General features: G+C 34.5%; 1 protein-coding gene across 7 annotated transcripts; it reads right to left on the bottom strand.

Moving 5' to 3' along the window:
- Window positions 1–1,904: 1,904 nt before the first annotated feature.
- Window positions 1,905–119,978, bottom strand: CDC27 (cell division cycle 27). Of its 7 annotated transcripts, none has more exons than XM_074260960.1 (19): window positions 119,910–119,978; window positions 58,575–58,650; window positions 54,751–54,898; window positions 52,103–52,228; window positions 42,713–42,810; window positions 41,479–41,633; window positions 40,887–41,098; window positions 39,903–40,017; window positions 34,054–34,169; window positions 30,581–30,680; window positions 29,483–29,690; window positions 28,837–29,009; window positions 26,587–26,739; window positions 25,711–25,919; window positions 24,344–24,461; window positions 22,150–22,278; window positions 16,629–16,703; window positions 7,199–7,379; window positions 1,905–5,138 (listed from the first exon to the last, which is right to left on the bottom strand). In XM_074260960.1, the coding sequence occupies exons 1-19, from the start codon at window positions 119,961–119,963 to the stop codon at window positions 5,056–5,058; spliced, it is 2,529 nt and encodes an 842-aa protein (XP_074117061.1). In that variant the 5' UTR covers window positions 119,964–119,978; the 3' UTR covers window positions 1,905–5,055. The 7 variants fall into 7 exon arrangements, with proteins under 7 accessions (XP_074117061.1, XP_074117063.1, XP_074117062.1 ...); XM_074260962.1 differs by having other exon boundaries at window positions 7,223–7,379; XM_074260961.1 differs by having other exon boundaries at window positions 28,837–29,006.
- Between the last annotated feature and the right edge of the window lie 1,918 nt (window positions 119,979–121,896).

Here is a 121,896-nt window from a genome sequence, read left to right as displayed (position 1 = left end):
CCATACTCCTTTTCTCCACAGCTTTGTGAATTCAATCATCATCCCTATGTAGATAAATGTTAAACCTACAAAACACTGGTTGCTTAATAATGCTCAGATATTTAGCCACCCACTTATTCAACTACATAGCCTTCAATTCTTTCGTGAGCTCCAGCCCCCCATCAACTGCCTGCTGAACATCTCTAGGTGGATATCCCAAAGAAAGCTCAAACTGAATATATCCAAAATAGACTTTGCTATCCAAACTGATTTCTTTTCCCAATTATCCTCTTCCTGTAGAGCTGTGGTGTCAAAACAGAAAAGGGGGACACTAAATTGATCCCTATTGATTACATATTAACTTAGAAAACAATGTTAACATTATGTTTTAATGTATTTTTATTTTGTTAAATATTTCCCAATTACATTTCAATTTGGTTCAGGCAGCACTTGGAAGTGTTGTAGGTTTCATGTCTGACACCTCTGCCGTGGAGGATAACACCATTTTTATCAACCATGTTTGCTCTCAACTTTTCTCTATCCTTCACATTCATATTCAATTAGTTCCCAAATTTTGTGGATTCTTCTATCACATTTTTTGCCATTGCCTCCTTCCTACTCACAATCACCATCCAAACTCTTTTCTTCTCTTACCTGGTTAACTGTTGGAGCTCTTTAATGGATTTCCCTCTTTCCAGTCTCTCCCCCTCTCCAAAACAGTCTTCCATAGAGTTGCTTCCATAGAGTTTAGCTTTCCTAAACTACAGGTTTGACTGTGTCAATCTCCTGCTCAAAAAGCATCAGTGGTCCTCTATTATTTCTAGGATAAAATAAAAACCCTTATGGAATTGAAGTCCTTACAACCTAACTCCACTTTACCTTTCCATATTTACTTATATAACATCCACTTCCCCTAACCCTACATTCTGGCCAAACTGGCCCATTTGTTGTTCCCCATAAATGCCACATCTTCTCCTTGCCTTTGCATTAGTTATCCCCTATACCTAGGAATATTCTCTTCTCCACTTCTTGGAATCTCCTAGTTCTATAAAAGGCTCAGGGGGAGATGTTCGTGTCATTATGAGACCCTTCTTTTTAATCACCCCACTTGTTAGTGTTCTTCCACGACTTTCTGATTTTGCATTTCTGTATATGCTTTCCCCCAGAATGTAAGCTCCCTGAAGGCAGGGACTACTTTTACTTTGTCTTTGTATCCCCTGCATCTCATAGGTCTTTACTGAGTGATTTCAAAGATTTCTCTCAATTTTTATTATAGACTTATGAATTGAAGGATTTTGCTATCTAAGAAATTTTTGGCAATATCAAGAAAACTGGAGGTTTTGGGTGGTAATGGACAGAGCATAATGTCCCTGAAACTAAACTTCCTTTGACCTTGTTCTCTCTTGGGAAATATATGCTTATGTCCCTTGTGACTGACTTCTCTTCCAAGACATGGAATTCCCTCCTTTACTAGGGTTCCTTCCCATCAAATCCTTCTCCGAGTCTTTTTTCCATTGCTTTCCTGGGCATGTCTCTAGTACTTTTCAGAACATTTTAGTTAGTATTTTATATTTTCATAAACTACTTTTAATTGTAGAGTGTATTCTATTTTATTTGTTTCTATGAAGTTTCTAGTTAAAAAATGTATCCTTTTTACCAAGGTTATATTTTAGCCCTACTTTAGTGGATTGGTGATCCTAAGAACTAATACTCCTTTAGAAATAAGTTCAATTAAAGGTGGGAAGTGGGAACATTTACTGGGAATACAAATTAGTATTGCTTATTTTATGTTCAAATCTATTAATTAGGTCCAGCATTTTGTAGGAAATGAAAGTTCAATTTCACCCTTATTTTTCAATGTGCCTTGTCCTAAAATACAAATAGCATGGTGCTTTTTCAGCTGTTAACAACTTGATTATAAACTGTTTTTAAAAGTAATTTATTTGGATTTTTCACATCCTTTAATGAATTGCAAATATATTAACAGAAAAGACTTTCCCCCCCAAAGACTGTACAATTTCTGAAATAAGTCAAGAAAAGCAAAAAGGAAAGACACAAAATTACATTGTTTCAATGCAAATAGTACACATCACACCCACACTTGCATCCCTCCCTCCCTTTTCCCCTCCCCCCCACCGTGTTGTCATGTTTTGTATTAAGAAAATGAGTCACCTTATTCCTCAGTGAATACCCATACTATGCTCTGGATCATAGACCTCCAAACTATTTTCTTCAAAGTGTTTTTTAATAGACTAAATACTGGTTATCACTGAGTTTTTTGTTTAAGGTATAACAGCAGCATGGTTCAAAGGTTACTTTTAGCTCTTGGAAAAAATAAAATTTCTTAAGTAATGAAATATGGAGAAAGCAGGGACCATCTTTCATTATTGAGTACCACCATCCACTTTAGAAGAATTCCTATCCTTCTAAAATTCCAGAGTTAAGAACCCTTTCCAAGGCAATTTTTCAAAACTGAATTCCAATGCAACAACTGTAACTTCTGAACAAAATTAAAAATACATATAAACAGAAAAAAAGTAAACTGCCAAGGTATACTTAGTAATTTAGTTTTAAAAATGAACTATAGCTGTTTGAAACAACTTTTTGTTCAATAAAAATGAGTTTCTTCTTTGGGTTTTTTTTTCTTCCATAACTCCCTTTTCTACCTAATATTTGAAGGAAGAAGGGAAGAAGGTAGGGGAAAGAATTAGAAACTGTTGCTGGACGGGAAAAAGCTCCATAGAATGAAATGGCTTTGAAAACTGGCCTAAGGAAGAAATAAATTTAAGATTGATCCCAACAAGATTGATAGATTTCCTTCCACAATCATGTGGAACTGCCCTTGACAATTACCATTTTCCACTCATCTTCAATGGACTAGCACCAGAAAGATTTCTACCTTTGGTGTAGTGGATGTAAACTTCCAATACAGAAAGGTAACCAACTGTAGTTTAGAAAATAATGTTACTAACTTAACTTTCTCCAAACAGTACAGAATGGGGTTATGTAGCAATACCCCTGTTGAAAACTTTCTATGAAATGCTAGATGAGACAGTTGGTTTAAGGCTGGGCAATTTGGGGGTAGGGGGTGCTGGGGTTGAGGAGAAGAAATCTAAACTAAATTTAAATGCTACAAAACTACAAGTGGATAACAAAATACAATACTCTGCTAGAAATCCAAGCAGCAGCCCTTGGGAAATTTCAGTGGTGCTCCTTTCATTCAATCTGGGTTTCCTCATCAATTTTCTCAAGGAGCTTATGCTTCTATGTGGATCAAGTAGAAAAATTTGATGAAATACCTCTCTGGCACCAAATACCTTCATCTAGTACTCTGACTTGCATTAATTGGCAACAGGATTTAGTGCATGTTTAAAAGAGCAGACAAATAGTGAATGAAAAGTCCACTCATATTCTAACATTAATAAATCCATAGATTAAAAATTTTTCTTATCTCCTATAATCCACCTAATTTTCACAGCTTGGTTAGCAAGCACAAGTCAATGGTTGATAAGTTTTTCCTTCATCAAAATGATCCAAAACTGTATCTACTCCTGTAGTTAAGAAACTGTCATTTGATATATGTTATGACAATGGCACTAAGTAAAAAAATGTTAATAACTAAAGGTCTCCTAAAAATTACATACATTAAAATAAAGGAGGAACACATGTTTAAGGATTACTTAAATAGGTTGTTGTGAAATTTCAATCATTCCCAATTTATTGTGCATAATTGGCTCTTTAAAATCCTGTAATATCATCATAAACTTATGTCTATTCCCCAAGATCCCCTAAATTGCCGTACATTACTTTGACACAGGAGAGAACTTTTGCCACCTTCATACAATCTGGTTTATGTTTCAACTAAAATTTTCTAGTGGCCTAAACCTAACCTATTCCAAATCAACATTTTGGTGACCTATGCCATTGAAAAAGAATTAGAAGCAGAGAACCTTAAAAATGGATACGACCACAACCCTAAATTAATTGCACATTCTTGTATCCTGCTTTAAACAACACTTATAAAAGTTGAAAGGATACTGTTTTGAACAATATAGATTCAAGTTTATGGTAAAGATTCTAATTATGTTAAGGCTTCCACTGTCATGATCCTTTATATTCTAGATTGATTTAGTGTTTGTATACTGTTTATTATTGTGAATTTTATTTTCTGTTAGGGGATTTATTTGATCTTTTAATAGGCAACTACCCTATCTCTGAATGTTAAAGGTGATCCCACAGGGTTTAAGAGAAGAGGTGACAACCAACTTTTTAGTCTGTAATACCAAAACAATAGTGATTGACATTCTGAAGTTAAGCGAATAAATTGAAAACTCTTGGTTAGGTATAAAAACATTTTGTAAAAGCTGCTGTTTTGGGACACTCTTCTCTTACCAAGAGCAACTTTACACTGTATGGAGGGACATTTTATTCTTACACACAAGGTGTCCAGATTATGTCCATTATATTTGTTTATAGGAGACACTGTAACTTTAAGGTAATTTACATTCCTTGGCATTCAAGTTATTCTGTAATAGGCAATGTCTTTTATTGTTCCATCTAGCACTTGCCAACACCATCCTTGAAGAACCTGGAAATGAAGGTCAGTCACTCCACTTACCAAGAACACAACTAAATTAAGACAAGTTTCTGGAGAAAGACCAAAAAATTCTGGTTCATCACTATTTCCCTTGGCTAACAGTTCCCTTAGGGCAAAACACAACTCTTCCTTCCATGATAGCTTTCCAACAAAGGGAGGCTTTAAAAAAAATTAGGAAAAAAAACAAAAAACAAAAAACAAAAAACAAAAAAAAAGACGAAAGAAACAAAAAAAGTCTTTCCCCCACAAACTGTCGTGTTCATATAGGTGAAAGAGCCAATCTTGGTAGCAGATGAATATTGCACTGCCATTCATTCATTCTGTGTACAGTCTGGGTCCGATGAAAATGGCACACTCCTGGTGTAAGTGATGGACAATGACAATGCTGGCTCAAGATGTGAAGACTCAGGACATGGAGGGACAAGAAAAAATAACAGCACTAGTCACACATCCAGGTGCAAATGTCTGGCTTCCAGAAGTTAAAATTCATCACTTTCTGCTGCATGAAGTTGTGTGTCATCTGCGTCTGTCATGCTGCTCTCTTGGGATTCATCTGTTCCCACTTTTAAGAATAACAACAACATAAAAAAAACAAAAAAAACCCAACATAAAAAATCATGTGGTCAGTACTAAGCTAGCAAATATGTCCACTGTTATTAAGAAAGCAAGTCAGGTGAGCAGTGTTAGTTAGACACAAAATAAAAACAAAACCTCAAATACAAATATTTAAATGCCTTTTGCCCTTTGTCTTCCTCACAAAAAGTACAATTCTTTTGCACAGAATTAGAGAGGATCACTAAGTTAATTCAAGGACAGCATGCCAAAGAAAGCTGACTTTAGGGTTTACTGTGAGGATAAGAAAGGTTACTGGATTCATGGAAGTAAAGAAATATGTTTGGAAACACTTTCCTCTCAGTATATGAAACCCCAAACTCTTTACTTGAATGTCTATTCAAACAAATAGCAAGGGGATATAAATCCTTGCTTAATCTGAAAGAGGTATCTGAGGTTTTTAGGGTTACCTGTTGAAAACAGAATTTTACCATAGAAGGGAAACTATTAAGAATTAGATATACTGCATTTATAAGAAAATATTGTTTAAAAAAAAAAAAAAAAAAGCTTTTTTTTTTTTTATCATCGACTAAATTTTTTATACAATGGCATTTTCATACAACTATAGTAAAATGTTAAGACATTTTATATATTTTATCTCATTTGTGCCTCATAACAAACTCCATGAGACAAGCAGTGAGAGAATTATTTCTCATATTAATAATCAATTATAGAATTAGGACCAGGAATTTTTCTGAAGTCTGCCAAGTTATTCAGTCTCTAAGGGACATAGCTAATCATGAGGTTAAATTAACTTTCTCCTCAAAGTCATTCAGACCCCACACAGGTGGGAAAGTCCATCGTGTTCTACACAGGGTTGGGTGGGAATACATTTTTTGATTAGATAGACCAAGACTGGGCAATTTAGAAGTAAATGATATAACCAAAGCCGCATGGTCAGCCCTTCATTCCATTTCATTGTATTATATGAGCATTATTAATAAAAATGATTAATTACCCAGAAATTATGCATCTCTCAGACTTTTTAAACAACACAGTAACAGTATTATACATATTTTTATGATGGGGAAATATTCAGAAAGAGATTAAGTGATTTGCTCAATGTCAGTCACATCACTAGCAAGCAAAGATTTTCTGATGGCCAAATCTAGTACTTTTCCTATTCCATGCTGTGTGGGTCTTTTTTTTTTTTTTTTTTTTTTTGATTAAGTGACTTGCCCAGGGTCACACAGCTAAGAAGTGTTAAATGTCTGAGACCAGATTTAAACTACGGTCTTCTTGACTTCAGGGCTGGAATAATGTCTATAATATTGATTTCTTAGGTTTTACCTATTTTAAAATTCCAATTTTAAATTAAAGAACAATTTTATAAACCTATTTTGTGTCTACTATTATTAATGAATACCCTAAAAGTTAAAAAGTCAGTGTTTGCCCAATCTAACGAGGGAGATAGAATTATTTTTAAAATTTTTACTTTATATATTTGCCTGTTATAAGCTGTTTATTAATGTCCCTCACCCTATGTAGTGGTATTTCAGAGTAGCATATAAGACCCACCACTATTTGGTAGTACCAAAAAAAAAAAAAAAAAAAAAAAAAAAAGTAGTACTTAATAGGTGATTTCATGTTGATCTTTGAAAGAAGCAATCAATTTAAGGTCATATTAAAATGAAATTATTCTAAAGGGATAACTAAATATCTAAGTGGACTGAATGCTAGGCCTAGAGTTAGGAAAATCTGAGTTCAAATTCATATCAAATCAAATTACTAGCATATTCTAGAATAAGAATAGTGTTTAAGGTTTTCCTTAACTTAATATGATTTATACAAAAGTCAAGTTAGTTCTATGGATGATACCCAATATAGACATGTTTCCTATAATTCTAATGTGTATTTACATATATTTCTGTGTGTATAAACACCCACACATATGTCCATGTTTAATATCCATGTTTTTATTGTTATAATAGTCTGTTCACTTTTAAGTTACCCTAGTGCTGATTCTCATGTGACACCACACTTTTTTGGTTTAGAGTTAGAAATACAAACCTGATTCATATGGATAACACTCACTGATCTGTTCTTCTTGAGTTATGGGTTCCTCATCATCTGGAAGGTAACGCTTGTCAATTGCTTCTTTAATCTGGTTGTTAGCTCCTTTAGGGTCTAAATCCATTGCCCAGGAGAAATTCATCAGGGCCAGATGAGTTTGACCTAGCTTCTTGTAAACCTAAAAACAAATATTGAAACTACATTTTTCATTATGTTGTTGACTTTAATTGTAAAGGATAGAACTTTTAAAATTAAAATTTAAAGTGAGTTCCTGTTAAAATGTTCTAAGTTGTACTTCAAACTGAATATTCTTTTACATTATATATAAATTCATGCATTTTTTCTTTTGACTGGTTTTTAATTATTTTCAAATGCTATTCTCCAGATTCAATGGAGATCTTTCATTTGGGGCTATTTTCAGATTCTAAGATCTTCATTTCCCATAATCTTAGATCTACAATACAGAACATGCTCTTTTGTTGAAGCAAAAACCATCATTCAAAAACAGAGGTCAAGTTAATCTCAAGTAACCTTGGCTTTCCATATATTTGGTCAACAATCTTTGTTCCCATAATAGAATCTTGATCTTGTGAATTTTAGTTGCTACTTTAACCAAGAATTTTCAGTGTATTAGATCTAGCTTTGAGCACTTTTGATCTTAGTAATTGTACCAACTATCTTCCAGTATTCTCCAGCTTAAATTCCAAATATTTCCAAGATTCCATACATACAAAAAAAAATTAAATAAAGGAAGCAGAAGGTTTTTCATGAGTGTTATCTCAACTATGAACTTGCTTCTTATGTGGCTGGTTGAAGAATGTTAACCTACTGCAAAAATTCTTCTTTGCTTTAAAAAGGATAGGGGAAATATTTTAATGTGTCCTGTTTTAACTACAGCTGTTTATATCCTTTGATGCAATGTAAAATTATAAACAAACAAAAAATCAATAAGAGGACTTTCTTGTATATATAATCCAATATATACTTTTTGAATCCTTATCTTTAGAACCTAGCACATAATGCTTGCTTTGTAATATCGATTTAAAAAAACAAAAATAAAACAGGGTTCTTACCCTTTTAGAAGCTTATGATCTAATGGGGCAGAAGGACAAATGGATACATTATGTACACACATAAAGTATGAGCTAAATAAATCTGAAGTGAAATAATTTTCAGCTAAGGTGATGGCACAGAAACCGGGGAAGATTTCACGAAGAAGTAGCAGTTTAGCTTGATCTAGAAGACGTAAATATATGGAATATATGAATTCTTCTAAATGACCATAATGGCTAGCAGTTAAAACAGAAAAGCAGTTAATGAGAATTCCAGAATTCTATAGAAGACAAAGTCCAAAAAGGGATCCATCTATAGCTTCAGATGTCTTTACAAAAATTAGCAAAAGTATGGATAAAAGAGTTATTCCTATATATATACACACACATAGTTTCTAACAGTAAGATATATAAAAATGAGACAACACTCCAAATCTAACATCTTGTTTTCAACTTTTCATCTCTTATACATACTAATCACTTCTTGATTATAATACTTTGAGAACTAACTGATCTCCCAAGTGCAAATCTCTCTCTTTCTTCTATCTACCCTTCACATAACTGGTAAAGTGATTTTCCTAAGGCAACACATGTTTATCATATTACTCCTTACTGAAAAGATCCCAATGATTTCCTATTACCTCTAAAGTCAAATATAAACTCCTCGTCACAGAATTTAATAGCTCTTCACACACAGTAATCCTTTCTTTATGGACAAGCCATTTTGGTCTACTTGCTGTTTCTCACAGGTGATATACCTCCTCCCTCTGTTCCTTAGTACTAGTAGGCTAACACTATAATGCTCTCTTTCCTTCTACATCAAATCTTTCCCAGTACTCCCAGCTGTCATGCTCTCCCTGTCAAAACTATTTTCTATTCACTGTGTCTATGTATGCATATGCAGACCCTGACAGGTTGCTTCTCCTTTTAGAATATAAGCTCCTTGATGACAGGGGCTGTTTGTGAGTCCTGCATTTAGCATGTTGCCTGGCACGTGGTTATTCAGTTGTGTCCAACTCTTTGGGACCCCACTAAGGTTTTCTGAGCAAAGCTATTTTAGTGGTTTGCCATTTCCTTTTCCAACTCATCCCGCAGATGAGGAAATGGTGGAAAACAAGGTCACAGTCACACAGCTAATGAATGTCAGATTTGAATTCAAGAAGATGGGTCTTCCTGACTCTAGCCCTGCCACTCTGTCACACAATAAAAGTTTGCTAAATGCCTACTGATTGTTGACTAAAAGTTTGCTAAATGCCTACTGATTGTTGACTAACAGGTCCTACAGTGATGAAAACCAAGTCATCCTAGATGGTCCTTATCAACTCCGATCCATTTCCTCCCATAAATTTCCCAAGAGATTTATTCAATGTGGAGAGAAAACATTGCCTGAGGGAAGAATTTGAGTACTTATAGATCTAACTGAAGAGATTCTATAAAATTGTGGAGCCTGTTATAATCAAGATTATACAAACCAAAACATCTGGTGGCCACTATCTACAGAGAGAAGATTCCTCTCTTCTTTGGGCTCTGAGGTGGATTTTCTCCTTGAGAATGGTGAATAAATACCTTAGGAGAGTATACAGGCTCCTTATATAGTACATATTCCCCTTGAGATAAATGTTTAGATTACTGGACAAAGTTCTTTTTATTGTTATATCTGTCAAGCAATCTTATATAATTTTGATACTTGAGTTTTACTCTAGTGCACCAAAAAAACTGTTTTTCACTGGTATCTATAAGAAATGATGAATACCATAAATTTAGACAAGCATTGAAAGATCTATATAAACAGTTGCAAAATAAAGTAATAATCAGAGCCAGGAAAAGCAATATATACAATAACAAGAACATGAAAATAGAAAAGAACACACACAAAAATCAAAACTGAATATTACTAAATATCAAACAGAAGCATGAATGAGGTAATCCTAACCATACTTCTTTGAAGAAGTAGAAATTATACAAATAGGTAATTGTACATTATTTCAGATTTTTTTTTTTTGATCTATGAATTTTTTTGCTGGAATTTTTCCACTTTGTTATGTGGGATGATCTTGATGAGGAAGAAGAGGAAATTATGATACTATAAAACAAACAAAAAACATAAAAAAAAAAAAAAAAAAAAAAAAAAAAAAAAAAAAAAAAAAAAAAGCAACAAGGCCATTAACATCTTGTATTCCTCTACACTTTTGGTCAACATCTGTGTGATGGTAATAATATAGTCTTTTGTGGAACATTTTTTACCTCTGGAAATGTAAATGCTATTCAAAACCAATAGGATAAGTAATAGAGGACAAAGCAGCATGCCAAACTCTCATGTAAGAGGAACCCAGGAATCAGGGAGGAAGCTGTGTAACATTTGTAATGGAGAAGGAAAAGAAAGTCATACAACTCCTGACTCAGTCTGTATTACAGGAAAGCAGATTTCAAAAGCTCCAGAAAAAGCATAGGCAGAGTTTCATAGACTAATATTATACAGAGAAAATCAGAAGAGACAAGAAGAATAATGATTATTTTGAAAATAATATCCACCAAAGTTGTGAAATGATCCAACCATTCTGAAGAGCAATTTGGATCTTTGGCCAAAGGGTTATCAAACATACCCTTTTATCCAGCACTGTCTCTCCCCCTATATCCTAAAGAGATTATAAAGAGGGAAAAGAACTCACATGTGCAAAAATGTTTGTGGCAGCTCTTTTTGTTATAGAAAAAATTGGAAAAGGAATGGATTCCCATCAATTGGGAACGGCTGAACAAGATTTGGTACATGAAGACAATGGAATATAATTGTTCTATAAAAAATGATGAACAAGGTGATTTATACAAAGACCTGAAAAGATTTACAAACTGATGCTAAGTGCAACAAGCAGAACTAGGAATACATTGTACACAATAACAGCAAGAATGTGTGATGATCAACTATGAAAGAACTTGGTTCTTCTCAGTAATTCAATTATCCAAAGAATTCCTAATAGACTTTGGACAGAAATGCCATCTGCAATCAGAGAAAAAACTAAAGAGACAATGTAAATCAACACTTGCTATGTTCACTTCTTTTTTTGTTTTATCTCTCCCATGGTTTTTCTCTTTTGCTCTGATTTTTCTCTCTCAACATAAAACAATGTGCATTAAAAATAAAGGGAAAAATAAAAGAAAATAATTACCTTGAGAAGTAAAGAGTAAAACTGCCTAGACCAATGTAAAAACACAGGGAAATCACCTGTTTGGGGTTTTAAGACTTATGTAGAGGATGGAAACAAGAGCAGGTCAAGAATGAATACAAAATGTGACAGTTATTCAAGAATACTATTAGGAATGCTTAAACCGATAATGAATTGAAGCTGATAAAAAAAAAGGTATCCTTTGACTTGAAGGAAAAAGAAAAATGGGATCCAACCAACCCATCTTCTATATCCTTTTGAGATAGGCTTTTCTGTAACCTAAGGTGCATGTCAAGATCATGCCAGACTACTACTCTCTATCACAAATTCAAATAAAATAGTCATTTCTTGCCCCAAGACTTCCTATTATTTTGAATCCAGTACTTGTTAGCGAGGATAAGAGCCAGCATAGAATTTCTCCTTGAGACATTCTCTGCCTTTTGCAAGACAGACTAATATCAATGTTTTTAGGAGATAACTGCATAACTGGTTCCTCATTACTATTATGCCATATCTCTATACTGGGTTTGTGATGTTTCTCCAAATCTTTACTTATTTCTTCATTCTTTCCTCAGTGACAAAATGGCTTTAACAACTCCTTTTATTGATCTTTATTCTCCATCATTCTTCCTCTAGGTCTCAGATTTCCTAAGATGCACATATCTTAATAGTTTGCACATCCTCTTTATTATATATCCCATTTATTTTGAATAAATTATACCTATATGGAGCTATGATTTACTAAAGGGGTTTATCCTACCACATCTCAGCGATACTGTGAGGCCAAAATCCTTAAATGAGGAATTCTAGTTCTTGATTATTGCTTAAACAGGGGATACTTATGTGTCATGAAAGTATGGTTTCTGTAATCTGAGTATTTTAGCTTTTTCTCTTCTCCCCCCCCCCTTTTTTTTTATAGCTACTCTCTAATGTACCTAATTTACTCTTATTTATCTTTGTTAAGTGGTATTTATCTCTGGCCAGGAATCTCTTGTGCCTATATTTTAAGTTGTGGTCTAAAAATTCATATCCTATTCTCCAACACTGCTCAGATACAACCAATTGTTCATTTTTCAACAATGAGAAAAATATAATTTGTGTCCCTGTGATCTTCAATTTCTTCTCAAATTTTATATCCCCAACTTTGGTCCAATATATATTAAAACACTTGTAGCAGGTACTTTCTGCAATAACCCATTATTTAGGTGCCTACTGATTGAGGAAGAAGTGATTATATATTATGATACATAAATGCAACAGGAATAAATAATATAAATAAGAAATTATGAATAAGGAATTCAGAGAACTCAGACGATGTTGATTATATCGTACAGTGAAATAAGCAGAGCAAAAATCACACATACACTCTCTAATACACTTTTTACAACATAAATGAAAATGTCATTAAAAGTAAGCTGAATTCTGATGAACAGAATGGTCCCAGAGAATTGACAATAAAATACTTCTGTCTTCTAATCACAGAGGCAAGAGATTGCCAGAGAAGAATGCTATAGACACTATCAGCTATAGTTACTACATTGGGTGATTTTTACTTAATTGTTTTTAGTTGTTATAAAGAGGTGGGATAGAGGGAAGCTGAGGCTATGAATAGAAATGATAGTAATCCAAAAAGATATCAATCAATAAAATTTGTAATAATAATACTTCTTATTCTTGTAAAAATCATACATTCTTCTATGAGAGATCATTAATTGATCAATTACTATCAGCTACTCTGCTTGGTTTTGACTCCATGAACCTTTTGCCTTTCATGGGATAATAAGCTCAATACCTAGAATCTCATTATCTTGAAATGTAATTTAGTATCTTCAGTTGTCTTTCCTCTATGTTTGGAGAACTGAGCAATGAACTCCTTTTAAGGCATGCCTTAATAGAGGATTCAAATTTTTCAAGGTAATTTCATTAATCATTAGCAACTCGGTTTCTCTGCTAGGAACTTTCTCCCATTCTTTCTAGCTTCCTTTTGGTACTGTCTTCTCTTAGTAAGAAGATCTCTTCCAATTCTAAAGCTACAGTGTGACCTTGGGCAAATCTCTTAACCCCAATGGCCTTGCAGTTTCCTCTTCCCCCCCAAAAAAACAAACAAAAAAAACATTCTAAATATATGAAGTCAAATATGACTGCAAACTGCTTTCAATGACCTCAATTTACTCACACACATTTTAAAAATACATTTTAAACTGAATTTACATAATTTTAATTTATAAATACATACTTACCTGCTTTCCTCTTATTATAGAAAATAAAAATAAAAGTGGGAAAACACTAGCAAAAGTAGTCAATACATCAATTAAGTCTAAGGATATGAAATATTCCATATTGAGAGTTCCCCTTCTTTGTAGGAGGAGGGAGATAGAATTCTTATTTTTTCTCTGGGACCAAGCTTGGTCATTATAATTTTATAGCCCTCAGTTTTGTTATTATGATTTTGCTCTTTCCAGTTTATATTTTTGTAGTCATTGTGCAAATAATATTCCTGGTTTTACTTCTCCTGAATCCTGTATGAGGATATTTTTACATTCTGCATATTTATGGATTTGTATGGCACAATAATATTCCTTTAAATTCATGTACCACAAATTGTTTTGCCATTTTTCAGTCAATGGTTATGTACTTTATCTATACTCTTTGTAGAAGCCCATTATTTTTGGCAGCAATATTCTGGTAACATTTCATACCTAAAAATCTCAGTACACAGTGAATTTCTCAGGAAAATCAAATTATAAGTCACCCAAGGGCCAATGGAAGTAGACTGCACGTAGACTATTACTAATGAATGATTCAGTGAGAATCAATGAAAAAGATGAAAATGTGTATGTGGGTAAAAAGATGCTACAATGGTACCCTCAGAGATATAAGAAAAAACAAAAGGTGGCCAGGCCTCCAGTGGGATGGGTGGATCTGGATTTCACAAAATACAAGAAGGTCGAGATATAAAACTTGCTGAGAAGAAGGAGATAAATATTAATGCTCTATGTGTGGACAATATATTACATGGTATACTGGATAGGAAGCATTTTCATATAAGGCAACCCTAGTTATATACTACTTCACACTACTGGGTGATTTGAATTTAATCTTTGCTCTCTCTGAAATGATCAACTCACTCTTTAAAGACAGCTGAATGGGTGTCAAGGAAACTCTCTCCAAGGTACCAAGAGATAAAAACCATTCTATTACCATAACATTTTATTGAGTGCCTGATATATGCAGGTTGGGATGAACCACCTCAGAGATCAGATTTGGAATTACAAAGTTCAGGTAATACAGATATGCTTAATGATACCTGGACATCTTTAATTCAAGCTCTATTACTGAGTAACTGTGGACAAATCACAATCTCTCTGAGTCTTAGTTCCTAAAAGTATAAAAAGCATAATCTTTAAGGTTCTTCTTAGTTCTAAATTTTCAACCTTATGATCCAGGAAGGATAGCATAGGACTTTATAGAAGGTAGGCTTTGAAATTCCCAAGTATGATAGGAGAACTGAATTCTAAATTCTGTAATACTATTCCCCATCCTTTACCATCATCCCCACAATGAAATATCACTCCTTCTGTCACACTAAAAAAAATACAATTATCCTCAGACTGACAAAAACTTTTATGATCTTAGAAAGTCTGAAAGCCCTGAGACCAAGGAGAGGAATAGTCTTATGTGGCAGTTGCCATGTAATCATATAATTATTAAACAAGTAGTAGAGATGTTTGGCCAATACAGGGCAAGGTGAAATGAAAAGTATCCAGTTGGGTAATCCTGAAAAACTGCTTTGTGTTCTGATGAGGCTTAAACATTAACCTTCCAGCTGACTATACCAGCAGATAAAAGGTACTGAATTTTGTTCAATAGTTCTTTTGGGACTTTGCCACCATGCTTCATCAGCTGCCTTCTCTTGTGACTCTGTGATTTAGACTGGTCTTGCAAGCCTTGACAGTGTCTCTCTGTCACAAGTTATGATAGTGTACTGGGTTCAGAATTAGGAGGTCTGGGTATAACTCCCAGTGGATAATAATTGTTTTATGAGCTGAACACCTACTGGGTGGGGTACCTCTGCAGCATACGGTACCCTCACCACTCTTCACTGTGGAGGTGACATTGATCTCTTGGCCAGTCTGACCACAGCACATTCTCTGTTGGTTCCTACCATGCCCCAAACACACAAACTGCCCGGATGGGTTATGGGCTCTTTCCCTTCTCTCTTTGCTCTACAACCTTTCACGCGGAGACTAGGACAGCTTCTCTGGGTCGAAGCATCATCTCTCCAGTGTGATTCCTGGTGCTATACATGGAGTACCATCTACCCTTTGTCTTTTTAGAAGCTCCAGTTTTTCTTGAGGCTCATCTTAAGTGCCATCCTGTACATGATGTCCTGCCTCATTCTCTAGCTACCAACACCTCCCTTCTCCCAAATCACCCTGTATCTCTTTGGATATACATGAATGAGGGCAGGAACTACTTTACTTTTACCTTTGTATTAAGTGCCTAGCACATAATGCTTATTGATTGGAAGTTGTTATGAGAAATAAATGAAATAAGTTTGAGATGATGGATAGCAAATTATTATTAAAGGTCTTATTTGATAAGAATGCAATAAAATGTCATATTCTCAACCTTATTAAACATATAGGCAAATTTTCAAGGTTGAACATTCCTTATTATTTTCTAAAGCTAAACTTTTCTATGGTACTGCATTTCTTTTCTCTTTCCAAAATCCCTAATGTGGCACATTTCTGGCAAATGAAATAAATGATGTTGCATAAAGTAAAGAAAAACACAAAAAACTTCAATAAATCTCAAACCACTGGACCAAGTAATGTTCTTCTTACCAATCAAAATGAATTTGTAACATTTAAAAATACTACACTAACTCTGATGAAATATTCTTCATCTCTTTTCTGTTGAAATATACTTTCCCTCTTAAAATTGCTCAGCTTTCTTCAATAACATGCCCTAGATTAACCTGCTTTCTGCCTTCAGATTTCAAAATTAGATCTGGTATGTGCTTGTTTGGTCATGTATTTTCTTTTTACTTAGAGAGATTTGTTCAATTACCTTCTAAGGGTCTTTAAGGGTGGTGCTATCTACTTAATTTGCATTTCCCCAAAGCATTTAATATATGGTAATTTAGACTTGTTCTTTGTGAGTTAGTTTTGTTTATGAAAGTCATTTTAGGTTTACAGCTCCAGTTTTTACCTTTCCTATTAAGAAGTAAACGAGAGACTCTTTGGGAACAATCTGTTTCAATTCTTCAAGTTCCTGTAAAGCAGACTGAAAGAGAGAAAATACAATTAAGTCTCAGGACAATAAAGAAAATGTCACAAGTTCTGAACAAGAATATTCCTATTTTACATATTTCTAAAACTATCTTAAACTCTCCCCAGGTGTACTTCACTATTTTGCAGTTCTAGATGGCAATAAAATACACAGGCCATTAAAGCCAACAAAATTATTAACCAAAGAAAAAAACAAATCTATGGCTCATCATTTTATAGTTTAAGATCCTACTGAAACTATTAATAGTTCTGTTATAAGCTGAAATTCTCTCCTTTGTGATAAAACCAAGGGCTTTGAATACTCTCTTACGCTATACTTAAATTAGCCTGTTGTTTCATTTTTAAAGGAGAAAGAAAAGCAATAATTTCCCTGCAGGTTTTCTTTTAAAAATGCCATTTTAAAAACTGTGTCTTGGAGACCATTTTGAATATAGTATCAGTCTTTCTGATATATAAACATATATTAATATTAAACTACTTGGAAAGGAAAAACAAGGAAAAAAAAACAAAAAATCTTATATCTGAAGAACTTTAGGATAAAAGATTGAACAAAAAAAGCTTAAAAATGGAATTGTGTTTATATTTATAGATAAGAAAATAACAATGAGAGGCAATGATCAAGAAAGGTAAAGATGTCAGGTAGGTAATCAAGGTGTCCCTGAATAGGGAAGCAAGAGAAAGACGTCTAATAAAGTACCTTATACAAACTATGTACTCAAATATTTGTTGAATGAAAATAAGGAAAAAGTAACAATTTAAAAAAATGCATTCTAGACAAAATTTTAGTTTTTTTCCCCACTTCTTAAAGCTTAGAAAATAAGTACTCTCCCCCCCTCTCTTAAAGGATCTATATTTATATACTGATGATATGGATATTCCAAATGTTTAAGAATATTAATCTTAGTAAAATGAATCATTTCTTGGCTTTTATGGATTTTAAAATTATGATCACAGAAAAAGTCATTTAAAACTAGGAGTTGATGAGTTTTGTGCATTTCTTTTTTGGTAGTATTCTTAGGGACAAGGAAGGGGACTGGCTTAGGATTTTATGATGTAGGAAACTACAGGGTTAGATAACTCCTTTTGCCCAAAAAGGCTGGGACCATCTCTGGAACTTATGGTCAGACTTGTGCAAAGGTTAAGTGTCAGAGGCTACACAATCTCCAAGGCTGACTCTATCCACTATATCAAATGAAATAGGCACCTGTTGGTTGAAGTGAATGATCAGTTCATTGTTTTAAATTACTTTTGTTTTGGGAACAAAATAATACTTTTTTGGGGGTTGGGGGGATGGTGTGTAAGTGTGCTACAAGGAGATATCAATGTATCTCTAATCCTTTCCCTCTTTCTAATTACTAGTTGGTTTTGAGGAAATGAAAGCACAGGGAATTGAGAGCTGTACAAAAGAGATAGAAGACATTGATTTACAGGATTTTTCAGGAAGGAGTGTTTTGCTTCTATTCTAAAGCAAAGAAGAAGTAGAATACTGGAATAAGGCTTTGGAGATGTAGAGAATTAAATGAATAATGTGTTAGATAAAAGTCTCTTGATAAAGTTGTGAAACTTCATTAGATAAAGGATTACTAAAATTATTATAAGGCCTTTGATACCTTCATCTTTTAAAGGAAATTCCAACAAGATGCCTCAATCCAAACACTTCAGAAATGAGGATTTTTTTCCCTTCTGTATTAGATTTAAAAATTCGTTCCAACTCTAGAAGCACATATCTATGATATATGGCACTAAAGAATATCTAATAGCAAACACCAACCATCAAATTCTATTTATTATGCTACACCTCTTTTTACATAAATTTCCTCTGGCATAGTCTAAGGGTCTGTTCTTGTTAGTATGATAATTTGAAATAAAAGCATACTTTTTGAGAAATATAGGTATCTAGTTAGAATAAATCTTATAGATTTCAAGTTTTGCAATTGGACAACTCGAAATAAGTCATTTGCTTTGAAATATATCCATCTTTATATAAAATAAGGATACCATCACTTCAATAATCTATAAAATATATAATATAGAATGTATTTACAATTTATTTTAAAGATGTTTTACTTAAGCACTTGAAGTCTGGAGGTATTGTTTATCAACATCATGCATCATCATAATTATTATTTTATATGCATTTTGCAAAGTGCTTTCCTCTTAATACACTTATGAGATCAGCAATATATTAGTTCCATTTTACAGATGAGGAAACGGGTTCATGAGACTGGCTTGACCACAGTCATAAGAGTTTATAAATCCTCCCCCCCCCAAAAAAAGAAACCCCATCTTTAATATTCAATTTAAGAGTATTTGTTACCAGTAGGGTTTGGCTTATAAAGGGCAATGTTTTAAGAATCATCTTGCAAAATGTTAAAAAGCAAAAGGAAAATACTCATGTAGTTATTCCTCCTAGTGGATAATAAAACTGAGTTTAAAAGTAGAGCCCTTCATGAGAGCTTAAAACTTTAGTGAAATGAAGTGGCTACACTTTGGGTAGGATATTACAAGGAGTAACAATTTTTAACTGCAAGACCAGTTGAGGTGTATTAATTCTGGATCTTCCATTCCTGGTTCTTTTGACAAATTTCTAAGCATGGGGGCTAATCTGTTTTCCTAGTCAAAGACTGATAACTGGGGCATATTGTCAACAAAATACAACTTCATGACATACAGATAAATCATAAGTGAGTGAAAGTCTTGAGAAAGTCAACCTACAGGCCACTGCCATTGCCACTGTCTATATACTACACCTGACCAAAAGTTTCTGGAAAAGTTTGTAAGGGCTGATTTAATCCATGAATAATATATTTATACCCAGTGTAATATTTCTGATGATGCTTCTCATATGTAACAAATTAAATCAAATGCTTCTACTGAAATAATTGCAAAAGAAAGAATACTTTTCCTAAAAATACAAATCCTCACTGAAACATAAAATTGAATGGTAACAGAAATAAGATGGTATGAGACCAAAAAATATAGTAGATAAGAGTAAAACAAAACAAAAAAAAAACCTCAAAGAAGCTACAAAAGAGAGTTTGAAGTAGAAAAGTAATACTTAAGATTTTTGAGAAGGTTAAAAATTAAGTAGAAAGAGATAATAAGTGTATCTATTATTCTCCAAAGGCAGTATCAAAAAAGCAACAGAAGGAAAGGAGAAGCATAATAGCTAAACATGTTAGAACAGAAATAAGAAATTGATATACCTTTATTTAATTCTTAGCTTTGAAATGTTCCCCCCTAAAAAGTTTCTGCACAAACAAAACTAATGCAAACAAGATTAGAAGGGAAGTAACAAATTGGGAAAACATTTTTACAGTTAAAGGTTTTGATAAAGGCCTCATTTCCAAAATATACAGAGAATTGACTTTAATTTATAAGAAATCAAGCCATTCTCCAATTGATAAATGGTCAAAGGATATGAACAGACAATTTTCAGATGATGAAATTAAAACTATTTCTACTCATATGAAAGAGTGTTCCAAACCACTACTGATCAGACAAATGCAAATTAAGACAACTCTGAGATATCATTACACACTTGTCAGATTGGCTAAGATGACAGGAACAAATAAATAATGATGAATGTTGGAGGGGCTGTGGGAAAACTGGGACACTGATGCATTGTTGGTGGAATTGTGAAAGAATCCAACCATTCTGGAGAGCAATCTGGAATTATGCCCAAAAAGTTATCAAAATGTGCATACCCTTTGACCCAGCCGTACTATTATTGGGCTTATATCCCAAGGAAATACTAAAAAAGGGAAAGGGACCTGTATGTGCCAAAATGTTTGTGGCAGCCCTTTTCATAGTGGCTAGAAACTGGAAAATGAATGGATGTCCATCAATTGGAGAATGGTTGGGTAAATTATGGTATATGAAGGTTATGGAATATTATTGCTCTGTAAGAAATGACCAAAAGGAGAAATACAGAGAGGCTTGGAGAGACTTACATCAACTGATGCTAAGTGAAACGAGCAGAACCAGAAGATCATTATACACTTCAACAGTGATACTGTATGAGGATGTATTCTGATGGAAGTGGATATCTTCAACATAGAGAAGAGCTAATCCAATTCCAATTGATCAATGACGGACAGAATCAGCTACACCCAGAGAAGGAACACTGGGAAATGAGTGTAAACTGTGAGCATTGTTTTTTGTTTTGTTTTGTTTTGTTTCTCTTCCCAGATTATTTTTACCTTCTGAATACAATCCTTCCTTTGCAACAGCAACAACAACAAAATTCGGTTCTGCACATATATATTGTACCTAGGATATACTATAAGATATTTAATATGTATGGGAATGCCTGTCATCTAGGGGAGGGGGTGGAGGGAAGGAGGGGAAAAACTCAGAACAGAAGGGAGTACAAGGGATAATGTTGTTAAAAAAAAGAAAAAATTACCTATGCATATGTACTGTCAAAGAAAATGTTATAATTATAAAAATTAAAAAAAAAAAAAAAAAAAGAAATGTTCCTTCCATTAAAGTCTTCATCCATGCCTTGTCATAGCAAAAAAATAAACTAGAATTTTCAAAGGCTATGCTAGCTGAGCACAAACTCCAAGTGCTATTAAACTTGATCATATGTTTAGCTATAAACTCACCAGCTTAAATATAGGTAGGCTTATCACTAGAGTTGGTCGATTTTTATTTATTTATTTTTTTTATCAGAACAATTAATGATATTATCCACAAGGAATAGAGGAATTATAGTCTATCCGGATCAGTGGCGGGTATGCTAACATAAAATTATGGATTCTTGAGGTATAATACTCAAATGTCTTTATGTAGAAATTTCTTTTCAGTTAATAGTTAATATGGTGATACAAGATAAAAACCAAAGGGACATGAATAAAAAAGAAACAAACTTTTAGTAAGAAAAATTCAATGAAAATGGAGGTCTCTGGCTCTTTTTCTTCCTATGCATGGAGTGTTTTCAATAAGAAACTAATATGAATTCCTTTGGCTAGCTGTCTAAACTTCCAATTTTTTATGATAAACAGAATTGAGAAAAAACTATTTGTGTTATTTTATATATTTTCTATAAGCCTCTTCCCAAAATTTTTTTCTGTTCTCCTTTTCTATCCCTCTTCATCCGTTCTTTCCTCAATACAACTTCTATCAAATTTTTACTCTAAACTTTAGCTTCTCCTCCCAGTAGAAGAGACTAAAATGGGAGAAAAGGCATATTCTATTGCTACTTATGCATTTATTTCAGTGCTTAAATTTTCAGTTCACATCTATCTTACCGGTTTGTTTTATTAACTATCTGGAGATACTCAAAAAAGTGAAAAATTAAAAAGTCAAAGTCTTAACTTTGAGGCTATAAAAAAGAAAACAAGACTCAAATTACAAAAAGTTCAGGCTAGAAAATAACACTATCCAAAAGAAGACCCCTTCCATATACCAATTAATTAATTAGCCAATTAACTTACCTTATATTTTTCATTTGCAAATAAAACTGAGGCTCTGTGGAATTTGCATAGAGGGTTCTTGGGATCAATAATGATGGCCTTGTTTAAGGTATCCAAAGCCTTTTCAGATTTCTTTAATGCATGCTGAACCTATGAGAAATATTAAGAGAATACAATTTTATATTACTTTGATTTTCAAAAGGAGCTACAATATGATGTAGTGCTGAACCTAATCTATTATAAAAGAAATGGAAATACACACACACAGTTAAAATGGAGCCATTTTGTACATTGCTGAGTCAGAACTGTTTAGATATTATTCACTGGTCAGTCACAGATTTCTAAGTAGTCTGATTTGTACTTGCATCAAAGACTATGCTATTATATCTGCTTTGTGAGCACCTGTTGTCTTAGTCTATACAAAAAAGTGTTTTCTCTTCACAATTCAAAAACGCAAATTTTAGAGAGATCAGTGATAATGCTAATTAATACCTTTTTCCTCTAAATTAATAAATATGAAATTATACATAAAACATTATTTGGTGTACAATAATTTTCTGAACTAAAAATAAACACAATTTCCTTGATTTTGTTCTAAAATATCTAGTGTTATTTCAAAGTCCGATTCTTTTTGCACAGCAAAACAACTGTTTGGACATGTATACATATATTGTATTTAATTTATACTCTAACATATTTAACATGTATTGGTCAACCTGCCATGGGGGGAGGAGGGGAAAAATTAGAATAAAAGGTTTGGCAATTGTCAATGTTGTAAAATTACCCATGCATATCTCTGGTAAATAAAAACTATTAAAGTATTAAAAAAAAATCTAGTGTTGCTGATTACCAGCAATTACAGATTCTAATCCAAATGATTTTGGGAATTGCCATGGTAGATAATTGTTTTATTTCAGTGACATATACAGCATTATCATTCAAATAATTTATTTTTAAAAATCAATTATAGTTCACATTTATATAGTATTTTTTCATTTACAAAACACACTTTCTTCACAACTCTGTGAGATAAATATTATTAGCCATCTTTTAAGATGGAAAAAAACCCCCAAAAAACCCAAAAAAGAGAAATTGAGCAAGTTGGCCACAATGACACAGACAGTAATACCAGAACTGGTATTTGAATCCAGGTTGCCTGACTCCAAATCCAGACTCTTTCCATTACATAATATTGCCCATGAAATGTAAAATTATTTCCTCAAAGAGGTAAACTGAATTGCTGACCATAAGATAAGAACACTATTCTCAAAAGTCAATGTTTATGGTAATGTATTGTCATGCTCCTTGTAAAGAATGGAATGAATATTGGCATGAGGCTTAAACAAAATAAAAAACACCAATAACAAGAAATGGAGAGCATGAAAATATTGCTCACTTCTGACTGTTCATGTAACTGGTTTTTATCAGTAGTCAAACTGTAACCAGAATTACACAAATTAAAGTTGAAAGGGTCCTTGGAAGCCATCTAATCCAATTTATAGCCAGAAGAAATTTTTTCCTATAAAATATCACCCATTCAGCATCTTCAGTTATTTCCAATGAAGTAAGAAACTATTATCTCTTGAAATGGCCTTATTTTTAAATAGCTCCAATGGTTTGGAAATTTTTCTTGACCCTAAATGCTAGTTGTTAAAAGAGATATGCAGCTACTGTTGACTAAATGAAGTTTTTATTATAAATGGCATTTCATGTTTCCTTTTTCTATAACTTGAAAAGTTAGCAAATTTCTGTATTGCCATTGGAACTTGCACATTGTTTTGCACAGAACAATCAATAATGAATTTACATTTTTAGGGGAGGAGGGAAGAATAGCATTACTTTACTCAGATAATATGCACAAAATAAAAAAAAAGCTGATCAACAATTTTTGACTCAATTTTTGATAGAATACCCTCATCTGTCTCTTCCTTTAATACTTAAGTCCTCCAATCAAATTCCTCCCAAATTTTTCCTTTAAAGAAGATTCAAATTTGAACTTTTCAGGTAACTCTCCATTATTTACTAACAGCTCTGTTTGGTTTTGACTCTATGGAACCTCTCCATCTCTATTCCCCTTGCCCCTCTCCCCCTCCCCACCCCAGCTTCCATCTGAATTGTCTTGAAGACAGGAACTGTCTTATTTGTATCTTCCTGGCACAAAGTAGGTATTTAGGAAGTGTTTACTGAATCATTTCTGAAACAGAAAGCTACTTACAACTCCAATATGACAAAGAAGAACTGAACTCTGAGGGTTGATATCCAGTGCTTTCTGGAAATGCATTTCTGCAAGGCTGAATTTTTCTTGTTTGTAATAAATCATTCCCAATCCATACCTGTAAATACAAAAGGAAGTGTTAAGTAACACTTAAGTAAGTTCAACTGCTAGGAATTTTTAGAAGCTAATCTTACTGAATAAGTGGCCAAAAATACCCTGGGACTTAAGGAATTAGTGATAAAATGTTATCTTGTAGTGAGGTGAGAAGCAAACAACTAGATAGCTAACTACTTTTAGAAATATCCTATTAATAGAGTCCAAGCAGTTAGGTACTTGTCTCCAAATTTTATGGAAAATAAAAAATGTAAAACTTTATTTAGAAAATACTTAAAAAGGAAGTAGTATACTATCTTACAACATTGCATATGTGAAATTCTACTCTATGCTTTCTTTTGCCTTCCACACCAATGTAGTTACATGATTATATCAGTATTTGATTTGAAATATTTGAAGTAAGTATGAAATGGAAAGATAAAGTTGAAGTAATGAAACCATAAAACCCAACAGAAAAAAGATTTAAAACTTTATATTACTAAGTATGTCTTCAATATCCAAATATGTTTTCTTATTAACAAAATTTTATTTAAGTAGATTACATCTTTATTATTACATCATTATTACCTTTAATTATCATTTAATCCTTCAACTCAATCAGCCAAAACAGTAGTAGGTTGGCTGACAAAAACAGTGGTGAGGGAAGGAAAGAAAAATTTATTCTTTCTTAATTTTGCAACAACAACAATAAAAAACCAACAAACAAATAAATAAAAGACTGGAAATAATTGCTTCCCCAAGGAATACTAAAGAAAGGAAAAATATGGATGGCATAGAAGTAAATAAAAAAATTAAATGCATTTGTCTGGAACCATATTAGGAATATTTTTATATAGTTGAGCTGCCAAATTACCTAGGCCCCTTGCTCCTTTCTAGTTTCCTTCTTACTATTCCAACTAATGGTCATTCTAATGCTTTAATAAAAAGGGAAAACAGAAAAAACAAATTATTTAATTATTATTAGTTACTAGCAGCTCTCATTAGGCTCATGATTAATAGTCCTCATTAGGTATGGTTAATACTTAAAATGAAAAATATGATGTTTTCTCTAACAGTTTAGCTCTGCTAAAATTTGGTTTTATGTGTACTTCATATAAAGAAAATTGGGTTAAACATTTAACTATCACCAAGTTGTTGCATATAAATATATCTGATTGGTAATAAACAGTTTATTAGATTAAAGGAGTTTTCAGAAAAAACAACAGAAAACTTTCCAAAATAACATCATCATTAAGGTTTTAATATTTACTTACCATGCATTATAATGTCTAGGATTGACTCTGATTGCATTTCTAAAACAGGCTAATGCCTTATCTAGTTCTTCTGTTAGCACAAATTCATGTCCCAGCAGTGTATAGGCATAAGCATAATTTGGATCAACTTGGATAGCTCTCTGGAAGAATTTAATTGCAATATCATGTTCTCTTTGCAAACTGAAACAGTTTCCTGCAGCACACCAGGCCTAATGAAACATAATAAAATATATCTAAGACATTTGTTAAAAAACAACAATTCTAAACTCTTTTTATACCATAGAGCTAATTCAATTAAATCAGTCTGATTGATATTCTATAGCTAGTACAGTGTAAGAATGTACTATATTTTGCAGATACTTCTGAAATATAAAAATGCAAGTATAAAGAACTAGTTACAATGGCTTATTTAAGTGTTCATGAATGAGCATCTATTTCATGAAACATCTTATTAACAGCAATAATATTCCAGTTAACTCTCTTGATTAATAATGAGATGATCTGCTTTATTTATGATTTACGGATTTTATGGGGCTTCAACTCAACAATTTACACTCAATTCAGCCGCACCCACTATGTGTAAGGTTGTGCTACTCACTGCTGAGGCAATGTGGTCCTGGCTTGAGTGCCTGGAAAGGACTGCACAATTCAGATCCAGGAGCAACCTTGGGCAGCCATGGCTCCCGCTTACAAAGAGGAGCCAAAGGCCCCGGAACATGAAATCCTTTGCTCCCAGCAGCAGGGACAAACTTGGCAGAACACCATGGGAGCTGGATGGGGCCATAGCATCCATTGACTCCCACCCATCCCTTCCCCACCCTCTCTGTAGAGGTCATCAAGGTTCAACTACATATAAAAGTGCCAACACCAACGTGCCTCTGGTGAATTTTTATCCATGTCAGTTAAGTCCTTGGAAAGAACTGAAAGAGCAACATCTTTCTGAAGATGCCAAAGTGTCGTGGAATAGATCTCCAGGCCCTCCACCCTGTAGTTTTCAATCCGTCTCACTTCCGAGAATATTCGTTCTGCCTGAAATAGGAGGAAAACCCGTCAGAGAGAAGCACCACCTAAGCATGGGTGCTTCTTCCTTCCCAGGTTAGATGATAAGATCTTATGCAAGAAGAACCTGGGTAACTACCCCTTTAGAATGTGAGGCACAGCACCATGCACAAGAAGCATTCACTAAGTGTTCACTGAACGAAGTACAGGGAGAATCCAGGGTCAGAACTCCCTATCTACACCACACTTATGAGTCTCAGAAACTGGACATTCCTACTTTAGTCATCCTTCCTAGAATCCCAGGTCAGCCTTTTTGAAATTTTCAGAATGATATTCCTAAAGTATGAGTCTGTCTGTATTATCTCCCTGCTAAAAGAAAAACATTACTCTCTTTTATATATTCCATGTTACAGCCAAATTGGACTATTAGTTTTTTTAAGAAACAATAACATTTTTATTATAAAGTGGTTTAAGATTGCAAAGGGGCAGCTAGGTGGTGCAATAGTGCACAGAGTGCCCAAATCCGAGTTCAAATCTGGTCTCAGACACCTATTGGCTGTGTGATCTTGGGCGACTCAACCTTTTTTGTCTCAATTTTCTCATCTATAAAATGAACTGGAGAAGGAAATAGCAAACCACTTGCTGTGTGATCCTGGGTAGGTCATTTAGTCCTGTTTGGCTCAGTTTCCTCATCTGTAAAATGAGCTGAAGAAGGACATGGTGATCCACTTTGGTATCTTTCCCAAGAAAACAATCATAAAGAGTTGGATGTGACTGAAAAGGACTAAATAGCCTATATGTATATATCTTCATTCATAAAAAGAATTGGTTGATCCTAAGTACTCTCTAAAGTTCTTCTTGTTCTAAGTGCTATGAGCTTGTACACAAGCTAAAGATTCAAAGCTTGCTCTCTATGTTTTGCTATGGTATACTATGTTCTATAAGCATATTTATGAAGCAATTTGGCTTTTACCTCTATAAACAAAAATTACATGAAGAGCATCCTATAATAAATATAGCAAATCTGGCAATTTGAGAATTAGTTGTTAATGTACACCAATCTGTATTTTACTACATAAAATTATTTCAGAAGGAGGATAATAAGAGAGGAAGAGAAATTAAATTTTTGATATATTGTTCATTTTGATTAAATAATATCCTTTCTTCCACCTATAAAATTGATAGATGGGGGAGGGGAATTCTAATATATAAAACTGTTTTTTAAAAAAAAAAATATAGCTTTTTATTTATAAAACATGCACGGGTAGTTTTTCAACATTGGCCCTTGCAGAAACTGTTCCAACTTTTCCTTCTTCTCCCCACCTCCTCCCCTAAATGGCAGGTAGTCCAATACATGCTAAATATGTTAAAATATATAAAACTGATTCTTATTATACCAGAAATTCACGCTAATAATTGAGTTTGCATAAAGCATTTTGGACAGCTTCTTTATTCCTTTGATTTCAACAGTATATCTAAAGATCCATCATACTTGATCTGCTCTACAGGGGACATAAACTCAGATTAATGCAAAGTTATTTAACTTCTCTGGCATCTAGGGCCACCTCTAGCCATCCTGACCTCTATCTTGCCACTGGATCCCAATGCATCTAGAGGAAAAGGTGAAGCAGGTAAACTTGCACAGCCTTTCCTCACTTTTTTTTTTTTCCTGGGGCAATTGGGGTTAAGTGACTTGCTCAGGGTCACACAGATAGGAAGTGTTAAGTGTCTGAGGCTAGATTTGAGCTTAGGTCCTCCTGACTTCAGGGCTAGTACTCTTATCTACTGCACCAACTAGTTGCCCCTAGTCCTCCCTCATAGAAAAAGTGCTTTATAAATCTTAAAGTACTATACTAATATGAGTTATGAGACTATCCAAGAAATGTGTAAATTTTCTTATCTTTTTCTTGTAAGAATCCAAGAGATAAACTAATCTACCTTTCAAAGCAAGGAAGAACAATTTCTCCTAAATTATAATGAATGAGAAAAATCATAATACTATTGCAGTGACATTATATTCTAAATATTTCAGCCTTATCTAGGAATGAAGCTAGAAATTTTCACTAGGCTACACAAAGTCTCTGGTTGTCTATATGAATGTGTGTGCATATATGTTTCTATACTCACCTGCATATACTCTGACAGTTCAAAGTAGGCTCTTCCAATCTGGCACAGTACCCAACCAGTATTATAGTGGTGAGAAGGGAGGTGGCTCAGTATGTTTATCGCTTCTTTGCAGTTATAGGAACACAAAGCTAAATAACCTTTCCCCATATCACGAAGAAGGCTCATCAAACCTTCTAGGAAAAAAACAATTCAGTAAATAAAGTAAAAGAGCACAGTAGAATAGTACATGGATATTGCTATCATATACTGAAAATCCTCCTAATCTTCTAAGGAAGAGGCAGTCAGGTGATTTAGTGGATAAAGCAGAAATCAGGAAGACCGGAGTTCAAATCAGCCTCAGATACTTACTAGCTGTGTGATGCTGAGCAAATCATTTAACCTGTTTGTCTTAATCCACTGGAGAAGGAAATGGCAAGCCATTCCAGTATCTTTGCCCCCCAAAACCTCCTGCACAGTATTGGTGAGGCATAGTCACCAGGTCACAAAAAGTTGGATACAAATTGTATAAACTAAACAACAACTTCTCAGGAAAAGGTAGTTATGAAAGACATTAGAGCATTTGAATAAAGTAGTGTAAATAATTTAAAGTGACAAGTGAATCTATTTGAAGCAAATATTAAGACATTATAAAAGATTTAAAACAGACCTGCTGCCGCTTTCTGAATAGTGAAAGCTTGGATCTGTGGTGTTACCGTGGATATTTTTCCTTCTGAAATGATAGAAGAGTCCAATTTTGTAATTTCCAGACTATCGTTTATATTTGGTTGAGTTATTCCTCCTTTATTAGTCTTGCTTTTTGTTTTTCTGTTTGGAATTTTAGGTGGAAACTTCATTTTTAACTTTTTACTATTCTCCTGCAAAAAGAGTAAAACAAAAACAAACCCAATAGTGTGGTTTTAACCATTAGCTATTAAAGCTTCAAACTGCATAAAGACTTTTGGGATACTCTGGATATTTCCCAGATTTTTGAACACACTATATATATTGTCTTCCTAAGGCTGTAAGATTTTTACATAAATATCCCCTCACTGTATAAGCTTTTTCACAAGGAATATATTCTTTAGTTATTAATTTTACATGCAATAAGCATATTGAGTAATCAAAATCATTATAAGCAGTCAACAGAAGTATAGTTGCTGGTGACAAATGCATTGTGTGCTTGAATTTACTGTTCAAAAGAAAAAAGCATATGAATCAGCGCATAGGTGTTTGAAGGCAAACTGCCAAAGTGAACTTCATGAAAGCTCATACAATGTTTCCCCTCAGGTGTCATAAGATGACTTATAAGGGATTTACTAGGTTTGTGAAATATAGTTTTTAAAGACCAGATACGGCAGGGCTCATTGATGGTACTGGAAAAGATTGGTGGAACTTTTAAGTTTGGGAGCTGAGCTATATTTGCATTAAAATCAATAAAGTATGTGCACCAATTTTATACTTTTATGGCCAGTCCCAAAGGAGTGGGAGATGTGTGGCTATTTAAGGAGGAACAAACTGGATCAGTTTAAAGCAGATTAAAGCTTCCATTTCAATATTGGCATCAGGCTCTGAATGGCAGCTTTGAAGACCTAGTCTCCAAAACACAATCCAATCAGAAGAAATAAAAAATCCAGAGAAAGAGCAAGAGATAGTTTTAAATACCTACAAGTTTCCAGAATAATTCCATAATAGTAACTTAAGGAAATAACTCCCTAAAACTCAATTAACAACAATTCTGTAATGTAGTAAGTATTAGATCAATTACCTTGGTTGTAGAGCTGTCACTAGTAAAAAGTCGTGAGCTTCTTCGAGGCAGTGCATTGGGTGGAGCAGCAATAGTGGGGCTCAATACCTGAGGTGTTGTACTATTTAAAAAAAAGGTTATTAAAGAAATGATATACTTCTAAAAATATATCTTAAATCTTAAAATGCTAATTACTATTTAAACTCATAAGACACAAGGAAAATTAGATAAAAACGCAAAAAGTGATGAGTTTGGCTTTCTTCCTTATTTTCTAATATTTAAATTTTATAAATTACAGTAACATTGTTGAGGCATAGCAACCCTTTATTTGAAAGTGCTAATCTAAACCTCACAATAAGGACCAAGTCTCTAGGGCAAAAAACTCATTCATAACCAATTTTATCTGAAACTCTATCTTCAATATAGTAAGTCTAAGGCAGTAGAAAAACAGCTGGGCCAAGAACATATTCTAAACTTGTTGCTAACATAAACACTAATGTTAAATATATACATTACCAAAAAAAATTCTTCAATCCACAAAATGCATCACCACAAGATTTTTTTATGCTTCAGTAAATAGAACTTTAACTTTTATAGCCCACTCTACTAGGATACAGAAGACCATGCCAAGCTTACAAGCCAGCTAAGCTTGGGTAAGTCACTTAACTGCTCTGAGCTTCAGTTTCCTCATCTGTAAAAAGCCTCACAGGGTTACTGTGAAGATCAAATGAAATAATATATGTATAAGAGCATAGAAAACTTCAAAGTGCTAGATAAATAATATTATGGTTAGCTAGTATGGCATATTTTTACTGTATAAAAAATTCCAAATAACACAGGGAATCAATGCCTTTGTAAAAAATACCACTGAATACAACAAACATTTATGCCTGGACTACTCTTCCTTATGAGGCTCTGTGCAATGTGCTAGGGACACAAAGATGAAAAAGGACACAATTCCTGCTCTCCAAAGAGCTTACAATCTAGTATATAGTGTGCATGTGTGTGGTGGGGATGGAGAGTTGGGATGGAAAAAGGAAGGAAGGACAAGACATATATACAAATAGCTAGATATCTAAATTAGAGAAGAAGTACATAGGAAATGGAAAGGTGATATGACAGGAAATGGAGAATCATTTCTAACTCAAAAGTATAAGGAGAAGATTCACAGAAGAAGAGGTGGCAATATGAAGAAGAAAAGAGTTTTGGAAGGAGGAGGTAGAGTTTCATTTCAGGTCCACTGGAAGACAGTGGTCATGCACTATGGACAACATGTTGACGTATGGGAGGGAACTAGTTGTAGTTACAAATCTTTCATAAATAGAATACTGGTAAATGTCCAGGGATTAAGAACAGATACCAGAAGGTGGGGGGAAATGTAGGAGGAAAGGTGAAAAGTGTTATCTCTACCCTTTTTGAAAAAATAAGGACCTATAATAGGAAAGAGACCATTTTCATCCCTATCCCATGTTTTGTCCTTGGAAATCAGGAGTGTCAGAGAAAGAAGCAGAAACCTAGAAAAGATAAAGGGCACCAAAAAGTGCCTCTGATCAAAGATATATTCCCTATGTCATCATCTGATTAGCTGTTTATTTGAGTTGACAAATTTTTCTTTAAGATTCAGATATCTCTTGGCAAAATTAAACCTATTAATCAGTCATACTTAATAATAATAAATGATAGTGTTTCAAATCAGAAAAAAATCTCTATAACCCTCCACTGGCTAGAAGGAAATTTTGGGAGACTAGGTCATTTTAGGAAAGAAGTTTTAAAAAAATTAATCTGTGAAATAGGTGATAAAGAGGCTATTAGTAGAAAGGGATGCATAAATGGGGAACTCTGAACCACAGAAGAGTACTGTTCTTGGAGTTGGGATTGAAAGAAGGGTTCTAAGACATGGAAGGTGCCAAAGAAAAATGTTACTCTTCTTGGTTTTGTCCAAGTGGTTACAAAGTCCCGGGATTCCACAGGGGAAAAAAAAAAAAAAAAAAAAAAAAAAAAAAAAAAAATCAGCAAAATGCCATATATTTAGCCTATAGAAATGAAAAACATGGAACGAGCAAGCTGACACATTAGTAATATTATGCACATTCCTATGAATATACTATGCAAATGGGAGTTTGCAAAATTAAGTTCAAGTAACACCAAAACTCTAAGCTAACCTCTTAGGAGGAACAAAAAAAATTCATCTCTCTCTGCTTTTCTTGGATGTATACACCAATTGTAAATATCTTTATTTCATCAAGAGGAGGTACAAAAAAAAACCTTAGGATGCTATTCAAATCTAGCTCTATCAATTGATTCTGGGAGATGTGCTTCAAAATTTTTGTTTTCTTTGTTAACATCCTGTTTTTTATGGCTTTCTAATGAAGACTGAAATATTCTTATAGCTATCAGTAGATTCTGAAGGAAAAGGAATAAAGTTCCTTGAGGAAAATCTTGAATGGTGCTACAGGACCATTTATGTTTGAAGGAAAAAGTAAAAACTTTGTCTTTATGGATCATAATTCCCCCCCTCCCTTTATTCTAAGAAGACAAACAGGTTTATTCTTTATCAAGTTTTTAATTAACATTTAGTTTAGCCCTCATAATAGTTTTAGGTTGAATTTTTGATAAAGTATGATTACATTTTTATACATTCTTTATAATCAAGATACAGAATTAAGAGAGCCTTGAATTCAAATTCAACACAATAGCTATGTGATTTACAGGTAAGTTATCAGTTTCCTTATTTGCAAAATGGGTATAATGATAGCTTGTGTATTGCTTACTTCACAGAGCAGTTATAAGGACTGAATTGTGATAAACTTTCTAAGTTTTAATATATAATGTAAATATAAAATATTATTATTATTATTGTCATATTTATGTCTACTTTTCAACAGATTATAAATTTATTATTTTAAGTAATAAGTGTGGTATTTAACTATTGTATTTTTGTTATGACATACCATTATCCATTTCTTTGATTTCTTTTAAGAAAATTGGATCCTTATTCCGAAGACCTACCACTGGCATTAATTTCCACAAATCAAATACAGGGAAAAGTAGACACTGCCAAAAATCGACTCTTTAAATAAAACATGTGTATAAACAGGTAGGGAATATTTTATACAGGTTTATTTTGGACATAAATTCACATGATGATTAATTAGCCTTACGATGTTTTCATTCACTAGTAGCCTTTTATTTTTAATTGCAATAGGCATTCAATGAGAAAAAAAGTTTCAAATACACTACTTATGAAAGCTTAATCATTTCACTGAAGCAAGGACAGTGTAGTTTTGCTTCAGATGCAATTTAAATTATATAAAGATGCATTAAAAAGTCAAAGCTGGGCAATTCTATGTTTTAAAAAGTCATGTGGGCATTCTCAAACACTGGAGAAGTTGAAACCTGCCCTAGGATCAAGAAACTATGAAAAACCATAGTGCCTCAGGGTGAGAACTGCAAAGAAAACTATACAAATGTAGGAGAAAAATACCAATAAATACCTTGTCTGTGGGCCAGAACTTTGTGTTTGTGCAACAAGGATTGGAGTTACCTCTCGACTATTTCCACTCTGTGAGAAGACAGACTTTGTTCCAGCTTGGCTGATTCTGCCAACAGACTGCATAACACAAAATTTTTATGTTTGCTATTGTGGCAATAATCGCACTGTGAATCACAAACTTAGTCATATTTTTTTTTCCAGATATATGTACAAAGGTCTCATAGTATATATGACCGCTGCTGTAGCTTAGTGCATTAAATCATTATTTCCATTTCACCTAAGCTCAGACATACAGTATCTTCACCCTCCACTCAACATATCTGAATCTCTGTACCACTTTTAATATCAAACACAGAAGGAAACTCCCCTATGGAATCTATTCATATTAATTGAATACTTATGGGCAGTTACTTAAATTCATAAGCCAGGGATACAGAGTCATCAGACCCAATCTCTGCCCTCAGGGGACTTACAATCTGGACATCTGGGCAAGGGGACAATATACATAAAAATGTAAGGAATAATACAAAGAAGTATCGGCTAAGGGCCAAATAAGTAGAATAGATAAATAAGTACTACAGAAATTTATGAAGGAGAGATCTCTATCCCAATACTTCCCAATTTCTGAGTAGCGTTGCTCCTGAACTTATCCATTGCTCTCCAGCATCTCCAATCTCTCTCCTTCCACTGACTCTCCTAGATTGGAAAAAACCTTCACTTGACCTTGCTGTTCCCTCTATATACATATTCTATTTCTAGACTTCCTTTCACTGCCAAATTTCTTAAACAAATCTATTATATTTGTCGCTTCCATTCCCTCTCTCTTCTCCCCACCTTATCCAGTCCATTTCCCACTCCACAACCCAACCTTCTATAATTTAATATCTATTGGCCCCCATTACCTTATAGGCTCTTAAGATCACCTTCTGATCAAATCCAATTGTTTTTTCTATGTTTCCATTCTGCTTGACCTTTCTAGGTCAATATTTGATACTGCTGACTCCACCCCTCTGCCTCCAGACCTTCCGGAAACATTTTTCCACTCTTGACTTTAATAATAAGGACATTATCTTTATTCTTCTAAATTTCTTTTTTCCTGAGGGCATTACCTATTTTTCAGCCCTATACCTATTCTTTTTCTTAACAGAATTAATTTGTTTTCATGGCTTCCCCTATATTTGCCAATAATTCCAAATGGTTACCATTAGGCTTGCCTCCTTTCCCTTATTTCCAACCTCCTATTAAACATTGAATGTCCCATCACAAGTTTACCACATTAAAAATCAAGTTCAGTATTCCTTTATCATTCATCCTCAAACCCTAGAGTCAAAACTGACTTTAAAAAAAAAAATCTATCTGAAGTGCCTCTTCATTCTATGTTGGCTCTTTTTAGCTGTCTTTACTCGAGGACCTCTCCATTCATGCTAGCTCAGGATCAACTCACCAAAATAAATAAGGGAAATAACAGCAGCCAGCATAGTTATGCTGTAATGTGCTGTTCACTTGTTTGCTTTTTCCCTTTGCTTCCTTAATATTTGTAGTCATTAGGCTGCTGACAATGTTAACCTTGTATTTGATTAAAGGTATTTCTCTACCTTCTTCAACTCTTAAAATTTCCTGTTTGATCACTTTCTATATTGACTTTGGCTTCCCATCCTGTTTGATCTTTCAATTATCTGTATTCCCTTGATTTCTATTTATCTAGTCTTTGACCTACTGTTTTCTTGACCCTTGAATTCCCTGTATATTTTACTTCCCAAACCCCAATTTTAACCCAGTTCTTTTGATCTCTTGACACCATGGCCTGCTAGAATACTTATCTTTTGTGATAAATCTGATACTTGTGAAAATTTCTATTATGTGCTACCTCACTTTATACTTAGATTATATCAACAATCTCTTCACTAGCTTCTCATCTCTATTTTTTTTTTTAACCTCCATACCATTGCTATTACTCTCCCTAAAACAATAATTTCATCATTTCTTTGCTACACTGGAAAAAAACAAACTAAAAACCCTGTATATATCTATATCCCTTGCTTCTATTGTCTATTGTTCTACTGTCTTTTAAGGCTTTTCATAATCTGTTATTATCCTGTTTATTACTCAAACATGCCATACTACCACTTAATATTAATATTCTTCATGATAGAGAAAAGGTTTTTTACCTAATAGGTCTATAGTTTTAAAACACCAAAACTAAGTGCAATTAATTCAAATTCATACAAGTCCATAAAATTAGTTAATTTTATTAACTAAAATGTTATTAACTTTTAATAAAAAGTAATTTATAATAGCTTCATCTTTATCTTAATATTTATATAAACATTTATCCCTTTTCCCACCTTCTGTCTTTCTAAATCTTAACAATTCTTCAAGAACTGATCAAATCAAAGCCCATCTCCATGAAGGCTAATCGTATGCTCTAACTTATAATCTACTTTCCTTGGGGAAAAAAACCATACTTTATATTTCATTCATATTCTCATAGTTCCAAGAAACAACATAACTTTAGGCATATTACAAATTAATACAACCATTCAAATATAATAACAATACAATTACAGGTAATTCCTTCATATTCCTAAAGAGTTGGTCATCACTATATGACTTCCTAATACTAGAGGACCTATCATAGCCATATGAGCTCCCTGGAGCTTTTTGAAAATCTGAGAGTAAATGGAGGAGTGAAGAAAAAGTGGAAAAATAAGAACAACTTTGGGGAGCTAAGTCCAGGGGTAAAATTTTAGGTAGGGACAGCTTACCTGGATGGTGAAGGATGCAGGAACCCCTCACATCCAATATTTAAAATTAAACTAACAGTTACTGAAGTTTTAATTTCACACTGACTGAATGAGAGATTCATGTGGGTTAAAGATTAGAATTTATTTGGGTTAAAAATACAAATAGCTACAGAAAAGGAAAAAGAAAGTCATTCACAATTTAAGAAGAAATATTTAAGAAGTTTTTCTCATTGGAGACTGGGTGAAAGGGAAGGATTCATGAATAAGATAAGACCTTACTATATTCCAAGCACTGTCCTAAATGTAGTAGAAACAAAAACAAAAGAGAAGATAGTCCCTGCCCCCAAGGAGCTTACACTCTATAGAAGTAGACAACAAAAAAGGAAAGTAGTAAACTGGGAAGGATATTTTGATTCAGAAAGTTAAAGAAATGGTAAGTTGAGACATAGGGGAATAGAGTGACAAAGTGGGGGACTAAAGGCAACAAAGAACACTGGGTACTTGGGAGAGATGGGTAGAGAAAACAAAGTAGAATGATAACCAAAGCTAAAACTAATCATTATTATTATTTTTTAAACCTAGGACTATCCATGTGCTTAGGAAGGAAGAAGGAATGACCTCTTATTCTTTCCTGGGCAAGAACTTTTTGTGTTCAGTATTCCAAACTTGGATTGTTGTTATTATTATTATTGTAACTGAGCTTTGTTAAGGGAATTAAACAGGCTTCAGAGGAAGATCAAGAAAACTAATCACCAAGTAAAACAAAATTTCCTATGGGAAAATGCATAGCGAATTTTTAAAAACTATCTTAAATGTGGAACTTCTGGAACATAACCCATTCATAAACTTGGGAACTTAGAAATTAAGTTTTAATCAATGAACAAATTAAGTCTGAGCTAATCCATTTATATATTTCGATTTTTACCCTTAAAAGGGAAAATTTTTCATATATAAATATATATTTTTAGATGTATGAGACATATTTTTAAATTTAAGGCTTAGAAAATGGCCCCTGACATCACATGAATGAAACGTTTCTGATGACCTTTTCCTAGAAACTTCAGAAGTTTCAATACTCATATTGAGCTACTTTAGATAATAAAATTTGTCATTTTAGAGTTAGAAAAGCTTTTAGAGACTGAATCCAAACTCCTCATTTTACAGATGAGAAAAACTAAGGCCCAGAGAGTTTAAAATCAACCAACAAGTATTTATCCTGTTTCTACTTTGAACTGGCTGCTCCATAGACATCTTAAACTCAACATATCCAAAAGAGAACTCATTATTTTTTCTCCCCAAACTCACCCTTTTTAAAAATATCTATCATTTTTGAATTCAGCACCATTCTTCTAAGACTCAGGTTTGCAACCATATTGCTGGACTGGACTAATTACTTTCACTCACCCCAAAAACACACACACACACACACACACACCTCCTCTCAACTCACATAGCCATCACCCCAGTTCAGATCACCCCTCACCTCCAGTTTTCTAATTGGTCTCCAGGCTCAGGTCTCTTCTCTCTATCCAATCTATCCCTTCACATAGCTGCCAAAGTGATTTTCCTAAAGTGTACCTACCCTTTCTTCCCAGAGTGCCCCACTCAATAAATTCTAGTAGTTCCATAATACTTACTTTTAGAATCAACAATTTGTCACCTGGCATTTAAAGTTCCTTACTACCTTTTCAGCCTTCTTACAAATTACTCTCCTCCACATACTCTACGGTCCAGCTATCTTGACCTCTGCTGTTCTTTATACAGGACACTTAATCTTTCTATCTTTGCACTGATTCTTCTCCTTATCGGTGTCTCTTAGTATCCCTGGTTTCTTTCAGTACTCAGCTCAAAAGCCACATTTTACATGAGGTCTTTTCAGGTTCCCCAGACTTCTAACCTGCTTGCTAAGATTACTGTGCTTTTACTTTAGTACCTTATATGTACATATTTATATGAATATTATTACCTTCCTTGGAATATAAATTCCTTAGGACTAGGACTGGCTTTTTTTCCTTTGTGTTTCCAGTACTTAGCACTATACCTGGTTCAAAGTAAGTGCTTACTAAGTGCTTGTGGATTAGTTAATTAACTAAGATCACACAGCTTTTCTAAAGCCTAGTCCAATTTTCTTTTCACTAAATCATATTAAGAATTGATTTACTTCCTTAATCTATTTACTGGACTGATTACTAGGTTTAGTTAGGGTAATAAATTTTTATATATCTTGCTGAATATGAATTATATTACTAAATATGTCCAAAGTATATACTTAATATATTAGGAGAGCTTTCCTTGGATTCCTTAATATAAGCAGTATTTAAAATTATTTCTTTCCTGAAGAAAGAATAGAACATCCAAAAAATATATTCATTCCGGTTATAAGATATTTTAAGTAGGAAAAAACCCTTCCACCTAAAATTGTCTATTAATTAAAAAGGATAAAGGTCTAAATAAAATTAAACACAATTATATCTTACACAATAATAGCTATACAATGATATATCTAACTACATAAAAATTAGAAGTTAACTTTTAATAAAAAATTTAAAAGTTATATTTAATATTTGCAGTAACCTTTTTTAGGTTACAGAACTGAATCATTGCTATGAAAATATGACCAGCAGGCCAAACTCTTGTAGAATATTTTGCCCCTGTATACAAAGCTTTTTAAAAATATGCTAATTTTGCTTAGAGAGATAGTAACAATATGACAGATCTCAAAAATATGTAAGGAAAAAATCTGGACATATCAATTAATGGATTAAAGTTAATGAGCTGTGTGACTGGGTGGGGGGTTGTTTTAGATGCTAACAATTTATTTAGCTTTTTGTGTACATTAATCCAATTTATAAAGGGAAATTCTGATTTCAAGATCCCAAACTACCAATACCTCACTTGAGGCAGGCCTCAGACCCTTTTTACTTGTATAACCCTCAAGTGAATGCCATAATCATGTCTATACATATTTCCTTTGCCACAATGGAAAAATTTTAAAAAATCACTTTTCACACTGCTTAAGACCAAAATGCTAATTTTGTAAACTGACTAGAATTTGCAACTAATTCTTTTTAAACAAGATCAGAACAGCATTTCAAAGACAAGGTACCTTCTTTGAGGGGGCTCCTGTGGATGGCACATCAATTACAGAAGACGAGTTAGTGTAGTTTTGTAGATATGATCCATCTCCAGGACTTGGAGTTTCTAGTGGCAGTATCCCAAAACTGTGAGAAGAGATGGAAATCAAGGTGTCAAAAAGTCATCAAGTCACCTATAATGTAGCAGTATATTTAAGTTAAAAGGAAGAGAATAGTCAATTAGTCTAAGAAACAGTGAGAATTTCAGGGGCAGCTTGGTAGTAACTGATGGTGATGAATTGAATCCTACCCAAAACTAAAAATATAGCACAAAAATTAAATTGTGTAGCAATTGCTGATAGAAGTAGATATTTAAAGAGATTTAGAAAGTTGCTTTCATAAAAGAGACTCTATGGAAGGAAATAATTTTCAAGATATAGGATTAACTGCACTTCAGTATTTAAAAGTGCCAGTCATGACAAATCTAATTAGGAGAGCTCCTAGGGCAAATGTAGAGAACACTTCCATATGTAATCTTGTACTAATATACTCTTGGTCCCTCTGGGGAGAATGCAATGGTGACTTGTATTTCAATGGTATGTCACAAATTACTATAAAAACCAGATACACAGCCTGGCCCTATGGGTTCCAAAGAATTCTCAAACTCCCTTCTACTTTCTCCAGCACATTTTGGCAAATTATAATTTGAGAATTATGATTTTATTTCCCCTACAATTTAGCCATTCAGAAGGTGCAAGATTTCAAAATATTTAACATCATATACTAAATATATATATTTATAGGCATATACTAGAGAAATAATAGACTTGACTATAATGTCTATGGCATATCATTAAGAGTATTTTATCTAACATTTAAGAATCTAATTAGAAAAACTGTACTTATTTCACCTTCTGAAGAACATGTCAGTAGTTGATACAACATTTGCTTCAATTTTTAGTAGCCCTTACGTTAATTGCCACAGTACAACACAAAGTAAGCATTGTTTATCTTACCTTGGAGTTAAAGGGCTAAGAGCAGCTGGTCCTCCTAATAAACTCCGCCCAGTTTTTGGTTTATTTTGAGCCTGTTTAGACAGAATGGTAGTTCCTGTTCCAAGGGGGACAGTGTCTGGTGAAATTACAGCTGAATCAATATAAGACACTGAGGAATCTGTGTTCAAGGAGTACTTTGAATTGGAGGATTCTAAATTCAATCTGTTTAATTCCTGAAACAGAAAATTTCTACAATAACAACAGACACACGTGGTGCTTTACATGTTTTGCCAACAAGTTTGTAAAGCACTTTATATATATTATTATTTCATTTGACAATAAGCTTGTGAAATTCTAGAAATATCATTTTCATTTTATAAATGAGGAAACAAAGGCTGAGAGAAGTTCTTTGATTGTCTAAGATCACCCAAATAGCAAGTATCAGAGGTGGGAACAAAGCCAGATCTTCCTGACTCTTGGTCTTGCATTCTGCAAACAATAACAGCTGTCTTTCCTGTCATCATGCCAACTAAAATGTATTACTTAGTTTGTATCAATGATTTAAATTTGTATAACATTAAAATTTGAAAGTAGTAGTACTTAAATGACTTACAATTGTATCCTGGGGTGTTTCCATCAGAACTGTCTCAGGCTGTCTATGATATAAATTGTGATTAGATACTAGGGTTGTACAAGTGTTGGGCAGACAGCTGCTAAAGTTCTGTAATGATGTTAATTTAAATGTTTGATCAGGATCTGGCTTTTCACCTGTAAAAACAAAAAGACCGCCCCCACAACGAGATTATAAAGATTAAAATCTTTTCAAATTTAAACACAAATAACTTGAATTAATACATAAGAAGTACACAACAAGCTTAAAATTCACTGACCATTGGGAAAGATTTTGTAACTTTTCATCTAAATCCAATACCTCCCTCTACCTTTCAGGTGCTCAGATTTGTCTTTCTAAAATAAAGACTATAATGTGACTATTTTGCATTTGTTGTTTTTCAGAGAGGACAGGATACACAGAAAAGTAATACGGTTACCTAGTTCACAGCAAGCAATTTAATCATACCCAAAATCCCTTGGAGAGACGTTATGATGCTACAATAAAAATATATCTACAGCATATGTCAAATAAATGGCTACAAGCAGCCCACATTCTCAAGTATGGCCCAAATCGGATTAAAATATAATTGGGAAATATTTACAAATAAATAAATAAATAAATAAATAAAATAAAAAATAAAACAATAAAACAATAAAACACAGATAAATGTCAATATGTGACCTTCTAAACCAAAATGAGGCCCACAGGTCATGTTGTGTATAATTTAGTGGACCTTGTTTCTATTTGAGTTTGACACCAGTGTTCTACAATATGTGATTGCCACTGGTTTTCCAGCCACCGAAATATTTAAGTACCACTCTTCCCCATTTAAGGCACTGGTTTGTGATTTATCAACATAATGGTTTCAGTTTTTGACATTCTGTGAGTAGCTTTTATTAAAAGTTAATAAATAAGTACACACCTTACCAGTGTGTGCTAATACCCAATGCTAGAAATAGTTAACATTAAAAGGTTCTAAATAATAAAGATTAATAATTTAAAATTTCTAACAAATTCACCACTAAAAAGTCATAGATGTTCAGAAATATAAGCAGGGGTATATCCCTAAATCAAGTGGTAACAACCGTTTAACCCTAATTGATAATCATGCTTCAATCTTTTCTCAGTAAGACTTTGGAAAGAAAAACTGTTCCTGTAGATAAATATTTTTCCTCTTAAAAAAATAAAGAAAAAGCACAGGGGAAAAACAAAAAACCCACCTCTAAAAACCTACCTATTTCACATAATGACTCAAAAGGGGACCAGAGGAAAGGATTTAAACTAAGGCTCTTTTGGTAACATTCTGATCCTTTGGCAAGCCGATCTGTCTTGCTGTAGAGAAAAACAAATAGTTTAAACAAGAAAGAGAACCCAAAACATTCAGAATAAAGATAATTACGGAATAGAAAAAGATACACCTTATGTAAGCACAAAGGGTCCTCTTCCTCAATGCTTCCCTGAAGTGTCAATTCCCCCTACTTATCACCCTTCAACTATGACTCCAATAGGTCAGTTCAAACCAGCTGTCAGGTGGAAGCACACATACACCTAAATTAGGAGAAACTTGAATAAAATTAAATGAGCTATCCACCACCTCCCTGATATACAAAATGCTAGGTTTTCTTTCCTATCAAACACCTATGTAATCAAGTCCTGAAGGGAAATAATTCATTAAGGTACCCCAAATTTATTTTTAACTTTGAGAAAGAGTAGTGGCTATTCTTAAAGTACCTTAATTATAGCATATTTGAAAGGAATATATGTTATCACCTGGCTTTACTGTAACTATAAAAGCTTTCTTGTTACAAAAGATGATAATTCTCACTAAAGCTTTTTTCATGGAAAAAAAGCAAAGTAATTCTGTTGACCTTACAAAGTAGTTGTTAAAAGGCCTATATTATAAAAAATCTGGGACATATGGTTTATGAGATAACATTTGTCAAACATTTTACAAACCTAAGGACCATACAAACATTACTTATTATTATTGTCGAGATGGGGTCTTAAAATGATGTAGGTGCCAAAATAATTAAAAAATTTACTTCTACAGAAGTATGTTAGGATTAAGTCATATTTTAGGAGTCATATTTTAGGAGAATGAATATATATATATATATATATATATATATATATATATATATATATATATATATATATATATATATATAAAGTAACATGGGGGTGATTCTTGTAAAACTCTAAAGGTTTTGTGAAATATCAGATGACATTCAACTAAAAAGTTCCAAAGGAAAAATTGTAAAGCTGTATAACATCATAAACGGCCATGGTGCCAAAGGATGATGCCAAACACAAAGTAAGTGGTGTAGAAGTTATTTGTTAGATACTTTATGTTTGTTTATATTGGATTATAACTGAATTAATTGTTAAAATAACATCTCTTTTCAAGAAGAGTTCTATAGTCCCCAAATCCTCTTTTTTCAAACCGGGTAGATAACAAAATCTATAAGATGTAAGATAAAGGACTAAAAAAAAAATGTATAATCTGGTAAATTTTTCTGTGGGAGGGAAATCCATGCTTTGTAGGTTAGCTTAACATCAATTCATAAACACACTGACAAAAACTAATCGATAAAAAAAATAAAATCCCCAACAACTTCTCAAAGCAATATAGGAAAGCTTATTTAAATCCCAACAATACAGAATTATCATAGAATCATGTGAAATAGAGACCAACATAGATACAGAGATATAAATATAGAGGCCACTTAATCTAACCTCCTAATTTACATCTAAGGGAAACTGAGACTTGAGAGAATCATCCAAGGACATGGAGTTAAGTATGATACTTTCATTCATTCATTCATAACAAACGGGTGAAATGTATGAGCTTAACAACTGGTTGCAGAAGTTTATGACAATAATTTGGTAGGAAGGGAAATAATTCAAACTATAGTAAGCTGACGGACAGTGAAAGGGTGGCACAGTGGACAGAATGGATAGTGCTGGGCCTGAAGAAAGGAACAGCTGACTTCAAACCTAGCCTAGACCTCAGCAACTGTGTGACCCTAGACAAATCCCTAATCTCTGCTTCAATTTCCACTAGTGTAAAATGGGGACAAAAAAAAAAAAAAAAAAAAAAAAAAGCAGTGCCTCCCTTCCAGGGTGCCATCAAATGAGATAACATTGATAAAGTGTTTAGCATATAGCAGGCACTTAACAAATGCTCATTTCCTTCCTTTCTTTCCAATAAGGAAGGTGGTTTTGGATTCTTCTGACTCCTACTCCAATATTCTTTACATTGGGAATGTGATCAGATAGTTGCTAATGGGAAGCAACTATTAATTTAAAATTGGATGAATTTAATTCTCATGATCACTCCATATATTACTGAAGGGAACAATCTCATTAGAAGAAATAGAGTAGTCCCTATAGTTAATACAAGAATGAGAGAAACAGTCCTGGGTGGGGCAGGATCTAAAAAAATGACTGACGGTTATCTGACTCCAAGGCAAACCATTCCACATCACATTGATGCCGAAGAGGCCAAAGTCAATAGTTCTATGAAGATCCACAGCATCTTTTAAAAATAATACCAAAAGATGTCACATTCATCATAGAATTCTACAGAACAGCAAGGAGAGCTAAGAAAACAAGAGAATGGGAAAGGAACGAAATCTCTTCAAGAAATCAGAGGTATCAAGGAAAGATTTCATGCCCAAATGGGTATAATAAAAGACAATCATGGTAGGGATTTAACAGAAGCAAAAGAGATTAAGGAGTGATAAGAATACACAAAAAAAAAAAAAAATCTGTACAAAACAGATCCTAACAGCAGCATAACCACAATGGGAGTGATTACTGATCTATAAACAGGCATCCTAAAGAATTAAGTCAAGTGGATCTTAGGAAGAAATGCTAAAAATAAGGCTAGTGGAGGTGACAGAATTCCAACTGAGTTTTTAAAAACCCTAAAAGATGATGCTGTTAAAGCACTGCACTCAACATGCCAGCAAATATGAAAAACTCAACAGTGGCTATTGGATCAGAAAAGGTCAGTTTATGTCTCAATTCTAGAAAGGTTCAAAGTACGGAACAAACTGCACTCAGGTCACATACTAACAAGGTTATGCTTATGATTCTGCATTGCTATGAGGAAGTTTGGTAATGCATATTTGGAGAAGATAGATTAAATGTGAAACAGAGAGGTTGTAAATAGAACCCAACTAGGAGAATTCCCAAGTGTTAAGAGTTAAATTATATAGAAAATAAATACATTGGTACCATGACTTAACAAATTATTAAGCCAATTCAAGCTGTATAACAGTAGATTACATAGCTCAATCAATCAACAAGCACTATGTACTGGAAATCATGCAAATTGCTGGGAATAAAAATAATTTAAGGATTGTTTGATAATATAGAGGAACATTTTTGCACTCTAAATGTATATTTAAATGGATGACATTATTAATGAATCCAATATAATAAATCACTCAATTTATAATGTGCTTTAAGATTCACAAAGTATTTCAGGTACTACCTAACACCTAGTTAAAACATAATAGAAAACATAATGATAAATGCTGGAGGGCAGTTTGAAAACTGGGATACTAATGCTATAAAGTTCTGAACTGATCCTGTCATTCTGGAGGGCAATTTGGAACTATGTCCAAAGGCCTATCAAATTGTACACACCAGGGGCAGCTAAGTGGTGCAGTGGATAGAGCGCCAGCCCTGAAGTCAGACACTTAACACTTCCCAGCTGTGTGACCCTGGGCAAGTCACTTAACCCCAATTGCCTCAGGAAAAAAAAAGTATACTCTTTGTTCTAGCAGTGTCATTACTGAGTCTGTATCCCAAAGAGATTATAAAAGAGGAAAGGACCCACATGTACAAAAATGTTTGTAGCATCTCTTTTTGTACTGGCAAGGCATTGAAAATTGAATGGATACCATCAAATGGGGAATGGCAAAAAAAGTTATGGTGTATGAATGGAATGGAATATTATTACTCTTTAAGTATTGATGAACAGCCTGATTTCAAAAAAGCCTGGGAAGCCTTATATGAACTGATGCTGAGTGAAGTGACAGAAACAAGAGAACATTATACACAGTTAATAGAACAGATTATGTCATGATCAATTATGATAGACTTAGCTCTTTCCAGTAATACAGTGATTCAAGATAATTCCAAAAAGCTTGGGTTGGAAAATGTCATCTGTATCCAGAGAGAGAACTAAGGAGATTAAATGTGGATTGAAGCATACTATTTTCACCTTTTGGAGTTTTTTGCTTTTTCTTTCTTGTGTTTTTTTCCCTTTTGTTCTGATTTTTCTTGCACAAACATGATTTATATGGAAAGGTGCTTTAAAATATTGTACATGTATAACCTATATCAAAATATTGTATATGTATAACCTACATTCAAGCAAGATTGTAGTCTTGGAAAAGAGGGAGAAAAAAATTGCAACTTAAAAATCTAACAAAAATGAATGTTAAAAATTACCTTTATATGTAATTGGAAAAATAAAATACTATTAAGGAAAAAAAAAAAGATTCACAAAGTACTTTCCTCCCATAAGCCCTGTAGGTCTATTTTCTTTATTCTTTATTAAGAAACAGGTTCAGAGAAGAAGTGATTTTGCCTGAGGTTACATAGTTAGGATTTAAACTCAAATATCTCCTGATTCCAAATCATTATGAAGGGAACTAAGTTACAAGTAGCACAAACCACCACCACCACTATTCCACTCAGATCCCTGTGGAGTCAATCCAGAACCCTGTGCCCAAGATCCTCAAAAAAGCACCTTGCTTCCAGCCAGTCCATGAAGCTGTTGTCTAGGGAAACTTTGCCTCTTCAGCAAATCATAGCTACTGGATACAAAGAAAAAAAATATTCTTACCATGAAATTCCTTGCTATTGTTCAGTGGTTAAAATCAGGGATATAATTTTATCAATAGAACTGACACTAAAGATGCAATTTCCTAAGGACCACAGGTTCTTTCCATCTGCTTACAAAGTCAACCCACGAACTACATGACAGCAAAAAGTGTCTTGTTTTTTCTAGTTGTATACTTATGTGCTTTGAAGATAGGAAATACATAGTGCTTTTTCATTCATTCTCAAGATCTCATTCTAAAGAGACATTCTCTGAGGTCAGTGGAAGTTACTTGAAGAAGATGGTTCAAAACGAAATTTTTAAGATTCATTCTACTCATTCCCTAACACTAATGTGTTCTGCTAATTCTTCACATCATTTTTTCCTCTCCTCTCTCCACCCAAACCTTCCCAAAAAAGAATCAAACAAATTATAGGCATTATCAGAAATTATACTGGAAACAAAAAATACCTATTGTCCCCATATACAAAACTATGAGAGGTATACACCTAAAATTCTGCATGTAGTTTAGGGTAAATATATGATATCTAAGATAAACATTACTGGGTAGTAATGTCCTACTTTGGGAATTTAATTTTACTTTCACCTACAACTTCTATCAACATAATAAGATACTTCAGAGAGAAGAACAAAAAGCTATTTTGTTCTCCCTTTACTTCATATAAGGGTTGCTTAATTATACAAACTAACCTATCACGCTCGAACTCTCACAGTACTACAGAGCTATCTAATTTTCCTTTAGCTGTAAGAACAGGGAGCAGATGTCATATACCTATTCCAATTCAGGTGGGTTGTACTTTTTCTTGTTAATGTATCTTCTCAAAAAGATCTCATATAACAATCCCAATTCAGATAGTATTGTACTTTTCCTTCTTGTATCTTTTCAACAACCACTACACTAGTTATTTTTGAATTCTTCATTAGGGTCTTTTTCCCTCTAGAAAAGGAAGGAAATCTCAACTCCTTCCCAGAAATGACACAATTATCTGGAGTCTAACATGCCATAATCTTTCACAAATGATCCTAATTGATGAAATGCCATGGAGTTTTCATCCTTGAAAAAGGCCTTTGGTTTAAAATTCATTACTTCCAGGTCTCTGCTAAAATATCTTTTTACAATAACTGCCATTTTTATCTGACAGTTATTTGAAGAAACCGATAAATCCACCAGCTAGTTAAGAAACATATAGCAAGGCATTACTGTGTCTGGCACTTTGGTAAAAGATGGAATATAAAAGCAAAAATTGCTTCTATTCTTAAGGAACTCAGATTCTAAATGGTGGAAAGAAACACAAAAATAATAAGATATACAGAAGGTAATCTGATAAGTGAAATCAGAAGGAGGGGAAAGATAGAGAAAGGGTTCTTGAAAAAAAATAAGGGGATTTGAACTGAGTCTTGAAGGAAGCTGAAGTGCAAAGGAAGAGGGAGAAATGCCAGACATATGAAAGAGTGAGCTAGGGTAGAATCAACAAGACTTGTCAACAGACTGGATATAAGAGGGAGGAATTAAGGATGACATCAAGTTTTGAGCTTATGTGAAGGAGGGGGTAATGATAATGTCCTTGAATAATGAATAGTGAAGTTACTAATGGAAAACAAGTGAGGGTCTTTTCCTGGTGTGGCTTGTGAAAGAAGCTGGATGGCCAAACTTCCCAGAATGTTGAAAATTTTAAGAGTGCTCCTTTATTCCAATACTATTCCCCCTATTTGGAATCATGGTCAAATAAATTCTACCCTCATTCCTAGATGTTATTCTAGCCCCAAAGGTTCCATTCAGCAACTTTCACTAACTTTCAGGCCCAAAGTTTCCTTAAATGACTACTTTTCTGTCTTTCTACCTATCTTTCTCTCTTTTTAGTCTACTTTTACCAGAACATAAGCTCTTTGAGGCAGGAATTGGCTCTGATTTTGTATTTATATCCCTGATGCTTAGCATAGTACTTGACACACAATATAACAATTAATAGATTTTTTTGATTTATTCATGATAAAGTGTGGGAAGAAAAGAGATAAGGAAGAGACAGAAAAAAAAAAGTCCCTAAGTCCAGTCCAATTTGTTAGGATTATTTTTTTAAGAAATTATTATCTTTTTTGTTTTTAAAACATTCTATACCAGGGTAAGGAGTCAAGATGGTAGACTATTAGCAACTCAGCTTAAGTCTTTTAATGGTCCCCTCCAAACAACTTTAAATTTTGGATCAGCAGAGCCAAAAAAAGGTCAGGATGAGCTATTTTTCCTAAGAAAACTTAGTAAGTTGGCAAGAATTTGTAACAACGAAGCCTATCTGGATCTCCCCTTCACCCCCCCCCCCCCACTTCAGCAACAATAGCAGTCAGGAGTTTTGGGAGCTATCTAGAGAAAATAAAAGAGTCAGACAGTTGGTCAAAAAGAGATTACGGGGAATCATTGCTGGCACTGAGTACAGCTGGTACTTATTAGCAACTCTATGACTCATTTGCAATTCTAGATTTCTTTGAAACTGTAAGCTGGGCAGAGGATCAGTCACAAGGAAGCAGGTAGCTTGTATGCAGTTCTAAGACAAATAGAATATTAGCACTTGTGGATTCAGGAGACTAGGACCATTCCTTGGTAAACACAAGACTGCAAACCGGGAGGGCAGTGACCATACTTCTCCTAGGATTATATCACAGGGAAAAAAATACTAATTGAAATCAAGCTTAAGAAAAATTCTTGGAAGAGTTAAAGATATGAGTGACAGTGGGAAAATTGGGAAAAGAAATGAGAATGATGCAAGAAAATTATGAAAAGAGGAAACAGCTTGGTAAAAGAGGCATAAAAATTCACCGAAGAAAAGAATTTCTTAAAAAGCAGAATTAGCCAAATGGAAAAAGAGTAATTTCTTAAAAATTAGAATTGGGTAAAATGGATAATCTTGATTCTATAAAATAGTTTTTGAAAAACAAAACCAATGCAACCAAGATTATAAGGAAAGCAGCAAGTGGATAATTTTTTTTTTTGTTTTATATCAAGTATCTTTGAAAAAGGACTAATTTCTCAAAAACACAGAGAACCGAGTTAAATTTGTAATAATCTGAGACATTCCCCAATTAACAAATAGTCAACAGTATGAACAGGCAGTTTTCAGATGAAGTAATCAAAGCTATCTATAATCATATGAAAAACTACTCTAAATCACTATTGATTAAAAGTGTAAATTAAAACTCTCATACCTATCAGACTGGCTAACATCACAGAAAAGAAAAATGATAAATTTTGGAGGAAACTCCAGTGGGAAAACTGGGACATTAATACAATGTTGATAAGAATTGTGAACTGATCCAACATTCTAGAGAACAATTTGGAACTATGTCCCAAAGGCAAAACTGTGCATACTGTTTGATACAGCAATACCACTACTAGGTTTGTATCCCAAAAAAATTTTTTTAAATGGAGTGGGGGGTAGAGGGAGAATTTATATGTACAAAAATATCGATTCTTTTTGTGGTGGCAGTGAACTAAAAATCAATAGAATGCTCATAAAAGAAAAAAAAAAGATATGACAAGCAAGATGGCTTTAGAAAAATCTGGGAAGACTTACATGAACTGATGCAAAGTGAAGTGAATAGAACTAAGAGATCATTTTACACAGTAACTATAATACAGTATGATGATCAACTTTGAATGACTTAGCTAGTCTGATAAATACACACACACCCAAGACAATTCCAAAAAACTTATGATGAAAAATGCTCCAAAGAACTGATAATTTGAGTACAGATCAAAGCACACTTTTTTAAAAAATGAATTAACATTTTTTTCATATGTAATTGAGAAGTACTTGAAGAAATAACAATATCTTGGGAGGAAAATATTTTTCAATTGGGGTCAATTTTCCTTTTTAAAAAATAACAATCATTATAGTGTAGTAGATAGCTAGGCTGCTTCTGTTAGGAAGAATAGGGTTTCGAATCTCACCTCTGATGCTTATTGGCCCTGAAACCCTAGGCAAGTTATTCAACTTCTCAGTAATAGACGGAAGTAAAGAAGGAAGAAAGGGAAGGAGAGAAGGACAAGGAAACAGAAAGGGAGGAGAGAGAGAGAGAGGGGAGGGGGAAGGGAGTGAGAAAGGAAGGTAGGAGAGGGAAAGAAGGAGGAAAGAAAAAAAAAAAAAAAGAGGAAGAAGAAAACTCCAGAAGGCTAGCAAAGTCTGAATTAAAACTATTTTTCATGGAGAGGGGAGATATTTAAACTTAAGAGAAAGATTCAGTTTTTTACTCTCTTCCTTATCTCTCCTCTTCCCCCTCACTCCCCCCCATGCCTTTTTAATGATCTAGATCAGTGGTCCTCAAACTTTTTAAATAGGGGGCCAGTTCACTGTCCCTCAGACTGTTGGAGGGCTGGACTATAGTAAAAACAAAAACTCACACTCGGTCTCTGCCCCTCAGCCCATTTGCCATAACCTGGAAGGCAGCAGAGAACCCCTGCTCTAGATTTTGGTATTCTCCAAGGTGAGGAAAAGGCATAATGTATACTTTGGAAATTATAGAAACCAATATCTGCATTACATTTATGTGCTCCAAATGCCTGGGAAACCAGATGATTATGTCAATAGCTGGGTGAATGCTATTTGATAAAAATACATCAAATCAGTACCACCTTTTAGAGCTGGAAGAAATTATGGCTTGCAAATAATTAGTTTGATTGGTAAGGTACAGAATAAGTAAGGTAAATTAAGGAGAACCATTACCTTTATTATAAATAATCAAAGATTTCTAACAGTTGAAATAATTTTCACTTACCAATATACATGTCCCAATAATGAAAGTGTGAAGCAAGCTGAATCACCAAACTCTGTAACAATATCATCATGGCTTTTCTGCTTATTTAAAACTCCACCAGATAAGATCTGTTCCCCCTCAGCAAGTCTTAAAATGAAACAGAAATTTAGGCACAAAATCATAAATTACTGTATATAAAGACATCTTCTATCATTAATCTTTACTAGAGAGAGAAACTGATAAAGCAATACTGTCACCCCCCCCCAAAAAAAAAACCCCTCCACCAACCAATACTCATTTGATTCTATCATTACATAGATTAGGGTAATCTGAGATACACAGCTCTTCTGGGCATTTAGGGGAGAAAAGGAAAGCATATAATTTTTAAAAATAAATTCTCCAAGCATGACTCTTTCTTCCCCAGAGAGCCAACCCATATAATAAAGAATCTTTTTTTAAGGAAAACAAAAAGTTAGCAAAACCAATAAATACACTCAAAACGTTTGAAAATATATGCAACATTTAACACCTGTGAACCTCTAATCTTTGCAAAGGGGTGAAGGTATCTTCTCATATCTCTTCTTCGGAGCATACTTGTTCTTTTTTGTTTAACATTGATTTCTTATATATCCAAGCATCACATTTTGTCTAGCCATTTTGTTTTCAGTTCTTCGCTACCACAAATATTTTTTGTGCATATGGGAATTTTATGTAAGCAGGTTATTTGTCAATTTTAGCTTTTGTGGGTTGCATGTTCTTTATAAAATTTCAATTCTGTATTTGAAACAAGAAATCAAATTAACAATAGAATGATAGATCCTTGGAGGAGGTAGAGATACTTGTCCCAACTTGTTACAGTTAGAATGGCAGAACCAGGATATGAACTTAATTTGAACTCTTTTATTTATAAATAAAGAAACTTTGTCCAGATGGATGAAGTGACTTAACCAAAGTGATGTAGTGATTAAGTTCCAGAACCAAGACTAAAACCAAGATCTAATTTCCAGCTCAGATTTTCCTATTAAGTTCTATCCAGCAATCTCTTAAAGTAGTGGTGAATGAGAAAATAGGATTCTGACTCCAATATAGGTTTGTGTAAAACAGGAAATTAGGGTATATAAAGGATTATATTTTAAGTTTACTTTTAAAAATAGATTTCCATCGTGAAAAATATTTCTAACATCTCTTCTTGACTAATCTACTTAACTTATCATAACTATAACCATGTAAACTATATATAAGCACTTGAAACTATAACTATTCTAACATAGAGAATGATAATCTAATGTTATTTTATACAACATTAATTTCTGGTGCATTTCAATTGATTGATTGATTTTCTGAGACTGGGGTTAAGTGACTTGCCCAGGCTCATACAGCTAGGAAGTGTTAAGTGTCTGAGACCAGATTTGAACTCGGGTCCTCCTGAATTCAAGGCTGGTGCTCTATCCACGGCGCCACCTAGCTGCCCCTGAATTGATTTAAATAACTCATTTAGAAATTTTTAAGCAAAATATAACTACATTGTAGGAAATGATATGAAGAATTCAGTGAAGCAGAAGACTTAAATGACTGATATATAGTGAAGTAAGCAGAAGCAGAAAAAAAGAATAAATTACAAAAATGGAAATGGAAGTTACCAAAAGGGAAAGTGCATAATGTATAATAATAATGATCAAGCTTAGCTCTGAAGAAAAGATGAGAAAATGTACCTCTTTTGCAGAGGTGGGGAACTATGGCTACAGAACATTCTGCAGGCTATTAGATTCAGCTAATATGTTAGCTAGTTTTGTTAAGTTGATTTTTCCCTGTTTTATTATTATTATTTTTAATCTTCATTACAAATTACAGAATGTATGGGAGGGAGTGAGAGGGATAAATGGAAATTAAGATAATGTAAAAACAAATGATAACAAATGAATTCTTGAAAAGCTTTCCAGGAATTTCCTAGGTCTTTTTAGATTTCTTTTTTTAAAAAAGTCATCAGTTTAACCTATGGACAAATAAAAACTTGGGCTCTTATCAGATGTATTTCTTAGGATGCCTATTAATTAACTATCACTGAATCTTCAAAAATAATTTAATAGAACTTACACTTACTATCTCCAGACATAGAATAGAGAAGATCACAAATCATGATTTACTTGGATAAATTTGTTAAAAAACGTACAGGAGTTTTAAGAATAACCAGATCATTTCCCTTGCTTGATAGGAATACAAAAAAGGGGAAATTTTTAGAGAATTGTCTCCTAGCAACCCTCTCCTGGTCACAGAGCATGGCTGGGAATATATATATATATATATATATATATATATATATATATATATATATATATATATATATATATTTATATTAGTCCCAAAGAGTTACGCACCCTGGTTATGCTTATTTCCAGATTTATTCCCTTTAGTCCATATCTGAAAGCAAAGGTAATGTCACTTGTGGCATCTCATCTCAAGTCTAACTATAGGTTAAATCCCAGCAATTAGTGTGATGTTACCTTTGTATTACAATAAAAACATTTCAATTTTTTTCAGTAATTATTCAAATACAATAAAGTTTTAATATAATTTGGACAGTAATATTGAATTTATAACAACAGGACCTGACAAGTAACAGTGTTTTGACTAAATATACAACATTAGTAAAGGAAGGTTAATTAACTTACTTGCTGAGGTCAACGCAACATTTTGCAAGCAGATATTTACACTGTGGTGTAGTACAACTGTGTCCCTTCAAGAGTCTATACGCTTTATATGCTTTTCCTGAGCGATAATAACAGGTTGCCAGTAAAAACAATGCTTCTTCTGAGTGTACTGAAGGGAAAAAAATTCACAAAACGATTATCACTTTGTCCTCAATAAAAATCAACTACAAGAAGTATGATTCCACTAGACAGTAACTAAGATAGAGATTACTCACTAATAACTAAAAACAATGTAAAATTAAGCAATTATTTAATACAAAAACAATTCAGAGACTTCAATGAGGATAAAACTTATTGACCTATAACTGAACAACAGAGTATTTTTCAGAAGGACAAAACAAAAACACAGATCTGTCTGTATCACATAAGTTCTATTCAAAAATCTTTAAAGGCACAAAATCTAAAATCTTAAGAGAAAGAATGAAAAAAATTAGGAATGAAGGGGAAATGGCTTTCTTACAAGTTCCAAATCACATTATGAAGAAGTAATTATCAAAACTACTTGATGATAATAATTTAAAACAGAAAAATAAATCAGTGGAAAAAACAAATAAGTAACAATGAGAAACAACTGAACTCAGTAGTCCAGTGATATTTAAATCCAATACTATCTGAGAAAGTGATATCTATCCAATAGGAACTAATTAAAAAAAGGGGAAAGAAATTTGACTACCACCAAAGTTTAGACTAACATCTTGTATATATAAGTAACTTCCAGGTAAACATGCTACCTAGCTATCAAAGGTGACATTGAGAAAAATAAGAAAAAGTTGTAAAAATACAACTATGGGAAGAGGGAAATTCTTAACAAAATAAGAGAAAGAAATTACTCTTTTTAAAAAAAAATGTCATTCTCCAATATGAAGTTCTAAAAAGGTCATTATCAATGACTATATGGAAATAAGAATAAATACACCTTACTTCTTTTGCTGTAGAAGTGGGAGATTATGAACATATAAAGTAGCATAGATTTTCAGAAAGTCAGTCAATCAACAAGAATTTACTAAGTACCTACTATGAGTCAGATACATGGTTTTGGTTAATGTTTTTGTCATAACGAAAAACTCTTGGTGGTAAGAAGCTTTAGAACAGACAAAATAAGATTCATTTGGAGAGACAAAAGGTTAAGCATCAAGAGAAAAAAAAAGATGGAGGGCTTAATATTTAAACTGAAATTGTTTATTTTATCACTTATGATCATCTCTGTACTCTTGTTTTGTTAAGTTCTTTCCTACTAGCTATACTTGTGAAAGATGATTCTTATATTCTTTTCTAACTTTTTAAATGATGTAACCTTTGAAATTTAGATTATATATCCATTTAGAACTTATTTTAGTGAAAAAATATCAATGACTGTCTAACTTATTGCTATTGTTTCAGTCGATTAGTAGTGTCTGACTCTGTGATTTTGTGGACCATCTGTCCATGGGGCTTCTGGGCAGAGTGATTTGCCATTTCCTTCTTCAGTAGATCCAGCAGATCCCAGAGTCACACTGCTGGGAAATACCTGAGGCTGAATTTGAACTCAGATCCTTCTAAGTCTAGGCCCAATACTCTATCCACTGAGCCATCAGGTACTTCACTAACTATAGTTTCTGACAAATTGATTCCCAGTTTTTTCAACAATTTTTATCAAACAGAAATAGAATTCTAGAAATGTTATTATGAAGCAGTAATTATTAAAAATATTTATTTACATTAAAAAATAGGAAAGTGACTTAGCCCAGACAAGCATGATCCAAAAGCAATCATACATAGTAGTCCACAAAATGGAGAGAGGGCTTCCTATTTAATAAGACTAGTTGAAAAAACTGGAAAGCATTTTAACAGAAAGTAGTTTGAAACCATCACTTATACCACAATAATGTATGAATGTCATACTGTGAAATAAAGCTGGAAAGCGCAAGAATGCATGAGATGAGAAGAAAGACCAGGAAAGAAACCCTCTTTCTTGGGAATGAAGTAGGAGAGAAAGAGGGGAGGAAACTAGTAAAAATTACATACTAGGCAAAAAGGACCAAAAGGAGCAGTCAAATAGGAAGGGAACTGAGAGAGAAGCATTTTTAAGTTTTCACTGCCCTATGAGAGGGCATTGAAGAAATAAAAACAAAAGTGAGTAACTTCTATCAAAAAGCTTATATTCTAATTAGACAAGAACACAGAAGAATATATAGAATACATATAAGACAATTTAGTTTGGAGAAAACGGGGGACTAACAACTAGGGGGAACCAGAACAAGCTTTATGAAGGAGGAGGAACCTGGTCTGAATCTTTAGGAAATCAAGCATGCCCAACTGTGGAAGTGAGGAAGAAATGTGTTTTATATATATAGGCCCAGAAGATAGACACACACAAAAAAAGGTCACCTCTTCCTCAGGGACTAGACAAAAGGAGAATAAAATTTTCAAGCACAGAATAGGGAGATAGGAGGGACCTCAAGCAAAATAATCTAGATTTTTTTTTTTGAATTATGAGTTTATGTCATCTGTTCTTAAAGAAAAGGGCAAGAAACAGTGAAGGAAGCTTGAGGAAAGAAAAGGAAATCTGAAAGAGCCACTGAGACCAGGACAATAGAGCCTCAAACTGTGGAAGAAAAACAAAAACAACAACAACAACAACAACAACAACAACAACAACAACAACAAAACCACAATTATCATGCAGCAGCAGAGTAGGCTTGGATTAACATGAATCTGGGGTGGACATAAGTGGCACAGATGCAACCTAGAAATAGAAAAACGAGTAGGAAGGTATTGAGGGTGATGCAGGGTCGTGAGCTAAGCTTGCTGTGCTCCCTCGTGCTCAACTCTGTGATCCTGAGGTTCACCCTTTCAAAGGAGTTTTCTTGACAAGGATATCGGAGCAGTTTGCCATTTCAGCTAGGAAGTCTCTGAGGTTGGATTTGAACTCAGTCTTCCTGAGTTCCTGGCAGGCCTGATGCTCTTTCCACTGTATCACCAAACTATCTCCTGGAATCTAGGGTAAAGTTGAGTTAATGATGACTTGTAGATACAGTGAAATGAGAGGGCAAAAGAACATGTGACTGTAGAGGATTAGTGCTGTGATAGATATGGATACTACCTAATAGGGAAGAATGATTTTTGCCTCAGTAGACAGTGATTGTGAATCATAAGGCTAAGGGTAGTGAGTGGTATAAGTTTGTTAGTTGTGGGAGAAAGAAAATAATCAGGTCAAAATGAGAATGATGGTGTCAGCGTTCACAGGTCATTATTCTATTCATTGGGAAGCTGGGAACATAGTTAGCAGGTAGAGGAGACAAGGCTTTCTGGCCTGTGCCCTGAATCAGTAGATATCTGCTGATTTTGTCTCCATTGACTGGGTTCCCATTCAGCAATAGCTTCATTTCCAATAGAAGATAATTTATTCAAGGAATGAGCTCCCACTGTCTTAATACTGGGAAGCATAAATCCTCCTGTAAGATCCCTAATACTTAAGGTCTCAGCAGCTGGATCTAAATCATATGCCAGAGTAGTCAATTAAACTGAGGACGAATTTTAATTCCTTTAGCATTTCTCTCAAAAACAATTCCTTGCCATCACAAAATTTGACAGTGGTAAGAGGCCATCTTATAAAATTCATATATACTTGTAGTTCATTCTTCTAAAACTAACTATAAAACAACAAATAAAATCTTTGCCTACAAATTATTCTGTAAGATTTATGTTACAAACATTTCTTCTGTTTCCCACTAGTACAGACCAGATGATAGTCTGAAACTGCAAATAATACTAAAGAGCAAATGAAAAATGAATGGATCACATACCTTCAGCATACAGTCTTTCTGCAAGGAAAACTGCATCTCGGAAAGCATAGTGGTTTAGTGCTTGCCATATAGCAGCCTAGAGAGAGAGAGAGAGAGAGAAAAAAAAAAAGATCCTGAATGGCTCATACATATTTACGCCCACCGTATCTACACTTTACAGAGTAGTTAAGGGATGAAATGAAAATTTCAAATTAGTATCCATAATTCAAGCAATGTCAATACTTAGCTCTCTAGTAAATGATGCCTTGGCTAAAACTGTTTTGGGAATTCAGGTCCTTTTAAAGTGATTGATTAATGTGGGGATAAGCTCAGCACCAGTGCTATCAGTAAGCAGTTGTTTTCAACAAAACTTTCTATTAAGGATTAAAAAATTATAAACAAGGCAATTCCTTTATTCTGGTTCTTCAAATCAATTGTCCATCAAATCTAACCTTATTAAAGACAAAAAAAAATTGCTCAGTTCCACATTTTTCAAACTAATTCAGATCTTGAAGGAAGCTGCAAAGAAGAAGCCTGCTAAACAAATAAGACCAGTGAGAAGGCTCCAATTTCATCTTTATTCTACCTTCTGACTGTGGTGAAACTCATTAGGGAAATAATACTAAATAGAAGTCGCTAGCACATTCACTTACTGCTACCTCAATGCTGTCACTGCCCAAAGGATTGAAGGAATGATGAGAGTAATAGCTATTTGTCTTTAGTTTTCCAAGGTTCTTTCCAACTATCCATAAACCCATGAAGGCTGATCATTTAAAATATTTGAGCTAATGTGTGAGGAAATTTGACTAAAAATTATATATTTAGCAAATAATTTATAGGGACACATTATTTACTCAATTTAGCTTGTCTCATTAACACAGGGACCAGATTTTTACGTTTCCCTTTGTATCTGGCAGGTTGATTGGTTTATTTTATATTTCTTCATTTGACAATCTCTCCTCTATTGCCATGGATTTTACTACCTTTTCTGTCCTACTCTCTGCTGAGCTCCAATCTCACTTCTCCAACTGCTTTTTAGATATCTTGTACAAGATGTACAGTGACATCTTAAATAAAAAACAGAACTCATTATTTTCCCTCTAAACCATCCCTCCCAGTTCCTCTGGCTACAACATCGGAGTAATACTGGAATCATCACTATCTTTCATCCCCATATCCAAACTCTTGCCAAGGCCTGTTGATTTCACCTTTGCTATATTTTTTCAATATGCCTGCTTCTCTCCCCTTATACGGCCACCAATCTTGTGCAAGCCCTTTTCATCTTACACCTCAATTATTGCAACAAACTGATGATAGTCTTTCCCCTCAGATCCATTTTCCATTCAGCTACAAAAGTGATATTCCTGAAATACAAATCTGATTCTATGATTCCTCTACTCAATAAACTCCATTTTATCTTAAACTTTTTTTTTTTTTGCTTCCAGAAGCAATACAAAATGCTTTTTGGAATTCAATAACCTTCATAGCCTAGCCTCTTTCCTACTTTTCTAATCTTCTTATGCCTTACTCCCCAATTGGTCCATGAACAAGACACTCCACTTCTCAATTCCAGGCATTTTCCCCATCCCCAAAATGCTCTCCTTTCTGTGCTTCTACCACTGACCTTCCTGGCTTCCTTTAAGTTCCAACTAAAGTCTCACTTTCTATAGGAAGCTGTCCTAAGTCCTCTTAATTTCAGTGCTTCCCCTCTGTTAATTATTTCTAATATATAGCTTGCTTTGTATATATTCATCCTATATATGGCTTACTTTATTTGTACATTGTCTCTGACACAAGAGTGTAAGTTACCTGAGGGTTGGAACTCTCTTCTGCCTCTTCTTTATATACCTAGCATTTAGCATAGTGCCAGGCATATAGTAAGCTCTTAATATTTACTGACTGACTGAATTGGCCCAATAATTGACCATATCAGAAGATCCATCGAGCTAAGTTCAAGAGGCTCACCACTGCATTGACAACAGAGTAATAAACTTTTCAGATACGTGAATCTTGAAGATTATTTACTAAGTTGATAAGTTATGAGTTATTTCAGTGAAAGGTATATCAATGCTGACATAAATACAAAGTCTAAAAAATTACTTTATTGTTGGAATTAGGACTTTTAAATTGCCATAGTTAATGTCTTTTCTCAGCTCTCAATATTCCTGATTTTTTCTTGTGGCATGAGACTACTTTTCTCTCTTGGATTCTCAAACACTTCTTTCTTCTATTGTAAACTGCTCCTTTTTTTTTTTTTTTTTTTTACACTTCCCTTCATTGCTTCAAAGTAGGTATTTCTCAAGGATTTGTCCTCAGCTATCTCTACACTTTCCTTCCTTGTTAAGCTCAACCAATTTTGAGACTTATTATCTCTACTACATTTGAATGTGATTTTTTTTTTTCCCAATTAAAAACCAATTGGTTTTTGTTCCTTCTAGCTCATTCACTGGGGAATGGGGGGAGGAAACAAAACAACAAAAATCTTGTAACAAATATGTCTAGGATAGCAAAACAAATTCTCACATTAGCCATGTACAAAAATGTCTTACTCTGCATCTTGAACCTATCTCCTCTCAATCAGGGGGTGGATAGCATGAGTCTTCCCTGGGTTTAAATATAGCCTCAGACATTTACTAGCTATGTAACCCACTTAAGATCTGCCTGCCTCAGTTTTCTCAAAGAAACTATAAAAATGAGGATAAGAGCATCTGCCTCATAGGGTTGTGAGCATCAAATGAGATATTTGTAAAAAGAACTTGGTGTACATAGTCCCTGACATATAACTGGCACTATGTAAATGTCTATTGCCTTCCCTGCTTTTCCTGTATCATACTACAAGTTTTACTAATTGCTTCCTAGAAAACTCTAGTCAATCAAAACCATGTACTAATCACCTATGTGCCAGGAATCTGGGGTAGGCACTGAAGATACAAAGACAAAAATCTAATAGTTCCTGCCCTCAAAGCACTCACATTTGAACTTGAGAAATATATGTGTTTGTATATGTAAATACACACATACAATTTTATATAAAATATATACAGGTAATCTTGGAAAGGAAGGCATTAACAGATAGGAGGCACAAAACTTAGTTGAAGTTTTGAAAGAAATCAGGAATTTCAAGAAAGGGAAAGAAAGATAATTTTTCAGATGGCAGGTGATCAGCAAAGAGCTTGAAGTTATAAAGTGTTGTGTGTCAGAAATAGTAAGAAGGCCAATTCGGTTTTTTTGGTAATGTATGTAAAACATTGGTTGAATGAAGCTAGGTTAAGAAAAACTTTAAATGACTAACAAAAGAGTTCACACCTGCTTCTAGAAATAAAGATGACTTTAGAAAAAGGAAGGATTGGGAGTAGAGAAAAGATATGTTTTGGCCATGTCATATTTGAAATGCTCATTAGGACATTTAAGCTGTCCAAGGAGCAATTAGGAATGGAACAGCTTTATTTGTATATTGTACATTAAAATTAACATGAAAAAATATTACATCTCACAAAACTCATATTCCTTCCTTTTTTTTTCTTAAAAAAAGCTTTTTATTTTCAAAACACATGCATAGATAATTTTCAACATTCACCCTTCTTATAAAACCTTGTGTTTCAAAAAAATTTCCCTCCCTTCCCTCAACCCTTTCCCCTAAATGGCAAGTAATCTAATATATGTTCAACATGTGCAATTCTTCTACACATATTTCCACAATTATCATCCTGCACAAGAAAAATCAGATCAAAAAGGAAAAAAAGAGAAAGAAAACAAAATGCAAGCAAACAACAATAAAAAATGAAAATGCTATATTATAAGCCACATTCAGTCCCTACAGTCCTCTCACTGGGTATAGATGTCTCTACATCACAAGTCCATTGGAACTGGCCTGAATCATCTCATTGTTGAAAAGAGCCACGTACATCAGAATTGATCATCATATAATCTTGCTGTTGTTATAATGATTTCCTGGTTCTTCTCATTTCACTCAATAGAGTTCATATAAGTGTCTCCAGGCTTCTCTAAAATCATTCTGCTGATCACTTTTTATAAAACAATAATATTTTATAACATTCATATACTGTAACTTACTCGGGCATTCTCCAACTGATGGGCATTCAACCAGTTTCCAGTTTCTTACCACTACAAAAATGTTTGCATATATGTGTTCTCCCCCCCCACCTTTTTTTACAATCTTTTTAGGATACAGATCCAATAAAGACACTGCTCTCATATAGGCTTGAATTCTCAGCCATCTATGTCTCCTTCCTCTCCTTTACATCCCCATATCCAATTGATTATCATGAGTTATCACATCCTTTTGATTCTACCTTTCCAAAGTCTTGCACTTATTTCTCTTCTCCGGTTTCATTATCAGCACTCTAATTCAGTCCCTGATCATATCTCCCTTGTTCTATTACAAGAGCCTCCCAACTGGTATTCCAATCTCCAGTCCAATCTGTTCCATACACATTGTTTTGCATGCCAAAACAATTTTTTTATATGCAGGTTTAATGTCTAAGCTCTGCTCAAAACCTTTTCAGCAGATCCTAGCTACTTGTAGAATAAAACCTAATTCCTTAGCTTGACGTTTTATAATCTGGTTCTAATAAACCTTTCTACTCTCTTTTCCCCTTAATAGTCTCTTTTACATAGTCTACCTTCCAAGCCAATTTGATCATTTGCTGGCCTTGAATGTGCAAAGTTGCCTCCAGTGCCTAAACCATGCAACTTTTTTTTTTCACTTAATAGTATTTTATTTTTTCCCCACACATGTAAAGATAGTTTTCAACATTCACTCTGATAAGATTTTGAATTCCAAAATTTTTTTCTTTCCTTCCTTCTCCTTTTTAAGACTATCTGATTTGCCTTCTAAGGTGAAGTGTAAGACTATCTGATATAGGTTACACATGTACAATCATACTAATCATATTATGAAGGAAGAATCAGAACAAAAGGGTAAAATTACAAGAAAGAAAAAGAAGTGAAAATAATATGCTTCAATTTGCATTCAGGCTCTATATAGTTCTTTCTTTGGATGTGGATAGCATCTTTCCTCATGGATCTTTTGGAACTGTCTTAAAAATCATTCTATTGCTGAGAAGAGCTAAGTCTATCAAAGTTAATCATCCCTTTGTGTGTACAATGTTCTTCTGGTTCTGCTCACTTCTCTCAGCATCAGTTCATCTAAGTCTTTCCAGGTTTTTCTGAAATCAGCCTGCTCATTATTTCTTATGGAACAATAACATTCCATTACATTCACATATCATAACTTATTCAACCATTCCCCAATTGATGGGTATTCCCTCAATTTCCAACATCTATGTCATCACAAAAAGAGCTGCTATACATTTTTTTTTTTTGTGCATGTGGATCCTTTGCTCTTTTTTATGATCTCTTTGGAATACAGACTTAATAGAACCCCATGACTTTTTAAACATCTATTTCCTCTGAAAAATGGCATATTCCTTTAAGGCAGGGATTCTATCTGATTTATCTTTGTACTTTCTGGATTAGATTCCTTAGCACAATATAGTAGGGGACTAATAAATGCACATTGAATCATTCTAATTCACATTAGAACAGAATTGCATTCTGTTTCCCTCCTCCTCAGTATCTCTGTTACTAAAGAGAAATATAGTCTTATACTTCACCTTAGAAGGCAAATTTTCAAAACAATATTCAAATGTTATCATTAAATATTTTTGCACCATTAAAGCCCAAAGCCCATTAAACCTAAAGTCCATACAAAATTATTAAACTCACTTCTCTCTGGGAGTATGTGACCAGAGAATGGTAATAAATAATAATAAATAATAAAATGGTAACAAATACTAAATAAATAATAAAAATAAAAGACAAAACTAGGCCTCCAACTACCTGTAGAATAGGGAAAAGGGTAAGAGAAAAATATTTGCTTAAAATGGCTTTGTTGATCTCATGATGCTTATAGGTTTCAAGATAAAATTTGCACATAATCAGTTCCCATCTTCCAAACACTGGACTGGCAATATGAATATTAATGCAAACTCCCAGCTCTTACTCTCCTTCCTTGCCCCACACGGTTCCAACAATTGCTTTTTGTTCCCTCAAGTAGGAATTCTTAGAAACTGATCCCCTAATACAGCAGAATAAACCTTCTCTTATGCAACTTGAGGATTTAAAATTTATAAAGACACCCAAAAATAACTGGCCAAATCTTCTGGCCATGAGGTCTTTATCCTTATCTCTTATCTTTGAGGTTAAGAAATAAGAACTATAGTGCCAAGGAACCAGGAAATAAGTTTTATACTTTTAAGTTAGGCAGAACAAAATCGTCCAGTTAAAAATGGTTGTTAAGGAAAGTTGAAATTGTATTATTCATAAAACATTAAGGCTGGAAATGACTATTTAGTCCAATCCCCTCATTTTACTAATTCCAAACTATGGGCCACAAAGCTAAGGGTCTCACCTAAGGTCTTCCAAGTGCTTACTGGCAAGAGTGAAACTAGTATTCTTATTTTCTATTCTAGTTATTTTCCCACTTCATTAAATAGTCTACCTTTCAGGTTACATAGGCTAGATAGGCTTTTATGATCTGGTCTAGGAATCACAGTTTACTTCATCTTGATTTTCATGAGAAAAATGCATCCTGAATTTCAGCTAACAATTTATAATTCCTAGCTCATTAAGTACTGCTTATGATACAGAGTTTCCAGTTATTAATGATGAACATCAATATAGATGCTATAAAATAGCCATTCATTTCCTTAGAAACTGAATAGCAAGAATAAAAAAGCCAGAAGGGAAATTGGAAGACACTTGACACACACGAGAGAAATGTTAGTATCCCAAATTATCAGAATTTAGATTTAAATTCTTTTGATTTATTAAAGTTGGATATTTGAGTATCTCAGACTTTGTGAACAATGGTAAACTGGGAATTAGCAGAAAAGAACCCAAAAGGGATTATTTCACAACAGGTGGTTTAAGGATCAACTCTTTTTGCTTTTTAAATGACAGACTGGCCAGAAGTGAGCATAAGGCTACTATGTAGATAATGTACAACAGAACTGCTACATACCCCTTATTTTCACTAGGCTATTAGAAAGTAAGCTCCTTGCTCAGCAAGGCCAGCTTTTATTCCTATTTGTGGACTGTTGAATGAAACTGGAGAAAATCAAAATACTGTTTTGACTGGGTCCACTACAAAGTTATGTCATGTAATCTCAATTGGAACTACGCTGCAGCAAGGTCTTCTACACTACTTGATTTGCAATCCTACTTATCCCATAGAAACTTTTCCAAATCTTTTCTTCCCTCTTTAAACCCTCCCATGGCTCTCTTTTCTCTTTTAGCGAAGATTCTTGCCTCATATTTCACAGCTAAGAGTTTTCTCTTAATTCTCTCATTTCGTATTACCTAGATACCTTCTATCATTCTCTCTCTACTCACCCTACTACTCTTCAAATCCAGTTTCACAGTGAAGAGGTGACCCTTCTCTTTGACCAGGCAATCTTATTCCACCTCTCTTTTCCAGCAGATTGCCCCCTCTATCATTCCCATCCTCAATTATCTTCAATTTTTCTGATGATCAGATTTACTTATCCAATCCTAATATCTCTTAATCTCTAGATTTGCCAATTACACAATTCAAACTGGATGCTGAAGTTGTAAAATGCAGCCCCGTTTGATTAGGATATATATTTTTTTAACTATTCTAACTTGACAAACACCAATAAATATAAATATTTCCATATATGAAGAACAGAAAAGAAAATTGAAGATGGAACTGTGACTCTCCATTAAGTATAATCTATTCTTTTCAAATATATACAATAAATTCAGAATCGAATCCTGTTTGTCAGTGTTTTCCTCTGAACCTCTTTCTGTTCTCTCCTACAAATACGAAAACCCAAATTAATCCTATTATCATTCTTTTCTTCTTCTTTATGCACCATTATCAATATGGCATTTCATCCAGTCATTTAGCCATATACCCAGATCATCTTATCTACGTGAGCTCATCTGTTCCTTACCACCCCTATCCTGGCACCCTTCACAACAAACCAGTGACAATAATTTCTAGGCCTTTCTGAATCTATGCCCCAATCCTTGAGGAAATTAAGTCACTTATCTTTTAATCCTCACTTCCAAGTGAATATACAGTGAATACACAATCTAGACCAATTAGTTCACTATAGTCAGATGGGCTTCAGCTTCACATCTCATTCAGTTATCAGATATTACCACCTGCTAGTTGATGATACCAGTATACCTCTTCTCTCTCCTGCTTCACTTCCTTCAACCTCCACAGAGCAAAACTCCCTTCTCTGGTAACTCCTTCCTATGGAGTTGAAGGCAAGGCCTATCTTTTTTTTTTTAAATTAATTTTATAATTATAACATTTTTTGACAGTACATATGCATAGGTAATTTTTTTTTACAACATTATCCCTTGTACTCCCTTCTGTTCCAAATTTTTCCCCTCCTTCCCTCCACTCCCTCCCCTAGATGGCAGGCATTCCCATACATATTAAATATGTTATAGTATATCCTAGGTACAATATATATATGTGCAGAACCGAATTTTGTTGTTGTTGTTGTTGCAAAGGAAGAATTGGATTAGGAAGGTAAAAATGGGGAGAAAAACAAAAAATGCTAATAGTTTACACTCATTTCCCAGTGTTTCTTCTCTGGGTGTAGCTGATTCTGTCCATCATTGATCAATTGGAATTGGATTAGCTCTAAGGACTATCTTTTTTAATCTTTGTATTCCCAGTGCTTAGCAGTGCCTAGAGGACATACTAAAAATATACATAATTCAGTGATTAGGAAAAAGGAGACAGTTGAAGATTGTTTTCTAGAATGTCTATATCAATCCACAGTTCTTTCAACAATGCAACAGTGTACCTGCCCTTCCATATCCCCTCCAATAATAATCATTTCTCTTTTTATTGGATCACCTCTGCCAGTTGTTAGGCATAAATTGCTAGAATTTGTTTTAATTAATTTGTATTTCTTTCATTAGCAACATATACTTACTTATAATTAACATTTCTTCTCTTGAGAATTATCTTTTTCATCTTCTTTGACAATCTATCTATTGGGAAATGACTTGTTTTTATATATTTTAATAAGTTCCCTATATATCTTGTATATCAGGTAAAATTGTTGCAGTTAACTGTTTCCTTCTTAAATTTAACTGCTAGATATCCATATTTTCAGATGGCAGTGTATTGAATGCATCAAACTGGAGAACCTATCTCCTGGAAGAGGTCTGTGACCCTGCAAGGAGTCTGGCTTATCCTATTCAGACAAGAAAGGTCAAGTGGATAAAGAAGTTTCTATTGCCCAGATCTCAACATAAATTTCAATGGCAATGCTATAAAATTTGTCCAATAGTAAGTATGTCTTTTTGGAACATATAGCACTAGTGAATAAAGAGTTAAGTATTGAGTTGAAAGGAGAGGGGCAGCTAGGTTTCGCAGTGGATAGAGCACCAGCCTTGAATTCAGGAGAACCTGAGTTCAAATCTGGTCTCAGATACTTAACACTTCCTAGCTGTGTGACCCTGGGCAAGTCACTTAACCCCAGCCTAAAATTAAAAAAAAAAAAAAAAAAGTTGAAAGGAGAAAGAGAGTAGGCTAGATTGCTTTTGGGAAACTGCTGAGCTCTTTTAACTGATCCCATGCCATACTAATATTTGTCCAGTGTTGCTATATGTCACCAAAATCTTGAAGACAACTGTCTCTGAAAAAAGATAAAATAAAGATAAATATCAAACAGAGGGAGATGAAAAGAATGTAGGTATGACCAGCAGTAAGTGTGAGAAAGAGTACCAAATAATTTAAATAAACTATATCATTAAGGATTAAGTTAATTACACAGCACAGATAACAAGTGGATGATCAGAGTGCTTTATTTGTACTCTGAAGATGTCAGGAGAAATTGAGAACTTCCAGCATGGTGGTTTGACCTCCTGTGATGTGAACTTTTGGAAGAACATTCATGAGAGGTGTTCAGGATGGATGGCATGGATTAGTTGCAATCTGTATTACTGGAGGAATGGGAGTTGATAAGCTCACAGATCCATTTGATCATTTGAGTACTGAAATTTTATTTCTGTAAACACTTTAACAATGGTTAAATCTAGTTTAGCATTGATTTAATCCTACAACAAATAATGGTTTCTTAGTGATATAATGATTGGTTTGTACTCAGTGTGTTTCATATAAGCTAAAGCCTTAGCCAGGGAGATTCAGAGATTCAGAGACAAGCAGACAGAAGGCTGGAGGCTGAAGGCTGGAGCACAAGCCCTTGGATTCAGACAGATTCATCCCATTTCACACCTTGGTGGCAGGCTCTCTTCCTTTGCTTCTCTACTGAAACTAAGACTGTGGAAGGCCTCCAGAAAACTAGCCGAGCCCCAAATGAAGGGGACAACTAAAGGATGTAGACTTTAACACCTGGCTGCACTTGTGATTACTGAACTGAACCGAAAATTGCTCCCTAAGATCCCAAGAAAACCTCAACAGAGAACATTACATATAATTGTGAAAAATGTTATTTCCTCCATCCCTATTCTCTAATTTACGTGTCTTTAAAAACACCTTTGTATATCTACTTGGAACTTATTATAGTACATGATATAAACTGCTAGTCTAAAATGAATGTCTGCCAGATTGCTTTCTTATTTTCCTAGTTTTTGTGGAATAATAGTGAATCCTTAACCCAATAGCTGAAGTTTTGGAGTTTATTTAACAGTAATTTAATAATTTAACTATTATGTTGATTTGTTTCTGGGCCTGGTAAATAATCTTACCAATTAACTTTTCTATTTTCTTAACTAATAAGGGATTTTGATGACTACTGCTTTGCAATCTTTGTAACAGAGTTTGAGGTGTGACATTTCTAAACTCCCATGTCTACCATCTATTTTATGATTTACTTTGAAATACTTTCTTCTAGTAATTTGATTGGCATGGCACTGAATAAATTGGGTAGTCATTTTTATTTTGTTGATAATATTCAGAAAGCTGAAAATTTGTGAGAATTTATTTTTACATCATGCCATTTTGAAGTCACAGACTTAATTTTTAGTTGAATCTTTATAGTTCTCAACAAAGCAAACCATCATTTTATCTCTAAAAAGGAATAACTTTCCTTTTTTGCCTATGCTTATTCCCCAAATTACCTTTTCCTTTTACTACTGGGGCTAACATTTCTAGAAGCATATCAAATAGTATGATAAGTAAACATTCTTGCTTTATTCCTAATTTATTCCCCTCTCAAATTTTTTTCTATTATAAACTATACTGACTCTTGGTTTCAGAAAGCTACTACTTAAAATATTAAGAAAAGTATCACTTATTCCTATTTTTAAAATGCTTTGTAGAGCAACAGATGTTGGACTGTCAGAAGCTTTTTCTGCATCTACTGAAATAGCCATGTGAATTCTATTTTCTGTAACCACCTATGATGGCTAAGTTTTTCTTATAACAAATAACCCTCCATTTTGGGTGGAAATCCAATCTGGTCATAGCATATAATCTTTTAAATATATTGTTGGGATAGCCTTGCTCATATTTTATTCATTATTTTAAAATTGATGTTAATTAGTAATAATATTCCATATATTTGTTTCATTTTTGACTCTCCCAGGTTAGATATCAAGATGATATTTCAATCATTAAAAAAGAGTTTGGTAGACTCTTATTTTTTATTTGTTGCACAACAATTTGTATAATAGTAGAACCAAATGTTTTGAATGTTTGTTATAATTCTCTTGTAAATCTATCTGGTCTTAGGATTGTTTTCCCTCCCCCTTTGTTAGTTCATTTATAGCTTGTTCATTCTGTTTAATCTGAGACAGGGTTTTCTAAATTCTGTGTATATTATACTACTAAAATTGGTATTTCATATTTTTGTAAATGTTCGGCCATTTTATTTGTTAACAAATTTATTGATATGTAGTTGGGCAAAATAGTTTCTAATAATTTCCTTTTATTTTTTTTATACTGGTAATCTGTTTTCTTTCTTTGAAAAAAAAATCAGATAAACCATTTACCTGTTTTATTAGGTTTTTAAGAAATAATTCCTAGTTTTAGTTATCACTTCAAAAGTTTTGTGCCTTCAATTTTAATTCCTTTATGATTTCCTAAATTTCTATTTTTATATTTCTGTATGTTTTAACATTTTTTAGTCCTTCTATATTTTTAGTTGCATTTTCAACTCCTTGATCTGTTCTTTTTTATTGATGAAATTGTTTAGAGAAATAAATTTTCCTCAAAGGATTGCTTTAGTTGTATCCTAAAAATTTCAGTATGTTGTCTAATTATTATAATTTTATTTGATATTATTTATTTCAATTAGTTTATCCACCCTTTCTTTAGGCCTGAATCCTTTACAGATAGAAAGTTTTCAGAAGAAATCAAAACTATCAAAAGTCATATAAAAACACCAAATCATTAATAGAGAAATAAAATTAAAACAATTTTGAGGTACTACCTTATACCTAACAGATTGGACAGAAAAAAAGAATAATAAATGGAGTGATATGGAAAAATAAATACACTATTGCATTGCTAGTGCATTTCTGAACTGATCCAACTATTCTGGAGAACAATTTGGAAGCAGGGTCATACCTATAACTTGGAAAAATTTCCATGGTTGTAGAGTGAAGAATGGAATGAAATAAGGAAAGACTTGAAGCAGGGAAACCAATGAGAAAGCACTAATTTAGCAAGAGGTAATGAGGTTCTAGACTACAGTTAATGGGTATATGAGAGAAGGGAAAATTTAGGAGAGATGTTTGTAAAGGGAGAAAGGACAAGTTGTGGCGACAAATTGGATATGTAGAATGACTGAGGAGCTGAGGATGACATCAAGCCTGTGTTGAATAAGATCACTGGATAGATAGGGAAGTTCTGAAAGAGGTAGGGAAAGGGGAAAGTGGGAATAATTAGGTTGTGGTTTTTTTTTCCCCAGATATAGTAAGTCTGAGATGCATATAGGACATCCATTTTGAGATATTCCAGAGGCAACTAGAGATGCATGACTATGGTTCAGAAGAATGACTATCTAGATCTAGACATAAAGAGCTGAGAATCATCAGTAAAGAAATGATAATTAAATTCATAAGGTATCACCAAGTGAAGCAGTCTAGGATGAAAAGAGAAAGGAGCCCACGATAAAACTCAAGGGACAAATAGTTAGACAAAGTATCTGGACAGAAGAATCACAAAAATGTAATGGGTCTAAATATATCATTTCTTCTAATCCAGACAAGAGAGGTTTATATGATATCTATTCCTCTTATCTCTTTGTCCATTTTTATATATATCCTTTTCCTCATAAACCCCAGTAGAAAGAAATAGTATTCTGTCCCTTATTTTTTAATGAGGATATTGTTCATTTACACAGTATTCTGTGTAAGCACCAGATCCCCATTAAAACCATTATATTTTGCCTTGAGGAACAGCATTATTGAAAATTTTTCTCTAATTTACAGTGACAGTAACCAAGGAGTCACTGTTACTTGTAACTATCACTGTAAAGCACTTCTATTGGGTTTAAAAAACATACCAGGCACTGAGCTAAGCACAAACGATTGAAAGAAAGGCAAAAAGTTCCTAACTTTAAAGAGCATGCCACCTAATGCGAGATAACATGTAAATAATAAGTATAATCCATAGCTGAGATGGGAAAATACTACTTGAACTTCATCTTTCTGCTTCTTCTCTGATCTAAAAGGTCTATGCTATGCTATTCCTGGATCTCAAGTTCTCAGAGTCTCTTCTGCTAGGTGACTTTTTTTTTCTTGATCACTGTGACCCAAATAACAATGCAAAAATGAATGAATAAAATATTAAGTACTTACTATGTGCAAATCACTGGTAATACAAATAGAAAAGAATTTACATTCTAATTGAAGAGACATCACATATGGAAAGTTTCAGCTGTAAGTCAGCTAAATGGAAGTTTCAATGTTCTGAGGGTGCAGAGGCAAAGCAGACAGTAACGGATCTTCTTTAAGTCATTTTTACTGATAAACTTATAGCCGTTTCTGATGTTCAACTATTTGATAAGTGCCAAGGACTCTTGTGGCAAAAACTTTCCTGGATCTTCAGTAACTGTGGCTGTAACAACTGCAAGAGCACTTTGGTCAGACTACATATCCACAGGAATTGTTTCCCTAGAAACAGGGAACTGAGGGGGGTAGGCTGGAAGCATTGCAATTCCTCAGGCTCTTGGGTTCAAGGTATCTCCATCAGAGGAGATAGTGGTGGTTTGACTTGCCTGAACTATATGTCTCCTGTCTTGTCTGCCACAGGATGCTTTGCTTCTTCACCTAGGTTGGCTTGCTTTTCCTGTGCACAGCAGTAACCTTTCCAGGATATTCTTAAATCAGCTTTCTCATTATTTCTTATAGAACAATATTCAATTCCAGTCATATTACCATAACTTATTCAGTCACTTCCCAACTGTTGGGCAACCACTTAATTTCTAATTCCTTGCCACCACAAAAAGAGCTGCTACATGAGTTCCTTTTTTCCTCTTTTATGATCTTTTTGGGATACAGATCCAGTAGTGATACCACTGAATCAAGGGATAGTTTCATAGGTTGTTTGGCATGATTCCAAATTTCTCTCTACCATGATTGGATCTTTCACAACTTCACCAACAATGTACTAGCGTTCCAGTTTTCCTACCTTCCCTCCAACAGTTAGCATTATTTTTTTCCTGTTATCTTAGCCAATTTAATATGTGTGAGGTGGTACCTTGGAGTTGTCTTAGTTTGCATTTTTTAATGAATAGTGTTTTAGAGCATTTTTCATATAATTGGATGGCTTTTTAATTTCTTCATCTGAAAATTGTTTATATTTTTTTGACCATTTATCAATTGGGGAATGACTTATATTCTTATGAATTTGAGTCAGTTCTCTATATATTTGAGAAATGACATATCAGAAACATTGGCTGTAAAAATTCTCTCCCAGCTTTCCACTTCCTTACTAATCTTGGTTGTATTGGTTATGTTTGTGGAAAAAACTTTTTAAATTTAATGTAATCAAAATTATCCATTTTGCATTTTATAATGTTCTCTAGTTTCTTTGACCCTAAGTTCCTCTCTTTTCCAAAAATCTGATGGGCAGACTATCCCATTGTTCTCCTAATTTGTTTTGTAGCACCCTTTATCAATAAACCATGAATGAGTTTTGACTTTATCTTGGTATAGGGTCATGAGATATTGGTTTATGCCTAGTTTCTACCATGCTATTTTTTTTTTAAATTATAGCTTTTTATTTACAAGATACATATAAATGGGTAATTTTCCAGCATTGACTCTTGCAAAACCTTCCAACTTTTCCCCTCCTTCCCCCCACCCTCTCCTCTAGATGGCAGGTAGACCAATACATGTTAAATATGTTAAATACAATATATGTATACATATCCATACAGTTATTTTGCTGCACAAGAAAAATCGGACTTAGAAATAAAGTAGAAATAACCTGAAAATCAAAAATTCTGCCATACTATTTACCAGCAATTTTTGTCAAATAGTGAATTCTTATCCCAAAAGTTGGAGTCTTTATCAGATAGTAGATTATTACAATCATTGACTATTGAGTCTTGTGTACCAAAATTCTGCCATACTATTTACCAGCAATTTTTGTCAAATAGTGAATTCTTATCCCAAAAGTTGGAGTCTTTATCAGATAGTAGATTATTACAATCATTGACTATTGAGTCTTGTGTACCAAACCTATTTCACTGATCCACTACTCTATTTCTTAGCCAATACCACGTGGTTTTACCTGACCCCATCTTGAATCTGAGCCAAGGCATTTCTAGCATCATTTGTGCATGCAAAGTGCACATGTGTGTTCAGAGCCAAGGCCACAGTGAAATTGTGAGTGCAACATGAGCAAGTACTGCCAGAAATACCTTGGATTCATTATGTGTTTGAATTTGAATTAGTTTTTGGACTTTGTGTTCAGAAACAATTTATTGGTGTCAAATTTTTCACAAACCTGACATTCAATTATGTGATTCCATATGGGATCACAATGCACAGTATTAGAAACTTTGCATATACATGCCCTATTCTTTCCTATCTCCATACCTTTATTCTTGCCATACTGCTGGATAAGAATTTTTTCTCCCTCCCATATTCACAGTGGAAATCATTCCTGTCCACCATAGAAGATACAGGATTTGAGCACTGGACATTGATGTCTTGCCCAATTACTTCACCTAAAGTTAATCTGCTATTTTAATTCCCTGTTATACACTCCTTGGAAACAGAAATGATTTCTTATCCATTCTTGTCCTATCCATAGTACCTACTGTAGTATCTTGTACAAGTAAGGTGCTCACACAATATCAATTTATTAAAAAAAAAAAAAAAAAAAAAAAAAAAACCAACAAAATTAAGCACTTTCTGTTTACAAAGCACTATGCTAAGAGCTGAAGGAGAAAAAAGAGTTATGATAAAATAAGATACCAGCATTCATGGTATTCATGCTCTAGAAAATATAAACAGATTCCATATGAATCTAACAGAAGATTATATAAGTACAAGCCTACAAGTGAGACTTTTGTGTAGCACCCAATGACATTCACAGGCATTTCTTAGTCTCACTAGTAGAATTCTTAAATAAAGATAAAAAGTTATTATTCATATCAGAAAAAAAATTTAGTTACAGAAGCTATAGTGAAACAAGTTTTCAATTCACTTCAATATTAACGAATGTAACTATGAAACAAGTCAAATTAAGTATCAGTTAAACAAGTTAAAATACACTATTGTAAATTAACAAACGACTACAGTAGGGATATCCAAATATGAGCAACTTTTAACTTTGACATAATATTTGTATTATGTACACTATGATATGATAAAACAATAAAAGTCTATTCTTCAACATTAGATTAAAATTTTCTCAACTATGTTAAATTTAGATTATATACAGCAATCCTTCTATTCTCCCTCAACATGTATTCCTGATCCTATTCCCTCTATATTATGGAATCTTGTCTCTATATAATCATCCCCTCTCTAATCTTTTATCTTTTCTATTTCTGATTGGCTCCTTTCCTATTGCCTACAAATATATGCAGGTTTCCCTTGTTTTTCCCCTTTTATCTCATACATTTACTTCATAATTTTTCATGTAACAAGTTTTTTTTTTTTTTTTTTTTTTTTTTTAAATCTACTTCCATTTTCCATCCATATTCACTGGGCAATTAAAAAAATGTAAACCTAAACCCCAAATCAACCACTTAATATACATCAATATTGCTTGGCAAAAGAAATGTATCTCTGCATTTTAATTTCATTATCTCTCTTAAAGGAGGCAAGTGGCATGTTTCATATTCACTATTTTGGACTCATTTTTTATCATCATGATATCTGATATTAAATCTAATTTTTTTGTAATGTTATCATAAAAAATTCTTAGTTCTGCTCATATCAGTTTGCATCAGTTCATAAAGATTTTTCCAGATTCCTCTAAAAATGCCAATTTTACCATTTCCATATGGCATAATAATGGCATATTATGGCATAATAATATTCCATTATGCTTATACACATTTGATTAGCCATTCCCCAAAAGGAAAATATCCTTTTAAGTTTACATTTCTGGCAATTATTAACTACTATAAATATTTTTGTACTGACAGATCCTTTTCCTTCTTTCTTTTATTTCTTTGGAATATAAACCTAATAGTGACATAGCTGGGTCAAAGAGTATGCAGAGTTTGGTAACTATTCAGAGAGAGTTCCAAGGGGGGACTAATTCAAAGATCTACCAGTTGTATATTAGAGTATCTGTTTTCCTACAACTCTTCAACATTTGTCATTTTCTTATACTCTTTTATTATCAGATAAATATGAAATGGAACTTCAATTTGTACTTCTTCAATGGTATATAATTTAGAGCATTTAAAAATATGATTAGTAGTCTGGATTGCTTTCTCTGAAAACTGGCTATTCAAATATTCCCATTTTATATATATATATATAAAAGATATTCCTCATCTATTAAGAAATGGTTTTTACAGGATAATTTTAGAAAGGCCTGGAGAGACAAACTTCACTGATGCTAAGTGAGTAGAACCAAGAGAATACTATACACAGTGGCCAACAAAATTATGTGATGATCAACTCTGACAGACTTGGTTCTTTTCAACAATGAAGTGATTCAGGCCAATTCCAATGAACTTGTGATGGAGACAACCATTTGCAACCAGAAAAGAAGACTATGGGCATTGAATGTGGATCACAACATAACTGTTAGGATTCTTACAAAATGCTAAGTCCACTGGCATGGCTTCAGCATTGTTTTTTTTTCCCCCGGAGGCTGGGGTTAAGTGACTTGCACAGGGTCACACAGCTAGGAAGTGTTAAGTATCTGAGATCAAATTTGAACTGGGGTCCTCCTGAATTCAAGGCTGGTGCTCTATCCACTGCACCACCTAGCTGCCCCGTCACTGCAATGGAATGGAGCCAATAATTATCTAATTTAGCATGGTACTTAACAGTTCTCTAGTTCAGTAATATACTTAGTAGAATTCCAGGGGCAGCTAGGTGGCGCAGTGGATAGAGCACTAGTCTTGAATTCAGGAGGACCAGAGTTCAAATCTGATCTCAGACACTTAACACTTCCTAGCTGTGTGACCCTGGGCAAGTCACTTAACCCCAGCCTCAAAAAAAAAAGGAATTCCACAAGATTCACACCTTTAAGAGAGCATACTTTTAAGGAGCTCCCACAAGCCCACTTTCTGGGAGGAAAGAGTCAAGAGTCATTCCAACTTCCACCTTTGTGCTGGCTGAAGACTTTGGACAAGAGCTCCCGGGAACCAAGAAGAGAGGTCTCTATTAAAGCTAACTGGGCCCAAGGAAGGAGAAAATAAAGGATTGGACTTTAACTCCTGGATGCATTTGAGGTGATTATTGAAACTGAACTGAAAGGAAGGCTGCTCCCAGAAGCCCTCCAAGAGATCTGCTCCAAAAGAACCAAAGAACCAAAAGAACAATTATAATTTAAAGAAGAGAACATTACACATAACATTTGCACCTTTTCTGTTGTTTGCTTGCTTTGTTCTTTCTCATTTTTTTTTTGATCTGAGTTTTCTTGTGCAGCATGATACATAGAAATATGTATAGAAGAACTGCACATGTTTAACAAATATTGGGTTGCGTGCTTTCTAGAGGGGAATGGGGGAAAGGAAGGAGAAAAACTTAGAACACAGGGTTTTACAAAGATGAATATTGAAAACTATCTTTGCATTTTGAAAATTAAAAGCTATTTTAAAAGATCTTTAAAAAAATTAAAAAAAAGTTTTTATTCATATATATATATATATATATATGTATATATATATTTAAATCAGTTCCCTATATATTTTGGATATTCAACCTTTGTTAGAAAACATTTTTTGCACAGAATTTCCTCCCCAGTGAACTGTTTCCCTTCTAATTTTTACATTAGATTAGTTTTAAAGATCTGTTAAGTACAAAAACTTTTAAATTTTAATATAATTAAAACTTTTTATCTTGTGTGATTTTCTCTATCACTTATTTAGCCATTTTTTTCTATCATACCTATTAGCTTATTCTTTCTATTATACATAATCCAAAGAGTAATTTTTTCCACATTTCTCAAGTTCGTTTACAATGATCTTTTCTTTTTTTTTTCTTTTTCTTCTTCTCCCCCCCCCCCCAATATGTGTGTGTAAAACCAAATTTCTTGTTGCCCAGTAAGAATTGGATTCCGAAGGTATAAATAATCTGTATAGAAATACAATAGTGCAAACATTTTACACTCAATTCCCAGTGTTCCTTCTCTGGGTGTAGCTGTTTCTGTCCATCATTGATCAATTGTGACTGAATTGGATCTTCTTTATGTTGAAGATATCCACTTCAATCAGAATATGTCTTCATACAGTATCGTTGTTGAGGTGTATAGTGATCTCCTGGTTCTGCTTATTTTTATTTCACTCAGCTTCAGTTAATGTAATTCTCTCCAAGCCTCTCTGTATTCATCCTGCTGGTCATTTCTTACAGAGCAATAATATTCCATAACATTCATATATCATAATTTACCCAACCATTCTCCAATTGATGGGCATCCATTCACTTTCCAATTTCTAGCCACTACAAAAAGAGCTGCCACAAACATTTTGGCACATACAGGTTCCTTTCCCTTCTTTAGTATTTCCTTGGGATATAAGCCCAGTAGTAGCACTGCTGGGTCAAAGGGTATGCACAGTTTGATAACTTTTTGGGCATAATTCCAGATTGCTCTCCAGAATGGCTGGATCCTTTCACAACTCCACCAACAATGCATCAGTGTCCCAATTCTCCCACACCCCCCCCCCCCAACATTCATCATTATTATTTTCTGTCATCTTAGCCAATCTTACGATGATCTTTTCTATGTAGAAATTATGTTTGGTATTTTGTTTGGAATTATGCTTGGTATATGGAAATGTTGGTCTAAGCATGATTTCTGCCAAATTGGTATTCAGTTTTCCCATCCTTTTTTTGTCAAGTCCTTCTTCCAGTAACTAGGATCTTTGGGTTTATCAAACATTATAGTACTGTTTATTTCATGTTCTACTGATCAACCTAATTTTTTTTTTTTTAAACTAGTACCAAAACGTTTAATAGTTTTTGCTCTGCAGTACATTTTGAGATCTGGCACTGAGAGTTTCCATTTTTTTTCACTTTTTCATTATTACTTTTGATATTTCCTGACCTTTTGTTCTTCTGTGTGAATTTTTATTATATTTATCCTAGATCTATAAAGTGTATTCACTTTTGGGAGCTTGCTAAAATAATAAACAAGTAAATTAATTCAGGTAGTATTTTTGTTTTTATTGCATCAATTCTAACCATGAATAATTAATGTTTTTTCAATTATTTATTTCTGCAAAGAATTTTAATTTATAGTTATTAGATCTATATAGTCTGTGAGCAAATTGTCAAGTTTTTATTTATTATGAATGGAAATTCTCTTTCTAGTTCTTCTCACTGGGTTTTGTTGATTATTTATAGGAATGTTGATGAAATTTATGTGACTTATAACCTGCAAGTTTAATGAAGTTACTGTTTCAATACTCTTTAGGGTTCCCAAAGTATACCATACTTCATTTGTAAGAAGTGATAATTTTTTAAAAAATCTATGCTTCTTCCCTTAATTTATTTGTCTTATTACTATAGATAATTTGTCTACTATATTTAGGTATTAAGTAGTATTTATGAAAACAGGAATTTACCTGTTCTTACAAAACAAAAAAAACTTACCTGGCCTTCCATCCATTTCTTCAAGCTTCTTATATATCTTTTCTTGATTCTCAAATTCCTGAAAAATGCTGACTATTCTTATTTCCTACATTTCTTCCCTACTTACTCATTTACTTCTCTGTTCTCTCTCTCTCTCTCTCTCTCTCTCTCTCTCTCTCTCTCTCTCTCTCTCTCTCTCTCTCTCTCTCTCTCTCTCTCTCTCTCTCTGTTTCTCTCTCTCTCTCTGTCTCTCTCTCTTTCTCCCTAGGCTGGGGTTAAGTGACTTGCCCAGGGTCACACAGCTAGGAAGTGTTAAGTGTCTGAAACCAAATTTGAACTCGGGTCCTCCTGAATTCAGGGCTGGTGCTCTATCCACTGAGCCACTTAGCTGCCCCACTCATTTACTTCTCAACCATTTGCAATCTGGTTTCCATACTCAATTCTTAAATGAAACCTCTTAATGACTTTAATTCTGTTGGTCTTTTCTCAGTCTTCATCTTCGTTGATTTTTCAGCAGTTTAAACTATTGAATATCCTGACTTCTTAGGATGCTTTCTTCTCTCCGGGTTTTCATGACATTGTTCTCTTGGATTTCCTCTCTCTTATATGATTGTCCTTTTCAATCTAATCTGTTGGATTATCATCTATATTATGCTCCCCAAGTATGAGCAGCCCTCAAAGCTCTACACTAAGCCTTCTTTTTTTCCTTCTCTAAACTCTCTCATGTAGTAATCATATCAGTTCTCATGGACTTAATTATCATTACTATGTAGATAACTTCTAGATGTCTATTTCCTGAATTCTAGTTTAGCACCACTAACTGCCGTTTCAGGAATAAAATTGTCTTTTCCTGTTCCAGTTTTTTAAAACTTTGCAATTTTTGGCCAGCATACTTCTCTATTTTTGTCAAGTATACCACTACCCAAATTCAAAGTTGATATTATCCTAAACTCCTTGCTCTTCCTCGCCTCATATATACAATTAGTTTTCAAGTGTTGTCAATTCCACCTCAGTAACACCTTTCATATCTAGAACTCTCTTCCCATACACATAACTACCATTCTGTTTTAAGTCCTTATTACATCTTATCTGGATTCTTGAAATAGACCCAACTGATCTGTCTGCCTGCCTCAAGTCTTTCCCTTTTCCAGGCTGTCTTCCACAATGATGCCAAATTGTTATTTCTATGACAGAGGTCTAACCAAGTTATTCTCCTGTTAAATTAATGTAAGCTCTCATTTTCCTTTAGAGTCAGTGTTAATTTGTCTGGTGAGCATTTAAAGCCTTTCCCAACATAGCCAGCTTTATTACATAACATTCTCTTTCACATATACTATGGTCTAACTAAATCAGCCTTCTTGCTATTCTTCAAATGAGATCCTCATCTCTTTTCATGTTTTTTTATAAGCTACTACTGCCACTTCCTCCTACTCCAGAGCCTAGGATGTTATTTCCTTCTCTCATCCCTATCTCCAAAAACCTCTTGTCTTCTTTAAGTTTAGCTCAAGAGCCCCCTTCCAGAAAACCTTTCCCAACTCTTTTCTCCTCAGCTACTAGCACTTCTCCCCAATAAAACGTTCTGTATTTATGTGCTTATATCTGTACAAGATGTGTCTTCCAGTAGAACATAAGCTTCATGATAGCTTAAGAGACTTCAATTTGTGCCTTTATTTACAAATGCTACCCTTATCAAGTTCCTAGCATATAAAATAAACTCATGAAATATGCTTGTTGACAGAATGACAGTGGACAAAAATCTAGACTGAAAATGAGACCTAGATTCTAGCTCCAGGTCTGCCATTCTTTGTATGATGTTGAAGTTGTTTAATCTCTTTCAACTTTGATATCCTTACCGATAATATTCTATGATTAAACAAACGTGAAAACTCTGAGGATTTTAATAGTCTAACTTTCAGCACTCCAATTGGCTTATTAGAGCATTATAGTAAGCTAGTATATTATTACCTTCCAATTCATTGTGCACACCACTACTTTCCTTCTCTAGCCCTCAGTCTCACGCAAGAATCTAAAATGACTTTCTATTACTAGACTAAGTCAAAACTTAATGCTCTCCTAGCTTTCAAATATCCCTTTAAACAAGAATATGTTGTACAACTGACTCTCACCTTTTACTCCATCCCCACATTTATCTTTATGCTTAATCATACTATTATATGTGCTAGAAATATGCAATTCATTCTTTTCAACCTAGCCAAATCTTACCTATTTTTAAATGCCTAATGAAAATTCTACCTTCCCTATTAAATGAGAAAATATTTGTAAAACACTTAACATGATGCCTGACACATAATAGGCACTGCAAAAATATATGTCCCCATCCATTCTCCTAATAAACCCTTCCTGATTAGAACCCTTAAAGAGTAGAATAATTAGAAATTAGAGATCATCCAGCCCAATGATTTTTAAAGTGGGGAATTATATATGACCCAGTAAATAGAACCAATTGGAAGGCAAGTGCTGATCACTAAACTTGTTTCTAACACAACCACATAATTCCCTTAATTCACTTCTGCTAGCCCTACTATTTCAGGTGTAGGCCCTTGAGGGTGTTTCTTTACCTAAACTGACAAAGGTACCTGTGCAAGGACAATTTTTCTACCATGAGTATATCCACACTTTACCTATCCAGATTACTATGGCTATGGTAGATGGCTCCAGAAGATTCTGTATTCTGAAGCAGTGGCTGTGGACTAAGAGCCTTAGCCTCACTTTTTGTTTCTAAGAGGACAGAGTTAGATCCTACAGATTGGGATCCCAAACCCACTCATCTTCCAAACTTCCCTACATCTGTTGAGGGAACCCCTATCTATCCTTCTAGTCAACCAGCTTTGAAAACTTAGACTCATTCCTCCTCACTCTCAAGCATACCACACATCAAATCAATGGCCAAATCTGTCACATCCTCTCCTTTCATTTCTTTACTCATACTTAATATCCCTATTCGGGACTGGATGATAACAATTGGTCTCCCTGCTTCAAGTAGCTCTCACACTCCATCTTCTAGGGAGGTAACAAACTGATCTTCCCCAAGCACAGGTCAAGTCACTGTTCAACTTAATGAACTACTTATTGCCTCCCAAACATTCGCATTTGGGATTGCCTATGGAAGTTATAAAGTGCTACTCTGTCTTGCTAACCATCATCCTACAAACCTGGCATCTATTCTATATAATGGATCTGAATTAAAGGCCCTTCCCACTTTGAAGGTCAGTCTTAGGCAGCACTGAGAGGAGATACATATTTCAAGAAGCAGAGGCTTCAGAAAAACCAAGGCATTAGTGGGGCCCCTCATTAGGATCTGGCCTGGATATAAGTAGGGGATGTACAGAACTATTGATTTTCTTAACCAACCACCACTCCCCCTTAGGTAGCAATTGATTCTTTTCCCCTGGCCTCCTTGTAACTCTGCCACATAAAAACAAATTTTGAGATTCAGGGGAAAAAAAATTATTTTGTCATGATAGGGAGAGAAATGCAATACAGTATAGTAAAGACCTGGTCTCAAATGTAGGAATCATGGATTCAAGTCTTACTTTTACAATTCCTGGCTTTTGGACTCAGGGAAAGTCACTTTAACCTCTCAGTGTAATAGGCAAATATTTGTAAGATTATAAAATTGTAGAGAAGGTGCCAATCTACACTGATAGAAGAAGTTCTTCACTGGGCTCCCTATACCAATGAATCCCTAATAAGATCACAAACTGTGTTCCATAGTGAACCCCTCAAAGTTGCTCTAGATTTTGCTAACATACTATTGACTAATGGGAAGGTGTACAGAAAAAATAAAAGATATAAAACCTCTAAAGTGAATTAAGTAGTTTCCTCACTGGTTACATTGAAACTAGATTTCTTTTCTCTACCTAAATGAGGACTATGATTGACCTTTCACTTAGTGGAGAAAAATCAGTCTCTTTGTCTAGACACTGCTATTTTTCTCTTGCTCTGAAATCCAGATTTTACTTATCAATCTGATTTTCCTTCCCCCCATTTCTTAGCTCCATCTTCCAAACCACCCTTCTTTCTTCCTCCTTCTCTACCCATTAGCTTGGGGAAGGGAAAAAAGAACTCAGTTGTCCCTAAAGTTTAGCATGGCCTCTATATTGCTTTTGGATTATAGGATGAGTTGCTGTAGAAATTGTAACATTTCAGTTCAGTAACAGATCAATATTTATTTCAAAAATAGTCCTGTATTGGATAGAATACCAAATTTGAAGTCGGGCGGTCCTGAATTCAAATTTGATCTCAGACACTTACTTTCTGGCTGTGTGACCCTGGGCAAGTCACTTAATCCTAATTACCTCAGCAAAAAAACAAAAACAAAAACAAAACCTCATCCAAATATTAGCCCCTCACCTTATCTACAGCAAACCAATACCTCTTCTTCCTTCTGTGGTGTACAAAACAGGAATCAACAACTTGACACCAAAACTTTAAGGCAGAGCAATCTTGCCTTCATCCAAGGTATGAAATTTTAGAGGGTGCCAACAGCACAACTGAGTTCAACATCTAGTTAGCATGACCAATTAATTACAATAGAAAGCTATCAGAAGGTGGGTGGCCATAGCCCAAGTGACTTCTTATCCAGCCTCCCAGCTTATTACTTCCCCATCCCTTCCATTCCTGATGACCTCCATGACAGCATTTAATAACATTTTGTCTCACTGCCTTGAGTACAAATGTATTTAGTTTACAGGTCTACTTTATACCCTACTTCTGAAAAGTGACTATAATGTCTGGACTAACTCTCTGGAAGACCTCGGGATCAGCCCGAGTCCTTGGCCTTAGAGGAGAAGTGAAGGAAGCAGGAGGGTCCACTACAAAGCTGGTCAAAAATGGAGTCCGGAGTGTCTGTATCTGAGACTCCCTTAAATACCCCAGTACAATTACATCACTACACACACTAAGCACCTGAAACCATTATAGCACCATAAGCACCATGTTGTCCTTAATTTAAGTATACCTTTTCAGAGTCCCAGTCACCTGTAGGGCGATGATCCTTGGTCTAGGTAGTCAATGAGATAAATCTAGAGAGCAATCTAACCTAAGAGTTTACTAGTAATTTGCCCTTTTAAATCCCTTTCCAAGGGAGGGGAAGAAAAAAAAAAAAAGAAAAAACAAACAAACAAACAAACCAACCAACCAGTAAACCATATATCACTAAACTTCCAGAAATTTTTTAGGCCAGGATATCCTGAAAGATTTTCTCTCTTTCATAGTTCTTACCCAGAAAAATAAATGCATGGTATATTGAGATCAACAGTTCCCCTGTGAATTCTCAGTTTGTGACATAAAAAGAAGCTTTACTAAAAAATAAAATAAATAAAATGAGAGATTCTTGAAAGACCACCTTTGACTTCAAAGACAGACAGGTATGGAAACGTTTCTATTCCATGTAAAGAGCCTACTCCCATAAGAACTATCTTCTCTAACTTTCCCTATGAGCAGGAAAGTCTCTAGTTTCACACCCAGATTCACAATCCATGTGATTTTTTAGGTGAAGTAAGGTCACTACAACCTCTAGGTTTCATCTTTGTCATGAAGAGAAGGGAAATACTTTCCAAGTCCATGTAATTTCAAGTATCGTTTTTTCTCTCTAATCTCTCAAATTGGTAAAGAAAGAAGGAAAGATGACAATAGTCCCTATGGCCTAGTATAAATAAATACTATATTATTGGCATACAAGTGCTTTCATTTGGAATGGTTTCTTTTTTTCTGCTATATCAATGGAGCAAATGAATGTATACAGAAGCTTTTTACTCTTCTTTCTCCCTTCACTCCCCCTTGCAAGGAAAGGAGAAAGTGCACGCCTTGACTGGAGAAGAAAGATATTAGAGGTAGCATGGTGGTAATGGAGAGAGGGCCAACCTGAGGAGTTAGGCTGAACAGGTTTCAAGAGTTCCCTAGAACATAAAAGCTATGTGATCACAGGCAAATCACTAAACTTTTCAGGTCAGCTATTCAGTGATGGTTTTGGAGAGAGGATTTCTACCCTGATGAAATTGCAGATCCCAACAAAAAGAGACTAATTTTTGGAGGCAGTGCACCAAAGATACATGGGAAAGCAGAGGACCCTGGAGGATTGCCCACAATGCTGAAAAGAGGAAGGCAAGCATACTATTAATGTGGCTAGCTGTCTGGCCAGGGCCTTAACTTTCCTGAACTGTCCAATTCAATATACCAAATATTTATTAAGCACTTTGTACAAAGCACTGTGCTAAGTTCTGGGGATAAAGATAAAATTAATTTGGGAAGTCCCTGCCCTAAAGGAGTTTCTATTCTACTGGGGAGAGATATATAAACAGACACATGGCGAATACATAGATATGTATATTAATGAGATGATAATTTGAGGAGGAAGGAGAATATTAATGACAGGGTTTTCAGGAAAAAGCTCCTTTGAGGTGGCCTTTGAATTGAACCTCTTGAGGGAAACTAGGGAGTTTAAGAGATAGAGGTCAGGGCAAAATGAATTCCAGGGATGGGGGAAAGAGGAAAGAGACAGCCTGTGCCTGAATGAATGAAAGGGACAGAAGGCCAAATTCAGGAACACAAAGCAAGCCAGTTTTGCTGGAACACTGACTATGTGAAGGGAAGTGATGTGCAATAAGCCTGGAAAAGTTAAGCTGTAGTCTGAGTAGAGCTTTAAATACCAAAACAGGAGTTGCTTTTTTATTCTAGAAGCAATTGGGAACCACCAAAGGCACTCAAGCAAAGGGAAATGATACAGACTTCTTTTTTTAGAACATTATTTCAATAAATATGTAAAGGATGAATTCAACAATCGAGAGACTGGAAGTTGAAAACCAGAAAAGAAAGCTGTTACACTGTCCAAGCAACAGACAATCAGGACCTGAAACATGAGTGAAAAAAAGGAAATAAATGAAAGAGATGTTTTGAAGGAAGAATTGACAAAACTTGACAATTGACTGAATGAGTGGTAGAGGAAGGGGAACAGTGAAGGATGACTGAAACGAGGTAAATGGAAAGATTCAAGAGAAGGGAAAATTTGTGGGAAGAACCAGTTTGGTGGGGAGCCAATGAGTTCCACTTGACACACTCTGGTTTTAAGTTGTATATGAAGCATCCAGTTAGAGATATCCATAGGTAGAGCTGGATATACGGGCTAGAATCATCTGTAAGAGATAAAGCCATAGGAGCAATGAGATATGAGACAATGTAAAGAGAAAGGGAAGTCCAGAACAAAAAGGACACTCATGTTTAGAGTTTGAAAAAGAAAAGTGATTAGTAAAGATGATTGAAGACAGTGTGGTGGGAGAACCAGCAAAAAACAGTGTCATGGAAAGCCTGAAGGAAAAAGATTATCCAGCATGATGGAAGTTAAATGCTTCAGAGAAGTTCAGAATGGTGAGGACAAAGAAAAAACCATTAAATTTAGAAATTATTTTGTAAAGAGCTGAACAGTGGGAATGGAAACCAAGGAGTTGAGAAAATCAAGGTGACTTTTACTAGGTGTTTAGTAGAACAAAAGTAGAGGATGAATAACCTGCGAGTATAATAAAACTAATTAAAAGATTTGATTTGTTAATTTTTAAGGATGATAGGATCAAGTTTTTTTTTTTTTTTTTTTTTAAAGATAGGGAAGAGCAGGGTACATTTGAAGGTACTGAGGATGGATCTAGCAGCTAAAGGAGATCATGAAAATTACAGAGACAGGATGATTGTGGAGAATAACTACAGACAGGCCCCTATTCCTTCTCAAGGATAACCCTTCTATTTGTATTGGATCAAGTATGGAACAAAGAAGGAAAATAGGGAAAATGCTGGGATATGCTATGTAAAAGAGGAGAGAATAAGGGAGCTCATGATAGGTAGCCTCATTTGTTTCAGTGACATATGAAGTCACATCCTCTGTTGCAGAGGGCAGAAGTGGGGTAAAGAGATAAAGTTAGCTTGGAGAGAAGAGATCTGTAACAGACTGTGGGGAGTGGGACAGCAAGTTAATCAGAAAATTATAAAAAGCTTCTGTAATAGCAGTAAAGAGTCAATTGGGATTACATAGGAAATTTGTAGTGGGCCTACTCAATACTCCAAATATATCTTTATCTTTGCAGACAATACCCCTAATGTAGGTATTTATCTTTTTGCTATGCTACTAGAAATTCCTCTTTCCTGCTCTAGTCCCAGTTCAGGACCTGAACCAATCTCTAGCATCATCCCATTTTCACTGTTTTTCCTTGGGAGTTGCCAAAAGATGTCTGCTCCATCCAATGTTCTGACTGTGCCATATAATTAAAGTTTGGTGGTGGACTCATATTGCTCTATAGGTTAAACCCTGGAAAAAAACCTCACCTGGACAAAGACCCCTGAAGGAAAGGGAAATGATGTATATTTTTTAACCATATGAATTTAATACCCTACTGGACCCTAAGGTTTAGAAAGGACTGAAGTGCATCATTGATAAAAATATTTGGATGAAGAGGAAGGAAAACGAGCATGTATCATCCAGGGATTTTTGACCACAAATTTCCTCTTTTTTATTATAACATCTGATGCTCTTTACAGAGTTTGTAATTATTAATTAATGGCTGGACTTCTGTGATGGTACAAGCCAATCAATTTAGGGGAAAAAGTAATAGTTAAGAATAATAAAAGCTAATATTTATATATTACCTAGTATGTACCGCCAGGAGCCTAGCATTTAAAAATATTATCTTATTTGAGCCTCACTCTCGGAGCTAGATTCTGAAAAACAAACAAACAAACAAACAAAAAAAACCCCATCTTTTGAGGCTAAAGATGCAAATTATAATTTAGTATCAGCATAAAATGTCTTGGAGGAAATTAATTTGAAATGCAAATGAAGCAACAGAAGCAACCATATACTGACTAAAATGAGAAGGGGCAGAGGGAACTACCAATTTTACATAAGCCCCACAAAGACAGAGCTTCTAATTTAAGTTTGCTAACAAGAGGAAATATCTTTGGGTTTTTCACTTTTTACACTAAAATATCATGTATATGTGTATAATCTTAAATTAGAGCCCTGCATTCTACTGACTCAAACACTAATGGCTCTGAAACTAACAAATAGGGATAACATTATTTAAATGTTTGCTGCTGGATTCTTAAGGTGGTAGGAACAGGTTCATTAATGGTAATATACAGTACTTCTCAAAACCCTGAAGTCTTTCCTGGCCATCACCATCATCATTGGCTTTAAACCCTCAGAGAAATCCACGACAAAAGTCCACTTATTTGGCAAAACCTAGAACCTCCAATCCTCAAACCAGGTTCCTCACCAAAGCACAAAGGATTCAGTTCCTTCAGAAAGCACAGCAAAAAATGACTTGGCATTGCATCACAGCCTTAAAATCCAATAGGGTTTTCCCTGTTCCATCCCAATAGAACAGAATGATTGTACACCTGATTTGGTAATTAACAGTGAAGATTTCAGACTGATTAAAAAAAAAAAAAAAAAAAAAAAAAAAAAAAAAAGGATGGGAAAGACATTCGAATTTTCTAGTTTTTAAAATTTCACTTTGATGTAGGTGCAAAAAGAAAAAAATAACCTGTATCATTATCTGTGGTAGAAAGCCATGGCAGTGCTACCATCCCCACCCTGCCCTGCCCTACTCTACCGTGGCTGTGAGGCAAGTGTGTGTATCTTATACCTGAGCCCGGCCAGGCTAAGCCACATGTCCATTTCACCCAGAAATCAGAAAGCAACAGGGGCTTGGGGAGGGCCAAGTCACCCACAGACCAAGTGATCGTTTAAAACACCATCACGCTCCCTGCCTCCCCCCACCCCAGCCCCAAATCTGCAACCGCGCCAAAATAGAAAAAAAAAAAACCCAGCAAACCATTCCCCAAACTTGCGGGCTCCTGGGGGACGCCAAGCCAGCCGGGTACTAATCCTCCCCCTCCGTACAGACACGACCCGACCCTCTCGCCCGCAGTTCTCCGGCACCTTCTCTCCCTCCTTCTTCAGTGGCGTACACGAGGCGTACCTCTCCCCTCGGGGGCCCCCGGGGACTGACAGGAGGAGCGGACAGGGGAGCGCCAGGGACCCCGTCCTCGCCAAAGGACTCCCGGGGGCGTGGGCCCAGGATCCGGCGGCCTAAAGGCCGTACCGGCCCGGTCCGCATTAGAGGAGGAGGAGCAACGTCCCGGGGCCTAGGCCGCGCCAGGCCCTGCCCGAGCCCGAGCCGCAGCCCGCCCGGGGCCGAGCGTGGCCTCCCCGCCGCCGCTGCCGCCGCCGCCGCCGCCGCCGCCGCTGCCTTGGGCTGAGGGGGGCGAGGTCCTCGTTACCTGGACGGGTTCCTGCAGCACCGTCATTCTCAAGGCTCAGGCCCGCTCTCCGTCGCGCCTCAGGCCCCCCCGTAGCGGCTCCGGCCCGGCCCAGCCCCGGCTCATTTAAACTCAGCAGCGACCGTTACCGGGGGATGGGGGAGGCCGAACGGCTGCCGAGTACACCCGAGTGCAGTACGGAAACCGCCGAAGTTAGGGCTGGCCGGAAATGCCCGAGCTCGGCCGGAAAAACACGAAGTCTGGCGAAGGGGCAGAGCGTTGCCGGAAATGCTTGAAGATTAGCCAAAGAAAAACCGAGCCTGGTTCAGAGAGAGGAAGCTCACGCTCCTTTAGGGCTCGGTTACCCGCGCACGCCTTGGCCAATCAGTTACAAGCAGGCTAACCGGGACGTCGCGGGACCGCCGGCCTGGCTGCGCTGTAGCGGCGCCTACCGAGTTTAATCAATTTAGCTCTCCTTGGGGGACTCGGACCTTTCATCTCGTTGGAAGCTGCGCCAGTGGCTCAGGAAAGCGTTTGCTTGTGCTCCGCTCGAGTGTGTCAAGGGGTCAGTGCTGGACTCCGGGGAGCCCAATTCCAACGCCCCTTGTGACCAGTATGACTTCCATCAAATCGTCTAAACTTCCTGACCTTCGGTGTTTTCTTCTGTTAAAATAAGGGGAGCGGTCTCTTCCAGTCTCTTCCAGTTCTAAATCCGTGAACCACTGAAGCGCTCACCGTGTACAAGCGCGGCTTAGTCCTTGGGCATTTCCACACACTGAGTCCGGTCTTTTAGGTGTAATAGAATCTAACAAGCGTTTCTGAAGCACTTAGGTGTGCAAACATGGCGCGGTCCTCCTACACTAGGCCTTTAAATTTAATTCAATTTTAACAAGGCCCACTCTGGCTTATTATAAATCACCTACTACGTGCTTGGAAGAGAAAACAGACAAAAAAGAAAAAAAATATCCTGTCTTTAAGAAGTTTACATTTTACTTGGAGAGGAGGAAGAGGATATTACGTTTTAGAAAAATATGTAGGAGATAATTTGAGAAAGAACCCCCCAAAAGAGAGGAAGCAGCAAAAGCTTCCTTTTTTTTTTTTTTTTTTTTTTTTTAAGTTCACTCTAGGTTTTCAGGCCTTGGGGTATCATTAGGTGCTAACCAAACTTACAAGAAGCAGATTTCACTTCTAGAACGCCAAATGATTAATTTTCACCGGGAGATCTATCTGGCTAGGTAGGCAACTCCAGACAGTCTCCGGATTATATAGCTCTGAGCGCCGTTCGTAAGCGTGAGAGCAAAAGGAATTGGACTTCCTTAAAGATATTTTCATCAAGCTAAGGTGGTCTGATAAACTGTTCTTAGCTCTAGGGGCAGATGTATTTGAGTAAGGGGTTTCTAGTGGTTTCTAGTCTTGAAAATCAGAACAGTCTCTTAGAAACACACTGAAACATTTTTACTTTTTTTTTTTTTTTTGCTTTCTCTGCCTGGAATGCCCCTCCCACTTCACCTCAGGCTCTTAGAACCCCTGCAATCAATGAAAGAAAATGAACATGCCCTTCAGAATAATGCACTAGTATCACTTTAAAACTTGAACAGCTAGAAAGTCACCGAGCTGAACGTCATTTTAAGAATCTTATTGCAATCCAAAATCTTGATTCTCCAACGAATCAAATTGCATCATGAAATGAAACCAAAACTCAACTTCCTTGCAAGTAGAAGAAGCTGTAATTGCAGCTGGTGGCAGAATTCACGGCTGAAAGTGAATGCTTCAGACATTGTGGAAGCAAATTTGGAAGCAAGAGTGAATGAAGTCATGGCAGGTTTTCACATTTTGACCAATAAGCTAAACGAGAATTATCAGATGCTGACTCTGGGAGGTGGCTCTGAACGAGAGACAGTTTGGACCCCTTCTCTGATGGAGTTGTGTTTAGTGTACTGCTGCCACGCAAAAGTTGGAAAAAGAGCTTTAATTTTTCAGGAGGAGAGACACTCCCTCCGTTCCCTGGTTCTGATTTTGGCTCTCCCATACCCCTTTATTTCATGGATGAAATTGTTGCAGCCTCCTTTGATTTTAAAAATGTGTCCATTGTGGCACTTTACATATATGAACAAATGGAAAAATTCCCAATTTATAATCATTTCACATAGAAATCACATGTTGGAGATTGCTGATTGACTTATTGAAATTTACAAAACCCACAACAACATGAAAAGTGTGGTAATGAAACCCAAAGTCATATTATTCAAAGGACTGTGTTGAATCACAGTGGTCTGTGATGACCAACGTGTTTTATTTATTGATCTATGGTTTTTGTGCTCTTCCAGTTGTGTAAATATATTTTCATAAACTTTCATATATCTGAAAAAAATACCTGGTTTTACTCAAGTCTCAGCTCAAGCACCATCTTCTGTGTGCCAGAAGCCTATTGCCTCCTCCTATTTACTCTGAGGTCATCGACTTTGTCTACTTTCTCTATATCTAGCTGTCTAAGTGCTCTATGCATAGAGCTTTGCATTGGAGTCATTGGTTGTTTATTGTCCTTCTTGAAGAGGACCAAAATGACATCACTATGTGAGAGTTGAATTACAGGATGTCCAACTGTGGTTGATCATTCCAGTGTGAGCTCAGAATGCTCTGCCACAGGTCTGACACAAATAGTCTCTATGAACATTTGGGATGAGCTCTTAGGAAGAGATGAGTCCAAATCCAAGCTCGGCACTGGCTTGTGAGTTGGGCAAGTCATTTAACCTCTGTCTAAATTTTCTCACCTGCAAAATAAGGATAGTTATAAGCCCTTCCTCTTAGAGTTATTGTGAGGATCAAATGAGATAGTATTTGAAAATAATTTTGCAAAATAAAATATTTAAATGTATTTTGCTTCTTCCATTAGAATAGACTAATTTTAGTTGTTTTTTTTTTTTTTTGGTTGTTTTCTCAATGCTTAATATGGTATTCAGCATATAGTAATTGCTTCCTAAATGTTTATTGATTTATCAATAGATTATGTCACCTGACACCTTATTTATGACAACTTTTCCTTGGGCACGTTACATTAGATAGATCATCACTCATCTTAGTTACATGAGAGGCAGCATAGTATAATGAAAAGATACCTGGTTTTGAATCTCAGCTTTGATACTTACTAATTATATGACCATGTACTAGTCATGTCAATTCTCCAAGCATGAGTTGCTTCATCTATAAAATATCTATAATACTTACCTTTTAGGAAGAGATGTGAGGATCAAATGATTTAAAACACTTTGCAAACCTTCAAACACAATATGGACATTAGTTATAGTTTATATATATATATATATATATATATATATATATATATATATATATATATATATATATGTATATATACATATATATATAGTTATAGCTATAACACACATGCTATATCTATATGTAACGTGTATCATATATTGTTTTACCTATAAATAGCATATATTATATCTACATGAGTGTTAGGATTACTAAGTGAGAACTGAGGTTGTCTGGATGGTGACAAGGTGAGAATTCAGGTTTTCTGGACAATTACAAGGTGAGAACTCAGGTTGACTTGATAGAGGGGGCAAGCTCATTGGCTGGGGTGGTTCTTCCCAGAAGCCCTTGCATTATCCCACGCCCATTCTCTGGGAGGATAAAAAGAGACAGCACTGGGCGCAGAGGGCAGATCGGCCTGGAGAAGGATAAGAGCTGGAGGAGATTCAGAGCCAGGATTCAAGAGAGAAGACTCTGAATTGCATCAGGTTTGACGGGGCTCTCTGCAGGAAGGGAAGTCACTTCTTTGGACAAGAGTTAACAGCAACTGCCTGGAGACAACGGTTCACTACAGGAAGAAGAATCTGTCGGAAAGATTTGAGTAGAAGACACAACAGATCTCTTCCCAGAGAGCGATCCAGCAGCTTCTAGAGACGACAGCTCACTACAATTGGCGCCCAACGTGGGGCAAGGACTTTTACTTATCCTGACAAGAGGAGCTAGACCAGACCTTCGCAATTTGGCGCCCGAACAGGGACAGACACAGTCTTGATTCCAGTGGAAAAGCTTCTGATCTAGATCTCAGTCTCTCTGACCCAGAACCGTGAGTAACGAGGAAACTTTGTTAAAGATTAAGTGAGCGTGCTAATAGATAAATAAGGAACTTAACTTGTTAAGGGCTAAACCAGGAATCTCTTATAGCTGAAATGGGGCAGATGTTAGCTATATTCAATCCCTGGACCTCAGCCGACTCATCCCCAGCCCCAGAAGCAACCTCAGCTCCACCCCCATTCAGGAGTGGTACTATAGAGAGTATAATCAACATAATTGAGGAGCAGAGTTTACTTGTAACCTGGGTACAGATTGCTAAACTCTTGGCTGCATTAAGACGCACATCCCCTTGGTTCTTAGAGGAAGAAAAGATAGATGTAGATAAATGGAAGCTAGTGGGATATGAAATGAAAGAATTTCAAGCAAAAAATGGGCCTCGTTCAATTTCTGCAGAAGTATTTTATATCTACAACATAGTTCAATTAGCCTTAAACTATCAAGCAAGTTGTAGGAGAAGGAAAAGTTCTAAAAATGAACAGAGGAGGAAGTGTGAGGAAAAAAGGAAAGATCAAGATCTTGCCCTAGAGCAAGAGGATTTAAATGAGGAATTATGGTATGATTCTCTTGAAGAAGCTTCAACCCTGCCTAGAGAACAGATTATTGACAGGCCCACATCAACCCCACCTTCAGAGATGGAGGAAGAAAGAGGGGAAGAGGCAGAAACACAAACAGAATTGCCTGTGAAGAAGCCTAAGCCTATGACAAGATTAGAAAAAGCATTGGTTAAAGCTAAGAGAGAAGGACAGGATATAAGTGATTTTATACATGCATATCCTGTGATTGAAAATATTGATTCTGTAGGTCATAAAATGAGAAGATATGCACCTTTAGATTTGAATAAAATTAAGGATTTGAAAAAAGGTTGTACCCTTTATGGGACTACATCAGCTTATGTCAAAATGTTACTAGATGGTTTGTCTTATGAAGTCCTAACCCCGAATGATTGGAAATCCATAGCAAGGATATGCCTGGAACCTGGAGAAAATTTATTATGGCTTGCGGAATTTCATGAATTATGTAAAATTCAAGTCAGATGCTCCTTTAGAGAAGATCATAAGACGCTGTGCTACAGTGGGAACAAATGCTTTTTACACCCAGACAATGATGAATGTGGAAAGACAGGGTCCCTCCTGGCAAAGGCCTTCTAGAGAAACTCGGCGATGTTTTCAATGTGGAAAAATTGGGCATCTAAGAGCTCAGTGTAGATTTGGAGATACAGTGAAAAGACAGGGTGAGAGAAGACCTAAAACCCCATGTCCAAAATGCAACAGAGGACTCCATTGGGCATCAGAGTGTAGAATAATTCAGGGAAATGGGATGAGGGGCCCAGGTTCAGGGCCCCAGGCAAAAAAGACTTGGGGCATGATGGCAGCTGATGTTACACCCAAAGAACCTTTAGAAGGCCAGGACTCTGATTTAATCAATCAGCAGAGAAGCAATCACATGGCAGAAAGGGATTACTTGATAAGTCAGTCAAAAGGCAATCAGATTGCAAAAATGGATTACACTTGGGGAGAATACCGGTCTTTTAAACCAACAGGGCTGTGCCCAGTGCAAACAACTCCAATGTAATTGTCAGATGATGAGAAGAGATTTAGAAAGTGGTAAATAGAAGGAAATTAGATAGGTTAACTGCCTGGGAGAGAGGGTTTGCTTGTATTTTTTCAGCAGGAGAAGGAATCAGATGGGTGACAACGAGTCATGTTCGCCTTGTCCATCAGAGAGAGACAGAAAAAGAGAAAGACCTCAAAATAAAGGAGAAGATCTAAGAAACATCTGACACTGAAAGAGCATGGATAATAAGAAAACTGTTAAAGAACTTTAAAAACCAGCAGGAATCATTGGACTTCCTCACACAAGATGAGACTAATGGACAATGGACTTATGGACATTTATAAATTTTCAATTTATGATTATGTTACATACTTCTAGCATGTGTTATGTTACTATGTTACTATATGCTTATGTAATTTATGTAATTATCTGTAATACTTCCCATATTGATGGATTTATGTTTCAAGGTCATTTATGTAATTATCTGTAATACTTCCCATATTGATGGATTTATGTTTCAAGGTCATGACTGTCCTATGTTCTAAATCAAAAGAAAGGGGGAGATGTTAGGATTACTAAGTGAGAACTGAGGTTGTCTGGATGGTGACAAGGTGAGAATTCAGGTTTTCTGGACAATTACAAGGTGAGAACTCAGGTTGACTTGATAGAGGGGGCAAGCTCATTGGCTGGGGTGGTTCTTCCCAGAAGCCCTTGCATTATCCCACGCCCATTCTCTGGGAGGATAAAAAGAGACAGCACTGGGCGCAGAGGGCAGATCGGCCTGGAGAAGGATAAGAGCTGGAGGAGATTCAGAGCCAGGATTCAAGAGAGAAGACTCTGAATTGCATCAGGTTTGACGGGGCTCTCTGCAGGAAGGGAAGTCACTTCTTTGGACAAGAGTTAACAGCAACTGCCTGGAGACAACGGTTCACTACAGGAAGAAGAATCTGTCGGAAAGATTTGAGTAGAAGACACAACAGATCTCTTCCCAGAGAGCGATCCAGCAGCTTCTAGAGACGACAGCTCACTACAATTGGCGCCCAACGTGGGGCAAGGACTTTTACTTATCCTGACAAGAGGAGCTAGACCAGACCTTCGCACATGAGTTATATAAATTATATCTTATATTTGTATAAGAATTACATATAGTCTCCTTGGTAAAATTGGGAATATACCCTGGATTCTTTGATGGAAGCATAGGAGATACTCCTTACAAATCACTTCCTCTGTAGATGGTTAAACTTATGAATCATTTGGTATTGATTTTTCTAGATTTCAACCTCAAAGGGTGATATAATATCTTGTGAAGTTTTGGGGATATACCTTGTTTGGTTCTTTTACTAACCCATGCATTAGTTAGATACATACAAGATACATATAAATTATAGTTGTGTGAAAAAGGACATTGTGAGAAAAATGCATTTGTACATGCATATTACTGAACTATTGTAATAACATTCTTTCTGCCTCAGATCTCTCCTTATTCTAAAATATCCTCTATGCTGTTGCCAAGGTGATTTTTCTAAAGCACGGATCTGACCACATCAGTCCCTTAGCTTAGTGAACTCCAGTAGTTCCCTATTACCTCCAGGATCAAACATAGTCCTCTGCCTGATATTTAAAGCTTTTCCAAATTAAATCCTTTCAAATTCAGCATAGTATCTTGTACATAATAGGTACTTAATAAATGCAAATTTTATCATCTTGACTTTATCATCTGTTTTCTTCTGACCTTTTTAGTCTTAGTATATTTTACTGGCCTTCTGGAATTATTGCTGCTTCTCATACACAAAAATCTCTTATCTCTTTGTCATTGCATTTGCAAAAGACTTTCCTGATCCTCTTTGTTTATAGTGTCTCCCCCTTCTTAGATTACCTTTTACCTACTCTATGTCTTTTTTTTACATATCATCTTCTTCATATGACTCCAGTGTTTAATACACTGTTCAGTATATAGTAAGTGCTTATTTTTTCACTGATTGATTAGGACATGAAAGTAGCTGGGAATGCTGAGAAGCAGTATGATCCGGTACTCAGTGCTAGAAATGGAACCAGGACAATCTAGGCTCAAATTCTCCTTTTTTTTTTTTTTTTTTTTTTCCTGAGGCGGGGGTTAAGTGACTTGCCCAGGGTCACACAGCTAGGAAGTGTTAAGTGTTTGAGACCAGATTTGAACTTGGGTCCTCCTGAATTTAGGGCTGGTGCTCTATCTACTGCACCACCTAGCTGCCCCCTCAAATGCTCCTTCTTACATTTACTAGCCATGTGTGACCATATGTGTGTGTCTGTGTGTGTGCATGTTGTGTTTGATGTGTGTGTATCACATATATAATTGGGAGCAAACTTTTTGACATTAATAAGTCTTAATTTCTTCATTTAAAATAATGCCTTTGGTACCCATCCATATAAGCTTGTTAGGAGGCTCAAATAACATTGTGTATATAAAACATTTAGCACACTTTTGAGTGTTATATAGATTCCAGTTATTATGGGCACCCTATTCAATTAGTTCACTATTATATATATTGTGGACAGATACCATATATAGAAAGTAAATTGAAATCCAACACCCTATACCAAGATAAGGTCGAAATGGGTTCATGATTTAGAGAATAAAGAGTGATGTTATAAACAAAGTAGAGGAACAAAGGAAACTACTCATCTCTGTGGAGCAGGAAAGAATTTATGGCCAAAGAAGAACTAGAGTATATTATAAAATGCAAAATAGATAATATTTATTATATTAAATTAAAAACTCTTTATATAAACAAAACCAATGAAGGAACTAGAAAACTGGAAAAAGATTTACATCTAAAGGTTCTGATAAAGACCTCATTTCTAAAATATATTGAGAATGGACTTAAATTTATAAGAATAACAACCGTTCTCCAATTAATAAATGGTCAAAGGATATGAACAATTTTCAGATGAAGAAATTAAAACCATTTTTAGTCATATGAAAGAATGCTCTAAATCACTATTGATCAGAGAAATGCAAATTAAGACAACTCTGAGGTACCATTACATTCCTTTCAGATTGACTAAGATGATAGGAAAAGATAAAGATAAATGTTGGAGGGGATGTGAGAAAACTGGGACACTAATACTAATCCAAGCATTCTGAAGAATAATATGGAACTCTGTACACACCCTTTGATCCAGCAGTATCTCTACTGGGTCTGTATGCCAAAGAGGGCATAAAAAAGGGGAAAGGACTCATATGTGCAAAAATTTTCATAGCAGTCCTTTTTATAGTGTCAGGAGCTGGAAACTAAGTAGATGCCCATTGGTTGAAAAATGGCTGAATAAGTTATAGTATATGAATGTTATAGACTATTATTGTTCTATAAGAAACAATTAGTAGGATGATTTCAGAAAGGCTTGGAGAGATGTACACGAACTGATGCTAATCGAAATGAACCAAGAGAACCAAGAGAGCTTTGTATATAGCAACAAAAAGATTATGCAATGATCAGTTCTGATGGATGTGGCTCTTTTCAACTGTGAGGTGATTCAGGCTACTTCTAATGGACTTGTGATGGAGAGAGAGAGGACTATTGGGGACTAAGTATGGATTACAACATAGTATTTTCATCTTTTTTTGTTGTTCTTGTTTGTTTTATCCTCACTTTTTTCCTTTTTGATCTGATTTTTCTTATGCAGTGTGATAAATGTGGAAATATTTATAGAATGATTACACATGCTTAATATATAATTGGATTGCTAATTATCTAAGGGAGGGGATGGGGGGAATGGAGGGAGAAAAATTTGGAACACAAGGTTTTGCAAGGGTGAATGTTAAAACTATCTTCCCATATATTTTTATAATAAAAAGCTATTTAAAACAAAAAAATGAAAATGAATTGGACCCAGAATTGAATAAGATAAGGCTACCTAGAATTGTATTTGGAAAATTATACTGGGATTTCAAAGATATCAAGTGGCTTACTGCTTTTTTCACACCAATTTTCTCCTATAGATATTAGATGACTACTAATCATGAACCATTATGATCTCAAAATAAATAGATCCACTTGTGGATCCTTAATTTTAGCATCCTAGCTACATTCTTTTTTTTTTTTTTTTTTTTTTTTTTTTTTTTTTAAGATAAGATTTTTTTTAATTAAAGCTTTTTATTTACAAAATATATGCATGGGTAATTTTTCAACATTGACCCTTGCAAAGTCTTCTTTTCCAAATTATCCCTTCTTTCTCCCCACCCCCTTCCCTAGATGGCAGGTAGTCCAATACATGTTAAGTATGTTAAAATATATGTTATATCCTACACACATACACACACATTTATACAATTATCTTGGTGCACTAGAAAAATCGGATCAAGAAGGAAAAAAAAACTGGTTAAGAAAACAAAATGCAAGCAAACAACAACAGAAAGAGTAAAAATGCTATATTGTAGTCCAGATTCAATTCCCACAGTCCACTCTCTTCATCATTGAACAATTGGAATTGGTTTGAATCATCTTATTGTTAAGAGAGCTATTTCCATTAGAATTGATCATAGTAGTCTTGTTGCCATGTACACTGATCTCCTGATGCTGCTCATTTCACTTAGCATCAGTTCATGCAGGCCTCTCTGAAATCATCCTACTGGTTGTTTCTTACAGAACAATAATATTCCATAACATTCATATGCCACAATTTATTCAGCCACTCTCCAATTGATGGGTAATCACTCAGTTTCCAGTTTCTTGCCACTACGAAAAGGGCTGCCACAAACATTGTTGCACATGAGGGTCCCTTTCCCCCCTTTAAGATCTCTTTGGGATATAAGCCCAGTGGAAACATTGCTGGGTCAAAGGGTATGCACAGTTTGATAACTTTTTGAGCAGTTCCAAATTTTAGCTTCATTCTTTAATCTCTCCTCACAGAGTTTTTGGCTTTGTCAAATATTCAACTCAGATACTTGTTCCTACTGAATCAGAGACCCCTCAGACTTGATGGAATGAAACCTATGAGTGGATTATGATTATGCATTGTTGTATTTAAAATAAAATAGGATAGATTAAAGGTGATAGGGCAAATGAGGTAGCACTGTGTATTAAAAAAAGATTGACCCATATGGGAAAATCCAGGAAACAGAAGAAAGAAATATGAAAGTATTTGGATCAAAGGAAGGAGAAAGAAGAAACAGAAGTGATTTTATATATATATATTTATATACTAAAGACCACCTGGACAAAAAAGAGTAAATTAGGTAGTTTGGGATATAGATCATAAATCTAAAAAGAGACATTATATAGTAGTGATAAGAGATGAATTATCCAGATACATGCTGAGTCTTGCCTCTTACTCTCACTCTGTCTCTCTCTCTCTCCTTCTTTCTCTCCCTTCTTTTCTTCCTCCCTCCCTCCCTTCTTTCCTCCTTCCTCTTTCTCTCTCTCTCTCTCTCTCTCTCTCTCTCTCTCTCTCTCTCTCTCTCTCTCTCTCTCTCTCTCTCTCTCTCTCTCTTCTTGTCTCCTTTCTACTTTACTTTGATGATAAATTCATTTTTTGAAAGATAAAACAGACAACATGGGGAAATTCTCTTTTGGATGAGTCTCACCAATAGTGATTACTGGGGTGGAAATGGTAGAAACCCTGGAGAAAGGCGGCAATTCCATCCTAAAATTTGTAATTTTAAAAAAGGAGATGAACTCTGAATTTGGGAAGGAAATGGGAAGAGTAAATTGAAAACCATACAAAGGAAGGATGGATAGAATCTTATGGATTAAAATGCTTCAGAAGAAGTCAGTATAAGAGATGTGGGAGATACTTAAGAATGAAATTCTAAAGACATAAGAAGGAATGATTCCAGTGAGAAAGAAAAAATGAGATTTGTCTGAATGTAGCCATCATTGTCATCAATGTAGCCACAGACGAAACTCACTAATTAATTTATCAGGCCTCACCCTCCAGATTCTTTTAAAGCCCCATTCACAGTAGACAAACTTCTCTCACTGCTATTTCCATTGTTTTCCAAGTCCATAGCCAAGAGGGCATGTAGTCTAACTTCCTGCCTAATTCAGGAATCCTTCTTGGTTCTTCTGTTGACAAGGATTTCTTTGCCTACATTATTGGACAGATCTAATTGTAAGAAATTTCTTTATTGTATTAAGCTGAAATTGGTTTTATATTTACTGGTACTAGGTCAGCCCTCCAAAGTTACACAGAAGACTTTAGCTTAACATTGTCAAAAGAATATTGAACCCAAAGTCAAAAGATTTGTGTTCTAATTATGACTCTAATATTTAGTAGTTTTTTGATTATAGACAAATGATTTCTCCTTTCTAAGTTTCCATTTTCTCATCTTAGAAATGAGGACAATAATATCTGTACTTCCTGCTTCACAAATTTATGAAGGTAAAGAAGGTTTAAACCTTAAAGCACTATATGAGTTTGATTTATTACTATCTCTACTACTACTACTATTACTACTACAATGAGGTTAGTATAACATCTCTGTAGACCTTCAGTTTTGTAGAAAGTCCAATACCTCTTCTCTTCCAAGCTTTCTTTTTTGAGCTTCCCAAATATTTGAGCTAGCTCTGGCAATGCATCTATTAACCTTATTATCTATATATATATATCCCTAGAAAGTATACTGCCAAGACAAGTGAATTCTCTAAGTTTCTCCATTTGCTGTGACTGATAGTTGCACTTATGGATGGTGGGATACTGGCTGAAAGAAAAACCTCTGTTTTCTTGGTATTAATTATCAGGTCAAAATGAACACAAGTGGCAGTTTATGACAATTCATACTCTATTGCATCTCAGTCTCAGAGGTTACATTGAATGCATAATAATCTAAGAACAAAAAGTCACACATTTAGTTTTGGTTTATAACCTTTTCAAGTTAAACAATACAGAGCCTTTGTGCTGAAATCATTGTTGTATGCCTGTGAAATCTAGACAGTCTGGGAAATTAAATCACTTTCATTTGATTTGTTTTAGGAAGATTCTAAAGATCATTTAGCAAGATAAAGTAATGGACAATGAGATTCTTTCTTGAGCCAAACATTCAAATTCTACTTCAGAGAGGCAATTCCAATGGGCTGACCACATTTTTTTGAATGTTGAATGTATATTTGCCTAAAAGACAATTTTATGGAGCACTCACACAAAGTAAGCCAGCACATAGGGGCCAAAAGAAATGAAACAAGAACATTTTCAGTGTCTCTGAAGAATGTTAGTATAGATAGTGAGATATGAGACAATAGCACAGGACTGCCCAGTTTGGTGTGCCCACATCAAAGAAGCTATGAGCAAAGCAGAATTGCAGAATAGCTTAAAAAACAAACAAAATAAAACATGAAATGAACAAATTTAGAGACATTTCATTCTCTTATGAACTATTTGTGCCCAAACTGTGGTAAAACCTTCTGAATTCATATTGGTTTAAGCAGTCATGATTGACCCTAACACTGTGATGTCATTTTGTTCTTCTTCAATTATGAAGGATAACAAACTACCAAAACTACAACTACTACTGTACCACCATTGCCCCCCCAACTAATTATTATTATTAATAGCAATAATCTCTCTTCTACATTACAAAACCTTCAACTATTTGAAGGTAGCTATGACGTGTCTCAGTTTTCCCTTTTACAGGCTAACAATATCTACTTTCTTCAAATGTTCCTTGTAAAGAAGTAAGAAATATTTCCCAGGTTAGGGAAGAAATTATTACCATCAACAGGTAGAGAGGATCATGGAAAGCACAATAGATAGTTTTGATTATGTGAAATGAAAAAGGTTTTATACAAACAAGACCAATATAACCAAAATTAGAAGAAAAACTGGAAACTGGGAAAATTTTATAACAAATTTCTCTAATAAAGGCCTTACTTCTCAAATATATAGGAACTGAATCAACTTTATTAAAAAAAGCTATTCAACTGATAAATGATCAAGGGATAGACAGTTTTCAGAAGAAGAAATCAAAGCTATCTGTAGTTACATGAATAAATGCATTGGTTAGAAAAATGCACATTTAAATAACTCAGAAGTTATACGTCACATTGATCAGATTGACTAACATTACAGAAAAGGAAAATGACAAATGTTGGAAGGGATGTGGAAAAATAAAAATATTAATGCATCATTGATGGAGTTGTGAACTAGTCCAATCATTCTAGACAGCAATTTGGACCTATGCCCAAATGTCTATAAATGATGCATACCCTTTAACTTAGCATTCCTACTTTTATGTCTGTATTGCAAAGAAATCAAAGCAAAGAGGAAAGGACCCATATGTCAAAAATATTTCTAGCAACTCTTTTTGTGGTGGCAAGGAATTGGAAAATGAGTGGATGCCATCAACTGGGGAATGACTAAGCAAATTATAGTAAATGATTGTGATGGAATAACTGTGCAATAAGGAATGCTAAATAGATGGTGTCAGAAAAATCTGGGAAGACTTATATAAACTGATGCAAAGTGAAGTGAGCAGAACAAGGAGAACATTATATATAACAATAGCAATATTGTAACAATAATCAACTGTGAAAGACTTAACTACTCTGTTTAATACAATAATCCAAGACAATTCCAAAGGATTCATGATGAAAATGCTATCTACCTACATAGATTGAATTCTGAATTGAAATTGAAATATAATTGTTTCACTTTATTTTTCTTGTGTTTTTTTCATGATATGACCAATGAAATGTTATGTATATGATTTTACATGTATAATTGATATCATATTGCTTTCTTTCTTTTAACACCTCAGTTTCCCTGAATTATAATATCTCAGTTTTCCTGCCTCAGTTTCCCTGAATTATTATTCTATACCCTGAATAAAATTATTATGGCCACCCCCCCTTTATCCTTACCCCATTAAGCTCTGGTCTTTTCACATTCCAGTGCATCATAAAACTCCAGATAGCTTATTTCAAATGCCAGAGCACTGCTCACTATCTCTTGCCCTAGACTATCTCCTGTTCCCACCTTCTTGAGTCCCAGGACCTGTTAGAAGTAAAGTTATGATCCTCCCTGAAATTATGATTTATCCAATGTTCTCCTCCCTTGCCTTTGTTACCCTTATAGCTGGATCCCTATAAAAGGTCCGTGTTTTACTTGCTAGAGGTCAGACATCTTCTGGGCAAGAGTCCTGTCCAACTGGCTAACCCAAATTCTACACTACTAAAATATTAAAACCTAATCTCTGTCTTGCTTCAGTTTCTCTAGCATTACATTCTCAATGAGTGGAACAGGAGTAAGAGAGAGGGAGAGAATTTGAGACTCAACTTTTGAAAAATATTTGAAATAAATAAATAAACATCTTCTTAATTTTTTAATCCATCATTCTGGTCTCTTACTCTGAACACATTTTGAATTGGACATGTCTCTTGTTAAATTGTCAAATACTGTATTGTAGATCTGACCAAATATAATGGAGTTATTATTTTCTTTGTTCTGTTTACCATCAATACATGAGGCCTAATATGTATTAGCTTTTTAATTTAATTAAACTTTGTTTTTGGAGGGGAGGGGGCTAGGCAATTAGGGTTAAGTGAATTGCTCAGGGTCACATAGCCAATAAGTGTTAAGTGGTCAGAGGTCAGATTTGAATTCAGGTCCTCCTGAGGCCAGGGCTAGTGCTCTATCCACTATACCATCCATCTAGCTGCCCCTATATTAGCTTTTTTTGCAGTCATATTGTGCTGATGATTAAAGATGTGGTCAGCTAAGACCCACAGATCAAAATCAAACCAAGTTTTTCCTCTATGTGGTTATTGTATAGTTGTGATTATTTGAAATATGAAATGTATGAAAGCTTGCAACACTTGAACATATACATTATCACTATAACATTTGATTAAAAATATTAATGATTGCACCTGTGAATTGAAAACTGTGTCCCTCTAATGCTGGCCCCTTATCCTTGTGTTTGGCTCATTTAATAGAGAGAACATGTTCTGATTTTCCTATCCTAATGATTTACATACAAAACAGATACAAATATTCTTTCTTTGATTTAGGTCTATCATAGGTAACTTCTAGGAATCAATTTTAGGCCATAATGACTGAAGGGCTTATTCTCAGTAATGACAAAAAGTCTTTTTATTAACTAGAAATTCTAAAGAGCTGAACACTCCATGATTGCTAAGCCAGAACTGAATTTATAGACAAAAGGGGTGACCTGCTTCTATGTCACTCTTTTTCTTTTGCATTTATGAAGAGGAAAGACTTCTTTGACCTGTCTTTGCGTGAGCTAATGGAAGAAGGGCAGCTGCTTTATCTCCCACCTGGCCATGGTGACTATGAGCACATTGTCATTCTGCCCCTTTGTATCTACTCATCCTTTATCTTAGGTGAACACATATTCTGAGATGGAAATATCCAGGCAATTTTGTGAAGTCAAGAGAAAAAAAATCTCATTAGAGATCAAAGCACCAGTAGTGTCAGTGCAACCAGAAGCAATAGTGGCCAATTGTAGTAGAAGTACCTCTAATGCATGTGAAAAGATAATCGCTAGAGGATGACTGCAGTATGACTCATCATGGTAGAGAGAAGCACTATGTATGGATCAGAAAGGGACTTAGAATTTTTCACTCATGGAACAGAGAGTTATAACTAAAGGAAGTTGCATAAGTTTTACATATATAAAGAAAGGACTTTCCAGGTCAAGATTTGGGAAGTACTCCTTTGCAATACAAGTTCTCTACACATATACCTCACTAGAATTATATTTTAAGTTTGAGTCTGCTTTTTTAATGGATGTTGTGTGTTAATTATGGGAAATCTAGGAAATAATTCTTTGTATCAAATATTCTTACCATAAATCTAAATAAATATCTTTGTAAAAAGCTAATTAATGCTACTGGCTGGTTGTTTATGGGACTCCTGAGCAACAATGTTAGAAGCACTGCCTCTCAGGATTATCTTTAAGAATGCTAGGAATATTAGTAATCACCCCTCAGGGGACCTAACCTGCCAATTCTAGTATGAGTAGGGAAATAGACCCTAGAGGGAATAGTAGGCTCAGAGTTCATCCATTTCTGGTGGTTGCATACTAAGACTGTTCATCTGCTATTGGAGTACCACAACTGATCATTAAATAGATTTCCTATTTTGAAGTTATATCTCTGGAAATCTTAAAAAAAATTTTTATTAAAACTTTTTATTTTCAAAACATATACATGGATAATTTTTCAGCACTGATCTTTGCATAACCTTGTGTTCCAAATTTTCCCTTCTTCCCCCCCCATCCTCTCCCCTAGTTGGCAAGTAATCCAATATATGTTATACATGTTAAAATATATTAAATCCAATATACGTAAACATATTTGTACAATTATCTTGCTGCACAAGAAAGATCTGATCAAAAAGAAAGAAAATGAATAAGAAAACAAAATGCAAACTAACAACAACAAAAAGAGTAAGAATATTATGTTATGTTCCACACTCAGTTTTTGTAGTACTCTCTCTGGGTGTAGATGGCTCTCTTCATCACAAGATCATTGAAATTGGCCTCAATCATCTCATTGTTGGAGTCACCTCCTTCATAATTGATTGTCATATAATATTGTTGTTGCTGTGTACAATGATCTCCTGGTTCTGCTCATTTCACTTATCATCAGTTCATGTAAGTCTCTCCAGGCCTCTCTAAAATCATTCTGCTAATCATTTCTTATAGAACAATAATATTCCATAACATTCATATAACATAACTGAATAAGTTAGCTTATTCAGTTATTCTCTAATTGATGAGCATCTACTCAGCTTCCAGTTTCTTGCCACTACAAAAATGGCTGCCACAAACATTTTTTGCACATGTGGATCCCTCCTTTAAAGTTTCTTTGGGATATGCACAGTTTGATAATTTTTTGAGCATAGTTCCAAATTGCTCTCCAGAATGGCTGGATCCATTAACAATGTATCCCAGTTTTTCTACATCCTCTTCTAACATTCATCATTATCTTTTCCTGTCATCTTAGCCAAGCTGAGAGGTGTGTAGTGGTCAGAGTTGTCTTAAATTGCATGTTTCTGGTCAATAGTGATTCAGAGAACCTTTTCATATGATTAGAAATGGTTTTAATTTCTTCATCTGAAAACTTGTCTATTCATATATCCTTTGATCATTTATCAATTGGAGAATGGCTTGAGTTTTTATAAATCCCCCCCCCCCCAGGCTGGGGTTAAGTGACTTACCCAGGGTCACACAGCTAGAAAGTGTTAAGTGTCTGAGATCACATTTGAACTCGGATCCTCCTGAATTCAAAGCTGGTGCTCTATCCACTGTGCCACCTAGCTGCCCCCGAATTTTTATAAATTTGAGTCAATTCTGTATATATTTTAGAAATGAGGCCTTTATCAGAATCCTTAAATGTAAAAATGTTTTCCCAATTTATTGCTTCCTTTCTAATCTTGTTTGCATTAGTTTTGTTTGTACAAAAACTTTTTAGCTTAATATAATCAAAATTATCTATTTGGTGTTCAATTATGAATTCCAGTTCTTCTTTGGTCACAAATTCCTTCCTTCTCCACAGATCTGTATCTCTGGAAATCTTAAAATCATCCTTCCTCCCTCATCCCCCTTTTCTTTTCTTCATTGATCCACATGGCAGTTGTTTGGTTATATCCTGCTGTAAGAGTATACCCTTGATGTGTGTTTAGCTCAATGGAATTATAATTTGGGGAATCTAAGTGATATAGTGGATAGAGCAATGGGTCTCAATCAGGAAAACGATGCAAAAATGGGATAACAAAGAATTAGACATGACAGAAACAACTGAACAACAATAACAAAATATTGTACCAACTCTGTATTCTTGGTATATTGAAATTGACCATAATGCATAAACTTTAATATATTGTTGTTCATTTACTAACATTTTATTTTAAAAATTCTGCCAGTGATCACTAGGGATTAGTCTATGGGTTTTTTTCCTGCATTGTCTCTTTCCAGTTTAGGTATTACAATATTTATACCATAGAAAGAGTTTGGAAGGGGCTCTTAATTTCCTTTTTAAAAAATAGTTTATGGAATATCAAAATTAATTGTTCTTTGGATTTAATAAAATTCTCTTGTAAATCCATTTGGTCCTAGAGTTTTTTCATTTAGGATTATATTTTTGATGCTTTTAGCAGCTGTTTTTGTAGAATAAAGAACCTGGAAACTGAGTACAGAATGGTTGAATAAATTATGGTATATGCATGTTATGGAATATTATTGTTCTACAAGAAACTATCAGTGGAATGGCTGTAGAAAGGCCTGGAGAAACTTACATGAACTGATGCTAAATGAAGTGAGCAGTACCAAGGAAACATTGTACATAGTGCCAACAAGATTAGGTGATGATCAGCTCTAAGGGATTTGGCTTTTTTGAACAATGACGTGATTCTGACCAGTGTGATGAAGAGAACCAACTGCATTCAGAAAAAGGACTGTGGGGACTGAATGTGGATTACAACATAGTATTTTCACTTTTTTTGTTATTGTTTGCTTGCTTTTTTTTTCCCCTCTCCTTCTCATTTTTTCCCTTTTTTACCTGATTCTTCTGTGCAGAATGATAAATGTGGAAATATGCATAGAAGGATTACTCATGCTTAACACTGCTTGGTGTCTAGGGAAGGAAGATGAGGGGAAGGGAAGGAGAAAAACTTGGAACACAGAGTTTTGCAGGGGTGTATGTTAAAAACTATCTTTGCATGCATTTTAAAAATAAAAAGTTGTTATTTTTAAAAAAAACTTATAGTTTTGGCTTGTTGATTTTCTTTTTCTGATATCCCTGTTGATATATTTATTTTACATTTCTCTATGTATTTGTCCATTTCTCTGCTATCAGTTTGGTTAGTGTATAATTGGGTAAAATAGTTTTTGATAATTTCCTTTATTTCATCCTATTTTTTCTCATTTTTATTACAGTTTGTTTTTTTTTTGTTTATATCAGATTAGCTAATTATAGGCATATCTCATTTTATAGCATTTCACTTTATTACACTTTAAGATATTGCATTTTTTTTTTAACAAATTGAAGGTTTGTGACCACCCTGTGTTGAGTAAGTCTATCAATGCCATTTTTCCAATATCTTGTGCTCACATTTTGTTTCTGTGTCACATTTTGGTAATTCTCTCAATATTTAAAAATTTTTCTTTGTTATATCTACTATCTTGATCCTTGAGCAATGATCTTTGATGTTACTAATTGCAACATCAAATTTATGATTGTTTTGGGGTGCCACAAATCACATCCATATAAGACTATGAACTTAATTGGTAAATGTGTGTGTTCCGACTGTTCCACCTGTTTCCATTTTTTTCCTTCTACTTGGACTTCTCTATTCCCTGAGACACAACAATATTGATATTACATCAACCAAAAATCCTACATTGGCTTCTAAGTGTTCAAATGAAAAGAAGAATCAGTTATTGTGGCAAACTTCCTTGCTGTCTTATTTAAAGAAATTATCAGTTAATCTTCTTCAGCAACCATCACCCTGATAAGTCAGAAACCATCAACATTAAGACAAGATACTCCACAAGCAAAAAGATTATCTCCTGAAAGTTCAGGTAATGGCTAATTTTTTTTGCAATAAAGTATTTTAAAATTTATATATATATATATATGTATATATGTATATGTATATATATATATATACATTTTTAAAAGATATGATACTATTAAACACTTAATAGACTAAAGTGTCAGGTAAAAATATGCTCTGGGAAACAAAAAAAAATCAAGTAACTAGATTTATTGCCATGTTTATTTTAATGAGGTCATCTGGAATCCAATCTATAATGTCTCTGAGATATGCCTATATTTATTTTATTATTTTTCTCTTAAAATAACAACACCAATAACCTACTGAACTTAGTTATTAATTCAATGAGTTCTTGTTGCTCTTAATTTTATTAACCTTTTTTTTTAAATTTCAAAATTCACTTTTGCTGTTTGAGATTTTTTGATTTATTGTTCCTTTTTGTTTTAATTATATGCCAATTTATTGACTTGTCCCTTATTTCTTTTGTTGATAAAAATCAACCAGAGATATAAATTTTCCATTCTGGATGAATTTAGCTATATCCCCTAAGTATTAGTATGTTGTCTCTTTATTATCATTTTATTTGATGAAATTTCTATACTTTCTGTAATTTGTTCTTTGTCTTTTTTTAAGTTTCTCAATAGTATTTTATTTTTGTGAAGATAGTTTTCAACATTCATTTTTGTAAGATTTTGAGTTCCATTTTTTTTTCTCTCCCCAACTCAGCAAAAAATCTGATAGAGATTGTACAATGCAATCATTTAAAACATATTTCCACATGAGTCTTGTGAAAGAAAAATCAGGTCAATAGGGGAAAACCACAAGAAAGAAGAAGGAAGCAAAAAAAAAAAAAGGATGAAAATAATATGTTTCCATCTACATTCATTCTCCATAGTTCTCTCTCTGGCTACAGATGGCATTTTCTATACCAAGTCTGTTGGAATTGTCTTGGATCAATGTATTGCTGAGAAGATCAACATTGTTGATCATCATATAATTTTGCTGTTACTGTGTACAATGTTCTCCTGGTTCTGTTCACTATACTAAGAATCAGTTCAAGTAAGTCTTTCTAGGCTTTTCTGAAATCAGCTGCTCATCATTTTTTATAGAACAATAATATTCCATTTCATTCATATTCATTATTGGACCAAAAGGTATGCACAGTTTGATAGCTCTTTGGGCATAATTCCAAATTGCTCTCCAGAAAGGCTGGATCAGTTCACAACTCCATTAACAAGGCATTAACAATCTGGTTTTCCCACTTCTCCTCCAACTTTTATTATCACCTTTTTTTTTTGGTCATCTTAGCTGATCAGATAGGTGTGAAGTGGTACTTCAGAGTTGTTTTAATTTGCATTTCTTTAATTAATAATGATTTAGAAAATTTTTTTAAAGTATAAATGGTTTTAATTTCTTCATCTGAAAGTTGTCTGTTCATATCTTTGACCATTTATCAGTAGGAGAATGACATATTCTTATAAATTTGAGTCGGTTTTTTATGTATTTGAGAAATAAAGTCATTATCAGATACACTGGCTATTTCCCAGTTTTCTACCTCCTTCTAATTTTGACTATGTTTGGTTTTGTTTGTGAAAAACCATTTTAATTTACATAATAAAATTTATTCATTTTGCATTTCTTAATGTTTTGTATATCTTGTTTGGTTCTAAATTCCTCTCTTCTTCAAAGATTGAGGTAAATTATTTCTTGCTCTCCTAATTTGCTTACAGTATCTTCCTTTATTTCTATGCTTAGTTTCTGCCATACTATTTTCCAGTTTTCCTAGCTATTTTTGTGAAATAATGAGTTCTTCTTCCAGATGTCTTTGAGTTTCTCAAATAGTAGACTACTATAGTCATTTAACTGTTGTCTTGCATAACTAGCCTATTATACTGATTCACCATTTTATTTCTTAGCCAGTACGAAATAGTTTTGATGATTGCTGCTTTATAATATAATTTTATGTGTAGTATAGCTAGGCAAACTTCCTTTGCATTTTTGTCCATTTATTTCCTTAACACTCTTGACTCTTTTTTTCTTCCAGATGAATTTTGTTATTATGCTCTAAAATAATTTTTTGTCAGTTTGGCATGGCACTGAATAAGTAAACTAATTTAAGTAAAATTGTCATTTTAATTATATAAGTCAGCCTGCCCACAAGCAATTGATATCTTTCTATTTGTTTATATCTGACTTTATTTGTGTGAAAAGTATGTAAATATGTTCATAAAATTCTTGAGATTGTCTTAGCAGATAGATTCCTAAATATTTATATTATGTATAGTGATTTTAAATGGAATTCTCCTATTTTTAGCTACTGGACTTTCTTGTTAATGTTTTATTTATTATCAATTATTTTATTAATATACTTAATATTAGTTTAATATCTGCAACTTTATTAAAGTTGTTTCAAGTAGTTTTTTAGTTGATTCTCTAGGATTTTCTAAACATACCATCATATCATTTGCAAAGAGGATAGCTTTGTTTCTTCATTGCCTAGTCTAATTCCTTTAATTTCTTTTTCTTCTTTTATTGCTAAAGCTAACATTTCTAGTACAATATTGAATAATAGTGGTGACAATGAGCATCCTTATTTTATTCTTGATCTTATTGTGAGCTTCTAATTTATTTCCATTTAATGTTCGTTGATGGTTTTAGATAGATGCTACTTATCATTTTAAGAAAAACTCCATTTATTCCTATGCTCTCTAGTGTTTTTTATTAGGACTGGGTGCTGTATTTTGTCAAATGCTTTTTTCACATCTATTGAAATAATCATATGATTTCTGTTAGTTTTGTTATTGATATAGTCTATTATGCTGATAGTTTTCCTGATATTCAATCAGCCCTGTCTTCCTGGTACAAATCCCACTTGGACATAGTGTATTATTTTGGTGATCAAATGCTCTAACCTCTTTGTTAATATTTTGGTTAATAATTTTGCATCAATATTCATTAGGGAAATTGGTTTGTAATTTTTTTTCTTTGTTTTAACTCTTCCTGAATTAGGTGCGAGCCACCATATCTGTGTCATAAAAGGAATTTCATAGAACTCTTTCTTTGCCTATTTTTCTAAATAGTTTATATAGTCCTGGTATTAATCGTTCTTTAAATGTTTGATAGAATTCACTTGTCCCTGGAGATTTTTTCTGAGGCAGTTCATTGATGGCTTGTTGAATTTCTTTTTCTAAAATGGGGTTAAATATTTTATTTCCTCTTCTGTTAATCTAGACAATTTATATTTTTATAAATATTCATCCATTTCAATCAAATTGTCACATTTATTGGCATACAGCTGGGCAAAATAGTTCCTGATGACTGCTTTAATTTTTCTCTTTCATTGTTGGTAACTTCATCTTTTTCATTTTTGATATTGGCAATTTGGTTTTCTTCCTTCCTTTTTCTGATCAAATTAACCAATGTTCTATATATTTTGTTTTTGTTTTTTCCATAAACCAACTCTTGGTTCAATAGTTTTCTTACTTTTAATTTTATTAGTCTTTCCTTTGATACTCAGAATTTTTAATTTACTATTTGATAGAGGGGATTACTTTGTTCTTTTTCTAGTTCTTTTAGTTGCACGGCCAATTCATTGATCTCCTCTTTTCTATGTTCTTCCTTTCTTTCTTTCTTTCTTCCTTTCTTTCTTTCTTTCTTTCTTTCTTTCTTTCTTTCTTTCTTTCTTTCTTTCTTTCTTTCTTTCTTTCTTTCTGGCTGGGGTTAAGTGACTTGCCCAGGGTCACACAGCTAGGAAGTGTTAAGTGTCTGAGATCAGATTTGAACTCAGATCCTCCTGAATTCAAGGCTGGTGCTCTATCCACTGCGCCATCTAGCCACCCCGTTTTCTATTTTATTCATGTAAGCATCCAGAGATATGAAATTTCCCTTTAGAACTGCTTTTGTTATGTTGTCTCATTATTGTCTTTATCTGGAATGAAATTGTTGATTGTTTCTATGATTTGTTGTTTTGTCTATTCATTCTTTAAGATTAGATTATTTAGTTTCCAACTAATTTTTGATTTATTTTTCCATGGCTCTTTATTACATATAATTTTTTATTTCATCATAATCTGAAAATTATTCTGCCCTTTCTGCATTTGATTGTGAGGTTTTATATGGTCAGTTTTGGCATAGGTTCCATATAGCACTGAAAAAAACCCATATTCCTTTCTGTCCCCATTCAATTTTCTCCAGAGATCTATCATATCTACTTCTAAAATGTTATTTGCCTCCTTAATTTCTTTCTTGTTTACTGTTTGGTTAGATTAGATTATTCTAATAGAGCTATGTTGTCTATTTTTCCCTACAACTCATTTAACTTCTCTAAGGATTTGAATTGTAGCATTTGGTGCATATATGTTTAGTATTGATAATACTTAATTATCTATGGTACTCTTTAGCAAGATACAGTTTCCTTCCTTATCTCTTTTAATTAGATCTATTTTTGCTTTTGCTTTGTCTGAAATCAAGATTACTACTCTTGAGTTTTTTGTTTTTATTTTTGTTTTGTTTTGTTTTTACTTAAGCTAAATTACAATATATTTTGCTTTAACCTTTTACCTTTATTCTGTGTGTATCTCTCTGCTTCAAATGTGTTTCTTTTAAGGAATATATTATAAAATTATGGCTTTTAATCTATTCTGCTCTCTGCTTCCATTTTATGGGAGAGGTCATCCCATTCACATTCACAGTAATGATTACTAAGTATATTTTCCTCCAGCCTATTTCCCCATTTATCTTTCACCATTTCCCTACTCACCAGAGTTTTGCTTTTGAACCCCACCTCCCTCAATCTGCTCTCCTTTCTATCAGTATCATCCTTTTCTTATCATCTTTCCCTTTCCTCTTTCTTACCCCTTTCTTCTTCTACTTCTGCCCTCCCTTCTATCAAGTTTTCCCTCTTCCCTTTTATTTCCCCTTTTCCTCTTACTTCCCTATAGTATATAGGATTCCCTATAGGTATAAATTTCTATACCCAATAAATTGTGTAGGTTTTTCTCAATGAGATTAAAGTTCAAACAATGCACATCTCCCTCCTTTATTTCCCTCAAATAAATTATATTATTAATTATATAAGTCTTTTGTGCCTTTTCATGTGATGTAATTTACTCCATTTAACTTCTCCTTTTCTCTTTTCTCAGTCTAGCCCTTCTCCCACATAATTTAGTCTTTGACCTATCAGTTATTTAGCATAAAGTTATTGAGTCTCCTATTAATTTTAAATTATTTCATCATAAATATTTTATTAGATATAATTCTTAATATCTTATGATTAGTAAATTATGTGGTTAACATTTCTACTATTCTAAATTTTTGATGATTTCTTTTTTGTAAAAGTGCTGCACACAACTGAGATATTATATAAATTCTTTTTTATTTTCACTCAGTAATCACCAGATATCTATCTTCTTTAAATGTTTAAAGTTCTATACAGATCCTTAGTTTCTTTTTTGTTTTGTTTTTCTTTTGCTTAGATTTGTGTAGATCTGAGATACATTGAATCTCTCCACTATTATGGTTTTATCACCAATTTTCCATTAAATTAGATTACCTTTGTCTTTAATTATTTAGACTCTATGCTATTTGATTATATATATTAATTATTACTATTGATTTGTTACTTATGGTGCCTTTAAACATAAATTATTTCCATATTTATTTCTTTTTATCATGTCTATTTTTATTGTAGCCTTACTTGACACTATTATTTCTATTTTTTGCTTTTTAAAAAAAATTTGGTGGATTGATTTTGTTTCAGCCTCTCATTTTATGTCCATGTGAACCTTTAACTTTCAAGTGTTTCCTATAAATAACATAGTGTTTGATTTTGTTTTCTAATCTATTCTCTTAATTTCTTCATTTTTATGAGTGAGTTAATCCCATTCAGATCCCAATTATGATAGTTAATTATGTGTTTCCCTTCATCCTGTCCTCACACATGATATCATTGGTCCTTTTCAAGTACGAAGAATTAACAATGAAATAGCCCATTGTCCTTTTTTTTTTCTATTATTATTTCTATTGAATTTTTTCTCTTTCTTCCTTTTCTTTTATACATCTACTTCATTACACATTCCAACATCATAGTTGGAATACATCTCCCAACATTGTTTTGCTTATACCTATTCCTTTATCTTCCTCTTAAACTCTCTTCCCTCCATTTCCTTTCAGTGTTTCCTATTATCCTTCTTAGTTTAATGTATTTCTATTTGGTAATCTTTATGTATGCATGCATTCGTGTGTATGTGTGTATGTAATTGTGTCTAGTATTCTTTTGTTTGGTTCAGATGAAAGTGAATTTCATGGATTCCCATTCCCTCCAACTCTTCTCTCATACTCTTCATTTTATTCACCTATATTACAATAATGTTTCTCACCCACCTTCTTTCTTCCTCAGTACTATGTGCTACTTTTCCCATTTCTATCTTCTGAGACTATCAAAACAATAAAAACAACCCTTAGGTGTTCTGTCTCTATTACCATTCAAGGTTTTAGGAAGACATTTGTTTCTTAGCTAGTGAGAAATATCTACCACCACATAGTTCCTTCCAATTTGTGTGGGAAAAGGGTGAAGAACTTACAGCACATAATTGATCAGAGACTGTTTACTAAAATAGACCAAGCCTATGAGGCCTCAGTTTCCGCTTCTTCAGAATCACGTGATTTTAGATAAGACCTAAAGAATATTCCATTGTCCAACATAGGCAAAAAAGCTGTATAGAACTTTATCTGCTACATTCCATTGACCAACTAGGTGTACAGTAGACTTATGTGACCAATCACAACATATAGAGGGCGGGATTTTGGAGATTCTTTGTTTGAAATGTATAAAAGCTGTAAGCATTTTCAAGGCTCTGGCCCTATCCTGTTGTGAATTTGGCTCACAGACCAGGATGGGGTCCGCTTCTTGAGATTCTTTCTATGAGTGATCTCTGAGTAGTCAATTTGGGAAGGTCTTCTTGTCCCAAACAAATTGAACAAATATGTGTGTCTTTATATTTTTCTCTTGTTATCTATACATTTCCATTTCAAAATGTTTACTCAGTTTTGGTCTTTTTATAAAAAATGCTTGAAAATACTTTCTTTTGGAGGCAATTGAGGTTAAGTGACTTGCTAGAGGGCACACAGCTAGTAATTTGAACAGGAGGGAGGTATTCTTTACTCCAGGATTGGTGCTCCATCCATTGTATCATCTATATGAAAAATGGATGGCCATTTGTTTTCCACAGTTGTAAGAATTAAATTGGAGAAATGAAACTTAAATTAGAAAACTGAAACCCACAAGGACATCAAGGAATAATCAAGAGTGGAGGTTATCCATCACAGTTGATCATCATATAATGTTGTTGCTGTATACAATGTTCTCTTACTTCTACTTAATTCATTTAGCATCAGTTCATGTAAGTTTCTCCAGGCCTTTTTGAAATCATCCTGCTGATTGTTTCCTATAGAACAATAATATTCCATTACATTTACATATTATGACTCATTTAGCCAACTGAGAAGCATCCACTTAGTTTCCAGTTCCTTACCACTACAAAAAGGGCTACTACAAATATTTTTGCACATGTGGGTCCGTTTCCCTTTTTTATGATCCTTTTGGGATACAGACTCAGTAGACAATGCTGGATCAAAGGGTATAACTCTTTGGGTATAGTTCCAAATTGCTCTCCAGAATAGTTGGATCATTTTGATGGGGGGGGGAACCCTGAAATTGTCCTGACTTTGGGGTAAACACTTGAGAAACTCTCCTTGAACTCTGAGAAGCTCTCCCCTGCAAAAGACTCACCCCAGGGAATCAAGATAAGTAGTTTCATTCTGTTACATCCTCTATTGAGTAGAAGATTAGTCCAGGACCACTCATTCAATTGGAAATCCTCTATTCATTTGGAAGATCTTGGTCTGATTTCAACTCAAACTGCCCCCAGCCCTCAGCCAAAGTAAAATAGGTTTCTGCTCGCTCATTTCTTTGCAAGACCGTGCCATGCCAAGAAACCCCCCTCTTTCTCTCCTTGGTATAGCTGCCTGTCAGGACCCTCTGCCTGCTGAGAATTCTCTTCTCAGTGATAACACCTCTGTTTATCTCTCTCTGCCAGGACTTTGTCACTTAGGAGTCAGTCTTCTTAGCAAAAGCTGACTTCTCAGTGCCAATAAACTTCTTTTTGCCAGTCTAACTTTTCAGGTTCATGAATCCTTTCACTCTGGACCTGTGCCGACCAAAAGGGGTTCCCACAACTCTCTGCCCTCCGCCAAATCTCACCATTTGGTTCTCTAACCAGGAAAACCCCGAAAACCTGGTTGAGATAAAAGCTTTTTTTTTTTTTTTTTTTTTTAAGGTTTGAGATCTTTCACCTTAGAAACAGAGGTGTTTTGTCCCATTTTGCCAGAAAAATCCTTAGTTTCCCCGATTCTATAGTGCCTCATTCTTCTTTAAATGTCTCTAGAGATGGAGAGATGACAAAATGCTCCTTAAGTAAGGGGGCCTTTTGTCAGAGAATGCAGGTATTCTCATAGTAGGTGTCCCCAAGAAAATACTGCTCAAGCCTGAGGCTTCTGAGGACTCAAAACTTCCCAGGTATTTGAGTGTCCTAGCTATAGAATGAAACAAGAATACTTTACCTCTTTCAGATTTTGGGGATTTTCCTGCTTAGGGAATCAAATGATGAGGTTTGGTACAGAGCAGAGAGTTGTGGGAATCCCTTCTGGTTGGTGCAGGTCCAGCTTAATTTCACAACTCCACCAACAATGGATCAGTGCCCCAGTTTTCCTATATCCCCTTCACAATTTATCATTAACTTTTTCTGTCATCTTAGTCAATCTGAGTTATACCCACAATCTGCAGAAGAATTGTATCTATCAATGATTAAGTAAAAGGGCAGAATTGAGATAGCTCTTAACCCACCTTCTCACTGAAATGTCTATCAATCAGGATTATTTTACCTTTACCAAAGACAGTGCAAATGACATATTGTCAGCCCAATCAGAAGGAAGACATGTTTAGATTTAAAAGACCTGTTAGCCCTCATTCAGGCTCTTTGGTTATTGAGTCTATTGACCCAATTAATTTGTTACTGTTTGCTCAATGAAGAAGCTACATGGAACAATGGATAAAGTGCTGGGCTTGTAGTCTGGAAGATTCATCTTCAAATCTGATTTTAGATACTTCCTTGCAGTGTGATCTTGGATAAGTCTCTTAAGCCTGTTTGCTTTTCTGTTTTCCTCATCTGTAAAATGAGCTAGAGAAATCACTCCAGTATATTTGCCAAGAAAACACCACCTAGGGATCACAAAGAGTTGGACACAACTAAAAAAACATGACTGAATAACAAAAAAAAACAAAAGCTAAAGCATCTGATTAATTGACCATGCTCAGGTCACTGACCCTGCTCAAGGGGGAGAAAGATTGACCAACTTTATTATTAGTTATATGTAGCATTGTTAATAAATTATATTCTTACTCTGAAGAATATAATGCCTCAGTTTGCCAATAAACTATAATCTTACCCTGAAGAACATAATGCCTCAGTTTGCTTCAGTGTCATTTTACTCACCACACTCTTAACTGCTCACCATACCAAGTTTTTTCCTATTAAGTTTAATATATTTTTATAACAAATTGCAAGGCTTGAAGAGTCAGATGTGACTGAAATGACTGAACAGCAACACAAAAATACTAACCTGCATGTACATGTTAAATTCTTCTTGGTTCATTTCAGTTGAGAGTAAGTCCATTCCTTTCACCTTCCTTCTCTTTGTGTATTTTTCTCACACAATCCAACTATGAGAAACAACAAATCCTTCCTATTTTGTCTTCCTTTTTACAGTAGGGTATCTGAAGTTACTGTGGATACAATGCAGAGAACTAACCATTATATGATCATGGAATGTACAGGAAAGATTAGCACTCTGGAGTAAGGGCTTGCCAAACCCTTTTAAGGAATGCTCCATCCAGTTTTGGTGTTCATCTGTCACCTAGCTCCCATCTGTGCCTCCAAGAAGCTGTAGCGTGAGCAGTGACCATACCTAATTAACTATCTTGGCAGACAAGCTAAACCAGTTTAAGGGTAAATTGACAGGCTGCAAACCTGTTAGTAAGTGGGGGGATGTCTACCACAAGCATGTGAAGACTTCCTTTGATAGAATGGACTGATGAGAACAATTTGTTCCAATGGTTATGAAGCCATAGGTGAAGCAAGTGCTATGGAACACTTTGGTCATATACCAAAGATGCCAAAGTTATCCACTGCATGTCCAGGCATCACAAATTGTTTTAACTTTTGTCCTGCCACTGGACTTTTATGACTCAGAAAGAGAGGTGAGGCTGAAAATCTTGTACCTCACTTAAATCCATGTTAAATCATATTCGAGTCAAGATATCACCCTGTCATGTCATCAGCCCTCTTCAAAAACAAAGGAAGAACAACAACCCTAATATACTATTACTTTCACTTGCCCATTTTTTTCTCCTTTTAAAACCCTCAGAACAGAACCAATCCACCTGATAGAGCTTCTTTTTAAAAAAAATTCCCTCAAAATCCTTAGAAGACATCAACATTCTGAAGAGAATTTGTTTCCTGTTCTCCATTAAAATGTGAGCCCTACATCATCACAGACCTCCTTCCAAGTACTTCAGTAAGCACTTATTATATTTCTTTGGATTCTTATGGTTTTTATTTTCAAGTTCTTATTCAGCTCTGGTCCTTTTTTATTACAAATGCTTGTAAGTTCTCTCTTCCACTAAAGATACATTCCCCATCCCCTAACTCTCATCTCTTGTAACTAATTCTCATTCTGCTTTTCAGGATAAGTTATCCTAGATTGTAAGCCTATCTTTGGTTTTATGATATATTGTATTTTGAGATGTCTAATTTTTAGGAGTAGCTGCCAGGTCATGTGTGATACTCTAATTGTGGCTCCTTGATATTTAAACTGTTTCTTTCTGGATGCTTGCAGTATTTGTTTGTTTATTTGTTTTTTAATAGATGAACTTAGAATTTTGGTGATGGCATTATCAGAACTTTTCTTTTTGGGGTTCCTTTCTGGAGGCATTCCATTTCTTGAGTAAATTTTACATTTTTCCTTCTAAAATACTTATTCTTTCAATTCTTTCTCAAACACTTTTATTTCATTTTTATTTCTTGCTTGATTTCTATTTATATTGTTATTTGGAAAATCTAATTTTTTTGTTTTAACTCTTTGTTTATAATTGTTTTAGAGTTAATAAAATTTTTTATTTGATTTATTTAACTCTAGTTACAGAGTTCAATTTGATAAAAAAATTTAAATTTATTTACTTTGATTTATTCGGTTCTCCTGGTTTTCTGCCAACACTAGTCTCTAGGATCTCTATTCTTTTTTTTTTAATATAATATTATCCCTTGTATTCATTTTTCCAAATTATCCCCTCCCCCTCCCTCAACTCCCTCCCCCCGATGACAGGCAGTCCCATACATTTTACATGTGTTACAATATAACCTAGATACAATACATGTGTGTAAATACCATTTTCTTGTTGCACAATAAGCATTAGATTCCGAAGGTACATGTAACCTGGGCAGACAGATATTAGTGCTAACAATTTACATTCACTTCCTATTGTTTCTTCTCTGGGTGTAGCTACCTCTGTCCATCATTGATCAACTGGAAGTGAGTTGGCTCTTCTTTA

This window comes from Sminthopsis crassicaudata, chromosome 4, assembly GCF_048593235.1.
Source record: "Sminthopsis crassicaudata isolate SCR6 chromosome 4, ASM4859323v1, whole genome shotgun sequence".
NCBI lineage: Eukaryota > Metazoa > Chordata > Mammalia > Dasyuromorphia > Dasyuridae > Sminthopsis > Sminthopsis crassicaudata.
Note: the sequence above shows the minus strand (reverse complement) of the source record. Positions and strands in the feature narration are given on the sequence as shown.

Coding starts and splice junctions, on each gene's coding strand:
- CDC27 (XM_074260960.1), bottom strand. CDS start 119,963: ATGGACTTACTCTCAACTGAAATGAACCAAGAAGAATTTAACATGTAC. Junction 52,229..54,750: donor TGTTGCGTTGACCTCAGCAA/GTAAGTTAATTA, acceptor TTTCATTTTAAG/ACTTGCTGAGGGGGAACAGA. Junction 42,811..52,102: donor TTATTGGGACATGTATATTG/GTAAGTGAAAAT, acceptor TTTTCTCTACAG/CAAGACAGATCGGCTTGCCA.